This window comes from Neophocaena asiaeorientalis, unplaced genomic scaffold (genome assembly GCF_003031525.2).
Source record: "Neophocaena asiaeorientalis asiaeorientalis breed wild unplaced genomic scaffold, Neophocaena_asiaeorientalis_V1.1 scaffold114, whole genome shotgun sequence".
NCBI classification, from domain to species: Eukaryota; Metazoa; Chordata; class Mammalia; order Artiodactyla; family Phocoenidae; genus Neophocaena; species Neophocaena asiaeorientalis.
The window spans coordinates 4,975,265-5,081,409 of record NW_020173116.1 but is presented as its reverse complement, the minus strand read 5'-3'; the positions used below and the strand labels follow the sequence as shown (position 1 = coordinate 5,081,409).

General features: G+C 44.8%; 3 protein-coding genes and 1 pseudogene across 3 annotated transcripts; 2 read left to right on the top strand and 2 right to left on the bottom strand.

Annotated features, from left to right (window-relative positions):
- The first annotated feature begins 28,044 nt into the window (after positions 1 to 28,044).
- Positions 28,045 to 40,689, top strand: NT5DC4 (5'-nucleotidase domain containing 4). Its single transcript, XM_024743956.1, is given in 21 exon segments — positions 28,045 to 28,071; positions 28,711 to 28,798; positions 28,880 to 28,999; positions 29,081 to 29,177; positions 29,366 to 29,457; positions 29,568 to 29,625; positions 29,964 to 29,998; positions 30,001 to 30,044; positions 30,167 to 30,235; positions 30,485 to 30,613; positions 30,865 to 30,941; positions 31,689 to 31,779; positions 32,025 to 32,091; positions 32,214 to 32,384; positions 33,039 to 33,090; positions 33,472 to 33,532; positions 35,680 to 35,757; positions 37,251 to 37,347; positions 37,780 to 37,845; positions 39,128 to 39,707; positions 40,250 to 40,689. Coding segments are annotated over 18 exon segments (1,446 nt in total). The 3' UTR covers positions 37,341 to 37,347; positions 37,780 to 37,845; positions 39,128 to 39,707; positions 40,250 to 40,689.
- Positions 40,690 to 40,699: 10 nt separating this feature from the next.
- Positions 40,700 to 72,396, bottom strand: CKAP2L (cytoskeleton associated protein 2L). Its single transcript, XM_024744051.1, has 9 exons — positions 72,350 to 72,396; positions 70,393 to 70,459; positions 68,864 to 68,915; positions 61,052 to 62,298; positions 57,014 to 57,221; positions 51,808 to 51,963; positions 46,200 to 46,263; positions 44,380 to 44,569; positions 40,700 to 42,956 (listed from the first exon to the last, which is right to left on the bottom strand). The coding sequence occupies exons 1-9, from the start codon at positions 72,378 to 72,380 to the stop codon at positions 42,731 to 42,733; spliced, it is 2,241 nt and encodes a 746-aa protein (XP_024599819.1). The 5' UTR covers positions 72,381 to 72,396; the 3' UTR covers positions 40,700 to 42,730.
- Positions 72,397 to 78,329: 5,933 nt separating this feature from the next.
- On the bottom strand, positions 78,330 to 89,957 carry IL1A (interleukin 1 alpha). Its single transcript, XM_024743938.1, has 7 exons — positions 89,901 to 89,957; positions 89,406 to 89,460; positions 88,009 to 88,057; positions 86,455 to 86,677; positions 83,929 to 84,102; positions 81,739 to 81,860; positions 78,330 to 79,380 (listed from the first exon to the last, which is right to left on the bottom strand). Exons 2-7 carry the CDS (start codon positions 89,450 to 89,452, stop codon positions 79,198 to 79,200), a joined length of 798 nt encoding a protein of 265 aa, XP_024599706.1. The 5' UTR covers positions 89,453 to 89,460; positions 89,901 to 89,957; the 3' UTR covers positions 78,330 to 79,197.
- A 4,949-nt stretch (positions 89,958 to 94,906) lies between these two features.
- Positions 94,907 to 95,697, top strand: LOC112399042 (HD domain-containing protein 2 pseudogene; annotated as a pseudogene).
- The last annotated feature ends 10,448 nt before the right edge of the window (positions 95,698 to 106,145 follow it).

Below are 106,145 nucleotides of genomic sequence, written 5' to 3'. Positions count from 1 at the left end.
TAATTTTATTTATTTATTTATTTATGACTGCATTGGGTCTTTGTTGCTGCGTGTGGGCTTTCTCTAGTTGCGGCGAGCGGGGGCTACTCTTCGTTGCGGTGTGCGGGCCTCTCACTGAGCTGGCTTCTCTTGTTGCGGAGCACAGGCTCTAGGCTCATGGGCTTCAGTAGTTGTGGTGCACGGGCTCTAGAACGCAGGCTCGGTAGTTGTGGCACACGGGTTTAGTTGCTCCGTGGCATGTGGGGTCTTCCCGGACCAGGGCTCGAACCCGTGTCCCCAGCATTGGCAGGTGGATTCTTAACCACTGAGCCACCAGGGAAGCCCCCAGTGTGGTGTTTTGATATAAGTATACCTTGTGTAATGATTACTACAATCAAGCTAATTAACATATCCAACACCTTTAAGAGTTACCATTTTGTGTTTGTGTGTGGCGGGGGTGGGGGGGCGTGGTGGTGGTGAGGGAAGAACACTTAAGATCTACTCTCGGGAATTCCCTGGTGGTCCAATGGTTAGGACGCTGTGCTTTCGCTGCCAAGGGCCAGGGGTACAACCCCTGGTTGGGGAACTAAGATCCCTCAAGCTGTGCAGTGCAGCCAATTAAAAAAAAGTCTATTCTCTTAACAAATTTCAAGTATACGATCTATTATTAACTTATAGTTACAATGCTGTATATTAGCTCTCTACAACTTACTCATCTTATAACTGAAAGTCTGTACCTTATGACCAACATCTTCCCATTTCCTTCAACCCCCAGTCCCTGGAAAACACAATTTCTTTATTTTATTTTATTTATTTATTTTTGACTGCGTTGGGTCTTCGTGGCGGTGTGTGGGCTTCTCATTTTGGTGGCTTCTCTTGTTGCAGAGCACGGGCTCTAGGTGTGTGGGCCCCAGTAGTTGCAGCACATGGGCTCAGTAGTTGTGGCTCGCAGGCTCTAGAGCACAGGTTCAGTAGTTGTGGCGCACGGGCTTAGTTGCTCCCCTGCATTGGCAGGAGGATTCTTAACCTCTGCACCACCAGGGAAGTCCCAGGAAACACCATTTCTTAAGTTTCTGTTTCTCTAAGTTCAACTTTTTTAGATTCTACATATAACTGATATCATGCAATATTTGTCTTTCTGTGTCTGGTTTATTTCACCTTGCATAATATCCTCCCAGTTCATCCATGTGATTGCAAATGACAGGACTTTCCTCTTTTTTTTAAAAATTTTTATTGGAGTATACTTGATTTACAATGTTGTGTTAGTTTCAGGTGTACACAAAATTAATCAGTTATACACATACATATATCCACTCTTTTTTAGATTTCCTTCCCATTTAGGTCACCACACAGCATGGAGTAGAGTTCCCTGTGCTATACAGTACGTTCTTATCAGTTATCTTTTTTCTTTTTTTTGTGGGGGGGTATGCGGGCCTCTCACTGCTGTGGCCTCTCCCATCGCGGAGCACAGGCTCCAGACGCGCAGGCTCAGCGGCCATGGCTCACGGGCCCAGCCGCTCGGCGGCATGTGGGATCTTCCCGGACCGGGGCGCGAACCCGTGTCCCCTGCATTAGCAGGCAGACTCTCAACCACTGCACCACCATGGAAGCCCTCAGTTATTTTATATATAGTAGTGTGTATATGTCAATCCCAATCTCCCAATTTATCCCTCCCCAACCCCCCTCCCTGCTTTCCCCCTCGGTAACCATAAGTTTGTTTTCTATATCTGTGACTCTATTTCTGTGTTGTAAATAAGTTCATTTTTACCATTTTTTTTAGATTCCACATATAAGCAATATCATATGGTATTTGTTTTTCTTTGCCTGACTTACTTCACTCAGTATGACAAGGATTTCCTCTTTTTTAAGGCTGAAAAACATTCCATCATATATATATATTTCCCTATTTTATTAGCATTGATAAAATATATCACAATTTCTTTATCTATTCATCCATCAACAGACCCTTTGGTTGTTTCCATATCTTGGCTATTGTGAATAATATTGCAATGAACACCGGAGTGCAGGTATTGCTTTAAGATCCTGATTTCAGGGACTTCCCTGGTGGTGCAGTGATTAAGAATCCACCAGCCAATGCAGGGGACACGGGTTCGATCCCTGGTCCGGGAAGATCCCACATGCCACGGAGCAACTAAGCCTGTGTGCCACAACTACTGAACCTGTGCTCTAGAGCCTGCAAGCCACAACTACTGAGCCCATGTGCTGCAACTACTGAGGCCCACACGCCTAGAGCCTGGGCTCTGCAACGAGAGAAGCCACTGCCATGAGAAGCCCATGCACCGCAATGAGGAGTAGCCCCGCTCGCCGCAACTAGAGAAAGCCTGTGTGCAGCAACGAAGACCCAACGCAGCCAAAAAATCAAAACAAAACAAAAAAAGATTCTGATTTCATTTCCTCTGGATATATACTAAGAAGTGAGATTACTGGATTATATGGTAGTTCTATTTTTAAGTTTTTGAGGAACTTCCATACTGTTTTCCAGAGTGGCTTTACCAATTTACATTCCCACCAACAGTGTAGAAATGTTCTCTTTTCTTCAAAACCTCATCAGCACTTGTTATCGCTTGTCTTTTTGATAATAGCCATTCTAACAGATATGAGACGATATCTCACTGTGGTTTTGATTTGCACTTCCCTGATGATTAGGGATATTGAGCATCTTTTCATATACATGTTGCCCGTTTGTATATCTTCTTTAGAGAAACATCTATTCAGTTCCTTTGCCCGTTTTTAAATCGGACTATTATTGTTTGCAATTGAGTTGTATAATTTCCTTATACATTTTGGATATTAACCCCTAATCTGATATGTGTTTTGCAAAGATTTTCTCCCATTCTAGGAGCTGACTTTTTATTTTGTTAATTTTTTCCTTGCTGTGCAGAAGCTTTTTGTCTGATATAATATCTCTTGTTTATTTTTGCTTTTATTGCCTGTGCTTTTGATGTCATCAAAAAAGTCATTGCCAAGACCATTGTCAGGGAGCTCATTCCATATATTTTCTTCTAGAATGCTCATGGTAGCATTGTTATAATTGGGAAAAACTGGAGAAAACCTCAATGCCCAATAATCAGGAATCGGTTAAACATTCATTCAATGGAATGTCATGACATCATTAATGGTAATGTAATAATAATTTGTAATAATAATTTTCACTTGGAAAAATGTTTACTATTTATTCAGAGGGAAAAAAATACAAACTGTTGTAGTAGTATCACATTTTTGTAAAAGACAAAGTACATATATGTTCACACGAGTAGAAAAAACACTATATTTTAAAAAGATGCTAAACAGTTGATGGGATTATCTCTGGTTGGTGGGGCAGGGGGTGGGTGGGAACTGGGTGATGGGATTTTTTTCTGTGTATTTTCAAAAAATTCTAAAAGAATCTGCTTTGTGGTAAGAAAAGAATGTTATTTCAAAACCTCCAAGCAAAGTGGTTGTAGAACACTAACCAGGGACGGCGTAAGTGCTCTTCCAAGTGTCTACAAACTTGGCCTCTGGTCTCTGGGCAGCCCCTTCCCTTCCTCCTCTGTGGCCTCTGTCTTCTCACCTCCTAAATGTGGGTTGGAAGAGCTTAGACTCTCAGATGCCTATAGTTTGCAGCTGCTGCTGTCTGCTGACAAGCCCTGTGAGGATCTGTGCCAAAACATTCCCTCATTCTTCTTATCCATTAATAGCATGTGGGACTCACAAGTTTCTGACAGATAATTTACTTACAAAAGACTTACATGTGTGTCTCAGCCCTCACTGGGCCTTTGCTCCAAGGTAAACACAAGGTAAGGCGGGGTCAGGGTCCATTTTAGAGCCCAGCAAGCTGAAGTCCAGGGAGAAGGACATCACGTGGGTTTGGTGTTTTCCTGTCCAGGGCCATTTGAACTGGACTCTGTTAACCCCAGGGCTTTTGTATGTACAGGGAACCCAGAGCTAATTAATTAACTAATTAATAAATTATTTTTTCAATGAAGTTAACATTTTTTTTTAATTGAACCAAAATTGATTTACAATGTGTTAATTTCTGCTGTACAGCAAAGTGATTCAGTTATACATACATTCCTTTTCCATTATGGTTTATCACAGGATATTGAAATATAATTCCCTGTGCTCTACAGTAGGACCTTGTTGTGTATCCATTCTATATATACTAGTTTGCATCTGTTAACCCCAAACTCCCACTCAATCCCTCCCCCACCTCTTCTCACCCTTGGCAACCACAATTCTGTTCCCAGAGCTCCTTTATTATTAGGTTGCTGAGGAACACCAGGCAGAGACTGACAGGGAGAAAGAATCTATGTGTGACACAAATGAAAGCCGTTTTATTAACGTAAAAGCTAATTTTAAAAAGATATTTGAATGTGGCTTCTGGGACGGAAAAGTCCCCAAACTCCTGGGGAAAAGATTATCTTCCTGGTTGATCATCAGCGGATATCTAATAGTTTGCTCCAAGTCTCAATTTCTTTATCTACATTGGGTGGGGTGGGGAGGTTTGGATTCCCTGAACTTTTCAGTTGAAAAATTCCAAGATTTTTATGTTTGATGGGGATTTTTCAAACCCACATTCTGCGAGGTGCAGGGAGAAGAGGGCAACATAGGAAAGAGAGTTGTAACGACTCTGTCCATCCAGATAACTGTCTACGTGTCTTCTTGGTTTTCTCAACTAGCACTGTCCGATAGAAGCATAACGCGAGCCTGTATGTAATTGCAATTTTTCTAGTAGCCACATTTTGAAAAGTAAGAAGAAGCAGGTGAAATTCATTTTAATATTAGATTTAACCCAATATATCGAAAATATTGTGTAATGACTATAAAAATTATTGAGAGATTTTATATTTATTTTTTGGTACTAAGTCTTTGCTATCTGGTGTGTATTTTACACTTAGAGCACATCTCCATTCGGACTAGCCCCACTTCAAGTTCTCAATAGCCATATGTGGCTAGTGGCTACCATAGTGGACAGTGCAGCTTTGAGCCATACCAGGTAGGTAGGGTTGATTTCTCCCCTTATACAGATGGGAAAAGAGAGGCTTAGAGGGTCTACAGTGCACCTGGCAGAGCAGAGACAGGGCCCCAAGCCTTCCCTCTCCCCCTCAGCCGATCCCCCCATTACACCCCACCCTTCTCCACAGCCCGAGGTACAGTCTGGCCTCCTTGGACCTCAAAGGCAAGTGGGGAGACAGACCCAATTCAGTTCTAGTGCAGTGACACACCAGAGAGTGCAATGAGGTTCAGAGGAGGCGGGGAGCTGTGAGACCTGGAGGAGGAGACAGCTTAGGTTATCTCTCAGCAGCAGGACGGCCTGGGCTGTGGCTCCTGGCAGGGTAGGTGTCCCTCATAAGCTGCCCAGACAACAGATTCCTGCAGACCATCTCGAGGACCCATGGGCCAGTCTTCCATGACCTGTGGTTTCATCTGTGCACCGTATTTCGGTGAGGCTTGGCCCTTCCAGAGAGGCTTAACATGCCCAGGAGCAAGAGGAGACGCCATCCAGGGGCTTCCCTGGTGGCGCAGTGGTTGAGAATCCGCCTGCCGATGCAGGGGACACGGGTTCGAGCCCTGGTCCGGGAAGATCCCTCATGCCGCGGAGCAACTAAGCCCGTGCGCCACAACTACTGAGCCTGTGCTCTACAGCCCGCAAGCCACAACTACTGAGCCCACTTGCCACAACTACTGAAGCCCATGTGCCTAGAGCCCGTGCTCTGCAACAAGAGAAGCCACCGTAATGAGAAGCCGTGCTGCAAGGAAGAGTAGCCCCTGCTCGCCGCAACTAGAGAAAGCCCACGCACAGCAACGAAGACCCAATGCAGCCATAAATAAATTAATTAATTAAAAAAAAAAAAAAAAGAAGAGACTTCATCCATAAAAACAGCAATGGTAATATGAATACTAATAGTGATAGCGGTGTGCGTCCACCCAGGGTAAAGTGGTTCTGTCCCTGGTAGTGCAGTATTTGCCCAGCATCCCTGGGAGGCAGGTTGGATACACATGGTTCCCCGTCCTGGACGCCTTCCCCAACGGTTCCCAGGCCCAGTGCTGACCTTCGGGGGACCACCCCCATGCCAGGGTCCTGCTGTCCTTCTGGGGTCTCAGGCTGTCTTTCCCTGAGTAGCCAACCACGAGACTACTTCATGTCATCCATGAATTTAGGTGATTTTTCTACTGAAGACTTAATTATAATAAAAGCAACTACCCATCAAACACAAACTCCTGGCTTTACAGACAAAAATGTAAAGGGACAGAGTAGGGCGTGGGTTACACAGGAAGGGACTGTCCAGCAGAGCCCAGGAGGGATCACGTCTCAGCCTGGCCCTGCTACTCATCATATGGCCCTTCAAAGGTGTCCCAAGGACATTGCAGAGATCCAAATATGCTTTAGGTGATTTTAATAACGTAGTTCTACCTGACCACGTCAAACAGTGTTTGTCAATGAATTAAATCTTCAAAGGGCTTTTCTGAATTGATATGAAATTTTACAGTGTGAACTTGAGCTGGAATAATAATGCATTTCCTGTCTTTAAAACTGCTGTGAAGATCAAGTGTAACAGGGACTTCCCTGGCAGTCCAGTGGTTAAGACTCTGCGCTTCCAACACAGGGGGCACGGGTTCCATCCCTGGTTGGAGATCCTGCATGCTGTGCTCTGAGGGCAAAAAAAAAAAAAAAAAAAAAAAAAAAAAAAGACCAAGTATAATAATTTAAACCAAAGCACTCTGTAAGCCAGGCAGCTACAAATACATGTAGCGTGTTTTTGTGATGAATTATCACTATTAATTTTCTTTTAACCTAACTGCAGCTGATATTAATCTTTGGAGCCTCTGAGAATCTTCTCATCAAAAAGTGCTTTCAGCCTTAAATTCCCTGGATAAATATATGAATTGGTCCTCAGCCCAGAGCCCACCTTCTCATTATTTTTTTCACCAATTTCTTTTTGCTTTATTTTTACTGAAACAATTTTTTCCAGTTGTATTGAGGTATTATTGATATATAACGTTGTATTAAAAGTATATAACATAATGATTTGATACATATATGTATTGAGAAATGACCACAGCAGTAAGTTTAGTTAGCATTCATTATCATAGTTACATTTCTTTCCACTTGTGATGAGAACGTTTTTACTTCCAGTTTTATTGAGATATAATTGACATACAGCACTGTACAAGTTTAAGGTGTACAGCATCATGATTTGACTTACATACATCATGGAATGATGGTCACAGTAAGTTTAGTGAACATGCCACATCTCATATAGATACAAAATGAAAGAGATAGAAAAAAATTTTCTCTCTTAACACCTTTCCTATATAAAATCAGCAGTGTTAGTTCTATTTATCCTGTGGTATATTACATCCCTAGTACTTATTTATCTTGGAAGTTTGTACCTTTTGAATACCTTCATCCCCTCCCCCTCCCAACCCCAACCTCTGATAACAAATCTGATCTCTTTTTCTGTGAGTTTGTTTGTTTGTTTTTGAAGTATAATTCACCTATAACACTATGTTAGTTCCTGTTACACAACATAGTGATTTGATTTTTCTATACATATCAGAATGATCACCAGGATAATTCTAGTCATGTCACCATACAAAGCTATTACACAGCTATTTACTGTACATAGCGATCTATATGTATATGTGTGATTATTTTAAGTTGCTGATCACTTAAGTTCAAATGCATTTTAACAGCCCTGTATTTTTACTCCTATCCACTACACTTACTGTTTTTGACATCATAATTGATACCTTTTCGTTTTGTGTATCCCTTAACCACTAATTGTGGATATAGATGATTTTACTACTTTTGTCTTTTAACTTTCCTACTAGCTTTATACATGGCTGATTACTACCTTTACTGTATATTTGCCTTTACCAATGAAATTTTTCCTTTTGTAATCTTCATGTTTCCAGTTGTGGTCTTTTCTTTTTAGCATAGAGAAGTCCCTTTAACATTTCTTATAAAGCTGGTTCGGTGGTGCTGAACTCTTTTAGCTTTTGCTTGTCTGTAAAACTTTTGGTCTCTCCATCAAATCTGACTGAGAGCCTTGCTTGGTAGAGTATTCCTGATTGTAGGTTTTCCCCTTTCATCACATTAAATATATCATGCCACTCCCTTCCGGCCTGCAGGGTTTCTGCTCAAAAGTCAGCTGACAGTCTTATGGGAGTTCCCTTATATGTAACTAGATGCTTTTCCCTTGCTGCTTTTAATATTTTCTCTCTAGCTTTAATTTTTGTCATTTTAATTACAGTGTGTCTTGGCATGTTCCTCTTTGGGTTCATCCTGTATGGGACTCTCTGAGCTTCCTGGACTTGGGTGACTGTTTTCTTTCCCAGGTTAGGGAAGTTTTCAGTTATTATGTCTTCGAATATGTTCTCAGCCCCTTTGTCTCTCTCTTCTCCTTCTGGGACCCCTATAATGTGAATATTAGCACTTTTGATGTTGTCCCACAAGTCTCCTAAATTGTCCTCAGTTCTTTTCATTCTTTTTTCTTTTTTCCTGTTCAGTGTCAGGGATTTTCACTACTTTGCTTTCCAGTTCCTTGATCTGTTCCTCTGTATCATTTAAGCTGTTGTTGATTCCTTCTAGAGAATTTTTCATTTCAGTTATCGTATTCTTCATCTCTGTTTGGTTCTTCTTTGTATTTTCCAACTCTGTTACAAACTCCTAACTTCTCATTGGTCATCAAATCTTTTGTGTTCTTTGAACATCTTTATGATCATTACTGTGAACCTTCTATAGGGTAGATTGTCAACCTCCACTTCACTTAGTTCTTCTTCTGGGGTTTAGCCTATTCCCTTGTTTGGACGATATTCCTCTGTTGCCTTACTTTGCCTAATTTGCTGTTTTTATTTGTATGTATCTGGTAGGTTGGTTACATTTCCTGATCTCGGAGAAGTGGCCTTTTGTATGAGACATCCTATGTGTCCCAGCAGCGCACTCCCCTCTGGTCACCAGAGGTATGTGTTCTAGGGATGCCCCCTATTTGGGCTGTGTTGGTCCTTCTGTTGTGGCAGGCTGACTATGTGGGGGGGGGGTCTGGTAGGTGTGGCAGGACCCCAGTCTCTGCCTTGTGCAGAGGCTGCCTGCCACTGGTTGGTGGGACCTAGTCATGAGACTGCTGGCTGCAGGGACCTGGGAGCGGGGACTGGGGCTAGTGCTGGGCCACTCACGGGCAGAGCTGTGCTCTGGAGTGGGTGGCTGTGGTGCTGGCGGTCCCAGATCTCGTGTTGACCTGCTGGTGGGACGTGAAGCGACTGCGGCCGTCATGGTCATTACCTTCTTGAGTCTGCTTTTCCCGTGATGTTGCTCATCTATTTTCCCATAGGGATAAATCCATTTTTTTTTTTTTTTTTTTTTTTCTTTTTTTTCGGTACGCGGGCCTCTCACTGTTGTGGCCTCTCCCATTGCAGAGCACAGGCTCTGGACGTGCAGGCTCAGCGGCCATGGCTCGTGGGCCCAGCCGCTCCGTGGCATGTAGGATCTTCCCGGACCGGGGCACGAACCCGTGTCCCCTGCATTGGCAGGCGGACTCTCAACCACTGCGCCACCAGGGAAGCCCAATGCCAATTCTTGAAAATAAAATGGAGGCTGCAGCCAACTCACACACATGGTGCTTTCCTGATGAAGATGTCCCGAGCTTGGGGTTGGCCAAAGGCAGTTGGTCCCGCTCAGAGCGATGATCCAGGGAATGTCTCACCCTCCTTTCCTGCAGGGGTGGCAGGGAGAGGGGAGTTATTCCAGCTGCTCACCTTTGCCTGGGATCCCTTGGTGCCTGGGCCAAGGATGGGGAGGGATGGCTAGAGGCCTGGTGGCTCTTCTCTGACTCTTGAAAACTTGGCCTCCATCTAGTCATGGCCTGCAACAGCGGGCTCACACTCTTCGATCACTCATTCATAAACAGCATCAAGCACACACACCAGAGTAAGTGTAACCCAGCATATCAGGTTCTCACTCAAAACCCCCTCCTCTATTTTTAAAAAATCAACTTTATCGAACCCTAACCCAATCTCTAGCCCTAACTTTGCATACAATAAAATGCACCCGTTTTAAGTAGACAGTAGGATGAGTTTTGACAAATGTATACCCCTACTCCTGTTTTCTGTCACTGTAGTTTTGCCTTTTTTAGAATTTCAGATAAATTTCACCAAGCAGTGTGTATTCTTTTGTGCCTGACTTTTGCACTAAAATAATGTCTGTGAGATTCTTGTACATTGCTGTGGGTATCAGTAGTATTTTCATTTTTGTTGTTGAGAAATATTTCATTGTGTGGGTATACCACAATTTTTATTCTCCCTCTTATTTTTGACTGTGACAGATGGTCTATTCAGTGCCCCCTCCTAATGGGGGTGAACCTCTGGGCCACTTCTACATATATACTGGATTTTTTTAAAGTGTATTTTTTTTTAAAAATTATTTATTTATTTATTTAGGCTGTGCCGGGTCTTAGTTGTGGCATGCGGGATCTTTAGTTTCGGTGTGTGGACTCTTAGTTGCAGCATGCATGCGGGATCTAGTTCCCTGACCAGGGATAGAACCTGGGCCCCCTGCACTGGGAGTATGGAGTCTTACCCACTGGACCACTAGGGAAGTCCCTATACTGGATTTTTATCTCCTACTCCTTTCTGCTAATCTGAGCCCTTTCTTCCCATCCCTGTCCCCTCCTTTGCCTTAGGTCTGCTGCAGAGCGGAGCAACTATTCTGATGCTTAAGATTGTGTAAAAAATAACCATTTCTTGCACAAGTAATATAAAGTAACATCAAGAGATGCCAAATTAAAAAACTAAAAAAAAATGTGTGCAGTTTTGACAGCCCTCCAGATAAGATTCTCAACGACTTTAGCAGACTACCAAGCCCTCACCACCTGTTTCTTTAAAAGGCTATGATTCTTGCCAGAATGCATATATTACTTGAGCATCTCTCTTATGTAGACACACTGATAATATCTGTAGATATATCACATTTCTTTCTTAAGTAATTACTTTAAACGTTAAAAACATTTAAAAATAATACATGAATATGGTTAAAAAAAGATTCAAACAGTACAGAAGAATGTAAAAGGAGAAGAAAAAGTCTTCCTCCCCACATCATTTTCATTTCTCAGGGCAGCCACCGGGAACAGGTTGGGGAGAATCTCTGCTAACATTTACAATGTCCAATACACATGCTGTATGTCATCCAAACAAAACCAGGCCTCCATGTTCTTGCCATAGCACAGTGATACGTACACAAGAAACACAAACCTGGTTTCACTTTTGAAAACAGTCTAGGTCTTTGCTAGGTCTTTACTGAAGCTCTCTTGAGAGCACTATGGAGAGAGGTTCACAGCACACACACATGTGCCTCAGTCAGGATTCTTTTCATTTCATTTATTTTTTGTTCTAGTTCTGTAAAAAATGCCATTGGTAATTTGATAGGAATTGCATTGAATCTGTAGATTGCTTTGGGTAGTATAGTCGTTTTCACAATATCGATTCTTCCAATCCAAGAACATGGTATATCTTTCTCCACAGCAGTGAATCCCACCATTCTGTCTTCTAGGTCACTTATCCGTTCTTCTGCCTCAGTTATTCTGTTATTGATTCCTTCTAGTGTAGTTTTCATTTCAGTTATTGTGTTGTTCATCTCTGTTTGTTTGTTCTTTAATTCTTCTAGATCTTTGTTAAACATTTCTTGCATCATCTCGATCTTTGCCTCCATTCTTTTTCCGAAGTCCTGGATCATCTTCACTCTCATTATTCTGAATTCTTTTTCTGGAAGGTTTCCTATCTCCACTTCATTTAGTTGTTTTTCTGGGGTTTTATGTTGTTTCTTCATCTGGTACATAGCCCTCTGCCTTTTCATCTTGTCTATCTTTCTGTGAATGTGGTTTTTGTTCCACCTCAGTCAGGATTCTTGATTGGAAGCAACAGAAATCATTGTTTTCGGGTTTCCCTGTTGGCACAGTGGTTAAGAATCCATCCTACCAATGGAGGGGACACAGGTTCAAGCCCTGGTCCAGGAAGATCCCACATGCCACGGAGCAACTAAGCCCATGAGCCACAACTACTGAGCCTGCACATCACAACTACCGAAGCCCATGCGCCTAGAGCCCAAGCTCTGCAACAAGAGAAGCCACCACAATGAGAAGCCTGTGCACCGCAATGAAAAGTAGGCCCCACTGGCCGCAACTAGAGAAAGCCCACGTACAGCAACGAAGACCCAACGCAGCCAAGAAAAAAAAAAGGAAATCACTGTTTTCTATTAGACAGTATTGGGTGCTCATGTAATCTCTGGATATCTCATAGCTGGGAGGCTCTGCAGATGAGACCAACCCCTAAATCATGTCCCAGAGTTGGTCTGATTAAAGTACAATGACCACCGACAACGGTGCTGGTGACTACAGCTGACAACACCACCAATGCCCACTCTGGACCCTGGTTGTAACTGCCACCCTGGAGAGTGAATGTCCTGCCACCACGGCTGCTTTATGTTCCTAATTTCTGATTCAAACACTGGGTGAGTCTGTCTGATTGGTGGAGCCATGCATGGGTCCACACCTTACCTGCAAGGTGAATTGGGAAAGTGAGCTTCTGGCATCTTCTGCTTCCATTGTGAAGGGGATTCTGTGCCTTCTATTTTTAAAATATTTATTTATTTGGTTGTGCCATGCATCTTGTAGGATCTTAGTTCCCCGACCAGGGATTGAACTTGTATCTTTGGCAGTGGGAGCACGGAGTCCTAACCACTGGACTGCCAGGGGTTTTCTGGGATTCTGCCTTCTAAAGAGGAGGTTTTCTTATCATAGACAGAAGTTCAGATGCTGAATGGCCCAAAGAAATGGAAATTGCCTTCTATAGTACCACCCTGCAAAACTCCTTAAAAATGAGGTACAGCATTATTGCAGGTAATCCAGACTGTCTCCTTGACTCTCCATCTCGCTCATCCCTCTTTTACTGCTTTGCGGGGCTCCCTTCTTCCTTAGGGAGTGCCGGGGAAACTCCAAATGCTTATACTTTTATAATTTTGTTCCTGCTACACACACATATGAGAGGAACAAAAGTTGTGTGCATTTTTTTACAGAAAGTGGTGTCATACTCTGTACATCTGGCACCTTGCTTCTGAGAGCACAGCTTGAGATCATTCCGTTTCAATACAAATAGAGAACTGCTTGTTGCTTTGTGGTGGCGGAATAGTGAATGAACCATGATTAATTGTATACGTTGCCTCCTGATGGGCATTAAGTTGTCAGTCTTTCGGAATTCAAACAATGCTGTGTCCTTGTGCTTGTATATTACTTCCCTGTGTAAGTAGGGACATTGCTTAGTCCAGCTGGGGAAGAATTTTAGCCCTTCACACCCCCGGGGTGTGAAGTTATGGTGGGCTGGGTGGGCCTCCCAGGGGCTGCTTCCAGTGAGGGCTCCATATGCCTTGTGGGTGGATGTAGAAACCTGAGTGAGGCTTGGCAAGAAATCTAGTGAGAAATGTCACAACCCAAACAGTAACTATATGCACAGTGCTTTACATTTCTTCTTCCACTGTGACCAGCTGCCATTACCCAGAGCTAAAAGACTGAGTGAAATGTCTAGAGGAAGTGGTTGGAACTTGTTGGCAATTTGGCAAAATATCATTTGAACATCTGGATAGCCATTGAGCAACTCAAATTCTTAATTTTAGGGACAGATTCAGAGGTTTGTCCTTCCACTATCGGACTGGGATGAAGATTTTTGGTTGCCTGACCTCGTGGCACTCACTCTTTATTTTGGATACAGCAGCCCCATTTCCTTCTGGGGAAATACATGTCCAAGGTCAGGTGCCTCTAGGAAAGCAGTCATCACTAGCCAAGGTGTGAGGCCATATGACTCCATCTGGGCCAACGAGACCGTCTCTCCTGGACTTTGACTCCTGCATGGGGTGACGTGAGAACCAGAGAAACGTGGCTGGTGCTGACCCATGCCAGAGACACCCTGTTCTGGCTCCCTGAGCTGGCCCCTGCGGCTGCCCTTACCCCTGCCTTTCTGACTTTAGTTTCTGCTACTTCATTCTGTGAGCGCTCCTTCTCATCAATGCTTTTATTTTTGCTGAGGTCGCCCTGTTGGCTCTGTTGCTAGGACAGGCAAGTCTGAACTTGACCCCTGGCTTCTACAGGGAGGCAGCAACAGTGACCACAGGCACCCTTCCCCCAACTCCCCACAGTCTGTATCCGCCCAGCTTCTCCCACTTTGGTCCAGCCTGGTTCACACCCCACCTCTGCTGCCTGCCTCTCCCCTCCATCATACCAGCTTCTCCGTCCTCACAGCAGGCCCTGCTTTACCCGTCCCATGCCTCCCTCACTCCTGCACCCAACCTCGGGACTGTGGTCAGGGCCAGCCTTGACCTTTTTCTTGCGACCCCCTGTGCCTGCCTTTGCTCTCCCTCCAGAGCCTCAGTTTCTTGGCCCTCCCCCAGATTAGATGCTGGGACCATCTAACCCCCAGAGATCGGGCTCAGTTTCTCCCCGATGCTATGGCTTTTCCTCTGGGCACCCTGAGGCTACTGTGGTCAGGCTGCTTGGGGAGCAGAGGGCAGATTTGTGGAGAGGGAAGGTGGAGGGAGAGTGAGTCATGGCGAGAGGGGCGGAGCCCCTAAGGAAGAAAATGAGTGTATACACGTTGGTAAGCACCAGGATTCTGTGATTTGAGGGTCCAGAAAGCTCTCCTTACTTAGCACTCTTTTTTTTTAAACATCTTTATTGGAGTATAATTGCTTTACAATGGTGTGTTAGTTTCTGCTGTATAACAAAGTGTAGTTTCTGCTGTATAACAAAGTGAATCAGCTATATGTATACATATATCCCCCTATCTCCTCCCTCTTGCATCTCCCTCCCACCCTCCCTATCGCACCCCTCTAGGCGGTCACAAAGCACCGAGCTGATCTCCCTGACTTAGCACTCTTTTACTAGCCTGGATTAATACAGGATCTTCATGCAAATGAAAATAGTGAAATGGCAAAGCCATTAAACTCCAGACACTGTCATTTTCATTTGTTTATTCATTTGTTTAGCAAAGAGCCAGCGCGAAGAGGAAGAGACACAGGTGTTTTGAAAAACAAAAAGAAAAATCAGAAAATCTGGATTTGAGTCCCAGCTCCCCACTTACTACTGAGGCCCCTTAACAAGGTATTTAAACCTTCTGGGTACCACTCGTCCCTGCCGTACCGGGGCTATGATAATTATGTGTGTTCTTTATCTTACCGGATACTTGGGGAGGAGGTGGAGGGGATCAAGGCACAGGAGCTTTTAGCAGCTTAAAGCCGCACAGCGAGGTTAGTCATCGCTGCTATTTTTCTCCTGGGAAGAGACACAAACTCTCTGTCATCCCCGCAGGAGGGGGTGCGTGTCAGCCCTTACTGCCGGCCCTGGTCCTTGGGCTCGTGGCTGGGGATAGGGGGACAGAAGGGTGGAGGAGGGAGTTTTCTGAGCAGGATTTCCCGACGGGTTGAGGAAGAAGACCTGGGGTGGGTATTCAGACTGGAAGCCTGTGAGGAGACTCGGGGCTCACAGAAACCAGTGCTTTGTGTGGGTCGGAGGCTCTCCAGACTGTCCCTGGTTGTTCTGTTTCCAAGCGTAAGTCCATTCTGAGGCCGAAGGGTTGTGAACGGGCTCTCAGGTCCAAAAGGGGAGCGCCCACAGTGTTGAGATTGGTAGGGCCTGGAAGGGCCTGGAAGGGCCCCCTCTGCTCCGAATTTGGTCTGGACCGCAGAGCAACCCTGCCTGTCCCGAAGCAGAGCGCGGGCGAAGATCTGGGAGGGCTGGCGAGATCCCTGCCTGGAGCAGGAAGGAGTAGGTGGTTTTAATGAGCAGGTGGCCTGAGTGGCTGGAGCATCGTGAGCAAGTGGAGATGATGGGGTGATGAGAGGGGAGATGATGAGAGGGGAGATGATGGGAGGGGAGATGATGGGGTGATGAGAGGGGAGATGATGAGAGGGGAGATGATGGGAGGGGAGATGGGGTGATGAGAGGGGAGATGATGAGAAGGGAGATGGGGTGATGAGAGGGGAGATGAGGTGATGAGAGGGGAGATGGGGTGATGAGAGTGGAGATGATGAGAGGGGAGATGGGGTGATGAGAAGGGAGATGGGGTGATGAGAGGGGAGATGAGGTGGGGTGATGAGAGTGGAGATGATGGGGTGATGAGAGGGGAGATGGGGTGATGAGAAGGGAGATGGGGTGATGAGAGGGGAGATGAGGTGGGGTGATGAGAGTGGAGATGATGGGGTGATGAGAGGGGAGATGGGGTGATGAGAAGGGAGACGGGGTGATGAGAGGGGAGATGGAGTGACGAGAGGGGGCAGGGGCCCGGCTGGAAAGGGATGAAGCCGGCTACGGAGGTGAGGCTCTAACAAGTTCTTCACTGGGCTTTGACAGCCTCTGCGGCTCCATCTGCAAAATGGGTCGAGGCAGGTGAAGGGAGCAATGGCTGTGCGGGGTGACTTGGAAGTGAAGCCGGGAGGAAAGGCGGGAGAGGCAGCCCCTCATCCGCAGCCCATCCCCGAAGGGCCCAGCCTCCAAACCCCAGCTGGGTCTCCAGGGAAATGAGGCAGCGAACCCTGCGCAGGCGCTCTGGGTTTTCCTTCCTCTGCATCTGTCATCGTTGATGAAATGGAGAGTAAAGACCCAGCAAACTCGCAAAGCATCTCCTGAAGTTCAGCCTGGCGGTGAAGTAGGGGGTAGGTAAGTAGGTAAAATGCGGTAGCCTCAGAAGAGAGCTGCTTACCCTCATATGACCCAAAAGAGCCAAAAAGATGCCCCACTTAATAAGAAATCCGGCCTCTGGCTTGGGAAATCCACTCAGCTCTTGGTGCCCCAAGCGGAGTCCCTTTTTGAACCTATCGGACCCCAGGCCGCTCAGGCAGATCCCAGCGGGGCCCCGGCAGCCGGCTGGGTTTTGTGCGCCCTGAGTTTCCAAATCAGAGAGTGTCCTGGGTTCTGGAGCACCCGCCGGGCCCCCGTGAGACCCGGATGCTCAGGATCGCTGGGCGTGTTGGCTCCGGGGTTGGGGAGGTCGCCGTCCCGACGTGCCCATGCTTTGCAGGTTTACTGCGGCTTTCTTTGCTTCTGCCTCCACTGACTGCAGTTTTTTTTAACAAATGGTTAATGCGTTATAAAAAAACGTTGATTCCTGATCTCCAGGAATGGGTAATCTAACAATATTTTTCGTGAGAGGAAAAAAATTAGAGACTTTCTTATTGAAGTAAAACAGTGGGCTTCTAAAAATTCAATACATTTTTAGTTATAAAAGTAATATGCAATGTGAAGAAGTTGGAATCCTTGTGTGTTGCTGGTGGGAATGTATCAATAAAATGGTGTAGCCACTTTGGGACTCAGTATGGAGGTTTCTCAAAAATTAAACATAGAATTACCAGACGATCCAGCAATTTCGCTTCTAGGTAGATAGCCAAGAGATTTGAAAGCAGGGACTCAAATAGACGGGTATATACCCATGTTCATAGCAGTATCATTCATAATAGCCAAAAGGTGGGAACATCCAATTATCCATCCACAGATGAATCGATAAATAAAATGTGGCATATCCCTGTAATGGAATACTATTCATTCATAAAAAGGGGTGAAATTCTAGAATCTAAAAAATAAAAATGAATTAATATAACAAAACAGAAACCGATACACAGATATAGAGAACAAACTAGCGGATACCAGTGGGTAGAAGGCTGGAGTAGGGGCAAAATAAGGGTAGGGAATTAAGAGGTACAAGCTATTATGTATAACATAAATAAGGTACAAGGTAGTAAGGTATAGCACAAGGAATATAGCCAATGTTTTATAATAACTTTAAATGGAGTATAATCTATAAAAATATTGACTCACTATACTGTACACCTGAAACTAATATAATATTATAGATCTACTATACCTTAGTAAAAAAAGTGTTATAACAATGTCCTCAGGCATACTCATATGAATAAAGTTTTACAGTATAAAAAAAAGGGATAGGGAATTCCCTGGCGGTCCAGTGGTTAGGGTCTTCGCACTTCCACTGCAGGGGGCACGGGTTTGATCCCTGGTCCGGGAAACAAGATCCTGCATTCCACAGAGCGTGGCCAAAAAAAAAGAGGTAAAATTCTGACACGCTACAACATGGATGAACCTTGAAAAAATTTTGAATGAAACAAGCCAGACACAAAAGGACAAGTATTGTATGCTTCCGTTTTCATGTGGTACCTAGAATAGGCACATTTATAAAGACAGAAAATTGAATAGTGGTTACCAGGGTCTGGGGGACAGAGGAGTTATTGTTACAGAATTTCATTTTGGGAAGATGAAACGTTCTGGAGATGGATGGTCATGATAATTGCACAGCACTGTGAATGTACTTTATGCCATTGAACTGTACACTTAAAAATGGTTAAAGTGGAAATTTTATATTATGTATATTTTACCATAATGCAAACAAAGTAATACACGCACATGGTAAACATAATCTGTTCAAAAGACTAATTTTTGAACAGTGAGACTAATTCTTGGTCTCACTCCTCTGAGTGACCCATTATTGGCAGATGTCAGTGGATCCTTCCAGACAATTTTTATAGACATGCTTGTCCTTAATCATATTTTATCTTTACGCAATAGGATTATGGTGTTTACTATGCTGCAACTTGTTTTTTCACTTGCTAATATCGCAGCCGTCTTTTTGTTTTGGTATAGACACACCTACCTCATTCTGTAGAGGGTTGCATTTTAGGGCACCTCATAATTTAACCAGTTTTCTATTGGTGAATATTTTTTTTTGCTCTATGAACTATGCTGCATTAAAAATCTTTATATGCCACATTATCTTTTACATAGCCGTGGGGAGATATCTGTTGCGTAAATTCCCAGAAAAGGGAATTCTGGGTCAAAGGGCATGTGTGTTAAAAGTGTTTATAGATATTGCAAAATTGCCCTGCAAAAAGGGTGCACCAATTACATTCCTATCCGTAGACTCATTGGTTCTCCATTTGCCCTTCCTCATTTCCTTCCCTTCCCTTTCTCCCTCTCCGCCCCACTTCCTTCCACTTAACAAACAGACAAGCAAACACTTTACTTTTTCCATAGTAACATGACAGGAATGAAAATAAAACGTATATTACAGTTTCTCATAGTTTGTTGGTCCATCTGGTTCTCTGGCATCCAACTATTGACTATATTCATCCTTTTGCTTTAATTCACATCATGTTATTACTCTAGGAATAAGTTATCTTGAAATGTTTGGGTCTTATGTATGCTTTTTGTCTTGTCAACATAAAGTTAAAAATATGTCTTTCATTCTAAAGAATGACTGCTGGGTTCAGGGTATGATTTTGTTTTTTGGTTATAATTACACTTTCTTTATATGAAAATTGCCCTGTAGTTTTTAATTTAATTTTATGGCTCACGATCCAAAAATATGAGCTGGTGTCCTGTGAAAAGTCTGTCTCTTTTCCTTATTCTCCATCTCTGGTTCCTACCGCCTTCCCTGGCCTCTGAAACCTTGTTTTTAGTTTCTTATATATTCTTCCAGTGTTTCTTTATGAAAATACAAGCAAACAAATATGGATTCTTTTCCCTCTCTTTTTACACGAATGTGTGTATTATTTGTTCTGCAACCTTTTTCCCTTCCTAGTTATTGGCATACATTGGAGATCTTTCCTTATTAGTAGATGGAGAGCTTCCTCATTCTTTTTCATGGTTGTATATATATATATATGAATGATATTCCATTGTGGAGGGACCTTATTTACGTAACCAGCCCTCTGTTGATGAGTATATCCTATTTATTTTTACTATTATAAACAGTGTTGCAGTGTGGTCCATGTTCTTGTCCACGTGGTCATTTTGGATGTGTACAAGTCATTCTGAAGTGTCGTGAGGAACTGATGGGTCAAAGGATTTCTCTTAATTTTGTAGATGCTGCCAAATTGCCTTCCTGAAGGGGCTGTACCAATCTGCACTATCACGAAGAATGTGTGAAAGTTCCTCTTTCTCCACAGCCTCACTGCATGTATTATCTTGTTGGAGTTTTGCCAATCTGATACGTGAAAATTGGTATCTGTCACAGGCCCAGCCGCTCCGCGGCATGTGGGATCTTCCTGGACCGGGGCGCAAACCCATGTACCCTGCATCAGCAGGTGGACTCTCAACCACTGCGCCACCAGGGAAGCCCTCATTGTAGTTTTGATTTCCACTTTTGTTCTAATTCTGTGAAGAATGCCACTGGTAGTTTGATAGGGATTGCACTGAATCTGTAGATTGCTTTGGGTAGCATAGTCATTTTCACAATATTGATTTTTCCAATCCAAGAACATGGTATAGGTATATTTCTCCATCTGTTTGTGTCATCTTTGATTTCTTTCATCAGTGTTTTTTATTTAAATTTATTTTTATTTAATTTATTTTATTTTTGGCTATGTTGGGTCTTGGTTGCTGCATGTGGGCTTTCTCTAGTTGTGGTGAGTGACGGCTACTCTTTGTTGCAGTGCGAGGGCTTCTCCCTGCGGTGGCTTCTCTTGCTGCGGAGCACGGGCTCTAGGCGCGCAGGCTTCAGTAGTTGTGGCTTGTGGGCTCTAGAGCTCAGGCTCAGTAGTTGTGGTGCATGGGCTTAGTTGCTCTGTGGCATGTGGGATCTTCCCGGACCAGGGCTCGAACCCGTGTGCTCTGCATTGGCAGGCGGATTCTTAACCACTGTGCCACCAGAGAAGCCCTAGGAGGCTTCTCTGAAGATTTGGAGCAGACATGGGGATGTAAGGAGGATGGAGCCGGGGTCTGGGCAGCCAGTGGTACAGCAGGCAGCCCTGTCTTTAGAGTGTCCTATCTCGGGGGCACCACTAGCTTCCTTTGCACACGTTACTGCTTTCCTTTTGTCTTCTTTTCTCCCCATCTCTCCACCTTCCTCACGGGGGCAAGACTCCTGACTCATGCAAGAGAATTATCTCTGTCCTTCGGTCTCACCTTACTCTGAGGGGCTTACCTGCCAGCCATAACAGAGCATGGCCTGCACAACCATATAGGGGTGTGGTGTCTGCTGCTATTTGCTCTTCCTGGGTTTTCCAGTGCTTTCTGGAAACTCTGCTTTCTAAGGCATGAGGCATGGGAATCAGGGCATGTCCCAGTGTGACAGCAATGAAGGAAGAACAGACAGAGAGACTGTGTAACATGAGTAAGAGCAGATTGCAAAAGGACAATTAAAAAAATTTTTAGTTAAAAAAATTTGGAGGCGGGGAAGCAATATAAACACAAGGAAAAGAATTCAAACTGTAAAAACGTGTACGGTGAAAAACCTCCCCTCTCTGCCCTCAGTCCTTTAGTTCACTTTCCTGAAATAACCACTGTTACCAGCTTCTTATTGATTTTTGGCATATATATTGTTTTATGCATATATAAGCATAAGTTATATGTATTATGTGTAAGTATTCTCCCCCTTTTAACAAGAAATAGTAGCCTGTTATACATAAGGCTTTTCTTTTAACTTTTGAAAATATAACAGTATATCTTTACTATTTTAAATGGAGCTACTTATAAATATATGTACATAAATACACACACACAAACACATATATATCAATATTTTCTTGTATTTGCACAAAAGGCAAACCTAGGTGACCTCCTTCATCTGTCAGCGGGGAAGCCTTCTGGGGCGCGGGAGTTTCCATTATGAAAGGGATTCTTGTTGCCAAACATTCCTGATGTCACGTTCAGTCCCAGGATGTGATAACAAACACTGAGATCTGTTTCTGAGGGCTCAGAGCTGTGGTCGGTGGTATTCTTGTTCCCAGTTATTTTCTGTCCACTCCGTAGAGGGTCCTGCACAGCCGGGTGTGACCAGTGGTGCCTCCCCGTGGGAGGAATGTACTTCTTCCCCTCACTGGCACTGGACTGGCCACATCACCTCCCTGGGCCAACGGAAGTGAGTGGGAGTGATGCCTGCCATGTCGACATCAAAGCCTTAAAAGCCAGGGTGGGCTTCTGCTCTGTCTCTTTGTCCTTGGCCATGAGAATGAAGACAGGGCTTGTTCCTTCAGCCTGGGTCCCAGAACAAGAAGGCATTTGGAGTAAAGCCACAGCTGATCCACATCTTATGAGTAATGTGGGTGAGAGAGAAAGCTTCCTCGTTGAAGGGTTGTTTGTTACAGCAGCCTCGCCTGGTGAAAGCTGACTCAGACCAGGGCTGTGCTTTGTTACAAAGTCCAGGTGGCTCTGAGGAACTGGTATCTGCTAAGACTGCCTCTGGGTTGGATCTGGATCTACCAACAGTAGGTAAAGGAGTTCTGGTTGCTATTACAGGAATTAAGATATGCCATGGGCACTATGATATCTCATACTTTGCTCATAGCAGTGCCAATCACTTCCAATGTTCAGAAAGCCGTTTGGTCATGTATAATAAGAGCCCTAAATAATTTTTACTTCTGGAAATCTAGCCCAGGAAAAAAAGTCAGAGCTATACAGGGAGGTCCATTGTAAAGTTATTTAAAAAATTGGAAACAATGTAAACGCCCCATCACTATGGGAGAGTGTATACGTTATCCTGTATGATGGACACTGTGCAGTCATTAAAAATCAAGTAGCTGAATATTTAATGAGGTGGAGGAGATGTTTGTGTTTTAATACTGAGTGAAAGAAACAGGATACAGAACTATATCCTTATGACAACCTTAACAAATTTGGGATCACACTGCTTATAATTTTGTATCTTTTTTCACTTACGTTATGTGAATAAACATTTCCCCGAAGGCCAAACATGTAAATATGTACAAAAAAAAGACCATGAGGAAATAAGCAAAAACAGTGGTTATCTCTGGGTAGCATTTTCTTGTCTGGACTTTCTGTATTTTCCAAACGTGCTATGATGAATATGTGCTACTTTAATAATCAGAAGTAAGTAACTGCTGTTTAAAAATAATTATTCCGGTTACTTCTAGAGCTGTGCCTTTGCGCTGTGGCTGCCCAGGGGCCTTAATTGGGGCTCCTTGTCTAAGAATAAGCCTGTGTGTTTAATTAGGTCACTCTCCTGCCGACCTAGAATCTTTGCACAGGGCTTAGCTTGTGCTGCCCCGAACCCCTGGGACGTACCCTGTCTGAGCTGGGAGCCTCACAGGCAGGCGCCAGACTGCTGCCTGCCTTTAGCTCAGTCTGAATTTGAGAAATGTATGAACTGTCACCCTGATGCCTCTCTCCCTTAAAAATTAATTGAGACCTAGCAGTTTTATTGAAGAGAAAACGAAGACTCGTGAAGTAAGCATTCTACCCATTTTGGGTTGGTTGTAATCTTGGTGAGGGCAGCTGCGGTGCCTGGCAGCCATCATTCACTGTCCCCTGTGGCCCTCCAGGTCTGTCCCGTGTCACATACATGGAGGCCCTGGAGAGGCTGGTGAGCGGATGGGGGATATCTCATGTGTGAGAGCCAGAAGTCTCCTAGGGAAGAGCTCAATCCAAAGGAAAAGGAGACCAGGATGACCCTAACCAGGGCCTCAAGTGTCAGTGGGCCAGCCAGGGCCACTCCATTCCTGTGGTGTCACTAAGCCTTTTTCCAGGTTTGGCCCTTGTAAGTGTGTGTGGTGTGGGGGCAGGTGGGTGTCCACAGAGTTGCCCAGCAGATGCTACAGTGGATTTGGGGACCAGGCCTGGGGACAGACAGGGAAAGGGCAGCTGGGACCGGCAGCCTCATTGGAGTAGGGCCTGCTAATAAACTAGCACAGCACCATCCACTTTCCAAAATAGTTTTTCTTAACTGTTTCACAATCATTCACAACTGAATGACTTTCCTGTCCATGGGGCACGGGTTCCCTCCCCTCCCAGACTCCATCAACCTCCCTGGGATCTGCTTCTACCCTGCACCACAGGGCCTCGTCCTCTCCCAGACTGCTCCCCATCTGAAATCTTCAAATCCATCACCCTTAATTTTTTTCCTTGAGGTCTAATGTACATATAATAAAGTACATGAGTTTTTAAAAAAATATTTATTTATTTTTTTTTTGCGGTACGCAGGCCTCTCACTGCCATGGCCTCTCCCGTTGCAGAGCACAGGCTCTGGACGCGCAGGCTCAGCGGCCATGGCTCACGGGCCCAGCCGCTCCGCGGCACGTGGGATCCTCCCGGACCGGGACACGAACCCGTGTCTCCTGCATCGGCAGGCGGACTCTCAACCACTGCGCCACCAGGGAAGCCCTGACCTGGTTTATTTCCTAGTACGTCCCCCACCTCCTCTTCGCCAGCATCACTCCCGTGGAGGGCGGGTTCAGGCGCTTAAGCATCTCTTGCCCCATCACTGCACCAGGTGCCGGACTGGCCTCTGCTGCCCGGCCGAGCCCTCTCACGTGTCCTCCTCCACCCTGAGCCACGGAGATCCACCCCTGGGCACACGGGACCGGGTCACTCTTCTCTTACATTCCTTCACTCTCATCACCTCCAGGAGAAAGTCCCCGCCTGTCAGTGTGGCCTGGAAGGCCGGCCACAGTGCACCCCAGCTGACACCCCAACTCCCCACCGCAACCAAGCATGTCTGTGACTCCCACAGGCTCGCCAGGCTGCCGCTCAGCACCGTCGGGGACAGCCCTTGCACGGCTGATTCCTCCTCCAGGAAGCCTTCCCTGGCCTCCCCGGGTTCTAAGGGCACAGCTTTCTCATTTCACTGTTTCCCACTAATGCATGTTGTCTGTCTCCTTTCTTGGACTGTCAGCTACTTAAGGGCAGGTAACACTTCCTCATAGTTTTAAACCCAGCTTCTAGCATAAGCTTGGCATGAAGCGCATACCTAAGGAATGCGTGGTGTCTGACTAGATCGATTTATGACTCCCGCGCAGCTTCCCTTTGCCCCGGGACCCTCTGCTGTGGCCTGTGCTCATCCTGCCCAGCCCCCTCCGGGTTCTCCAGGTCGCAGCAAGGGCAGGTATGGGTCTCTGTCGGGGGCCGGGGGAGGGACCTGTCCCTGGCAGTGGCTCTTAGGGCCTCATGGGGGCCTTGGGACTCCTTATTTAAAAAAGATATTTTTTAAATTTGGAAATAATTCCAAGTTTATGAAAAGTTGTAAACATAAGACATAGTTCAAAGGACATCTTTATACCTTTTGCCAAGATTTACCGATTGTTAACATTTTACTCCATTTGCTTTAACATTTGTCTCCCCAAGCATGTACACACACACACACACACACACACACACACACACACACGCACACACACGGATGTCTGTATATGCATAATTTTTTCCCTGAACCATTTGAAGGTAAGTTACCCTTTTACCCTAAATACTTCAGTATTTTCCAAGAATAGAGATTTTTCTTACGGTATCAACTTCACAGATTGACACTGAGCTAGTAATTTTAGCAGCTGTTGATTGTCTAGTCTTATTTGTTGACCTAATGAGGTCCTTGAGTTAAATCCTCTTCCCTGATTCAATATCTGAGAGCAGATACCGCATTCAGTTGTCATGTCTCTTTAGCCTCCTCCATTAATCTGGAACATTCCCTTGGCCTTTCTTTGTCTTTCATGCTGTTGAAAAGTCCAGGGGTTTTGTGAGGGCTCCTGGGCAGAGGCGGTTTCACCCAGGGGTTGACAGCACAGATGTTGGCGCCTGGGCTCTGGGCTCAAGTCCGCTCTGCCATCTTGCTTTGTAATGGTGGGCGAGATGCTTAGGACTTTGGTGCCTCAGTTTTGCCATCTGTAAATTCAGAGTAATGGAAGGCCTACCCCGTAGGGTTGTTAACGAGGTCTGGCACACAGTCAAAGCAATGCAAGGATTCACTTGTTGTTACTGTAACAAATCTCCTCTTCTGGAAGGGGCTCTGAAGTGTACCAAGTCCCACAAGGGTGCCAGTGGCACAGGGGACAGGCCAAGAGGGCCCTGTGACAGCCTGTGGTCCTCCCCAGCTGGACCTGCGGTCAGCTAAGGGGCACTGGGGTCTGGACAGGTGGCCACATCCTGGAATGGCACTACAGACTGGCCAGCTGAAGATCCATTGGGGATGTGGCCACCTTAGCACACAGCAGTGTGGGGATGTGCTGGTTCCCCAGCTGTGCCAGTGCAAGTCACATGAGGCCCCACCAAGAAGTGATGGGCAACTACCAGCTCCCAGCATGGCTGAGTATAAACCCCACGCTGTTCAGTCAAGCCCAGGAGAGGGCTGGGAGTGTACCTGGAGAGGTGGCCTGAGAAACCACTGATGTGATGGAGTGTATGTGAATGTCACTGGGTGACTTGCTTGTCCTCAGGTGGAAGGGAATCTTGGGATAGACCCCCAAGTTCAGCTACGGGAAAAGCAGGATACATTTTTGCATGCTCACTATGTTAACACCCAGTGGGAGGGCTGAGGAAATTTCTGGTGACTTCCCATAACCGGGTATTCCTCTTTCTGTTTCTGACCCAGAGAGGAACTATGCACTTTTAAAAAGGTCTCCCTGAGATGAGCAGAGAGCACAGAATGGGTGAAAGGGACTTGGGAAATCCTACTGATTTCTGAAGCTTGATTCTCCTCTGATTCCCTTAATAAAGGCTACCATATATAGTCCATAGGTCTGTCCATCCAACTGTCCTTCCATCCATCCATCCATCCATCTATCCACGAATCCATCCATCCATCCACCGATCCATCCATCCAACTATCCATCCAATGAGGTAATGTACCTCCTGTAGCCTCCATACTCTTGCCTCACCATCCTAACAGTTGCTTATCTGGAATTACCAAGGAAGGAACTATTTCACTGAAATACATTTTTCTCCCCCAGATAATTTTTATCCCTTCAAAAGTGCGTCTTACAAAAGGGCAGCTGCAAAATACAGAGACCTCTGCAACAATTACTTGTTTTTGCTTAACGTGAAAGAATGAGTGGTATCCAAGGAATCAAAGCAGTAGATGGACAGATCAAGGGCATCTCCAAGTTATTTTCAGGAAATAGAGCAGCAAAACGCAAAGCTATAATTTCCTATCAAGGAATTCTTCTAACAATTTAACTTTAGCTTATCTCGTGGCTTACCACCCCTCCGTCCCCTTTTAGTGGAAAAGCATGACTGACTATTGCAAACCAATTACTCCACTACAGGAAACACCTTAGAACATAGTTTTGAATCACATCTGTCTAGCTGCAAAGCTCAGGGATGGAATGAGGCAAATACCTACAAAAACAAACACAAAAACCCGACAACAAAAACCCCTCAAATGAGGACAAAGTTTTGTCAAAAAGTGCCTGGACTGGAAAGTCTAGGAGATCATAAAACATTAAATACAACTGGAACTGAGACCCAGTTTGTGTTAATACATGAGATAACCAGATAGTTTGAACTTCTATGACTAGGCCCATTTGTCTATTTATATAGACAGAGCTAGCCCTGCTCTATTAACAGCTACCAATGTACTGCTGTGTCCTTTAAGATCTATTTTGAGTGGACTTATGTTTTTTTTTCTTTCTTAAGTATTTATTTATTTATTTGGCCGTGCCGGTCTTAGTTGCGGCACGCAGGATCCTCGTTGCCGCGTGTGGGATCTTCAACTGCGGCATGCAGGATCTTTAGATGCAGCATGTGGGATCTAGTTCCCTGACCAGGGATCGAACCCAGGCCCTCCGCATTGGAAGCGCGGAGTGCTAGCCACTGGACCACGAGGGAAGTCCCGACACTCTTATTTTTATTTTTTTTGTTTTTTTATGGTGGTACACAGGCCTCTCACTGTTGTGGCCTCTCCCGTTGCGGCGCACAGGCTCCGGACACACAGGCTCAGCGGCCATGGCTCACGGGCCCAGCCGCTCCGCGGCATGTGGGATCTTCCCGGACCGGGGCACGATCCCGTGTCCCCTGCATCGGCAGGCGGACTCTCAACCACTGCGCCACCAGGGAAGCCCCGACGCTCTTATTTTTAAAGCACACAAGTCTTCTGCCTTTGTAAATGCCAGGTTTGCTTCACTCTGGGTTCTCTGCTACATTCTAGGTGGTTGAGGTCTTTGCGTGCACAAGCCCTAGAAGTGGAGGTGGCATAATATAGATGAATTCTTCTTCCTTGATCATTACTACTTTCTCTCTTAGAGAAGAGAGGGGATGCCAGAGACTGTCCTGGCTTTCTTCTCCCTCAAAGGAGGAGATGGGGGCCCAGGTTGGCACCAGCGGGGTCAGTGGTGTCTGAAGTGTTTGAGGGAGACGGGAGCTGCTGGGCCTCACTGCTAGCGGGCAGGTAGCTGGGGAGGGGGCCACTGTCTCCTCACTCCTGGCAGTGATGGCCTGTGTGGACGGAGGAGAGCCTGGGGGGCCCAGAGGGGAGACACAGGCCCTGGGGTAGGATTGGCACCAGCGGTGAGATGGGCATTTGGGATGGAGGTTGGGGGGATCTTACAAACACCCCATTTCCTGACATATCCCACACAACACAGCAGCCCATACACAGGGATGGTGACACTCAGAACACAGACAAGCCCCTGCACTCACAAGGGGACATCTTTCTGTAGGTGGGCAGTGACCCGTCAGAGGGAAACCTGACAGTGTACACTTGGCAGGGAGGGAGGTGCTCTCCCCCCACGCACGCCGACGTGGGGACATGTGCTGCCCACCTGTGACAAACGCATCCTCTCTGAACTTGGACACAGTGACCCCGCTCAGGAAAGAGACAACGGTGCATCCTCGCTCACGGGGATGCCCCCGGCACACTCCCACGTGGAGACGGAGCCCTGCACACGCTTGCACACGCGCTCACATGCATGTGCCCAGACACACGCGAGGCCCTGGGTCTTGGAGTCTGGGGGGCTGATCTCAGTGTCCTTCCCCTTCCAGGATTTTTGTCAACCGCAACCTGGAGCTAGGGAAGATTTGTGGCCTTGGCTTCGACATGGACCGCACTCTGGCTGGGAGGGGGAGGGGAGTGAGGGGAATTTGGGGCTGGGAGCAGGGGGCAGGCACCAACTGGCCTGGGTCTGCTTGGCCCACAGCCTACAAGTCTCCGGCCTATGAGACGCTGGCCTTCGAGTTGCTGTTGGAGCGCCTGGTGTGCGTCGGGTACCCACACGAGATCCTGCACTGCACCTACGACCCTGCCTTCCCCACCAGGTGCGGGAGCCCGCGGGGCGGGAGGCTGGGCCCACTCACTGGCCCTGGTGCCTCATCCACAACCTCTGTGCCCTCTCCCGGGGGGCTGGTGTTTGACGCACCCTGTGGAAACCTGCTGAAGGTGGACGCCCGCGGGAATGGGCTGCTGGGCACCCACGGCTTCTCCTTCCTCCCGGAGTAAGGAACGGGGTGGGGGGCGAGGATGCTGGAGGAAAGACAGTGGTGGGGGGGGGGGTGACTCAGGCACACCGCAGGGGCTCGGCAATGCCAGCTGGATAAGGAGGGAGAGAAGGATGGGTAGAGGTGGGAAAGAGTGGGAGGCACTGGGGAGGGGCATCGCGGCACCCAGCCCACCCCTTCCCTAGGGCCGAGATCTGGAGTTTCTACCCCAGTAAGTTCATTCAGAGGGATGGGCTGCAGCGGTCCCACACCCTCATAACGCTCTTCAACCTGCCTGGTGAGGGCTGATGGGGGTGGGGGCAGGTGATCCTTTGGTCCTGGCTCTGGCCTGGTGGGCTGCTGCCTGGATCCTCGGGCCAGCGACCGACCAGCCTCCCTCTGCCCTAGAAGCCTGTCTCTACGTCTGCCTGGTGGGCTTCTTCTCTGGCTGCTCCCGCTACATCCAGTGAGCTCCGTACCCCTCCCCGCTGCAGCCCTGAGTGACCAGCAGGACACTGAGCGGCTTAGGGGCTAAGCCCGGAAATGGGGGCCCCGCCAGAGGGCAGAGGCTCCTCCTGAGGTGTTTGAGGGGCTCCAGGAGCTCAGCGGGATGTAGGGGCCCCCAACCTTGTAACTGATGCCCCCACGGGGTCACCCTCAGTGTAGGGTGACACCCGTGCCAGGAGGTTTGGGACATGAGCCCAGTGTCGGGCCCACTGTGGATGGAGGGGTCCCCCTGGTAGGGCTCCAGGGTTGGTGGTCACATCAGGGCCCCTTATCAGCCTCGCTCTTGGCCTGACCCAGCTGTGACACCGGTTATCAGCATGGAAACCTCTTCATGTCTTCCAGGATGTGACGGATGCCATGGATAACATCCACCATTCGGTGAGTGGCCCAGGCCCCCAGACCCCATAAGGTTTCACTCTTCTTCCCGTGGAGGCTGGTGGTCTGTGCTCCCTCATCTTGGATGCAGGCATGTGTAGGCACGCATGCACACACATTCACAGCTCTGCTCCCTCCCGCGGGGCTGTCTCAAGGAGAGGACCGCAGACTTGGAGAAATACGTGGAGAAGGATGCGAGTGGCTATAGACCAGGGTCATGACCAAGCCTGTCCCTTTGTCCCCTTCCTCCCCAGGGCACTGGGGCTGCTCCCCCTTCCCTGGCCTCCCCTCGAGATCTGGACAGAGCTGTGCACCCTGACCTTGCGCCCCGCCCTCCTGCCTGGCCTGGGGCCCCCTGCCTATGGGGCTGAGACCTGGGAAGGGGCTCCTGGGGCAGCTTGGGGAGACCCCAGCCCTGGAGGCTGCTCTTCTCTCTGACCCAGGTGGGAATCCCCATCCTGCGGGGCAAGAGGAAGGAGGTAGGGAAGGTGTTCCTGGCTACCCGCAGCTACAACGACACCGACGTGCGTGTGCCTGTGATGGGGGAGGCCTTCAGCCTCCGGGCCAGAGAAGTGCTTCCTTCTTGGCCCTGGGGAAACTGAGGCACTGCAGGGAACAGCAGCCAAGACCCTGCTCCGCCCACTGCCTGGTTGGCATCTTGGGTTCCATTTCTTGGCCTTTTTAGATCTCGGTGGAAGAAGCAATTTTCCCACCATCTCGCTCCTGTGGTCCCCGGTGTGGCCTGTGGGGTGAGGGCAATGGCAGGTAGTGGCCCCTGGCCCATCTCAGCTGGGTGCCCTGACCCCTGCCCTGTCCCCACCAGGCCATCCGGAGCTACCTGTTTGGCGCTGGTGAGGTGAGGGCCACGCGCCTGGCTGGGGGAGGCTGCGTCAAGGGCAGGCAGGGCCGGGCTGGGCCACCTTGCTGGGTCCCTTCCCATGGCCAGCCTGCAGCTGGACGAAGAAGCAAGTGTGTGGGGGGGTCATTTCACATGGGTGGGCCTGTTGGAACTTCCCTGGTGGGTGGGAGACCAGTGACCTCAGCCAGTCCACAGGAGGAGCCTGGAGGGGTGCGGAAGGCCACTCACGGCCTTGGAGAAGGCAGTGAAGAGGCCATCAGGTATTTGGGGAGGGGCTGGATGGGGCGGAAGTGGGTGGGGAAGGGGGTGAGAAGAGGCTGTAGCAGGCCTGGGGGAGGGGGGGTGACACACCCCACGGGGACCTGGCAGGCAAGCCGGTGAGCGGGTCTGCAGTTTGGGGACTGTGCTCTTGTCCCGTGCCCCTGCGTCTCTGACTCTGTGCTGTGAGGGGCTCTGGAGGCTGACGCGGTGCACGCGACATCCAGCGCTGGCCTCCGCTGCTATAGCTTGTGAGCCTCCCATGCCAGGATGGCTGCGTGGCCAGACTGCCGGGGTCCTGCCCCCAGGACGTCTCAGTCCTGCTGAGGGCCAGGGCCAGGGCACGTGGGCGGGCATGAGATGCGAGGGCTGGCGAGCTTTTACCGGTCCAGAGCGTGGCGGAGCCCGGGCGGGCATTCGGCCGGGTATGGCGGGGCAGGGGCAGGCGGGGACCTGGCTGAGGACCTGTGAGCCGCGGCGGGTCAGATTCCCAGGCTGAGCGCTTGTCTGCACCTGCCCACCCCCTGCAGGCTCTGGAGGTCCTACTTCGACCTGATCGTGGTGGACACGCAGAAGCCCTGCGTCTTTGCAGAGGGAACGGTGCTGAGACAGCTCAGGATGGTAATGCAGGGGCCGAGGCCCGTCCACCATGACCCGTGGCCCGCGCTGGGGGAGGGAACCCACCTCTCAGGCTTGACCTGCCCTTGGTAGCTGCTGCTCTGCTGTCTGTCTGTCCCCGGAAGCAAGGAAGCAGGGGACCCCTTCAGGGCCCTCTGCCGCCTCCTTCTTCCCACACCCCACCGTTACCCCTGCCAATCCCAGCCCCCTGCCCACTCTGGCCAGGGCACCCCTTCTGCCCCCTCTAGGACATGGATAAGCTCCGCGTGGGCACCAGCACGGGGCCCCATCAGCGCTGTGCCGTCTACTCTGGAGGTACCGGCTCCCCGCCCCGTCCCTCCACAGGCGCCACCTCTCAGCTAGGAGCCCATGTCCCCAGGCTGCCCACCAGGACAGGAAGGGCTGTTGAGTGGGCCTGTCCTCCCATGGTTGGGCAGGGTCGTCAGACGCAGTGTGCAAGCTGCTCGGGGTGCGGGGGAAGGACATCCTGTACGTCAGGGACCACATCTTTGGGGACATCCTCAAGTCCAAGGAGCGGCAGGGCTGGCGGACTTGCCTGGTGGTTCCTGAGCTGTCCCGGGAGCTGGACATCTGGGCCTGAGAGCAGGGTGAGACGTGGGGGGCCAGCAGGGGGCACCATGGTCACATCTTCCCCTCTCTCTTGCGGGGGGCGGGGGGGGAGTTGGTAGTGACCGTGATAATACCGTCCTCTCTGTGGTTTGTGAGAGCAGAACTATTTTATACACGAGGAAACAGAGACCCAGAGAGGTTAAGCGGCTTGCCCAAAGTCACACAGCCAGAAGGGCTAAAGTTGAGACTCAAATCCTGTCTCCTGATTCCAGAGTCCTGTGGTGTTTCTGTAGTCCGAGGTTTCCTTCCTCACTGAACCCACCCTCCTTACCCACCCTGAGGAATCTTAGTGAGTGGAAGGTCCACTCTCCCAGCCGGGAATGACTTGTATCCTCGGGGTCAGAAGTTGCTATGAACCCAAACAATCCAGGCTTGTCCTAAGGGCTGGGTTTGAATCATTGCCTTGTGACCTTGGGCGGGTCACCTGACTCTGTGTCAGCTTCCTCAACCATCCCTGCTCTGCCTTGGGCAGAGTCTCCCTCAATGTAAGGAAAGGGTGAAGGATGTTATACACACAGTAGGGGGAGCCTAGACCCCAGTGGCCTTTCCACCCTCACCTCAACTAGCTGAGCTAGGCCTGGGACAAAGGTGGGCAGGGTTGTCAAGCCCCCTGTTCCTTGTCCACTTTTCAGAGCGAATGGAGGAGCTGAAGAGGCTGGACATGCAACTGGCGGACCTGTACCAGTGAGAGCCCTGACCTGTGACCCCTGCCCGGGGAGGGGAGCAGGCTGGAGGGTAATGGTCCATGTCCAGGCCTGGCAGCGGGGTCCTCACCAGAGTGGTCGGGAAATCATGATCTGTTTCAGGGTGGGCTTCCCTAGTAAACTGGACTTTGGGACCCCTCTGACCCCCTTGGGACACTCACACTATGACCTCTAGGCCCTTCTTGCTGACCCACCAGCCTGGACTGAGGACGCTTACCATCTCACTCACGGGCACACACCCAGCCCAGTACCCCGCACTGGGCGCCCATAGGGTGTCCCCAACTCAATCTGGGGAGGTTGTGCCCGGAGCCTGGGGGGCCGGTTCCTCTCTTCCTGGGTCACGTGGCCATTTTTGCACCAGGCACATGGATGGCAGCAGTTCCGGGCTGCCACTCATCAGCTCCACCAAGAGGGAGATTCGGGTAAGAGCGGGGTGCCGAGGGAGGACGGGATGGGCCCAGCGGGGCTGAAGGTAGGGCGTGTGCCGCCGGGCTGCCTGACTGGATTCGCTCCGTCCCAGATCCCAGAGCCCAATTACGACTCCCCCAGTCGTCTGGAGCGCCACCTGGCCTTGTCAGCCAGCGCCCCCTGCTGGCCATATTACGAATTACAGCAGTATGCTCTTAAAAGGGCCTGCAGGGTGATGGGTGGGGCTTAGCCAGTTCCTCAATCTCCACCGTTAACCTTGAGAAGTGCCGGCCTCCTGGGTTGGGTCCTCATGTGACCGACTACCCGGCTAGCGTCTGGGGTCAGCCAGACAAGTGGCCTGAGAAGACGGGATCTAGGGCCGGTGGAAAGGACATGTTCCCTTGTGGTATTACTTGACCAGTCACCAAAGCTGGGAGAGTCCCACAGGCCACATCAAGGGGAGTCAGGCCACTTGGCCTTCCCAGGCCCAGCTGGGACCAATAGTGAAGGATCTTTGCTGAGCCTCTTGTAGGGTATTTGATTCTCCCACAGCCCCGCGAGGTGGGCTGGGCAGGGATCATCACCCTTATTTTACTCACGGGGAATCTGAGGCACATGTGCTGCTCAGTCACTCTGGGAGCAACATCTGGACCAGTTTTCTAGACTCTAAAAGAAGGGCCTGTGATCAGGGGGGCCTGTTGGGGGGGGCCGGAGTGGGGATTGGGCGTGTGGGCCTCCTGCAAAGCCCTCTGAGGAGGCATCAGAAGGTAAGTGATGCTGAGAATTTAGTGCAGGGTGGTCACTCTCCAGGGCCAGGCAGGAAACTAACTGTGAAGCGGGAAGTGGGGTCCGTTGGCATCCCTGACCCTCCATCCCAGAAGGATCCACTGGTCCCCAGCCCTGCCAAGAGCTTTTGAGGTCACCAGACCCACGCTCCCTCCTCTAGGCACAAGCGGGTCAAACCCTTGCAGATAACTGTCCACACGGTTAAAAAAAAAAAAAAAAGCTCTAGAGGGGTTGTGGTTGTATAGATACGATGCCTCTGCTGGGAAGTTTTCCTCCTGCCCTCCTGCTTTAAACTGGGACCACATTATCTCCCTAGTACATATGATACTGGTTTGAAGGAGGAAGGCTATGGTCTCCCTACCCTCAGTACACAGTGATCGCAGAGGAACTGGACCAAACAGCAGTCCATACAGTAAACACTCCAGCTGGTTTTCCTCTGGAAGCCCTGGAGATGCTTCTGGGGCAAAAGCAGGGAAGTAGAGGCGGCGAAGACACTACGGAGTTCATGGGGGCCGTGGGACTGACCAGTGCAGAGCTCCCCGGAGGACACCCATCCCTCTCCCAGCAGGCGGTCATTATTTCCGTCGTAGATGGTGTGCCATCTGCACTCAAGGATCTGGACTTGAAACTAGTTCTCTGGGGCTCCCTGAGCCCTGCATTTCTTGTCACTCTCAGCTCCCTTCCTGATATTTGAGAGGAGGAAAAACTGTTTTGTTTCTGGGCTGGGTGTTTGTTTTTTAAAATCGATCCTGCTGAATGCTTAACCCAGCAAAGTAGGTTTTCTTCTCATTTTACCACTGGTGAATTTTAAGTGCAGAGAACCTAAGTAACTTGTTGTCACACTGGTAGACAGACTGCAGAGTCAGCATTTGAACCCAGGGCTGCTGAACTCAGGGGACATGCTCTGCCTCCTGCATCACACTGCCATATGCTGGGGGAACTGAGCTCTCACCATGCAGCTTCATCCCCTCTCTGGGCTTTTAGATGAGCAGGGCTGGAGATTTCCTGTTGCCAAAGCTGGGGGTCTGAGGCATAGTTATAGTGCTGTTCGACATTGTTGCTAAAGTAGAGACCAGACAGGTGAAGAAAAAGCATCCGGGGCACCCAGGTGAAACAGTTAAAGAAACCTGACCTTTACCCCGCAGTGCTGCCTGGGATTTTTGAGGAAGTGAAGTCCGTCTGCCAGAACCTTCCTTCTCCAGCTGACCCTCCTGGGCTCCCTTTTCTGTGGCATCACTGGGCAGGAAGCTGGCAGCTGGGGGCAGAGGATGGAGCTGGCGGGGGTGGGGGGCGGTGTCTATGCATAACTGGGGACTCCAGGAAGGCCTCACCACTGACGGAGCTTCTCCACCTCCTGCTGCATTGGTCCCTACAGATGCCCCATGAGTCAGCCGCAGAGCCAGAATGGGCCAGTCTGGGTCCTGCCGCCCACCTCCTCTCCTGCAGCCAGAGGGTGAGTTGCTGGGAAGTGGGAGGAGCCACCTGGCTGGCCCAGGAGCTCAGTGACTTAGGGGCTACTCCGGGGCTAGAGCAGGGGTCCCAATGGAGCAGTATCAACCCGAGCAGGCATTTGGTAGATTTGCAGGAGCTCTTTTGCCTTCCAAGTGCAATCATTCCTGAGTATTTACATAGAAATACATATTATATTATACATTGCTTTTCATTTCTCCTATGTTATAGTTATGGTATTATATTGATTTTTAAGATTATAGAGACAATCATCATATTATCTATGAATTTCAATTCAGGATAGAAGAAATGAAAATATTTGTTTTACGTATTTTTTTAATTGAAGTATAGTTGATTTACAATGTTGTGTTAGAAAATATTTGGATTTAAAATGTGGCATTGGGGCTTCCCTGGTGGCGCAGTGGTTCAGAGTCCGCCTGCAGATGCAGGGGACACAGGTTCGTGCCCCGGTCCGGGAAGATCCCACATGCCGCGGAGCGGCTGGGCCCGTGAGCCATGGCCGCTGAGCCTGCGCGTCTGGAGCCTGTGCTCCGCAACGGGAGGGGCCACAACAGTGAGAGGCCCACGTACCGGGGAAAAAAAAAGAGGCATTTGGTCCGAGGGGGCCCAGAGCCACTGGCTGTCAGCCCAAACTCACAGGTTCTGCTCGGCGGGGTCAGCTGACTGTACTGGGGCCCTGCACCTCCCCACACCAGTTCTGGCTCATTTCTCTGACAGATCCATCTCTGCCCTGGGAGAGGTTGCAGAACACAGGCTCTCCCTGGCCAGGCTTCCTCTCCAGGCAGCTTTTATGGACACAATGTGTAGGGGCTTCTGCTTTGACCCCTCTGTTCCTTTGTGCTGCCTGGCTGCCCTTTGAGTGCAGACTCCAGTTTTCCTGAGGGGCAGGCTCAGCTCCTAGCCTGGTTCTGCAGCCCCAAGCCCTGCAGGAGGGTTCCTGTTTCTACCCTGGCGTTCCTGGGCCTTGATTTTCAAAATGCCTGTCTCATCGGTTCCCTTTAGATTGGTGGCTTCGGGCTCAGTGTGCATTCTTCCCACCGTTTTTTTTACCAAGCACCTCCAGCATGCCCGACAAGGTAGAAACGGAATTGTAAGCCACTTTACTCCTGCCCAGGAGAAGCTCAAAATTCAAGCACATCAATACTTTAATCAGTGCTTTGCAACTATTTTTCCCTCCTAGCCCACCAGAGGGCTGTGGACCCACTCCCATCTGTCACTGCGCGTTCTCTGGGGATGTGTTGGTTTCTCTACCCCTTCATCTCCACCCCAGCCCAGATTAGGGCATTTTGACACATTTTCTACCCCTGGTTGAGAGTCACTGTGTGAACCTGGGAAGGTTCCATAACCAGCTTTCTTTGTTTCTTAGAAGGCTGAGGGCAAAGAGAGAGGCAAGGACCAGGAGGGCTGCACGGAGGCAGACTGAATCCAGGACACAGGCCGGCATCACGGTCGTCTTCCACTTGAAATCTTTTTCAGATAACGGGAAAAATATGGAAGAGAGAAAAAGCAACCATATTGAAGTCTCCTAAATGTAACAGATTTGGAGCCCAAGAGCACTTCTTTTAGGTAGGAGGTAGGTGTCTTGCTCTCATCCTGGAAGGCAACCCTCCCTGGCCTCTGGGCCATTTGTGTGTAACAAGTGAAATTATTTTGCCCAGTTCCCCTGAGTGTATCATTTCACATCCAATTTTATTTCTATCCATTTCTTTTTAAAAATAGTATTTCCGGGACTTCCCTGGCAGTCCAGTGGTTAAGACTCCGTACTTCCAATGCAGGGGGTGTGGGTTTGATCCCTGGTCGGGGAGCTATGATCCCACATGCCTTGCGGCCAAAAAACCAAAACATAAAATAATAGCAATAGTGTAACAAATTCAATAAAGACTTAAAAAAAAATGGTCCACATCAAAAAATAAATAAAAATAATATTTCTGTGCACTTTTGATTCCGTTACTAGTAACAATAATACCTAATCGGCTATAGATGACCTCATTAATGTTCTTTCCAGGTCACTATGAAAGACAGCGAGATGCCCAGACATCTTTGAACTTGATGTATACATGCATTAAAAACTGTAAGTCCTACTCATGATTTAAAAACTTGATTCTTTATTTTAGTCGGAGCTCCTCCGTGGTGTTAAGCCCTGGCCTTTCTTGTTCTGTCATTAATTTGAGTTCACTTTTCATGTTAGTGTATCGTCTGGCATTAATATTGGAGGCTTAGAAGGAATATATTTACATGTTTGAAATGACAAAACAAACTCTTGAAGAAATTGGTCTGTGGCACAGTTCACTAGTTTTATTTTCTGTGGATAAACAAGGGAAACATTTGGAATACCTGAGGATAAATAAGGGACAACAGGCTGCGTGCTCAGAGAGTTCTCAGTCATTTTTTAAAATCTGTTTATTTCAGAAGCTTCCAGGCCTTTCATTCTTCTTCCTGGGTTGGCTTTTGGGCCTCAGAGTCCTGCAGGGGTAGGCTCTCCAGGCAAGAACCGGGTATCCCTGGCCTTTTGTCTTTAAACACTAGATTTTTATTCAAGGGGTAGACGATAGTATTTTACCGGGAAAACTGCTCAGACCCTAGGGTCCATGCTTTTCTGGAAAGGTGCTGAAATACAGTAGTATTACAAAAAGTATTTTGTAATGCTACAAAACTGAACCCTTAGAATTCCCTCCAAGGGTGGAGAGAATGCAGAAGGGCCTGGGGGTAATCGCCTGGCAGCAGACCCCTAAGGGGTGTGAGGAAGAGAGTGAGAGGGGAAGGGGGGAAGGGACAGGGAGGGGAGAGAGACTTGCAAAAGGAAGAGGTGGCCAAAGGGCCCTTGCCGTGTTTCGCCTTCTGCCTGAAGCACCCCCATCTCTGCCCCCCCCCACATCTCGGGGGACCTCCCCACCTCCCTGACTGGATCAGTTCCTTCTCTTAGCCCATCCCCCAGGGACCCCTTCTCTTGATTTTTTGGAAGCCGAGGATCATCACACTTTGACACTTGTGATTCTTTAACATGTGTCCCCACTGGACTTGAGGCTCCTTAGTGACAGGTTGTTTGGGTCATCATTATATCTCTGGCTTCCAGTGTCCTGTATGTTTTATTGAGTGAACCATGTAACCTGATTTATTACTACTCTGGGTCAGCTTGTAGAACTGCAGGGGAAAGGGTGGGGCTAAAGACCTATCATGAGACGAGAGGAAGTGGGGAAGGGCTATACACCTTTGGATTAGAACCCGCCTCAACTCTTGGGAACTCATCTGAGGCAGGGTAGGGTGGGAGATATTTCTAACTGGGGACTGTTCATTTGATGCAGTATATATTTTTAATCCTGTGTCACCTCTGTCCTCATTTATCTGTGCCTTAGAGACGTACTCCATTACTCCTAAGACTGTGGTAGACACCGGTAGTCATATCCCGTTTCTGGAAGAAGTTTTAGTTGGGCATGCGGCCACCCAGAAGACATTCCCAGCCTTCTTTGAAGATGAGTGGGGACACGTGAGCAAGCTGTGGTCCCTCTCACCCTAAGCAGAAATAATGCATCCAGCTTCCAGGTCGTGACCTTAAAAGGAGAGGGTGTGCCTTCCGCTCCCTCTCTTGCCCGTTCCCACTGGCTGCCATGTGAAACTGCTCGGGAGCCACGCTTGTCCACACGGATGAGGCTGCACCGTGGGGATGGCAGAGCCCTGAGACAGATATGCTGTGGGCCTGGCACAGCTGAGCATTGGCTGTTGCACCAGGGTTGCTGATGCGAGAGAGATGCATTTCTGGTTGTGACGAGTCACACCGGCTGAATCGGTGTCTGAATTCCTGCACCGAGTCCCGAGCAGGCAGAAATGACGAGAAGCACCATCCCTGGGGCGGTGCTCTTGTGGTAAACATGTGATCGATCACCTCATCTGGAGGATAAATGACAGCACTTTGGCTATCACAGTGATTCTTATTTGGTAAGTTGGGAACCGTTCAAGAATGTCTTTCTCAGATTTGCTCTTTCCTTGTCACCGTCCTAGTTCTCATTTCCATACTTTAGAGACAGGAGTTTAAAAAAGCTCTGCACTTGGAGCCAGGCAGCTCTGAGTTTGAAACTTCAGTCCTGCCTATCATTTACTGTCTCACTTTGTTTCCATACCTATGCCATAGGGCTACTGTGAGAATGTAGTGAGACAATATGCCTGGAAGGCGGCCAGAGCAAACATGAAATAGGAGTTTCCTCTACCACTGTATATATGTGTACTAGTCAGGATTTTCCCCTAGCACCTGACAGAAACCTAAATGAAACTGGCTTAAGAATAAGGGAATCAATTGTCTCACATCACTGAAAAGTACAGGGCTTGGCCAGCTCCAGGCTTTAGCCAGGGATCAAATGATGTCACTGGATGTAAGCTTACTCTCTCCAGCTCTCAGGCTTATTCTGTGTTGGTGCCATTCTCTAGGAGGTTTTTTTCTCCATGGTTATAAGAAGGTTTACAGATTTCCATCCTCTTTGCAGCAACTCTACCAGGAAAAGAGTCTCTCCAACAGAAGTCTGGGAAACGAGTTTCACTGGTTTTGAGTGAGGAATAACCCCATCGTCCAATCAATGCCGCTGGCCAGGATTCTGGGCTCTGGTTGGCCTAGCCTGGGTCACATGCTCATGTGGGTGGAGTCCGTTCCTGTTAAGTGACAGATTGTGAGCGGCAAAGAGGTGGTCCTAAGGAAATTAGGGCACTCTTATTAGAAGGACTACATGCCAAGCAGGCACAACAGATGTCTTTTATAGCATGAGTACCTAGTAAACAGTAATAACTGTGAGCTGTCATGCCTCCTCCTCTCCTCGTCTTCTGGTTCATGGTCATTCTGCATCAGGATGCCAGTATATAACCATCCTTATTTATCTTCCTTTAACACTCCCTTTACACTCCCCCCTTCTAAGAAGTGGAACGTTAGACTTAATTTCTGCCGAGGCCCATATCTCCCCTGCAATTCCCTATGAATCTTCCTCCCAAGTGATTAAGGGCCTGCTTCTTACCTTCCCTCTCTCCCTCCCTCCTGCTCCAGGTATCTAGGAACAGCTATTTACTAAACAAGAGGGTTACTAAGAATCTACAAAGAGCTCCAGAATCACGGTGCTGTTTTCTGTAGTTGCTATACCATCCCCATCACTTCCACATCCTTTTATATCCTGAAGATGCTACTTAGTCCAATCAGGCTGTTTAAAACCTCCAATTTGTCAGTTTGAAATCTACGCGTTATTCAGTGCCAGTGGTTCAGCCGACATTGTTAGTACCCAGGGTGGTACTGTGGGAAGTCCTGCTGGGAACTGGCAATAGCGAAGGTGTTCTTTTGAGAACTGAGCTGTGATACTGAGACGATGTTCTGAGGAGAGAGAGACGTAAAATCACCATAGACAGCTGATTCCCAGTCTGGGTGGAGGGATGGGCATTAGGTGGCAGGGATGAACCGTCTGAAGCCAAAGAACAGGTAATGCACAAAGGACAGCAGCGCAGGCCCAATCAGAGGACTGGTCCGTGGACATGAGATGAGTGCCTGAGGTCTGAGGCAAGGGCGTTCCTAACCAGGAGGTACGTGCTTCAGGCTCTTTCTGTCTCGTGATTTTGAATATTTGATTTCCCCAAGTCCCATTTTCAGCTTCCAGGACTTCTAAGCAACCCCCTCGGGCATTATTTGGCTTTAGAGGTAAAGTGAGTCTGTCTAAAGGGAAGGGAACGCCTAGCTGTGTGGATTCCTGCATTGTGGTTGTGGTGACAATCTATTTCTCATCAAAAGTTAGTCTATCAGCATTATGGTTTTATACCTCAGCTTTATGAACCTCGATTTTATAAATCAGACTTAGAGAGATGGATCTGCTTCCCTCACAATGGAAAAATCCACATGAAGGTGAGTTCTCCAGGGTAGTGGGTGTTCCCTGTGAGGTCTCTTGGGATAGCCTATTGGCGTTCCCCAGACAAACCCCTAATTCTCTAGGCCAAGCCACCACCACTGTTTTCTGTAATAAATATGATAAATGAATAAAATTGCTTTTTAGATGATACATAAATATTAAGAAAACTAAAATCTAAAATACATTGACTAGGTTTTCCTATACATTATATTTACACGATTCTGATTTTACCTTTCCACAAGCAGTTGCCCAGGAGGAAGGAAAGGCGACCTATGATAGTCTCTGGGGCTCAGATGTCTTCTCAGGCCAGGTGTCCCCTAGCAGAGCAAAGAATTGAAGAGGCAAGGGTCCTTTCCCCACCCCTGTCTGCTGCTCCCTTTTGTTTTTATTTGAAGCATTTCTCAATGACAAATGCAAAATTAGGTTTGAATATAAAAAGCTAGATGACCACCCCAGTGCAGGATTGTGTATCATTAAGGAGGCCAGGCCCAGAAAGGATGTGAATTACCTCTCATCTCCAGGGATCTGTGACAGAAGTCAAAGATCACACATAAAAGTCATCTGTGATCTCTGAGCGAAAGGCACAGCCAGCATAAACTCAGCTGCAGAATGAGAGGATCTGACCAGATGGTCTGTCACGTCCCACCTAGCGGGGAAGGCTAGTTTCTACACTCAGATCTTCCATGCTGGAAGGACTTGCCCTCTCTGCTAAGGTGGATGCAGGAAGGAAAGTCTATCATATTGTGGAATTGATCTCCTGATATAAAAAATAACTATGTTGGGATTAAGGTAGGTCAATAAAATTCAAATTGTTACCATACCTGTGGGGTAAGTTAATTTTCAAAGTTTGAAACTTATGTGTGCTGTAAAGCTGTGGCAAACTACAGTCTTAAATAACCAGACTTTCCCATGGGGGTGTAAAATCTGAGAGTAAGCCCAGGGAATTACTTTCCAGGCCCTGGGGCCCACAGTCTGCATCCACGATGCCCCTCTATTACACAGTTTCCCCCAGGCCACCTAGGTAAGTGCATTTCTTGTCTTGTGGAGGCTCTGAAATGTCTCTCTGTTTTAAAAAAAAAAATCAAGAAATTACGACTCAAGGACTTGAAACCCTAATGTTACCGGCAAAGCCTCATTTTTGCGGAATATAAAACACTCTGTCTCTTCCACTTCTAACAGTTCGTTGAGAGAAGCCACCACTAGGTCATGTTCCTGCAGCATTTCCGGGTAGCGGGACACTGCTCGCTCGATCCTGGCTGAACGCCGTACAGGAGTGATAAGCTTCATGTCTTGCACTTCCGGCATTCCGTTTATTCTGAGAGACAGCAAGAGATGCATTCAAAACCTTCTAACTTCTTTCAAAATTCTACTTGTTAGCCTTTATTTTTTTCTTATTCCCTAATAAAACACAAGAGAAATGTCTATAGTAGCTCTCGTCCTAAGGTGGACTTGCCCTCATTGTCAGAATGAACTGGGTGGTGTCCATCTGCTCTCAGATGGTGTCAGCACAGGGATTTAATTGAATGAATTGTTAAGTGTGCTTTTATTTGAAGTCAGCTACTTGGCAGTTGGTGTTTGTTTATTCCATAAACTTTCAAAGAGCTGACACGTTTTGATGAAATTGGGCCTAACACCAAATGAGGCTGGACTAATGAATTCTAAGATTCTTTCTAGCTTTGACAGTAAATTATTCAAAAAACATCTTTTAAGATGGTGGACCAAACCACAAATTGAAACTGGAACAAGTCAGGCATCTTCCTGGTAAACCTGAATGCATTCCAGTCACAGGCAGCCTGGAGGGTACGTTGCAGAGACCTTTCCAGGCAGTGAATCCTGGTCACACATCACAAAACCACGGATTACATTAGCCTCACAAAACTCGTGGCCAGTCTGCTGAAAACGCTCATCATCAATTCCAGAGACAGTAAGAGGTGGTCTTCACGTCAGCTGCCTGCTTTCATCCACCCACGAGCTGACTACAGTGGGGAAATGACAGGTCTGAGACAGGAGTTTAGACTGGAAGAGGCCCAGCTGTGCTTTCCAGAGAACGAAGATACAGAACTGTGGTCTTAGTGCTTTTGTTTGGAATTTTCCTTTCAAGAGCACGAACAGAGACTGATGTTACACTAATGTTTTAGAAAATGACATCGATACGGACACAGTTCCTTAAATTACTATGGATTCTTAAACTTACACTTGTCTCAAAACCAAACACTTCTGATACTGTGCGTAGTCTCTAACTAGCACGTGCCTGGCCGCCTCCCTGTTCTTACAGGGCTATTCACAGCTCCCTCCTTCCCACAGCTCCAGAGGTTGCCTGCTTGGCAGTTTGCTCCTGCCCCCCAGGACTGGCTGGAAAGGTGGGTGGGATCTGCAAGTGCAGCACAAATGAGGGTGAAGAGGGAGGACCAATGCCAGGAGGGAGGGGTGACTCCACTCCAGCAGCCCTCCTGACTCTGGCAGCTCCTTCCTCATTGCAGGTCACGTCTCCTTGGGGGTGGTGCGAGGGGGGATGGCGTGTGTACTGAGAAAGGACACAGGTCTTCCTGGCACTGGTTCCAACCCTCCCCTCACCCTCAGCTCCTTCCCTTAACACCAAAGATGGATTAGACCACCTGGTCCTCATATGAGGCAGAAGGTATCACTAATCTGATGGTATCCTGGATCTGTGGAGGAGAAATTGAGAACTGGACTTGAATTAGACCTGTGAACACAAGCCTGCTTTAGAGTTTGCTTACCTAGGGATCGGGGCGATCTGTAATTTGATACCAGGATGATTATCCTGTCCTGACTTGGTTATTTGGGGTGTTGCTGAAACCTGTTCCCTCTCTTTTGGAGAAAGACAAGACGTCCCAGACTCCATCTTCTTGGCCAGCATTTCTATTGATGTTATATTAGTTTCAGCAGCTAAAGAGTCAGAGGTAATTCCTGTGTATACAAAGAATAGAAAAGAAAAGATTTAGCAATTTAATACTGAAGCTAAAAAGTCAATAAAATGAAATAGCAGTTATCTACAATGATTTCTCAGTGATCCTTATGGATTCCGTATACTCAATAAAGAGTAACTGATTTGGAGTGGGACTTATGACTAGTTTTTCCTGCTACATCAGGCCATCCTCCTAACCAGCCCTCCAGGCAGCCTTGGGGCCTGTGAGAATGGACCCCTGCTACCCTTTCAACATTGTGAACACATCCCCAATCTCTCATTCACTCTTGAGGGAGCTCCCTTAGTGACTAATCACTGGCCTCTTCTTGCCCTTACATCACACCTTGGATCAATTTTTCTGACTAATTAGAGTTAATTCACTTGACCTTCTGATCCCTCCCTACCCAGGTGAGACCATATGGCTATCACCTTGGACTGTAGGTGAAAAAATGTCTTGTGTTGACACAATTTGCATGATAGCCCAACCATAACAACCAAAATTAAGGGAAGGAAATCAGGCTGAGACAGACAGATACTGTGGCTGGAGGCTGAGACCCCAAGAGAGGCCAACAGGGGCCAAGAGGTGGGAAAGGCATGGATTCCTGTCTCCTCTTTTTATCCCTTTGAAGAACACTGCCACACATTATAAACAAACACCTGAATCGTAGCACCATTCTCAGCAAGAGGACCACTGAGTACAGGTACTCTACAACCTTATTCCCAAAAGTAATGGGCTAGTTGGCTGTAATTCCTCATGACGTGATTGTTCCCCAAAGGTCAATCTACCCCTTTGTTTTTATTTGGCTGCGTGGCACGCATGGGATCTTAGTTCTCCGACCAGGGATTGAACCCAGGCCCTTGGCAGTGAGAGCGCGGAGTCTTACCCACTGGACCGCCAGGCAATTCCCTAAACCTACACTTAAAGGAAAAAGATTTGTCACCTTCTAAGATTATAAAAATAATCCATTTTATTTTCTCAAGGTAGCTTTTTTTTCCCCATTCATATAACAAATATTATAATTAACGTGTCACTCACTGTATTTGGCACATTTTTCATAGAAGAGTTCTCTAAAGGTTCTGGCCAATGACAGTAATGGCGAATTAAGTGAAATGATTCCTGAGATGGGTATGATTTAAAGGTATAACATGAATTTGGGTGTATACGTGTTGGTGGGCTTGTTATGATGAAACATGTAACTTAAACCAAAGCACCTCTCCCATTTGCCTCAGTCTCTTCTGGTAAAGAGTCACTTGCTGGGCTTCCCTGGTGGCACAGTGGTTGAGAGTCCGCCTGTCGATGTGGGGGACGTGGGTTTCCCAAAAAAAAAAAAAAAAAAAAAAAAGTCACTTGCCTTCTCCTCTCACCTTCTCTCCAGGGAAGCAAGACACCCTAGTCTAGGCTGCTCTGGTGGAAACCTTTGTTTGGTGTTGGGCAGTATATTTACTTGTAATAATAGAATAGAAATGAATCAGCTGATGATGAAGGCCAAAAGGGCAGGCCATGGAAACCAAGAAGCAAGAGGCATTTCAGGGGACTTACAATTACAATTCTTTTTTTACCCGCTATGTGTTCCTCAATGACTTCTACTTGAGTGGCTGGAGGGAATGAATTTAAATACAAAACAGTAGTACCTTCTGTGGTTCTGTCTGGGTCTTGCAAAATATTAAGGACAACTTTCCGCACCTCTTGTATTGGCTGGAAGGAAGAAAATACATGAACAGTAGTAAAAACATTCATGGAAAAAAGTGATCTAAGGAACTTACGAGGTTGTTCAACATCAAATAGACTTTTTATAACAAAAACATTTCCCTTTTTATCTCTTGTCTAACTATAAATAACATTTAAAAGGTTTCAGTTCTAGCTTTATGGGAAAAATAAAGGAACAAAGAAAATGTTGGTTAAATGCTGGCATGCTTGACTTTTTTTTTTTTACACAAAATTGCAGATTTTATATGAAATCACACCAAGAGATACACATTAAACTCAATAAAGTTAACTGTGGGAGGAAGAGAATGATAGTTGGCTACAGGAATAAAAGAATAGATAAAATGAGAGGCTTTGCATAGAACAACCATGACGATGTGTCATGAACGTGAAATATGATCAGACCTCCGACACTTTGAGAGGTAAATAGGTACCTCTTATTTTTGCATGGGGGCTCACATTCTCAGAGGGCTAAGACTAGTACGTATGTGGACAATGTGAAATCTCTTCACGTCCATCCTGGGCATAGAAGTCTGGATATGGCAAAAGCCAGACAAGTCCATTTTGTGGATGCATACCATACTGTAGTCCAAAAGTTAAATCTAGTCTGTGTTTGGGGTGCTGACCCTTAGCAGGCTGGACAAGTCCATTCTATGGATGACATATTTAGAGTCTCGGAGGGCAAACTAACCCATTCCTTTTTTTTTTTTTTTGCGGTACGCGGGCCTCTCACTGCTGTGGCCCCTCCCGTTGCGGAGCACATGGTCCGGACATGCAGGCTCCGCGGCCACGGCTCACGGGCCCAGCCGCTCCGCGGCATGCGGGATCCTCCCGGACCGGGGCACGAACCCGTCCCCCGCATCGGCAGGCGGACTCTCAACCACTGCACCACCACGGAAGCCCCCATTCTTTCTTGCTGGCGAGTTCAGAAACGAAAAGTCTGTCAAATCCATTCATTGGAAAGGTAGCTCACACACTCAGAAGGCTGAACAAGAACAAACCGTGGGGAGTGGGCTCAGACACTCTTTGCTTTGGATAAGTGTATTGATGTATTGTGGAAGTCCTTTCTGGGGATCAAGGGTTCAGCAACTCTGAGCGACAGCAAATAATCGTTCTGTTGGATTGGGATTTACTCCCTCTGTGGACTGAAGCATCCTCTTCCGCGGAAGGCACCTCCGACGGTCTGCTGGTGGGGATTTGAGAAACTGGCTTCAGGAGGGCTTTAGCAGGAGTCTTCCCGCGCGGTGCCCTTCCCAGTCTCTCGGCTTCTTGGCGGTAGCTGCCTCTTTGGCCTTTTTACTTAATTGCCAGGTAAGCAGCGTGCATCTTGCGGAGCGACCACTCCTCGCCCCACTGACGTGTGCCACGCAGGGCGAGAGCGAGGTGTGCGAGTGGGGGGAGTGCCGGCTTCTGACACGTAGGCTTGGGCTTCTCTGGGGCGGTGGGTCCCGTGCTCCAAGGTGACACTTTTTGGTTGGTGCGAGGCTGGCGCGCTATATGCGAGTGCGAGGAATGCCGGAAGGGGCTGGCGGCGTGGGTGGTGGCAGTGACCGTGACACAGGAGACCTGGGTGGGGTGGGGTGTTTGCTCATGTGGCCACCGCCATCTTGTTTTTGGCATGCTTGACTTTAATGAAGAGATGTATTTATGGAAAGTTGTCTATAATAAAATTTCTCTAAATCAATTTTCTTATTGACTTATATAATCCCACTGAAGATGTGTTCCCACATAAAGATTCTGATCCAAAGATGTAAAGCGAGCCATACTGAAAATTTGGCATATGTTTTTAGTGTTGTCTTAACTGAATTTTTGTTTTTATTATAAAAGTCATGTATCTTTTTTATTTATTTATTTTTGGCTGCATTGGGTCTTTGTTGCTGTGCACGGGCTTTCTCTACTTGTGGCAAGCAGGGGCTACTCTTCATGGTGGTGTGTGGGCTTCTCATTGCGGTGGCTTCTCTTGTTGCGGAGCACGGGCTCTAGGTGCATGGGCTTCAGTAGTTGTGGCGCACAGGCTCTAGAGCGCAGGCTCAGCAATTGTGGCGCACGGGCTTCGTTGCTCCACAGCATGTGGGATCTTCCCGGACCACGGCTCGAACCGTGTCCCCTGCATTGGCAGGCGGATTCTTAACCACTGCGCCACCAGGGAAGCCCAAAAGTCATATATCTTATTACAGAAAACTGAACAATAGGTCAAATTTGAAAAGGAAAACCACCCATAATCCCATCATCTAAATATAACCTTTAGTTGGCATTCTGGGCAATTTCCCCCCAACCTTCCCTTTCTTCTTTTATTTGGTAAAATAACATAAAAAACAATAAAAAAACCTATTATAGAATAGTAGTTTTCTGATAAAATTATCTGAGATAGCCATCCTTTTTAAAGCATGTTAACCAGGCTATGAAGCAGAACATCATAAATGAATTGTACGTTCTCATAGGAACATAATATTTGGAGCCTGGTCTTCCTGACCTGGAACTCTGTATCAAGTAAATAACAGATACAAACTGACAACAGAGCATAAAAGCAAAGCTATCTATACATTTTTACAAAATCTAAAAGGCTGTAAACTTAAGAAATGGGAATAAATGTACAGAATATACTGCAAAAGGTCTTAATTATATAAAACAGTCATCAAGTGTATTTTATATTTTCACAGGCTTCTAGCTAAAGATGATGCATTGAGTACACATTTCTTTTTTTTTTTTACACATTTATTTCTAATCACTCTTGAAACTCTACTGAAATTATACTTAAGGGATTAAAAAGGAGGCAGTAACCACAGGGAATAGAAGAAACAGCAACAAGACTTTGGAAGCTCAAATGTGGAAGGAACAGGTAAGCAGTTTGACCAACTTGAAAGAGCCAAATTCTAAGCTGGCAGTGTGGCTAAGAAAGAACCTGATTCAACCCCAGAGCCCCTGAAAGGCTGAGGAATGGATGGAGGGGTCAAAATCAGGAGGGCTCTTGAGCATCTGTCGAAAAGCAGTCAGACCTGGGAATTCCCTGGCGGTCCAGTGGTTAGGACTCGGCGCTTTCAGGGCCACAGCCCTGGTTCAATCCCTGGCTGGGGAACGAAGATCCCGCAAGCTGCGTGGCTTGGGAAGTAAGCAAGTAAATAAATAAATACGGTCAGACCTCCAAATCCACCCTGCATCCCTAAACTCCATGCAGCCCGGTGACTGTGCCCCTCCCACCTTCATCCAAACAGGACACTGGGCATGTATCCTCCAAGTCTCTGGGGGATATCATGCAAGATTGAGGGTGGGAGTGCCTACTGAAAAAAGGGATAAATGAAAGTTTCCACGCTGAAGGTTGAGACACCCAGCTCTCTCCTCCCCCATAACACCTGGTAGCCTGGCTTCTAGTTCCTGGGAAGAAGACTGGATGAGGCTTCTTCAGAGAATATGACCAGTCTTAGAAGGAAGACCTGAAGACACTGATATTGAGGGTTCTTCAGTCAACTGACTCAGCCAAATCACCCTATGGTAAAGCCTCATCTGTGTCCAGAGTTTTTAACAAGCTTTTTAAAATCCACCTCTTATATTGAAACAGCCCAGTTTCACTGGCATCTGAGTAAAGCATTTAATGAACAATAGAGAACAACCCCCTACCCACCAAAAAAAAAAAAAATGGTGAGAGAAGAAAAGTATTGGAGAAGAATCAGGCAATGCAGGAAGAAACGGGAATCTGAGGGTTTTGGTGAAAGGAGATCCCAGAATGACAGGCAATAAAGACAGGGGTAAAGAACAACCTGTTGAGCCTGGAACAGATTAAGAAGGGTCTGGGAGAAAAGTCTCTGAGAAAAAGAAATCAACAGAATATCGAATGTTTTGAAAGTATGGAGAAATTTAGATAATTATAGAAGAGTATGGGAATTAATTATATAATAAATACTCAGAAAACTAAGCAAAGGGAAAACAAGAAAATAATTTCAGGAAAATTATGAAACCATACTTGAAAGGCAAAGTAATCACAGTGTATACCACATGGCTCAATGCATATTTCTCACATAGTCAATAACAATGTGAACACTGAATAGTGACCAGAGTTTCCATATGACTCTAATGGAAATATGGAGGACAGTAAAAGTCTGCAGGGGTGATAGGGGTGTCTATGTGTGTGTGTTGGGGATCTGTGTGGGTGTGTGTGAGAAAGAAGGTTAGATCCTCATCCTGTATAGCTGGACGTCTACAAATCATGTCTATAGAGAGAAAAATCAAGAAATAGTAATATAAGCATGTTATCTGAAACTATCAAGGTAACAAAATACTCAGTTTGCTCTGGGAAGTGGGAAGTAGGAAATGGGAAGGGAGGGAATCAGGCCTTATGGAACAGACCGTATCAAATTATTTATTTATTTATTTATTTATTTATTTTTTTGCGGTACGTGGGCCTCTCACTGTTGTGGCCTCTCCCGTTGCAGAGCACAGGCTCTGGACGCGCAGGCTCAGCGGCCATGGCTCACGGGCCCAGCCGCTCCGCGGCATGTGGGATCCTCCCAGACCGGGGCACGAACCCGTGTCCCCTGCATCGGCAGGCGGACTCGCAACCACTGCGCCACCAGGGAAGCCCTCAAATTATTTATTTAAACTATGTCCATGGACAAGTCTGATTCTGAACAATCATGGAAAAGGTATGGTAGAATATATGATGACATGGAAAGTGATATTATAGGGAAAAGAGTTATGAAACTATTTAATGCAGTCTGTGTTAAAAAAATTATATATAGGGCTTCCCTGGTGGTGTAGTGGTTAAGAATCCGCCTGCCAATGCAGGGGACACGGGTTCTATCCCTGGCCCGGGAAGATCCCACATGCCACGGAGCAACTAAGCCCGTGCACCACAACTGCTGAGCCCGTGCTCTAGAGCCTGTGCTCTAGAGTCTGCGAGCCACAACTACTGAAGCCCGTGCGCCTAGAGCCCGTGCACCGCAACAAGAGAAACCACTGCAATGAGAAGCCCATGCACCGCAACGAAGAGTAGCCCCTGCTCGCCGCAACTAGGGAAAAGCCCACGTGCAGCAACGAAGAGCCAACACAGCCAAAAATAAAAAAAAATTTATTAAAATAAATTATATATAGACAGTGGTTTTACTAGGTTTTAGGATTAAAAGTTATTTCATAAAATAGCCCTGAATTATTGATCTATGGACATTGATGTGTTGGGTTTAATATATTTTTAGGTTCTTTAGGTGAGGTATGACTTTTGTAGTATTGGCTATTGATGTTACATTATAATTTTCTATGCTATTACTTTTCACAAGTGCTTATTTCTACAATGAGTGTAAAGTGAGACATTCGCTTGCCAAGAAAGTGATTCTATTGGTTTACATGTAACACTATATTCTACAAAATAAATATTTTAATTAAAATGTTCATAAAGGACATATTGTACTTCATATTTTGCATATAATTTTATGAAGTGAATTAGAAGCTTCAACGTTACATTACATAGCCGCCATTTTGCAAACAACAGAGAAGTCATATTAAAGAGAAGTTTTAAGAAGTCACCCACTCAAGGTAGATACTTACTCTGGCCCCGTTTCTAATGGCCTCTTCATATAGCCCAATAACATCAAAGGTGCCTTTACTTGCCAACAGCTTGGCTTTGCAGATCCAGAATTGAGCAAATTTTTCAGCCTCAGGAATACTGGACAAAATGGCACCTATTTCATTAGAATGTACACCCTGGAAAAGAGAAAAATACCCGGAGGTGATTATTACTGTCTTGCTGTTATTCTCTCCTAATATTTATCATAGAAGGTATGCAGAAATCAGTCTGATCAATATTTTTTTGAATTAAAAAAATTGAATTTTATTGAAGTAGTTTATATAAAATGCACCCATTTAAATAGCATGTTTTGATGAATTTTGACACTGATCATTAAATTTCAAATTAAGAGACCAAATAGAAAAATATTGATCATAGTTGAAAGTAAGAAATATGTTCTCCATTTTTATGCAAAACCAAAACCAAACCAAACCAAACCCTGGAGTAATCAGCCATTCATGTATTTCTTACACATTCATAATAATGTGAACACTGAATGGTGACCAGAATTTCCGCTTGACCCTAACAGAAGAATGAAGGATGGCAAAGGTATGCAAGGGTCATGGGTGTATATGTGTGAGTGCTGGGGATCCACACAGGTGTATATAGAGATAAAGAGGGTTAAATCCCACAAGAAGGAACTTTAAAATGGCTTCCCTGGTTTGGTTCCCTTCTGCCTTGTACCAAGAGCAGCGCGGTGGCCTGGACCAGGAGGAATATGAAGAGCCACATGGCCAGAAACCCAGGCACCGGCACACTCAGCCAAGCAGCACCTCCTGCTTCTCCTGAGACGGGAAAGACACAAGGGTAAGCTCACAGTCAAGAATCACGAATGTTTGAGGAAACCAACACTACGTGAAAGAGGCATAAAACTCAAGGACCAGAAGAATGAACACTGGAGCAAACAGCTGAGGGAGCAAAGAGAAATACATTTTAAGAGTACTGTAGTCAGGACAGGAATAAAGACGCAGAAGTAGAGAATGGACTTGGGGACACGGGGAGGGGGAGGGTAAGCTGGGACAAAGTGAGAGAGTGGCATGGACTTATATATACTACCAAGGGTAAAATAGATAGCTAGTGGGAAGCAGCTGCACAGCACAGGGAGATCAGCTCAGTGCTTTGTGACCACCTAAGGGTGAGGGTGGGATAGGGAGGGTGGGAGGGAGACGCAAGAGCGAGGAGATACGGGGATATACGTATATGTATAGCTGATTCACTTTGCTATAAAGCAGAAACAAACACACCACTGTAAAGCAATTATACTCCAATAAAGATGTTAAAAAAACAAACAAACCTGTAGTCAGTATCTTCAGAGTGATAAGAGAATACTGCCATCATAAAACTAGAACGAATGCTATGAAAAAGAATCAACAGAAAGGCAGAACAGTGGCATGGACCCTGCTGAAGAATAAATCAGTGCGCTGAAAATTTGGCTGTGGAATTCTCCCAGAACCCAGTGCGACAGAACAAAGAAATGAAGAGTGTAAAAGAAAAGTTAAGAGTTCTGGAGGATACATACATCTATTACTCAAGAATTCCAATATCCATGTAATAGAATTTCTAGAAGAAAAAGTAGAGAAAGAACAAAGCAGAACATACACTCAAAGCAGTTGTAGAAGAAAATTCCCAAGGGCTGAACAAAGAAACAAGTGTTCAGACTGCAAGGTCCTCAGAGAGCTAAGCAAGATGGATGAAAAAAGACCCATACTTAGAAAACCAAGGAGGGAATTCCCTGGTGGTCCAGTGGTTAGGACTCCATGCTTCCACTGCAGGGGGCGTGGGTTTGATCCCTGGTCGGGGAACTAAGGGCCTGCAAGCTGCATGGTAGGGCCAGTTACAAAAAAAAAAAAAAAAAAAAAAAGGGATAAAAGGAAAATCTTAAATCCTTCCAGAAGGGAAAAAAAGGATTACCTATACAGGAATGAGAATTAGATTGACATGAGACTTTAATAAATCAACAATTCCAGGTGTAAGAAAGAAAATGAAAGAGTAACTTCAAATTTTCCAGGGAAGATCATGTGAATTTAGAAATTTCCCCCAGCCAAACTATGAATCCAGCAGGAGGGTGAAATAATGACATTTTTACAAGCATAACAACTCAGAAAGTTTACCATTCAAAAACACAGAGTTACTAGTGAACAAACTTTAGAATTCAAGTGGAAGACTTGAAACAAAAGTAACCACGAGAAGAATATATAACTTGCATACTATGTTTGAACTCACACTTACCACTTTCTTTTGTGATTTCAATTTATATGCTTTCGTTATGAAATAAAGAAAACTGGATAAAGAGATGAGGGAAAATAAACCAAAAATATTCACGTAAATTGAATTACAAAATAGAACGGCAGAGATAAAGTTAAACATATGCGTAATTATTACAACAGATGTATATGGGCTAAATGCACTTTTTTAAAAGCAGGGAGTTCCAGATTTGGTTAGAGAAATTAAATTGTATGTATCCGTGAGACATACCTTTAAAAATAAAGGAATAGAAAAAAATTTACTAGACAAATTGTAAGAACAACAAAGCAGGTGTGGCAAGATTAATATCAGACAAAAGAAAAATCAAAGCAAGTCATGAATCTTTAGTCCCTAACAACGTAACTTTGAAAAGTAGAAAGTAAATGTTGACAGAAATACAAAATGAAATTATCAATCACAAATCACAGTGCCAGTGACAGGCTCTGGCATCTTTCTTTCAGAGAGCAATGGATACCCATGTAGAATTTTCTGTTCAACAGAGAATACGTATCCTTTTCAAACACTTGTGGAACATTCACCAAGACTGATCAGACGTTAAGACCAGAAAGAAAATTTCAACATTCACCAACCACAATGCAGTATAATTAAAAATTGACACCCAGAAAAAACAAAAACAGAACCCCCCAAAACCCAACACCAACAAAACCAACTACATATCTGGGAGTTAAAAGATACTCTTCTAAGATAACTTTTGGATTAAAGAACTCAAAATGGAAATCTCAAACTAGAAACGAAAATGAGAACATGTCAGTTATTAAGCTATGATCTCTTAGCTCTAAACCCACCTTTTATCCTCTGCTTTGTTGTGCAGAATTCTGTGAATGTGCTGGAATTCTGTAAATCACTTTCTGCTTTGACAGCAGTTCTCTGATGGGCTCGGCCAGTATGGGGCACTAGAGGGAGGTTGCAGGGCTGGAGAAGAGAGGGGACTGCCTCTTTCCCATTTGCTTTCATCACCCCAGCAATGGTCCTTCACTGTGGCAGCAGCAGGTGTTTCCAGCCTCTACCTTTTTACCCTGGCATTCACAGACTCTGCCTCACTGTGCTCCTTCAGAGGCAAAAGCACCAACCGGCTAGCTAGCATCGTTTTCTCAAGGTCTGAATGCCAGCCCTGCAGGGCCCCTCCTCCAGCTCCGGTGGCACCAGCATTGTTAACAGTGTGCCCTCCTTAGAGTTGGAGTCCCACTTCCACCAGGGTTTGTCTCTCCTAGCTGCTAGGTTCTGATATCCCCAACCTCTCTTTGTTCCCCTTTCTTCCTTGAAGGGTCTGCTTCAAGGAAACTCACCTAAGACACTGTGAAACCAACCTTCATATTCCATTCTTTCTATTGAGATACCTTGTGTTTCTGTTTTTCTGACTTGACTCTGATACAAAACATTACCTAGTCAAACATGAAGGATGTGACCAAAGCTAAATTCAGAGGCAAATTGACAGCACTAAAAAATATTTTTAATAAAATAAGAAAGACTGACATAAATGCTCTAAGCTTTCAACTAAAAAAGCTAGAAAAGAAAAATAAACATAAAAATAGATGCAGACACTGATGCAAGAGAAAAAAATAAAACCCAAAAGATGGCCGTTTAAAAAGATGAATAGAGAAATCTTTAGCAAGTCTGATTTAAATAAAAGGCACAGAATTACTAAAATTGGTTCAAGAAATACAAAACCTAAATAGACCAATGACCATGGAAAAAATTGAAAAAACAGAAAATTATCCCCCAAAGTCCAGATGATTTTAGAGGTAAGTTCTTACCAAACCTTCAAAGAACAAAATAATTCTAATGAATCTCAATTGCAAATAAAGTATTTTCAGGGTACAGGAAAAAAGGAAAATACCCAACTCATTTGACAAAGCCAGCATAATACCGATACTAGGAAAACACAAGAAAAGACAACCAAAGAACACACATAAAAATCTGAAATAACTGCAACTCACAAAGCCATATACTTCATTTCTCTACATACCTATACTGTTAAGCAAATGCATAGAAACTGTCTGGCAGGATAATGGGCAGTAGCGGTCACCTCCAGGGAGAAGCCTGGGGTGCGTACCTTGTGTGTGTGCGTGCGCCTGCACGAGTGCTGGGAGTAATTTACTTGTATTATCTGAAATGCTTTTAATAATAAAAATGTATTCAGGTATTTTTTTAATGCAATGAAAACAAGAGAAAGAACAAACAAAGAACTGAAGTTTAATTCCACAAAAGAGAAGTAGTTAATGTTTAACTGAATCTAATGAAAAAACTGCCCAGAGTAGACCTAATTTGAAGGTTTCCTTTTTTTTGCTGATATACAATACTACCAGTCAAAGGACAGAACTGAGTTTGCTTCAGGCAAGGACCTCAGTATAGAAGTCTATCCAGTTATTTTTTAATATATTTTTCCTTCAAGGAATATCCTAAGGATCATACCCTTTGCTTACCATTTACTTTATCCTTATCTGCAAAATCCAAGATACAATTTAGATGCCATTCATAGCTACCTAGAGATGTTAGGATAATCTAATTCTACATGAGGCCTTGCCTTTTGACTTTAGCTTCATATCTAAATGTCAAATGTTTACTCTTTGGACCTCAGTACATGAAGAAGGCAGAGTTCCTTTTGAATCCCTCTGGAGCCAGACTACTCGGGTTAATTTCCCAACTTCTCTGTGCCTCAGCTTCATTTGTAAAGTGAATATCGTAATAGTCATTATGTGACTGTATGAAATAATATAAGTAAAGTGCTTAGAACAGTACCTGGCATACAAGAGTCATTATTTAAGTACATGTTTTTTATTATTACTATCCTTCCTCTCTATTAAAAGGAGGAGCTAAATTTCTGCTTAGACAGAGGTTATCTCCCCTACACTATATTTAACAAAAATGTTTAAAAAACTCTATAAGGTTCAGCAAAGCTGGGAGCTCACTGTTCTCACTCACCCCTTCAATGAGCTGCAGGCATTCTGTCAGAGTGTTGTTAATTTTACTGGAGAGTTCAAGTTGTGCCTTCTTTTCTTCCTCTTCCCTTTCCATACTCTTCCAGAATGAAATATTCATTTCCTCTATTATTTTTCTTTTTGTTTTAAGTTCCATAGGAGGCCGTTTATAGATCCTCCCCTTAGATTTCTGCCATTCTTCCAACTGTTTCCTGTTATACAATTAAAGAGGGGGATGGTTTTAGCGGTCTTTTTTGGTACATGGTTAAGCTTCTAAAGTATGACATGCATAGATTATCACTGAACACCTTCAACTAGAAAGTCAGGAGAATGTTTTAAAAATAATTTACCAATTGGTATTGGAAGCACTGGTTGCCCCCACCCTTCAGAAGGCAGATGCCAGACGGATTAGTTGGATTACAACAGGTGGTTAGCATCTCAATCTTCAAACTCCTTAATTTCCTGTTTATTTTTCAATATTTTTCTCTGAAAATTTTTACCTGAATGCTACTCCTGGCGATTGCTGTCCTAAGACATCCCTCCATCTCTGAGATCATGAACTCAGCACTCCATTTCTCTTATCATGAGCTTCGTATCTGCCACTCAACCAGACTCACCAAACCTGTATTCTGCCCTCAGTAGGGTCGTGGCCACTCAAAGTGACCCACTTTGCCCAGTTCCTTAGCCCTCTCTTACCACACATGACCCCCTCTTCCCCTAACGAGATCAATAATTTCAGGGCTCTCTTCTTAAGCAGCTAGTCTCTGACGGTGCCACGTCCTAATCCTCGCTCTCCCCACACTGTTCACTCTCCGCTCCTGCTCCTAGGCAGTCCATAGGCTACTGCTGAAGGAGGCACCAAGACATGTAGGCCCAAGCATCTGAATGTAGGCTCTTCAGTTTCTTTAAATTACAGCTACATATTAATGACTCACAAACGTACATTTCAGCCCAGATCACTCTCTAGGGTCCCAAACTTTGTAAACTCCAGTGCCTAACTGATAACTTTTATTTGATGTCTGGCAGGCATTTAAAATTTAATTTTGTTCAAAACAAAGCTCTCGAGTTTCACCTCCAAATCTTTTCCCAAACAGCCTTCCCTACATTGGTAAACAGTGCCCCAATCTACCCAGTTGCTAGGGCCTAAAACGAGGAGTTGTCTTGAGTAGTCCTTTCTTTTCCCCACGTCCAACACATCATCATATAATCAGTATTGATTCTATCTCCACTACCACCATTCTTGTCCAGATCACTGTCACCTTCTGCCTGAAATGCTGCAGCAGCCTCCTAAGTCATCTCCTTCCTTCCACTCTAATCCTTCTCAAATCCATCCTGTGCACAGCAGCTAGTGATCTTTATAACGTAAACCAGTCACGGCCAGGTACTTTCCATGGCTCTTGGGATAAAATTCAAAATGTTCTCTGTGGCCGGAGGTGCAGTGCAGGTTGGTTCCATGTTACACCACTCTCCCCCTCACTCACTGCCTTCCAGGAGCTCTGGCATTTTTTCCGTTACTTAACCCAAGCTCATTCCTCCCTCAGGGTCTTGTATTGTCTCTCTTCAGTCCTCTGCTCAAATGATAACTCCTTGAAGAGGTAATTTTCTGTAATTATTCTGTCTTAATCAACATGTTGATTTTCTATCTTTTCCACTAGAATCCAAGGTCTATGAAGACAGAAACCTTGGATGTCCCAGCGCCTAGCATAGTGTTTAGAACACGTGCTTAATTACAGTAAAATTCACCTTTTTTGGTACAGTTCTGTGAGTTTTGACAAATGCATGAAATCATGTGACTGTGACTACAATCAAGGTATAACACCCTCAAAAATGCCCCTGTGTTCCTCGGTGGTCAACCTTGCCACCCATGCCAGCTCCCAGCAGTCACTGATCGCTTTGCTGTCCTTATAGCTTTGCTTTTTCCAGAAAACCAGTAACTATCAAAAAAAAATTTTATTTATTTATTTATTTTGGCTGCACTGGGTCTTCGCTGCTGCGCGCGGGCTCTCCCTAGTTGCATCGAGCGGGGGCCACTCTTCGTTGTGGTGCACGTGCTTCTCACTGCAGGGGCGTCTCTTGTTGCAGAGCAGGGGCTCTAGGCGTGCGGGCTTCAGTAGTCATGGCATGTGGGCTCAGTAGTTGTGGCTCGTGGGCTCTAGAGTGCAGGCTCAGTAGTTGTGGCGCACGGGCTTAGCGGCTCCGCGGCATGTGGGATCTTCCCGGACCAGGACTTGAACCCGTGTCCCCTGCACTGGCAGGCGGATTCTTAACCATTGCGCCACCAGGGAAGCCCCCGAGAAAATCAGTAACTATTAACTCTCTTGTTTCTCCCTTGATTTCTCAGCACAGTCCACACAGTGCTCCTATTAGCCCTAACTGCTTCCCCTTTACCTTCACCAGCTTCGTGATAGAAGCTGAGTCATCGGGCATGTGTTTCCCCTATGTTCACGGCATTCTTCTTATCTCCTTAGCCTTGCTTCTAATCATAAATGAAGAGGGAACTTGCTTTTTCTAAAGCTAACATATTCCTAGGACCTGGCTTTATTATTCTAGTACTTTCCATATATACACCAGAAAAAATGTTCCATAATAGTAGACTATGACTGTGTGCTGATCACTGTATCTCCCAGTGTAGGTGCTAAAGGAACACTCGAGGAATGAGAGTGGTCTATCCTTCTCCACAGACTCCTCCTATTTTTTGTCATCAAACTTGGCCCAGCTGTAATCTGTCTTAGGATCCATTGTCTGTTATCTGGTCTACACTGCAAAGCTCCAGGGTAGGGACCCTGACCTCCTCATTCACCAGCTCAAGGCCTTTGCATTCAGTTTTCTTTTTGCTCAGAAGACTCATCCTTCTTCCTGTCACTGTCCTTTTTTTTTTTTTTGTGGTACGCGGGCCTCTCACTGTTGTGGCCTCTCCCGCTGCGGAGCACAAGCTCCGGATGTGCCGGCTCAGCGGCCATGGCTCATGGGCCCAGCCGCTCCGTGGCATGTGGGATCTTCCCAGACCGGGGCACGAACCCGTGTCCCCTGCATCGGCAGGCGGACTCTCAACCACTGCGCCACCAGGGAAGCCCTCTGTCACTGTCCTTTTCCCAGTCCAGATGTCACTGTTCAAAGTACCTCCCCTGACCTTTCTATCTAAAGTCATCCCAGCCTCCCTCTCTCAATCGCATCACCCTGAATTAAGTTATTTTCTGTCTCTTCAGGAGGGCAGAGAGCTTGTCAGTGGTGTTCAGGGCTGTATTCAGAGAATAAATCCTGCCCTCACTTCACTCTGCTATACCTTTTAGCTACCATCTAATTTTACATGTTCCTTTTGCCCTTGCCAGGAATCTCCTTATTTTCTACTCCAATCAAGTGTACAGAGGTGCTTCTCCTGGGAGGTTCACCACATCATCAGAATATGTCTGGTCCTGTTCAGAAAGTGTATGAAATCCTTTGGCTCAGTTTCAAGCATCACACGTGTTAATGTTAACTCCCAGTAGCCTGAGATCCTGACTTCTAACATCTGAACTCTGTATGTGAACTGATTACTTCTCTCTGCCTTAGCGTACTTTCCAAAACTTGGCCTGCTCAGACTCATAGAAGTTTCCTGCTCCTTCTTCTCTGATAACTTTTCGGATTTCACATTAGTTGGCTTGACAAGGGACTACCATTTCCGCACTTCCTAGCGGTGTAAGTTCACTACTCTGGCTCCTCCTACCCTGCCTCTTCTGTTGCTGTTCAGTCCCTGCAGGGCACTTCTTGCATGACTGGTCTACCTCTGCAACCTCTACTTCTTATTCAACTATTCTGTTTCAATTTCTTTTTTAAAAAATAAATTATTTCAAGCATACAGAAAATTACACAGAACAATTTGAACACATGTATGTACCACCCAGCTCTATCAAGTCTTCATATTTGCTTTGTCTTTTTTTCAGAGTTACAGCTAAAAATTACTCAGGAGCCATTATTTATGACCCATCTCCTGACTTTAGCACTCCTGATGGTCAATTTGCCTAGTCATCTTACTTTGCAAAATTTTGGAATTAAAATAAAGTACCTTCGATCCTCTGCTGTGGTCTTCTTATTTGGATTAGTTTGGGTCCCATTTGGGAGTCCTCTTCCATTTACTGTTGTGCCACCAGCTTGAGTTCTGGGAGCTGTCTTGTTTAGAAAACAGTTCTGGGGAAGAGCCCTTTTCAACTTGGAGTCCAGAGTCTGTGCTTTTTGTTGACAGCTGTTGTTGCATTTATTCCCTTTGGCTCCATTTGCTCTTATGCTAGGGGTGCTTGGAATGACTGAGTTAAAGCTGCCAACTGTCAAATTAGGCCTTTGGCTTATGGCTTTTGATTTTTGCAGTACATATGATGTCCGATGTCTACAACAAGCTTGCGTGGGTTTATGATCTTGCTTTGTGTTTGGATGTCTGTTGTTACATCCTCTTTGAAGCACTTTGGGGTATGTGCTGGGTTTGCTATGTTTTACTTTCTGTTCAGTAACAGTGCATGACTGTAACTTAGTTTCATTTGGTCTTTCATACTTACCCCTATTAACCTTTATATTCTTTATGTCCTTAACCACTGTTTTCTTTGATGCTTGAGTCCTGTTAAGTGTCTGGACAAAGTGAGAGGAAACTGTTTTTGGGGGTTTTCCCCCTGGTCTTGCAAGATCTGTTCCTCTAGAGAGTTGCTGAGACTTCTCTGGTGGAATCCTGATTTGTGTTTCTTCAAGAAATTGTTTATTAACTCTGTCTTTCAGAACAGCACTGTTCACTGACCTTTTGCCCAAGACTTCTTTAGTAGGAGCCACACTGCTCTTGGTTTGATTAGTTTTTGGCTTACTTACGGTGTCTAATTCAGGATTTGGCTTCCTCTCAGAGTCTGGTAAGATTTGGGGCAAGTTCTCTTTATTCATCTCTTTTAGACAGCTACCCAAGGATTCATTTTCAACATGGGTATTGTCCACAGAGTCTGTACATTTAGCAGTTCCTTGTTGTGTTACCTGCTGCTTTTTAGTTTTCAATTCCTGTATATTAAGTGACCCCATGGTTTTTCTTGACAGTTCTCCAGTAGCGGATGATCCAAATTCATGGTGTTGTTGACTACTTCCGGAAGGCTTACGGTTTGGGTTAGAAGAAACACATTCTGAAGTGAGCCTTTTTTTGCCCAGAAGTTTTGGTGGCTCCAACTTTGGCCTCTGGGACCCTGTGATACTGGCAGGTCTGGACTGATGTTTAATGCTGATGGGTCTTGTACCTTTGACAGGCAAAGCAACGTGGTTGGTAACATCCTTTTTAGGTCTAATAGTCTAAAAAGACAGAGAAAGATATAAAAAAAGTAAACTCATAACAACAGTCCACTGTTTTTAAAATAAAAAAACTAGTTATTTTGTTTATAATTTCATTTAAGAGAATTGAATCCTGAGAAAATAAAAGACTCACTAATAGATGATTTTTATAACTGGAGTTCCTATTAGAAATACATTTGAATCTTTTAGCTTGGTAGAATTCAGCAGAGATGCAGTGAACACATAAAAATTGCTGTTTAAAAAAATAAGTTTGGCTCCATCAAACAAGTACTTGCTGAATGCCCATTATATCCAAGTGAAGTGTCATTCTAGGGACTCTGGAAAGATACATACATAATAGACTTATGTTAGGGTACCTCCCAAGTTCCTCCTAGTACTTTGTATTGCTACACTAATTTTCTTAAAACAACACTGCCTTTGTAAAGGTCAGAGTGTCACTCAAGAAACTTTGTCTCATCCTGGAGATCAGTGGTATGGATATGCTGGGGGTCCTGAGATACTCTGGAACAGTTCTGAATAAGTACCTAACATCTCAGCAGAAAGTCAGTCATAGTTGTGAAGTCAGGAAAGGGTTTTAAGGTTAGATTGTACATTATTAACAAGTAAATATTTCAGTCATGTGATTTAATTTTGGATAAGAAAGGTAGGACTAGGTTGCAGAGAACTTTTAAAACTAGGGAGGGGTGTTTAGAATTAATATGGTAAATAACAGGGACAGGCCACTGTGGATTCTGGAGCGTCTGCATTGAACGCAGTTACTCAGAAAGGAGAATTTGGCAGAGATTTGTAGACTATCCAGGGAGATATGGCAGTGCTAGAGTTACTGTTCTCTATTTTTGGTTTGATAATATGATGAATAATTACTATGTAAGCTTTGTGAACGTGTAAAGGACATCTGTAACTAGAACCACTTGTCCTTAAGGGCGAAGAGATGGCCACCCTAGGATGGCCTGGGCATGTGCACTGTTGCTCATGGGTACTCTAGGGGAGCGCTGGGGGCGGGAGGCAGAGAGACAGACGGTATGCTCACGTGGCCACAGCTGGGTTACTCCTTGAGCCCCAACATTTACATCAACCTCGGCTCTCCCCATTATTGCTCATTACTGCTTACTGAAGAGGCAGGGATGTTGGTATAAACTTTCCAATTATGTGCTATTCCTCACTCGTTCTTTTTTGTATATTAAAAAAAAAATCAACATATAATTTGTACCCCATTCACCATTTTAAAGCGTACGATTCAGTGGGTTTTAGTATATTCACAAGACTGTACAACCATCGCCACTAATTCCAGAACATTTTCATCACTGCAGAAAGAAATCCCACATTTGTTAGAAGTCACTCCCCATTTCCTCCTCCCCACGGATCTGGGCAACCAGTAATCTATTTTCTGTCTCTGTAAACTTGCCTATTCTGGACATTTCATATAAATGGAATCATATAATATGTGGCCTTTCGAATCTGGCCTCTTCCACTTAGCATAATGTTTTTGAGATTCACCTGTGTTGTGGCATGTATCAGCACTTCATTACTCTATTTTTTAAATAATAAACTTTAGGGCTTCCCTGGTGGCACAGTGGTTGAGAGTCTGCCTGCCGATGCAGGGGACACGGGTTCATGCCCCGGTCTGGGAAGATCCCACATGCTGTGGAGCGGCTGGGCCCGTGAGCCATGGCCGCTGAGCCTGCGCGTCCGGAGCCTGTGTTCCGCAACGGGAGAGGCCACAACAGTGAGAGGCCTGCGTACCGCAAAAAAACCCAAAAAAACAAAAAAACAAAAAAACCAAAAAACCCTAAACAAACCCACTTCATTTTCAGAGCAGTTTTAGTTCAAAGCAAAATTGAGTGGAAGTACAGAGACTTCCCATATATTCCTTGTCCCCACACAGGCACGTCACTACTTTTTATGGCTGAATAAATATTCCATTTTATGGCTATATCACATTTTGGTTATCTATTCAATTGATGGACATCTGGGTCATTTCCACCTTCTGGCTATTATGAATAATGTTGCTATGAATATATTTGCTATAAGTTTTGTGTGTTTGTGTGTGTGTATATCTGTTTTCAACTCTCTTGGGTATATATCTAGGAGTGGAATGGCTGGGTCATATGGTAGCTCTATGATTAACTTCTGAGGAACTGTCAAACTATTTTCCAAAGGTACTGCACCATTTTACATTCCCACCAGTAATGCATAAGGCTTCTAATTTCTCCATATCCTCCCCAACACATATTATCTGTCTTTTTGATTATAACCATCCTAGTGGGTGTGAAGTGGTATCTCACTGTGATTTTTATTTGCATTTCCCTAATGTTGAGCATCTTTTCACGTCCTTATTTCCCATTTGTATACTTTCTTTGGAGAAATTTCTATTCAGATCCTTTGTCCATTTAGAAATTGGGCTGTCTTTTTATTGTTGAGTTGTAAGAGTGCTTTATTTATCCTGGGTACTAGATCTTTATCACATATAAGATTTGCAAATATTTTCTCTCTTGTACAGTTTTTGTATCTTTATTTTAGATCAGCCTGGCCTTGCTAACTTACTGTAAGTGGTAGAACTGGTCATGCAGTTAGTTTCAAGTACTTCATTAAGAGAAAAACTAGGCTTAGAAGAGTCATTAAGCTAGCAGAATAGCCTGCAATCAATAGGCAAATACACACCATTCGAGCTGGAAGGGATTTTGGAGATCATTAAATTGAGCCCCTTCATCTGAGAGGGAACGTGAGCTGCCCAAGGTCAGGCAGGGTGTTAAGAGGCAGGGTTGGGGATAGAACTTCAGTCTCTGACTCCTGGCCTCAGACAACTCACGTCAGATAGATCTGATTAAAAAAAACAACAACAAAAAAAAACAAAGACAGAATGTACAAGAAGGAACAAGTGACACAAACTGAATTTGGTCACTTCATTCTGTACATATGAAGCCAGAGAAGGGAGAAAATTCACAGAGGATATGACTAGGGTTTAAATCAGGAGAGATTTACTGCATCTGTACTAGGCACTGTGCTAGACTGCAAGGGGATACAAAGATGACAGAAGATGACACATGCCCCTGAGGAGTGCTAACAGAAAATTATGATACGAAGACATGAGGGCTGTAATAGGGCTGGGAGGGATTGTAGAGCTCATCCGATTGGTGGTTTTCAAGCATTTTTGTTCATATACTCCCAAAATAATTTTCACAAACTCTGTGCCTTCCTATACTTTTAAAAGTTAATAGCTAACATTTTTCATCGTTAGTTTAAATAGCTGCAAATATGTAATTTCAGGCACACTGTCAATATTGACATTTCAAGATGAAATGAAATTTGGTACGCACTATAATCCATTTAAAAACTATAGAAACATACTCTTCTTTAACAACTGAAAATATAATACCTTTCTTTTTTCTCCTGGTCTGTTCTCATTTCAGTTCACCACAAAATTTTTATACTAGATATTTGTGCTTGGAAGTTTATAATCCATTACCCTATCATACTTCTCAACAAATATATGTCTATAAATTTACCTTAATCTGTATTTACCATAACTATAAATAATTCAGCAAAAGAAGATAAATGTTACCAATTTTGATCAATAATTATTAAACATAAAGAGTAAAATACTTTTTCATAAAGAAATGGAAATATCTCTTAGTGAGATGGCTGGAGCTTCCCCCCACAATTAGTTCATGTATTCACTGGAAGACATTATATTATTTATTGCTAGAATGAGACTGAGGTCTTCAGTTTTATTCCTTTGGCTTTTTAAATAAAAACACCGAAAATTTGTTCACATTATCAAGTAGATGGGAATAGAAGATGTTTTGTTACAGCAATTACAGTCAATTCTTTGAACTCATCCAGAGGCATATGCTAAAAGTCATGCAGTGATCTCTCAGCAAAAAATTATTTTTAATGTTCTTCCACATGACAATGTTGAATGCAAAGAACTGGAAGCTGCTTGAACTGCAAAAGGCTTTCTGAACATCACCACCATTATTTCAAATTGTCCCTTGATTTTGTACTTTGGAGGTACATATTTCATCCCTGGGCAAAACAAGCAGAGAAAGAACTGAAAAGTGGAAGAAGGATGACAAGGGAGTGTCAAGGGAGGTGGGAAAGGAGAAACTGAAGCACATTCGACGACAATCAATTTTGGGCAAAAGCACATACGGAAGCTGAAGATGTGGAAATTGGTTCTGTTAAAATGTGTACCTGCTGGAGATGCTTTATGCACCTCCAGAGGAACATATATCCCAATATGCAGACACTTCTAAATGTACTTCAATCTGCATTAACTCAATCCTTTCAAACAACTCTATGAGAAACCTCCTATTATTCCCATCTCACAGATGAAGTTAAATAACTTGCCCAAGGTCCCTGAGCTAGAAAACAAAGGAGTCCAGATTTGGACCAGGGCAGTTTCTTAACTATTATACATTACTGTTTCTCAATAAATCCAAGAGGATGGCTCCAAGGAATCTTTTCAGATATGTTAAAACTCCTGATAGGAACAGAAAATGAAAAACTTCTTTTGTGTGTTCCTTTGTGTGCCAGAATGAAACCTGAAACAGTTATGGTGAGGCTGTTAATTTCAGAAAGTGAGGCATGGTAACTACACTAAGAGTATGCCAGAAAAGCTTTGTTCAGGTCCTTACTGGCTGTATAAATGTGGCCAATCTCCTTGAGCCTCAGTCCTCTCATTTGTAAAATGGGAAGAATAATAATAATATCTATAATCTAGGGAAGGTGCTATAAAGTCCTGGCTTTTGCAAGATAGTTTTGATTTATGCCTGTTGGCCCAACATGTTAATAGCACTTCCTTTTACTCTCAAAGGTCTCTGGACATTAAATCATATGACCACCCTGCTTATAGCGTTGTTTTGAATATTAACTGAGATATTGTATGTAAGGTGTCTCATCCAGTATCTGGATAATAATAAGTACTCAAATGTTAACTCTTATGGTTATATATAAAAAATGTTTTATAAATTGTGAAGCCTTATACAATTGTAATGATGAGTTATTTGCCTAGTACGTTGAGTTTCTCCCAAGTTCCATAATTGCCTTCCCCACTTCATTTTTATCTTCACTACTGTGATATCTACCGTAAATGGTAGGTATCACCTCATTTAAGAGATGATTTACTGAAATCAGTATTGTCAGCTTCGAGCGAACCTTCTGGGAGCTCTTAATGAGGGCCCCTTCCAACAGAGTTTTTAAGCCTTGCATGCTATACCAGTTCAATCTTCCTAAAGCAGAAGTCTAACCCAGGGGCTTCCCTGGTGGTGCAGTGGTGAAGAATTCACCTGCCAATGCAGGGGACACGGCTTCATTCCCTGGTCCGGGAAGATCCCACATGCCGCAGAGCAACTAAGTCTGTGCGCCACAACTACTGAGCCTGTGCTCTAGAGCCCATGAGCTACAACTACTGAGCCCACATGACACAACTACTGAAGCCTGCGCGCCTAGAGCCCGTGCTCTGCAACAAGAGAAGCCACCACAATGAGAAGTCCACGCACTACAACGAAGAGTAACCCCCGTTCTCCGCAACTAGAGAAAGCCTGCGCAGCAATGAAGGCCCAACACAGCCAAAAATAAATAAATAAAAAATAAATATAAAAAAAAAAGTCTAGCCCAGTAATTCTCAGCTGTTCACATCATCATGCACCACGTTTGCTTTCTCTGCATTTTCTATCCTCCACAGTGTCTAATGATGTCACGTGTACACATAACATATATAATCTATATATGATATATACATGCCTATGCATATAGGTATATATGTATATGTGTGTGTGTCTGTGTACATTTAATGAACACATCATTAAAACTTATGAAAACTGGCACCAGTGTCACACTTTGGGCAACATTATTTCAATTACACTTGAACTTAGATAAAACTATGGTTTTAAAAATTAAAGTTGGGATTTTTATTGATTATTTTATTGTAGATGAACAATTTGTGCCATTTTCAGGAGGATAATTTCTCCCATTTTAAAACCTTAAGTATGTTAGGATCTTCTTATCATTCCATCCACAGTCTAGCTGAACCGAACTGACTGGGAAGCACAGGTTCGTTAAGTACCGTGGAAGATCCAACACAGATGTTTTCTTTTAATGACTACTGAGCTATTTAACTTCATGGCAGCATACCAAAGTAGTTAAGACCATGGGCTCTCAGCCTATCAACCTATTAAGAAATGAATACCTACGTGACCTTGGGAACTTAACCCTTCTGTGACTCAGTTCCCTCATCTGTAAAATGGGCTACTAATAGTCCTGCCTCATAAGGTTGTAAGGACTCAAGGAGTTAATGCAAGTCAGAAAAGTTCCAGACACATAGTGAGTATTCAATAAACGTTAAGAGGACAAAAGTGCACTTAAAGATTTTTTTTGGTTAATAAACTGAACTATAGTATGTTGTACTTTTCAAAAAATGATACTATTGCTTACTAGACCAAACTGTTCTTATATTTATGTAAATACCTTTGAAAAGCATGTTCTTTAGGTTGTTAACATGTTTGTTATTTTTATTGCTAATCATCCAAAACGAATATTTTTTAAAAGACTAATTTCTACTTACAGATTTAGAAGGTGGTGGATTCGGGCAATTATTCTTGGCTTTTAGATAAGGCCTATAAAAGATGAAATAAGATTAATTCTTGGTACAGAAGAATCAGCAAGGCTTGGGAAGTACAGCGATTAACAGTACAGTGATTAAAAATTTTTACGGTTAGAATTTTAAAGCATTAGAATTTCCATATATGGTAAAAAAAAATTCAAAAATTATGATTGATAGAAAGTCTCCTTATCATCCCTTCCTCAGTCCTATTATTCTACTCCTCAGCGACCACAAGCACTGTTGCGCGTTTTTTTCTGTGATCCTTTCATAGATGTCCTATGCATAAACATAACATTCTAACAGTATTAATGAAATATGTGTTTTCTTCATATCTGCATAGTCTTACCCATTGGAACGTCATTCCGGGAACACTGCAATGTGCCAGGCACTAGAGATTCAATGCCAAATAAGATAATTAAATGCTTCTTTAAAAAGCTTGCTTGTTTTCTATGACTGTGAATCTGTTTCTGTTTTGTAAATAAATTCATTTATATTAAATCAACTATCAGTAAGAAAAAAACTTGCTTGTTTTTTAAGTATCTTCACACAGTGAATTTTCAGGTGGGGAAAGTGATATAAATAAAAAATACTGAGGCACATATGAAATCTAGCTAGCGAGAGATAAAATGCAACAAAAAGAGAAAAACAGAGAACGTAGACTCAGTCTTCACAGATCATAAACTGACACAGATCATAAATCATAACAGGGACTTTGATCGTGACTTGATGCTTGTTTCTCCCATCTTGGATGTATGTAAGTCCTGGGAAGGCAGGGAGCGCATACCTTCAGAAGCAAGAGTGACTGATACATTATAGGTATTAAATAAATATATGTTGACTACATGAATTAGAGTCGAGCAAAAACCCAAAGTAAAAAGAAACTAAAACAAGGGGTGAAAGCTAACTTTGTAAAAATTGGTTTTCAAATAAAAATTTAGCAACATGTTGGGTAGGAAAACATATCAATGCTAAGGCAAGTGAGATAACACCATTTAGATGACAAGATGTTGACAAAAGATCGAAGTGAAGCAGTCATATTCTGTTTACCTCAAGAGTAAGTGCTAAGAGGAAGACCAAAGAGCACTGTCAGGCTGGAGGATGTGGGTGTGCAGCTTATGGAGGATGGATTGAACCGGCTCTCCTGCTTTAGAGAGAAGCACCAGAACCAGGGTCACTCAACTCCTCGGCCAAACATTGCCTTCACCAGAATCACTCTCGCAGGAAACGCAGTAGGGACAGGAAAAGCTTGCAGCATTGCAGGTGATATTGTAGACCCTCCTCTCCCGCCTTTGGAGACTGTCACAGTAGTAATGCTTACATCTTTGCCAACATTTTTGTCGTGGCTTGCCTGGAAATGCCCTTTTTGAATAATCATAGGATCCCAAGGCAAGTCTGAGTAGACTGCAAACAAAAGGGCTATGTTTTGAAAAGGCTTTAAGTTGCTATTAGCAACCAGGGCAAACTTGCATAACCGTGGGAGACAAACTCACTTGGTGTTTTGGCACTTCAGTTTTCCCTTCGCTGCTAGGTACTCCTGGAGCTTTCTCTGCCGCTCTTCTGCAAAACAGGCGAGCAAACAAACGTGTGAGATTCTAACCAGTCCATTTCTATTCTAAAAGATGACACCTTTCTGTAATGATTCTGGCTTTGGACAATAAAGCTATAAAGTCCCTAGCCCGACAAATGTGCCTCCAGGTTAACGCGAACATCAACAATATCATTTATATGCCACGTACAAAGCTCGTCACACACACTTCCTTTCATCTCCACTGCAGTCCTATGAAGTATTTTACAGTCCGAAATTTAAAGAGGATAAACGATACGCCCAGATAACATGTGGCTAAACCAGGATTTGAAACCAGGTTTATCCAAACCCAAAGCCCTTGCTCACAGCCACTGTTCTCAGCTCCAACACATCAAACTTTGCTTGAAGAGATTCTGTTACTGGTCCACCTAAGCTGGCAAGCCCGGGCCTTGTTTTATTAATCCCTTCTAACAGGAATGATGACTTTTGACCCCAAACCTTTACACGGTTTCCTTTGGTACTAAGGACAAAATAGGCCAGGTTAGGGGGTTCATGGCAAGCATCTATCCATATGGTGACTTTCTAAGCAAGGCATCTGTGAGGGAATGAAAAGTCAGTATTTCCATCTTCAAGAAGTTTCAATCTAGTAGTGGAGATAAAATAAACACAATAATAATTACAATATAAGGCAAAATCTAAGTGCCATAAAATAGGGTCAAAGAAAGAACTATGGGAGTCCAGAGGCAGAGACTGAGTGAGGGGACTGGGTGGTTGGAAAAGGCTAAAATTCAGTAATGGTTTAAAAAAAAAAAAAAAAAGCTATAGGGGTGCAAAACAACTCAACCTCATTTAAACTGAGTTGCCCTGTGTTTTTTGGGGTTTTTTTGTTTTTCGTTTTTGGAGTATAATTGCCTTACAATGTTGTGTTAACTTCTGAATCAGTCATTCACATACACACATCCCCTCCCTCTTGGGCTACACATCCCCTCCCTCTTGGACCTCCCTCCCCCCCCAATCCCACCCAACTAGGCCATCACAGAGCAGGAGCTATCTATTTTCCACGTGGTAGTGTATTTATGCCGTGTATTTTGATATCTGGCTCTGATGCATCCCTAGGAGACAGCTGTGTCAAGAGGACTGTTGGAGACTGAGAGACGGGGCTGGAATCCCAGCTCTGTGACTTCTAGCAAGTTACCAAACCTTGCTGCTGCTGAGCCTTTAAAATGGGGCAGACATGCCCATCTTGAAAGGCTGTTGTGTAAAGTGCCTAGAACAGTCAACATGCATTATTACCGGAACCAACAAAACACTATACGCATTTTGGAGCAGGTGGCAGGCACCTGATTAGTAGGAGTAGGCTGAAAGTCAGCAAAGGGCTCCAGGCACATCTAAGAGGTCGCGGAGCCCTTCAGCCTCCGCGCACTTTTAACCCATCAGCTTGCACCAGGGCGCGCGGGCTTGCGAGGAGATGAGCTCCGCGTCGGGGTGAGACCCTCCTTGACAGCTGTCACAACTCGGGCGGCCAGCGCTGCCCCGAGGGCCACACCCGGGCTCCGCCTGGAGCCAAATATGGGCCGCAGGAGCGCCTAGCTTCCTACTGACTGTGCCACCCCGGGCAAGGGGCCTCAGGTTCTTTACCCAAACGAGGTGACAATGACAGCTTTCTGCAGAGCGGCTGCGGGAGTCACTGGGAAGATGCCTGAGAGGCACATGGCCCCGCGCACACCCTCCCCGACCCCCGGCCCCGACTTCTCACCGGGGCCTAGGGCCTGGGCTCGGGTCAGCGCCCCCTGGACCGGAAACGCCGACGGGGAGGCAGAGGCAGGCAGGCGAGCGGACCGGCCACTTCCGCCTAAAGGACTCACTCGGGGGCCTCCCTTCGTCCCCGCCCGTAAGACACAGCGGCTGGAAGTCATACTCACCCGCGGCGGCGGAGGGCCCCGGCAGCACCATGACTCCCCAGCTACAGTTCTTCTTCAAAAGGCCGCGCCTGCAGTCAAAGTAGGCGCGTCGGGCGTGCGCCCACTCTCATTGGCTCCCGTTGGTTTGAAACCCACCAGTCGGAAGCAGGGGAGGGCGGGACAAAAGGAAATAGACGCGTTGTGGTTGGCTCTGCCAGTCAAATCACCCAGGGGGCCCTTTGATTGGAAGAACGTACAGTTGAACGGGCAGTAGGCACTGAGGGCGGCTGGTTGGGTGGGAGAAGCCCCCCTTTTAAGGATGCGGTTTCTGCGCCGTTGTGCTGTCACTTAACGCTGAAGGCGGCGGGGATGGGCGATGGAGGAGCCCCCGGGCCCCATAGACAACGCCTCCCCAGCCCCCTTAGATGCTAAGGTTCACATAAAAATAAGATAAAACCAAAATGATGAATTTGGCGACTCCACATGAGTGTACATCTCCACTTGTTATGGGTCTCTGAAGCTAAAGGATCTTAGTTTTTAGTACTGCAGCGTGTCTCCTTTTATGTTTTTCAGTGTGCTTAAGATACACAAAACAAAGTTTACCATTTAAGCCGTTTTTAAGTGTACAGTTCAGTGTCATTATGTACATTTACAATGCTGTACAATCATCACCATTGTAAAATATCAAACAGGTACCTCAGATAGAGTAGGGAGATCAGAAGGCGGAGTGCTCATATTCTGCGACCACAGGGAGCCCAGTCATAAGAAGAAAGACTCCTGCTTCCTGGCAAGGACTCGCCAATGAAAAGCCAGGGACTCTTTGTTTATTACAGCTCTCCCAACTTCCGTTTCCCCCCCTTTAAAAGCATTTTCCTTCCCTCGACTTCAGTGTGGCTCGTCATGGTTGCAGATCCCAAATTGCAATTCTCTGCTGACCCTGAATAAACCCATCTCTGCTGGGAAACGATCTGGCAGTCTATTTCAGGTCAACACCATCATCTGTCTCCCGAGCTTTCGCATCCTCCTAAACAGAAACTCTATACCCATTAAACACTAACTCCCTGTTGCCTTCTCCCCCCAGGCCCTGGCAACCACCGTTCTGCTTTCTGTCTATGATTTTGACTACTCTGGGAACCTCATTTAAGAGGAATCACACAGTATTTGCCTTTTTGTGACTGACTTACTTCACTTAGCATTAAGTCCTCAAGGTTCATCCATGTTGTAGCGTATGACAGAATTTCCTTCCTTTCTAAGGCTGAATAATATTCCATTGTATGTATATACTACATTTTGTTCATGCATTCATCTGTCACGGACATTTGGGTTACTTCTACCTTTTGGCTATGGTGAATAATGTACAATTATCTGTTTGAGCCTCTGCTTTCAATTCTTTGGGTATATAACTTGGAATGGTATTACTGGATTATACAGTAACTCTATTTTTAATTTTTTGAGGAACCGCCATACTGTTTTCGGGATGGCTCCTTTTTGATGTATATTTTTGATTAGACCTTATCAGCTGGGTGTATACCTAACCAAGGAAGGGACAATGGGGGCAGGTCCAGACCCCCTGAGTCCCTAGACACACCTCATTCCTTTTATTTCTGTCCTAAAACTTTTCTTTCAAAAATTTCCCCAGTTTGTCTAGTCCACAGTTTCATTTCCCAAAAGCATTTGGGAAATGCTTTTGGCACTCTATGTGTTAGGGTTCCACTTCCCTAGGTGCCAGAGAGGTGGTGGATAGAGAGGTGGAGCTGTGTGTGGGCCCATTTTTGCCAGGTTTGCTTCACCATTTGGGTGCTCAGCTGGGCATGAAGCCATTGGGGCAGCTCTCCTCTTTGTTTCCAAACAGGGTGTTGAGGAGGGAGCCATGCTGGGGTTTCTGGATTTATATATTTTGACACACTAGTAGTATACAAATATGTTTAAAATAGGACAACTGATCATTATTTAAGTGAAAAACTTGGACTCTTTGTCTAGTGCCATGAATCCTTGCCTAATGGTTAAATCTAGCAGCTGGGCAGAACATTTTTGGTTAATGAGTAAGAAAGCGGCTCATGTACAGTTTCAGAAAAGTGAAAGGAGTTCTCTTGGTCTTTATAGAATCTTAGTGATCGAATGGGTTGCAGAATGAGAAGTCATCTTGTCCACCACCCAGTGCTAGAGTATTCTACAGATCCCATGTGTGCATTGCATCTTTGCAGGAATACTGCTTGGGTCAGGGAGCTGCTTCACCTGTCCTGTTTTTAGACAACTGCTGATTATTATGAAAATTAAAGAAAAAAAAAGAGCTCAAATAAGCCTCTTGCCCATTGGTCCTTGTTCTCTGGAGCAACGTGGGCTGACTCTGCACCCTTTTCTAAATTCTTTGGATATTTGAAGAACTATTTTGTAGGACACAAAATATGGAAAAAAAGCTAAATAGGTTTAACAATTCTCAACTCATCTAGCAAAGTATCCATCTTGTGGCTTGAATGGCTTCCCATTGCTCTGAGGCTAAAGTCCTACAACTCCTGCAGGGCCTAGCCTTTGCCTACTTTTACAGCTTCAGCTCGTACCACTGTCCCCTTGGTCACTGTAGTTCAGGCACTCTTGCAAAAATGTTTGTAACCTATTTTTTATACTTTATGATATACTATGTACAAAATGAAAACATGCTCACCAAATTACAGATGTCACAAAACTAAGAGGAAGAGTCAGTGTATAAAAAAAAAATCAGAATCTGGAACAATCTAGAAAGATCTGGGGCCAAATAAAGATTAAAACTGAACAGGGATATATTTAAAGTTTTGAATTTAGGATGAGAACCTATAGGTCTTTGTTGCCTACAAACCCTATATGAATCAACAATGTCACTTGCTTTCAAAAAGCTAATGTCACTTTCTAAAAACAGCATGGTGTCTAAAATTGAAAGGACAAGGTCCCACTCTAAGCTGTGCTGGGCTGGCCATATCCTGAATAGTATACCAATTTCTGGGTAACAAGTTTTATGAGAGATATTGACCAGCCAACATTGGCCAAGACTCAAGAGGACAATTTTGAGAAATGTATATGGTCATGAAACCACCACACAATCAAGGAATAGGTATAGATACACAAGCATATTTTACATCCAACACGGTACTTACTGTTATCCCAACTATTTCCATCATCCCCCAAAAGTTCAAGTGTAGGTATATGTAAGCATCAGAGGGATGATTTAATTGGGGGGAGGGTTAGGGAAATATCCTTTTCCTTTTCCTTCCATACCTTGGACCTACAGGTGATGTGGCTCTACACCCATCAATTTGGAGACTGATGTATAAGACCATATTAAAGAAATAGACTCCAACAAGTTCAGTGCTAGGATTGTTGAAGCTCATCATGGTGACCCTCTCACTGTTTATGCAGCTGGGGAGTAGGGAGTAGGGGATATGCATAGCTGACCCTGTTAGAATAATACTTGAGGCCATTTCTTTTTTTTTTTTTTTAACATCTTTATTGGGGTATAATTGCTTTACAATGGTGTGTTAGTTTCTGCTTTATAACAAAGTGAATCAGCTATACATATACATATGCTCCCATGTGTCTTCCCTCTTGCGTCTCCCTCCCTCCCACTCTCCCCATCCCACCCCTCCAGGCTGTCCCAAAGCCCCAAGCTAATATCCCTGTGCCTTGCGGCTGCTTCCCCCTAGCTATCTACCTTACTACGTTTGTTAGTGTGTATATGTCCATGACTCTCTCTCGCCCTGTCAAAACTCACCCTTCCCCCTCCCCATATCCTCAAGTCCATTCTCCAGTAGGTCTGCGCCTCTATTCCTGTCTTATCCCTAGGTTCTTCATGACATTTTTTCCCCTTAAATTCCATATATATGTGTTAGCATATGGTATTTGTCTTTTTCTTTCTGACTTACTTCACTCTGTATGACAGACTCTAGGTCTATCCATCTCATTACAAATAATTGAGGCCATTTCTAGAATGATTCAGTATTTCACTGTTAAAGACTGAGCAGCTATTATGCTTTTTAAGATTTCTTGAATTAGTATTGCTTGCTCAGTGTTTTGTATTTCTCTATTTCTTAAAATATTGATACCTAGTATTACCCTAGCCAGACTTGGGGTACAGAAAACCTAGGAAAGTAATGGCAACTAGAAAGAACAGTGTGAAACAAACAAGAGAACAGGTTTTTTCCTTTTCTCTCTGTTTTTCTGCAGTCCTCTGTATCTGTGTCTGTATCCTGTGGTGCTCAATTAGGCTGAGTTTGGCGGTAAGTAATAGCAAACCAAATGTAAATGATTTAAAATCACAATAATGGGACTTCCCTGGTGGTGCAGTGGTCAAGAATCTGCCTGCCAGTGCAGGGGACATGGGTTCGAGCCCTGGTCTGGGAAGATCCCGCACGCCCTGGAACAACTAAGCCTGTGCGCCACAACTACTGATGCCCGCATGCCTAGAGCCTGTGCTCTGCAACAAGAGAAGCCACTGCAATGAGAAACCCGCGCACCATAACGAAGAGTAGCCCCTACTCGCCACAACTAGAGAAAGCCTGCGCACAGCAACGAAGACCCGACGCGGCCAAAAATAAAAAGAATAAAATTGCAATAATGTTTCTTGTGGTCTTAAAGTCTGGCAGTAAGTAGATTCTTAGTGCAACAATGTCATCAGAGATGCTGACTCTATTTCTCCTTCCATTCTGCCATCCTCAGCGTGTGGCTGTGTCTTCCCAAGTGCAAGTTGGTTAGCACAGTTCCAAGCTCTACATCCTCATAGAACATGTCTCATGCAGGAAGGAAGGAAGAAAAAAAAGACTTCCTTCTACATGGCTCTTTTATCAGAGTAGAAAATCTTTCCCAGAAATTGCCCCCAGCAGACATCTCATTAGGCAGGACTAACTCAACGTGACTTAGTCATGGGAGGACAGAATGACCATGATTGGCTCAGACCAATTGGACTCATTCTTTGAGTCCAGTTGGTCTAAGCCAATTCAAGACATATTTCCTTCTGAATGAAGTCAGGGTTCTGTCAGTAAGGAAGATGGGGAGATGGTGATTGGGTGGACAACCGACAGTGTTCATCATATTCTTCTCTTCTCTCTCTGATGTCATTTTTAGGATTTTACCTACTAAAAACCTGCTGATGTCTTCCAAGTCTGTATCTAGTTCTAACTTTTCTTGAGTTCCAGACACTTCATGATCTGCCCATTGTACATCTGCATCTGGGTGTCCTGCCAGTAGCTCAAGTTACGTGTCTAAAATGGTACTCATTGTATTTCATCCTAGAACTCCATATTTTCACCAAAAATACTGATTAAGACACCACTACTCACCCTCTCTCCAGTAGCAGGAAACTGAGAGTCATCTTGGACTACTCCTTCTCCACTACTTCCCACATCTAATTCCAAGTTCTCTTGATTTCAACTTTTTCCAACTCAACGTACTTTGTATCTACGCTTTCCAAAAGGAGCCATTAGTCCTTAATGTGGCTCTGGATGTGTGAGTTTGTATGGACATATGAGCACATGTGTTGTGTGTAATATGAGCTTTAAATGAACCTGGGAATATTATCATTCTTACGCCTTTTATGCATACTGGCAAGCTAACAAAGGGGAGAGAAAAACCATAAAATCTTGGTATGGTTTTGTAACACTACTTATAGTTATTTACTTTTATTATCTGTTCCTAATTACCATGCTGTAAAATAATGATTAAGACAACATGTAATTATGGGCCAGATTTACTTTTTTCTAAATTATATTCAATTATGATTGATGATAATGTATCAGTTCACACTGTTGATGGTAACGCAACACTACGATTGGATCACAACTTCTAGAACCTAGAAGAAACGTTGCTCATGTTCCAGAAAAGAAAGTTGAGATAACAGTTGTCCTGTGGTTGCCAAAGTTAGGTTCATCCCGTTTTAGCTAGTAGGACTTGAGAGCAGGTGAAATTGAATGACACAAGAATGACAAAGGCAGAGGAGTGAAAGAGTTGGGGCAGTTATCAGTTCAAACGAACAAGGTAACGAATACAAATTTATTATCGTAATTACAGAACTCCCAGGTACTAGAATACAGAGCTTCACTGCAATGGAAAAAGCACAACTTGGATCAAAGTGCCTTAGTGCCTGAAACTCATTCAGCCTGGAAAACACTGTCTACTATTGTTGAAGATACATGGGCGTACTCAGAGATTGCAAAGAATTGCCATAAATATAATAATGTTACAATTATCTTAGAAATAATATTTATAAATATATAAGTGTAATAAATAATAATTTTAAATAATATTGCGTCCTTTGCCTTCTTCTTGAGGCTCAGCTTCAAGAAGTATTTTACTAAAACGAGCTCACGGATTGGCATAAAATACTGTTGAGGCAGGAAGGATATAGCCATCATTCCCTCCATTTTGAAGATGATCAAACTGAGGTCCCAGAAACGTACAGTGTTTGATAAAGGGTCCATCAGCCACTTAAAAGCAGAAGCTAAGCAGTTGGAATGAAATCCTGGGTCCATGGCTTCTCATTCCAAATACTATGGTGGGTATTTCTTAGTATTCTTATGCCTTAGTTAACCCATCTGTAATATGGGTAGAGCCTTTTTGGTAGCCACGGTCAGTAGCCCTGGCCCTCCCAAGATTGTATGCGTAATAATAGTTAAAATGATTGGTAGTTTGCAAAGCATAGGGTGTTCTTTAAATAACAAGCAACATTATATGTTAGTGTTGGTTCTACTAGACTTTGTGCCCTCTCTTAGAAAGAGAGTAAATATTCATTTAGAGTTACAAAGGCTCAGCACATGCTCAGAGTGACTAAGAGTGCAGGATTTGACGCCTTCATGTACATGGTACATACAGATTGTCAACACTTCACAAGTAAGTAGACTCCACAGTCAAAGCTGAAAGTCAATGATAGAGGGCAGGCCCCTTGCCAGGTGCACCAGTTTTTCTTGCTTTGTGGCAAAATACAACTTGGGATGGGCAACTGATTTGAAGTGTTGCATACTGCCATGGTTGCTCCAGAGGAAGAGGAGATTGGTCTCATCTTTGATGGTTTGGGGTGTCTCAGGCATCTCCTAGGATAAGGAAAACAAAGATCTATTAAAAGAGAACAGGAAGATGCTAAAAAAAGAACTGATGCTCAATCCCTTGGCGTTTGGTCTTCATGAGATACACAGCACTTTAGGACTATGACTAGGTAACATGATGATATAGGTTCTTCATTCATTTGTTCATTCAGAAAGCATTATTACATGCCTGTTAGATGTACGGCCCCATCTATTCATAATAATTGATTTCCTCAGTTAACTGGAGAGAAATCCAATGTCATCATGAAGACCGCCAAAGACACTAGTGTCTCACTGTATCCTGACAGGTAGGGTGAAACATTCTTCTTGTCCTGCCTGAACATGGGAATAGAACATTTTGCATCAGATATGAGCACTAAGGATGCTAAGACCTGGAAACCTTTTGACCTCTAAATGTACAAAACATACTTTGGGAAAATAACTTAGAATTTAGACATGTTTATCTCTGTATTTAAGTCAACAACTGAAGACTAAAGAAACCCAAATCTCACACACACACATACACAAAACTTTCCAGGCATATTAGAAGCTGAATCCTTTCAATACAATGTTTTGAAAATTGTGATCCCTTTAGACGGCACTCCTCTTGTTCCTCTTGCGAGTATGAAAAAAATTTAACAGTACTTTCATGGAAAAACAAAATTCAAGCTCTAACTTAAGATGCTTCTTCTCTATTCTTTTAATAGAAAAGAACTAAATACCCTTTTGAGGTTTCCTTGGGTTTTTCAATGTCAACAAGGATTTTATTTCTCAAACCTATTTCTCTCCCAGTTTCCCCCTCTTCCTCTTGTTGGTTCTATCTCCAAAATATAACCAGATTCTGTCTCCTTCTTTCCACCTGTCTCACAACTCCCGCCCCCGCCCACCCCGACTGTTACTACCACATCTTAATCAGTTTTTCCCTATTGCCTCCTTTCTGATCTATTCTCTGAGTTAGAAAATACAAGTAAAGTCAGGATACTTCCCTGTTTGAAGTCCTTTCCTCTATTTATCTTTCCTTTTTTTCAGGGTGTCCCAGCTCCTTGGGTGTCCCTTCTGATCTTTGAAGCTGGCCTTGTAAAGCTCTAGGGCTGGGTGCACTCAGATCCCTCTGTTTGGAATGCCACCTCCACCCCCGATGGCATGCTCCCTCCTAGCAGCAGCTCTCATCTCTAGGGAGCTCTGTGTAAAAGCATGCTCTCATTTTCTCTATCTCAGCGCCCTGTTCATTGGCTTTACAGCATCTTGCACCTTTTGCTGGTTGTTTGGCTCGTCTATTGTCTGTGCCCTTCAGAAGAGTGAGTTCTATAAGGCTTTGGCTCACCACTGTCTACTGAGCTGTTGACACTGCTTGAAAAATAGAAGCCTCTCAATAAACAACGTTTGTTGAATGAATTCACGAATGAAGCTACTGCCCTACTCTATAGACATTCACTTTCATCTGACTTGATCCAGGAAGAGAGACACATGCATCCACGTAAATCCTAGTTAGGGTGGGAGCGGGGGTTGGATTTTACACATTTACTGAATAAGGGTCACCCACTAATCAGTGGAGAAAACATTTGGCTCTAGTGGGCATGTGTGTGTGTCTGTATGTTTGGAGGGGAATGTGGTAGTAGAGATGAGGCTGGGCTGAGAGAGAAAACTGGCACCAAGGAAGAGAGAGAGCCACTGCAGTCAGAAGGCCAGGGTTTGAGCCTTGGCTCCCAGCTTTTGCTTTGTACCCACTGGCAGGTGATTAATTCTCTGTGATCTCAGTGGCTTATTTGACGCTCTTGGAGGCAGGCCCCCTGGTACTAAAGCCTACTGTCATGTAGGTCAGATAGTAGATGTCAGTAAAGCTCAAAGAGGGATGCAATAAACAGATGCCCAGGGATGGGAAGTGAATAGGACCAGGCAGGGAAAAGAGAAAGAAGAAGAAGGCAGTTTGCCTTTTATGTAATTTTGCCACCTCCACCTCCACAGATCCTGCCTAGAACTGCCTCTGAATATAGTGGGTAAGAAGTAGGATGGGGGCTTCCCTGGTGGCGCAGTGGTTGAGAGTCCGCCTGCCGATGCAGGGGACACGGGTTCGTGCCCCGGTCCGGGAAGATCCCACATGCCGCGGAGCGGCTGGGCCCGTGAGCCATGGCCGCTGAGCCTGCGCGTCCGGAGCCTGTGCTCCGCAACGGGAGGGGCCACAGCAGTGAGAGGCCCGTGTACCACACACAAAAAAAAGAAGTAGGATGGGAAGGCAGGTGGGCAGGTAGGACTGTGGTAGGAAGAAAAGAGGACTGTGCCATCCTGCTAGGGGTGTCTGCCTCTTGGGATCATCTACAAATGCATGGGTTGTAAATGAAGGTAAATTGGAGACTGAGAACAACTGACCTTTAGCAATACGGGTTCGTCTTCGTTTTGAGCACAAACAAACAGTTGAGTTTTTGAGATTCTTAGAGTCACAGGAAGTTGAGTATCGTCTCCTGATGTATAAGCAGCTATGTCAAATTCCACTGGCAAAGAGAAAAGCCAAAAAAAAAAAAAAGTAAATCCATTGTATTTGTGTAAAATCAAGTGTTTATGAAGATGCTGTGTGTGGGCTTCCCTGGTGGCACAGCGGTTGGGAATCCACCTACCAATGCAGGGGACACGGGTTCGAGCCCTGGTCCAGGAGGATCCCACATGCCACAGAGCAATTCAGTCTGTGCACCACAACTACTGAGCCTGCGCTCTAGAGCCCATGAGCCACAACTGCTGAGCTCACGTGCTGCAACTACTGAAGCCCACATGCCTAGAGCCTGTGCTCTGCAACAAGAGAAGCCACCGCAATGAGAAGCCCATGCACTGCAACGAAGAGTAGCCCCCGTTCACCGCAAATAGAGAAAGCCCGCACATAGCAACGAAGACCCAATGCAGCCCAAAATAAATAAATAAGAAATAAATTTATATATATATATAAAAAAGATGCTCTGTGTGTGTGTGCAGTTATGTCCCCAACTATGGTGTAAGTACCCAAAGGTCAGGAACGGAATTTATACATCTTTGTATCCTTCACAATGTCTGCCTTATTCACTAGGCAGGTAAGTACTTGGTTAATGGCTTTGGAATTTTCTATGTTGAATGAATGCTTGGGGGCTGCATATTTATTGAATCTCTTGTAATTATATTAGTGGGATAAGACCCTGGAATTTGTGAAGTCATGAGTAAAATGGAGGGGTTTAGAAGCTGATACACTCACATGTTGCTAAGGATAGTAAAAAGTAGTTCAGTTTTCCTTCGAGAACAGTGCTTAATAAGAGCTGTAAAATTATTTATGCCTAGAAATCCAGCATCTGGGATACGTTCCAAGAAATAAGCTCATAGAGAAAGAAATAATTTAAACAAAGACATTTGCAACTGAATTATTTAGAGCAAACCCAAGGCACCAGCATGGCAACATGATTGAATATTCTAGTGCCCTTAAAAATGGCAAATACATATACTCTGTCAATATGTGGGAAAATTGTGTGAAATAATATTACGTAGGAAAGTAGAACACAAAATAATTTGTAAATGTCTTAGAGTGGAAAGCATGTTAGCCGAAATATATCCAATCAGAAAGAGCCCTGCTTGTTTATCACAGAGTAGCCTCTTTGGACCTCTGAAGATAATTTTGTTTACTGATGACATGTCCTTAAGCTAAAATACGTACACCATGGAAATTGGATCGTTGTGACAAAATTTCTTGCATCCTAAATTTCATTCTTCAGAACATATTTGCAGCTTATTGGCTACTTTGCCTCACAATTATGTTATCAGAGATAATGATTCTTGGGCTTCCCTGGTAGCGCAGTGGTTAAGAATCCGCCTGCCAGTGCAGGGGACACGGGTTCGAGCCCTGGTCCAGGAAGATCCCACATGCCGCGAAACAACTAAGCCTGTGCACCACAACTACTGAGTTCACGTGCTGCAACTACTGAAGCCCTCACGCCTAGAGCCCGTGCTCCACAACAAGAGAAGCTGCAACAATGAGAAGCCCGAGCACCACAAGGAAAAGAAGCCCCCTGCTCGTCGCAGCTACAGAAAGCCCGTGTGCAGCAACGAAGTCCCAACACAGCAAAAAAATAAACAAACAAACAAACAAATAAATAAATAAATATATATATATATATATATATATATATATATAAAGATAATGATTCTTCCTAGTTTGGTGTTATTTGGAAGTTTGATCAGCAGGGTCCTCATTGGCTTCTGAGTAAATTTGCATAAGTCACTGAATATTTCTGAGGCTCCGTTTACTTACCTTTAAAATCAAGGATAAGACTATCTCAGAGAACCAAAGGAGACAGTATCTCAGAAAGCTTTAAACTGCACTTAGAGCTTTCATAGCTAAGACACTTCTCTCTTGTTAAAGCTTCCAGATTTGGCTGAAGCTCCTGTCCTTGCCCAGAACTTTTACAAGGGGTGATGTGCTTCATCCTATTCTAGATAAATCGTGCAAAGCCAGGAATCTAGAGAGGTTTATTCTTTAAAAGCAGAAAGCTTAAAAGAATACAGAAATAAAAAGGGTGGGGGAAGATGACAGAATTGTCCATTTACCTGCCTCATCCAGATTATTTAATGCAGCAGCCATGAGGTGTTGACCTGACGGATGTAGAACTATACTTTGATGGAGGGCGTCATTCAGGATGTATTGCTGTTGGATGAGCTTGATAAAGTTGTATTTCATGTTGCTCTGGAAGCTGTAATGTGCTGATCTGGGCTTGATGATTTCTAAAACCGTTATCACGAGCTCAGATTAATGTCCAAGTACAAACATAGATGATATACATGCTCTAATACAAGCTATTGAAGGGACATGAAGAATATCCCAGTCTAGGTTAGGAAACTGAGAGAGAAGTGAAATCACCCTGTCAGCAGAATTGGTTCTAGGATTATCCCTGTGGTTACTTATTTGTTTCTTTTTAAACTTAGATTCTTCAGGCAATAGTTTTTTTTTTTAAAAAGATTACCTGTACAACTTTTTTGGTTGTTTGGAGGTTTGTAAGTAACCAGGAAGACTCCTTGTATATTCTCCACCTATATTTTCAAATGAATGCACTCTGAGAAAATAATGAATCCACTAGGAATTTTATATGTCACTGAGGTGCAGGTCTAAATGTCTGCCACCTTTTATTTTTTTTTAATCTTTATTGGAATATAATTGCTGTACAATGGTGTGTCAGTTTCTGCTTTATAACAAAGTGAATCAGCTATACATATACATATATCCCCGTATCTCCTCCCTCTTGCATCTCCCTCCCACCCTCCCTATCCCACCCCTCTAGGTGGTCACAAAGCACCGAGCTGATCTCCCTGTGCTATGCGGCTGCTTCCCACTAGCTATCGATTTCACATTTGGTAGTGTATATATGTCCATGCCTCTCTCTCACTTCGTCCCATCTTACCTTTCCCCCTCCCTGTGTCCTCAAGTCCATTCTTTACGTCTGCGTCTTTATTCCTCTCTTGCCCCATGTTCTTCAGAACCTTTTTTTTTTTTTCAGATTCCATATATATGTATTAGCATACAGTATTTGTTTTTCTCTTTCTGACTTCACTCTGTATGACAGACTCTAGGTCCATCCACCTCATTACAAATAACTCAATTTCGTTTCTTTTTATGGCTGAGTAATATTCCATTGTATATATGTGCCACATCTTCTTTATCCATTCATCTGTCGATGGACACTTAGGTTGCTTCCGTGTCCTGGTTATGGTAAATAGTGCTGCGATGAACACTGTGGTACATGACTCTTTTTGAATTATGGTTTTCTCAGGGTATATGCCCAGTAGTGGGATTGCTGGGTCATATGGTAGTTCTATTTTTAGTTTTTTAAGGCACCTCCATACTGTTCTCCATAGTCTGCCACCTTTCTTTTTATTTTTTGAAAAAAAATTTTTTTATTTTGTTTTTTCTATCTACCACCTTTCTGAACAGGGGTATATGTCAATAGCTTCACAAATCCTCATGGCTCTGAATAATTCGACTTCCAGGAATATTTTATTCTAAGGAAATAAATGATAGAAATGAAGATTTATTGATATGGCTCTTCATTGTCACACTACTTCTAATGGTAAAAAACTGGAGCTCTAAAATGTCTTTTATTTATTGACAAATGAAAAAAGTTGGATATTAAATTGTATGTAATTGACCTAATAATGTTTAACATGTATATTCCTGTGTGTGCATGCACATAGAGAAGACTTTAAGGAAGGTAACACAGCGCTGGCAGTGGTAAACTCTGAGGGTTGGTATGAGTATGCGTGGTTTTAATTTTCATTCTTGTTTTTCCGATTTTCTAGGTGAACATGTGTTAATATTTAGCTGTTACTTTAAAAATGTTAGGTTTATATCTCATGTGGAGGCTAGTCTAGTGAAGGCATGGGAGAAAAATCATGACTTCTATAGTCAGATAGAACAGATATGGTTTGACACTTTACTACTTACACACTGTGAGATTTTGGGCAGGTCGCTATCTCGCTGCGCTTACTTTCCTCATATACAAAACAAGAACGTAGGATTGTTGTGAAGGTGAGAGATAATGCAGCCATTAGTAAGTTAGTAGTGTCGGTAGTATTAACAAAATAGTAGTAGTAATAATAGCTAACATTTTTTAGGTGGTTTCTATGTGCCAGGCATTATTTTAGTCCAGAAGCTTGCAAGTATCGACTCATTTAATCTTCACAACAGTTAGGGGATTACCCCCGTTTACAGTAGAGGAAACTGAAGTACAGAAAGGTTAAGTAACTTGCCCAAGGAGACATAATTAGTATGTGGAGGAGCATGACTTCCACAGTGGAAGTCATCCACTAGCAGTATATAACTGCTTCCTGTCGAAAGGCGCAAAGTCACATGACCTTAAGAATATGGCCACGAAGTGAGCCTGTGAGCAGGTATGCTAAACTCAAGCCACTGCTGGCCTCTTCCCACTGGAGAAGGCTAAAAATTAATTTTCCTTTCTTATAGTTACCAGACGAATGGTTGGCTGCCCTCTTGTTACTCAAGGTTTTATTTTTCCCTGTACTCTGCTGTCCCCATTTGCTTAAAAATAGAAAACAAAGATATTATTGCACTTGACCCCTTACCTTCTTCCGTATCATCGGCAATGTCTTCCAGGTCATCGTCGGTGAGGAACCGATTTAAACTCAACCATCTGTTCTTCAGAATCTTCCCGTTGGCTGCCACCATCATCACGTTTTCCTTGAAGGTAAGCTTGGATGTCTTAGAGGTTTCAGGGGTATTCAGAGACATATATTTATCTATGCAGTCCTGATGAAGTGGTTCATAGCTTGCATCGTAGAAGGACTTCTGTGAGGAAGGAAAATGAAAACTGAGAGGCTGCCCATGGCCAGAGAATGAGACTCCTTTATAATAGGAGTTTTATTCAACAGACTTAGAGAGAAGGATGTCCATTTTGGTCTCGGGTAACCCATGTTTCATCAGTCTTTCCCTCCTTCCTCCTTTCCTCCTTTCCTTTCTCCTTCCTCCTTTCCTTTTCCTCTGCCTCCTTCCTCTTTACCCACTTCCTCCCATCCCTCCTTTGAGGATTTCCCTGAAAAGATGTGATCTCTGGGAAGGTCTTTGTCATCCAACCACAGACTCAAAAATGAGATCTTGTTATACTTAGTGAAGTAAGTCAGAGAAAGACAAATACTATATGATATCACTTACATGTGGAATCTAAAAAATAATACAAATGAACCTATATACAAAATAGAAATAGACTCACAGACATAGAAAACAAACTTATGGTTACCAAAGGGGAGACGTAAGGGGGGAGGGGCAAATTAGGGATTTGGGATTAAGAGATACACACTACTATACATAAAATAGATAAGCAACAAGGATTTACTGTATAGCACAGGAAATTATATTCAATATCTTGTAATAGCCTATATCAGAAAAAAACTATCGCTATGCTCTCCTCCTGAAACTAACACAATGCTGTAAATCAACTATATTTCAGTAAAAAAAAATGACATGTTGTAATGAAACAGGTCTACAAGTGATCTTAGTGAGTGGTAGCCTTCTAGTCAGTTCCCCCTCAGGAGGTCAAACACCTACTTGACAATGCTTAAATATTTTAGAAATACTCCTCTAGGTATAGCTTTTAGAACTAGTACCAAAGACACACAAAGCAGTACCTATTTGTGGTCTCCTAACCAAATAACACAGCACGTGAATGGCTGCAGATTTTTTACTTTCAACTGGTCTGCTTCTTCCACTTCAGCTTCATGGGCTATTACACTTAGAGGGCTATCTCTAATCTCTGGAGCTGGTGTTAGAGAAGGTGTCAACAACACGTCACTTAAGGAGACAGACCCCTGGTGAAGTGGCCCAAAGGGGCTGTCCCAGGATGGCAAAACCAACATTCTGATTGAAGGCTGACGCAGGAGACTCCATTCTTGGAGTTTCAGGTGAGTTCTGCTCTGTTCTGGGAAAATCTGGTGAGCATGAATGATGCCATCAACTGTTAGTGCAAAGAGGCAGTTGGTCTCACTTATAATGAAAAAATGCATGTCTCTGGACTTCTAGTGAAGGTAAAACAGAAGCATCTAAGATTCAAGCCATTGTTGTACTAGTGGAGAAAATACTGCGTAAACACAGCAATCTCATAAGAATTACGGTCATATGCTTACCTGATTCAGAGACAGATGGTCAATTTCGGAAGTGTATTCTTCATTTTCACTGTTAAACAAGAGGATGAGAATTTAATTCTGTTTGTTATATCACTACAGTCACTGGGCAACATATTTTAATAACTATATTAGCTTTGGGTAACACACACACACACACACGGCCATTACTGTCATCTTTGAAAATTAAGGGCCTCTGTGCATACACACCCATACAGTAATTTGTACTTGATAATTTGGAATTAGTAATCATCGGGCCAGGCCTTGAACTCTACCTGTGCTCTATCTATAAAAACGAGGCTTGGCTAACCAATTGAAGAGTTGTAATTGAATTTCGGGGAAAAATTTTAAGCTCCTCACGAGAGAAGAAACACTTTTGAAGCACCTCATTTACATTTGAACCAAATGGGTTATACGTTACACTTTGCTTTCATGTATCTACTAAAACAGATTTAATAATTTATACTTTGCCAAATATCCAGGCAACATTTCCATAGTCTAGTTTGTGGTTAGTGTATCTTAATAGGTAATGGGAATACCATGTTGGCTTAAACTGTTATACAATTTTAACTTTTTATTCATCATCTTTCTCCTATGTCTGAATGAGATTGACCGTGTGTGTTTCACATGCTCAAATTGCTGTGAAGCCATTTCCTCTTCCAGATTGAGATCAAGAAGTTTTCCTGAGAAAGGTTTCTCTTTCTGACAATCCATTAAAACTCCTTACTGTATCAGGGCATGTGAACCAGACTGAAGCTGTGTCTAAGCAGATGTTGAAAACCACTAGGACTCAGCAGCCCTTAAAAGTGATCTTTCGGGCTTCCCTGGTGGCGCAGTGGTTGAGAATCTGCCTGCTAATGCAGGGCACACGGGTTCGAGCCCTGGTCTGGGAAGATCCCACATGCCGCGGAGCAACTGGGCCCGTGGGCCACAACTACTGAGCCTGCGTGTCTGGAGCCCGTGCTCCGCAACAAGAGAGGCCGCGATAGTGAGAGGCCCGCGCACGGCGATGAAGAGTGGCCCCCCGCTTGCCACAACTAGAGAAAGCCCTCGCACAGAAACGAAGACCCAACACACCAAAACTAAATAAAGAAATGAATAAACTCCTACCCCCAACATCTAAAAAAACAAAAACAAAAAACCAACCTGATTAAAAAATGGGCAAAAGACCTGAATAGACATTTAAAAAAAAAAAAAAAGTGATCTTTCTAGAATGGCTGCCTCCCTGTCAATTTCACCTCAGTTTAAATTCTGGGTGCTGTTTCCCTGGGTCTTCACTGAACCTGCCCTGACTTCAGAGGTAGGACACATCTTTACAGCCTCTGCGGGTCTGGCCCAGCTGGATTCTAATGTACCTTGATCCCCTCATTAAATCACAAGAGACAGAAGCTCTTTCCTACCTGTAACAGTTCTTCAGGTCTTCAAAGAGGTCAGGGACTTTGGCCATCTTCACTTCTGCAACAAAGAACACCAGTAGCCGTCAGCCCTGCCAGCCTCTGAACCAGATGCCAGCAACGAGAACCACCTCCCCTTTGTGTTTCTTGAGACATTTAATGAATGACTTAGCTCACACTCAGCATTCTTCTTTTCACTCCCTTGAATTATTTGCATATGTATTTACCTCCTCTGCTACACAGTAAACTTCAAGGAAAGCCTTGGCTGCACCCTCCAATGCCCTCATATGTAACCAGTTCCTCTGTCCCTCAATTTCCCACCAGTAGAGAGAATCATTTTCTGAAATCTGACTGTGATTCTAACTCACACACCAAACCAGAGAGGGATGGGAAAGGAAGGAAGAGGCTTTAGCTTCAGAGGAGGCAGTTTGAGAGATCACAGCCAAGGGGAAAAACAAAAAAAAAATGTTTTAAGATCCAAAGATGTGATAAGGACTTTACCTTTGCTGACTCCAGCAAGCAACAGTGAAATGACTTGTTCTCTTTCCGTGTGGAGACTGTAGCCCCAGTCAGCTTTCTTCGCCTTTTGTCTGCTCTGGAGTGGGCGTGGCCATGATTGCACCACTGGAAATTCACAGGGAAAAATTCTGCTTTGTATTTTTTTAAGTTCATTCAACCTTATACTGGCCAAAATAATGACAAACAATATACCTGATCACAGTGTTTGCAGAGATTCCAGGAGTTTCTGACTTGGTTCATTTATTTATTGCTTTGCTCTAAACAGTTATAAACATGTAGTCTTAGAAAAAGGGAAGAAGAACAGGAAACTTAAGTTTCTAAAAATATTTGGTGGGGGATGGAGGGAGAACTACTAAAAGCAGAATTGTAGATGGTTAGAGTTGGAGGGGCGCTTAGGAGTCCTAGTTCGTGTTTTGGCTTAATTTGTTTATTGCGCCCCAGGGCTGAGTATGAATTGATGGAATACTTGGAAGCCCCCCGGCAGCTAAGGGGTGGCTCTTGAGAGAAGACGATCCGTCTTTTCTGAAGAGGGAGGTCTGCTTGAGTAGGCATACATCACTCTGAGTATGGGGTGACAACCTCTCCGTTAGGGCAGGGTAGAGGAGAGAAAAATGATAGTCAACCACAGAAGTCAATCCTTTTACTCCTCTGAATACTGTCAATCCATTTCAGACAGAAGTGACAGAGCTTTAGGAGAAAACTCTTTACCTGGCCATGTTTGGCTTCTACCAGAGCCCAGAGAGAAGAATGGTCTTCTCTAGGATAAACCCAAGGTGTGTGAGGATAGCTGCAGACTCAGGGAGGTATGGACAAGGCTGGAAGCCAGTGGCTGGATTCAAGAATGGAGACTGGGGGACTTCCCTGGTGGTCTATTGGTTAAGACTCCACGCTTCCACTGCAGGGGCCTGGATTCCATCCCTGGTCGGGGAGCTAAGATCATGCATGCTGCGTGGCACGGTCAAAAATAAAAGAAGAATGGAGATTGAGAAAGGAAGGGACTCAGGGACTCTTATACACGACCCTGATTCAGTGTTACCTGGCTGTTATCATCAGAGACTTTTTCAGTATACTGAGGCTGGCCCAGTTCAGGTGACAGAACACCAGACTCTTAGCAGATAAATGTTTCAGGTTTCCTGGTTGGAGTTTAAGCCACATAATTTAAAATAAAGGAAATGGATGGGAAAAGAGGGTAGAGGAGGAATATAAAAAGTAAAGAGAGGCAGGCAAGACACCACAATGCAACTTGATATTAAAAAGCAAAAAAGCTCAGAAGGGCTAGGAGTAAAGTGGTTTGGTGTGAGTTGAGTAAAGTATGCTGTGTGGGCCTTGTTTAACGTAAATCATGAGATTGGTTAGGTGATCATTAAGGTCTGTCCCGGGTGCAAAATCTCTGGTACTGATTCTATTGTCCAGTTCAGTTCCTCCTGTTCACAGACCTGGTGTTATAATAGTTATAAATAAGAGCCACAGGAATAATTGGCATCCTGGGTGCAGGCAATGTAGATGTAGGACCAGACTGGGACGAGCTTGGGTGTCTCAGGATGGATCCTTTTGTGAAGGGTGTTGGCAGTCTGTGCTTCTCTTTCAGGCGACACAGAAATATTAACACTCGTTACCCCCTCAGCCTCCTACGGATCTTGTGAGGACTATCACTAAGAAACAGTTGCAAAGCACGTAGTGAACGTGGGCTGCTATGGAGATGCAATTAAACAAAAATAATAACAGCGCTAACGATGGCTTCTGTCACTTGGGACCCTGTGGAGTCATCGTTGTAAGGTTCACTGAAGATAATGTGGTCCTTATGAAAATAATGACTTGGAACTTCAACAGGGAGGACATTTCCAGGTGAAGGCCTCCACTGAAACCGAGGGTGGGTTCAGTTTCTGGGAGGAATACATACCACCTCTTTGGTAATCCAGGAAAAATACCCTTGGTTCCACCATCAGTGGCAACACCCATCCTGGCCGATGTCACATCTCTGTCATAGAAAATTACTCAAATGTGGTTGCTGAATTTCTCAAGGAGGGTCTGAACTGATTTTCTAGCCAATCAACTCAGGTTGTGTCTCACTGAACTTTTTCCTGGACATGACCTTTTTGGAAACTGGTTTTTAAAGGAAGAACAAAAATGTGGGTGAGGTTTAGAGAGTGAGAAGTCCTTGCTTTGTTTTGGGGAACGTGCTTTTCTGTGAGTGTGAACAAAGCTTGACTTGCAAGTAATTCTCAGCACCACACCACCTCTTTCTAGGAAACAGAGAGAGGAACATACTGGAGCCCCAAGTGTGTTTGTGGGTTGTTCTGCGACTGGGAATTTGGATGGTTTCCTGTATCCACTTCTTGACTCCGGGGAGGCCTCAAAAATCCCTCTTTAGTCATTTTAATCTAAATCATTCAGAAAAGAGTTATTGTGCCCTTATTCTGTGCCAGGGGTTTTGCTGGGCATCAGTATTTTTCTTTCATGATTCACAAAATTAGACAGGTATTGGGGCTTCCCTGGTGGCTCAGTGGTTAAGAATCCACCTGCCAATGCAGGGGACACAGGTTCGAGCCCTGGTCCGGGAAGATCCCACAGGCTGCTGGGCGACTAAGCCCGTGCGCCACAACTACTGAGCCTGCGCTCTAGGACCCCGTGAGCCACAACTACTGAGGCCGCGTGCCTAGAGTCCGTGCTCTGCTACAAGAGAAGCCACCACAAATGAGAAGCCCACGCACTGCAACGAAGAGTAGCCCCTGCTCGCCACAACTAGAGAAAGCCTGCACGCAGCAACAAAGGCCCAATGCAGCCAAAAATAAATAAAATTAAACCTTAAAAAAAAAATTATAAGGCTTCCCTGGTGGCCCAGTGGTTGAGAGTCTGCCTGCCGATGCAGGGGACAAGGGTTTGTGCTCCGGTCCGGGAAGATCCCACATGCCGTGGAGCGGCTGGGCCCGTGAGCCATGGCCACTGAGCCTGCGCCTCCGGAGCCTGTGCTCCGCAACGGGAGAGGCCACAACAGTGAGAGGCCCGCGTACCGCAAAAAAAAAGAAAAAATAAGAAAATAAAAAATTATATAGGTATGCAGGATGAGAGGATGTAGTATTTTGGTAGGTGATTGGATACGCTTTATGAGCTTGGAGGCTGTGGGTCTAACAGTCACGGTGGTGCTTTTCACTTGAAAACTGCTTTACATAGTTCACAAAGAACTCTCACCCACACTGTCTCCTCACTTTACCTACGAGAGACAGTGATTACCATGCCCTTTCACAGCTGAGGACCCTTGAAGAGGTTAAGTGACCAACCTATGGTCACCAAACTGGCAGAGCCAGCACTTGAACTCAGGTTTCTGATTCCAAGTCCAAGCTTCTCTTCCCACTGCATATAGATGCGCCAGTCTCTTACCACCACCAACGCCAAATGACAGGGCTGAAACTGATTGTCCTTAAAGGTCTTTCCTGCCTCAAACAGCCTATCATTCAGTGATTCTAAGGTTCTTTGTAAAAAAATAAAATAAAATAAAAAAAAGAAATGGTTTGAAATAGCTTTCCTCTCTTCTTCTATGAAATCTCACTTTTTTCTTTGGAAATACAGGAAAGGGGTGAAGGCGATCAGCATCATCGAGTACATGATCGTGGTGGAGTCTGAATGGGGACTTTGGTGATGCTCTTGCCATTGTACCACGAAGACAGGAATCATCTGTAAACGTCTTGGGAACCAACTTTAAAATCATTGCATGTAGTTGGATGTGACAGGGTGACAGAGTGCTTGATTGAAGGGAGATAATCAAATCTGTGAGGTCGGTATTCTTATCACATTTATAGAAGAGGAAACCTAGGTCCAGGGAGATGGAGCAATCTGTCTAAGATCGCAAGGTTACCAAGTTGCCAAAATGGAATTCAGATTCCAGCGTCGAGGCTCAATCAACCACGAGGGATTCTCTTTTTCTTAGTGGGTGACCTCTTTCTTTCTTGTTAATCTCTAATTTTTTCTGCTTTGTCTTGTTAGTCTTTCGAAGGACCTAGAATGATATGTTGGAGAAGGATGCACCTCAGACACTATCTAGATTAAACACTTCCTAAAAGAGGAAGTAGGCTCAGAGAGGGGGAGCGTCAGTGTCCCGAGGCCACGTGGAGAGTTCATGATGAGAGTGGGAACGAAAAATGAAAACTCGCTGTTTCTTGATTTCTAGTTCAAAATATCCCACTACCTAGTGACACTGGCTCTGTAGTAAAGAAAGGGAAGGTGAAGATATAATCTCTCTATGGCTCCTCATTAGTAAGCAAAAAAGGAGTTAAAAAAATGAAACCCCATTCAGTGAGCGAAACCAGCTATGGTTTCTGCTCTCCTGGAAGCTGACAGCAAAAGTGTTCATCAATAATCCCCTATATGAGTAGATATGTACACACTGAGATAAAAGTGTTGTGAGGGCATTGAACAGAGGAGCTAGTCTGAGATCGGGAGTGGGTAGTTCAATGGGAAGGGAAGAGGGAATGTTCCAGGCAGAGAAAAAGTCGTGGGGGTCAAATGATGACATGAAAGCAGGGCATTGAGGCTGGAGCCCAGAGTTGAGGGGAGTTAAGAAGGTGGTGAGATGAGGGTGGGAAGGGAGGCAAGAGCCAGCTGGGCAGCGCCTTGTGTCGACCCCACTAGGGTCTTTACCCATTTAATTTTGGGTAAACTTTGGGCAAGTGCTCTGGGAACTCGGAGAGCATAGGAATGGCTGTGGCTTGGAGCAGATGGAGAAATTCAAGTTGACAGGGTGAGGAAGGGACAGTTTCCTGGTCAGCCAGCAAATCCACATTTAGCTGTGATCCCCTTTCTTCCCCTAAGCTTGTTTGTTCCCTGATGCATGTGCTTTTATTGTTTCTAAATTCTCTTTCTTTCTTCTCTTGAGATGGTGGTAAATAGAGCTGTGCCCCTTCTTTGCCTTCTCCATTGGCTCTGTGTCCTTTTTTCTCTCTTTCACAGACACACTTTAAAAATCATAGTTCACTGTTGGGTTGGGTAGCCGCATGGCTGCGCCCATCTCGGGCCACGGGGCCCAGAACCTGCTGCAGTTCCTGCGGCTGGTGGGGCAGCTCAAGAGAGTCCCATGTACTGGCTGGGCATACAGAAATGTCCAGAAGCCAGAGAGCGTATCAGGTCACATGTATAGGATGGCATTTATGGCCCTGGTGACCAAAGATGAACATCTTAACAAAGACCGATGTGTACGCCTAGCCCTGGTTCATGATTTGGCAGAATGCATCGTTGGGGACATAGCACCAGCAGATAACATCCCCAAAGAAGAAAAACATAGGTGAGAAGAGGAAGCTATGAAGCAGCTAACCCAGCTACTCCCAGAGGATCTCAGAAAAGAGCTCTATGAACTTTGGAAAGAATATGAGACCCAATCGAGTGCAGAAGCTAAATCTGTAAGCAGCTGGACCAATGTGAAATGATTCTTCAGGCATCTGAATATGAAGACCTTGAGAACAAACCTGGGAGACTGCAGGACTTCTACAATTCCACGGCAGGAAACTTCAGTCACCCTGAGATAGCCCAGCTTGTTTCTGAACTCGAGGCAGAAAGAAACGCTCACATAGCTGCCGCCGCCAGTGAGCCACACTCGTGAGGTACACTCCTCTAACAAACATTTTATTTTTCTGTTTCATGGTATTGTGTTTTGCCGCTGTTGGTCTGTTGATTCCCCGGATGTGAGTCTGTTCATTTTCAATTGCCTGGACTCCAGCAAGAAACGTGATACAATTTGGACAGTAAAAGAAGCTACAGAACAGGGTGTGGTCCTGAAAATGCCATGGATGAAGACTTGGAGGGCGGGGAGCTTTTTATGAATTGAATAAATAAATTTTTAAAACCTTAAAAAAAAATCATAGTTCATCAGAAAGCTTCTTGTGTGGCACAGTCATGTCTATGCTTCTCTCTCGTCTTCTTCTTGCTGGCTAATTGTGACTGTCTAATTAGAAGTGCATTCTTAAAAGATTTTCTTTTCTTTTCCTTATGGGAATCATAGTTATCTCTGGCCTGAACTTGTTTCTCAATTAAAAAAAAAAACTTGTATTACTTTTTTGGATTCTAAAACATGTTGATTAAATATTGCTAGGGAAATACAAAAAATACAAAAAAAAAAAAAGAGAGAGAAGAAGAAAATAAAATCCCCAAACAATTGAATAATTATTCAAAAAAAGTATTCATTATTATTATTTTGGTGTATTTCCTTTCAGTTTTTCTTTTTCTCAAGGCATGTATACATTTGTTTTGATACAGATGAGATGCTCCAAGCATTTCAATATTTGCTTTCCTGAAATCTAAGGAACATATATTTGGTAGACCATGCTAATCGGATATCCATCTACTCATTTGTGGGATTACTTGGTAAATGTCTATCTTCATGCCCTGATCTCCCTGGCAGTTAGATTAGGGACACGTGGCTTGTCTGGCCAATGCACTGTGAGCAGGAAGTCAGACGTGACATGTTACACCTCTAGGCTGATGCAATCGAGGGTCAGTATGTGCCTCTGTCATTGCCAACTTCCCCTGATGCAGCAACTTCTGAGGTGGTGTGTTCCTGAGGGTGTGATTACAAATGCGTGAGGTGTGGCTGTAAATGTATGAGACTAGAACAACCTGCATTAGCCTTTAAGTTACTGAGATTTCAGGGTTTATTTGTTACTCTGGTACAGCCTAACCTATTCTGACTACTCCTAGGGATGACTGTCCTTCCTTTATCACAAACTCCAAAGTGACATGCATTTTTTTTCCTCAAAATTCCTCTTTCACATAAACGATTTCTTCTTGGACAGAAGTGTGTCTAGATTAGCATTCTTCTTGTCACATTCTTTACTCTCTGGGAGATGAATTTTCCACTAAGATGAATTTTCCTGGCTGCTGGAGAGGATGGGCCCCTGATTAGAGCAATTGTGGCCCAGGCAGAGGTGTGGAGTGGCAGGTGTGGCCGACAGTGTGGTGGGAGAGGCAATAGAGTTGGATCTGACTCTGACCCTGACCCTAACCAGTTGTGTGACCTTTGGCAATTCCCACACATTCTCTGGACCTTCCTTATCTATAAAGGGAGGAAGTTGTACTGAATGACTGCTAGGCTTCTAGCCCTGGCTGTCCATTCCATATTTCACGACTACCCTGAACATGACCGTGTTCTGCCTCGTGGCAGCTCTGTGCTCTTGAAATGGTATGTTTGCTTACATAGAGCCCACACTGAACTCATTCCTCACTATCTTTTTTAAACTTTTTTTAAAAAATACATTTATTTATTTATGGCTGCATTGGGTGTTTATTGCTGCGTGCGGGTTTTCTCTAGTTGCAGCGAGTAGGGGCTACTCTTCATTGTGGTGTGCGGGCTTCTCATTGCAGTGGCTTCTCTTGTTGCGGAGCACAGGCTCTAGGTGCGTGGGCTTCAGTAGTGGCAGCGCTCAGGCTCTGTAGTTGCGGCACACAGGCCCTAGAGCATGTGGGTAGTTGTGGCTCACGGGCTCTAGAGCTCAGGCTCAGTAGTTGTGGCACACAGGCTTAGTTGCTCTGAGTCAGGTGGGATCTTCCCGGACCAGGGATTGAACCCGTATCCTCTGCATTGGTAGGCAGATTCTTTTTTATTTTTTTTGATATTGGGGGTAGGAGTTTATTAACTAATTTATTTATTTTTGCTGTGCTGCGTCTTCGTTTCTGTGCTTTCTCTAGTTGGGGCAAGCGGGGGCCACTCTTCATCGAGGTGCGTGGGCCTCTCACCGTCGCGGCCTCTCTTGTTGCGGAGCACAGGCTCCAGACGCGCAGGCTCAGCAGTTGTGGCTCACGGGCCTAGTTGCTCCGCGACATGGGGGATCCTCCCAGACCAGGGCTTGAACCCGTGTCCCCTGCATTAGCAGGCAGATTCTCAACCACTGCGCCACCAGGGAAGCCCTCTCACTATCCTTTGTAGAATGTTTCTCAGTCACACGTACAGTTGAGTCACAAAGACATACCTGCTTTTTCATTACTTCAATGGCAAATTCGATTTGTCTCTCTGAGTGCATATAGAAAAAAGTTCCTTTTCTAGTACAGAAATATATAACAGTTGCTGATAAATTAGAAGGAAACGACAATTTTAGTCCATCTGTTAAGTGATGATGACTCAGGCTTGTTTTCTAGAAAGCTTGATATACATGGAGGACCATCTGAGTCCTCGATTACCCTCAAGAAAAGGAAGTTTAGGTTTCTGAGCCTGAAAGGCTGGACAAGTGTTAGAGTATTTTGGTAAAAAAAAGGAATATCCAAGGAAAAAATATGATCTTAATTTCCCCTTTTCTGGACTCTTCCATCCAGGAGGTCTTCCATCCAGTGCTGTCCCCAAGTAGGCCATTATATTCCCTGCAGGGTTGCTCAAAGCACTGTGGCTCCCCTGGAGGAGAAGCCTAAGAGAGCCTGGACTCAGGAGCAGGGCTTGGAGGCAGAGGGGAAAAGGTGATCCTACTTCCGTGAAGCCTTCCTGGAGCCCTCTTGACAACCTTCTTCATGGTTCCATCATGTGTAAGGCATTGTACTCGAAGCCATGGGAAAGAGGTGGCAAAGAAAGCCACTGACCCTTAACAGGCTTGGAACTTGTGGGCAAGACCTGTGTAGAAGACGATAGCACAAGCAGAATAAAAGAAGTGCTGTAGTAGAGACAGAAACAGACGGAAGGGAAGGGAGTGACTGAAGCTAACACCAAGAATTAAGGAAGCATCCCGAAGGCTGCATTTTAGCTGTGTCTTGAAGAATTAGATTTAGATAGTGGAGAATGGATAGTCCAGGCTGAGGAAATGGGCTGAGTAAAAGCATAAGGAGTAACATTTCATGTCTGTCTCTCCTACCGTGTGGCCCTGGGCAATTTCCTTAACTTTTAGAACTTTGGTTGCCTCATTTGTAAAACTGGGCTAGTAATTCTTCCTTCACAGGATTTTAGAAAGATTAAATGAGGTTGTGTTTGTAAGAGTGTTCAGCTTAGTGTTCGTTTCCTTTCCCTTCTTTCCAAATGTCCAATGCTCTCCCATCTCTCCACATTTGCTCAGGCTGCCCCTTCTTTTGGATCTATCCGCCTTCCTCCATCCATGGAATTTTAGACTTTTTCTTACTAGCCCCGGTCTCTCCGTGATGCAGAATGGAAAGCATAGATTTGCTGCAGGGAATGTCAAATATGGCTAGCCAAAAATCAGGTTACAGTCAAAGGAATTTAAAGTGGAATGCAAGCTTGTCTATAGTGAGTATAGTAGACTGGAATACTTATTGAAGTTATCAGTTCTTTCATTCATTCACAGAAGATGGAGATCTTTGGTCCAGGAACGTGTTTGGAGCTGAGGAATGAGGTATGATGAAAAGAAACACTGTTCTGAATCTCATGGAGCATCTCTGCTAGCGGGGAAGCCATATCTTGCACAGATGATCACAGTTGGGGGTGGTTATTAAGAAAAGGGTCGTATGGAGATATCAATATATGCAGTGGGAGGGGAGAACCTAATCTATTCTGAAAAGTCACGGAAAGTCTCTCTGAGAAAGCAACCTAATGGATAGGGAGGGGAGGGTTTAGCCAGATGAAGGTGCAGGTAGATGTATTGAAAGAGATTCATGTCTTGGGCAATGAGAACAGCATGCGTGGAAGCCCCGAATCTAGAAGGACTGTTGTGTTTTAGAGAAACTGGAAAAAAGCCAGTCTGGCAGAAGCCAAAGGAGTGAGAGGCAAAGTGGCATGAGTTGAGGGTGAAGGGGTAGACAGGGCCAGGTTACTGACAAGCTTGTAAACATACTAAGGACATTGGATTTATTCTGAAGGCATTTTGAGATATTTTAAGCAGGTAAAGTCAGGTTTGTGTTTTTAAAGGGGAGAAAGCAAATGAGGGGAGAAGCCTATTGAATCCTCCCAGTGAGAGATGAGGATGGCTCAGACTTGGGTGGTGGCAGTGGAGGTGGAGAGAAAATGATGTACTGGAGTTATTAGAAGGCAGCATCTACATGACTCGATTATTGGTTAGACGTGGGGTGTGAAGAAGATAGACGGTCCTAAGAAAACTACCCACTTGGATGGCTGATGTATTTGAGTTATCCATATTCTGGAAGGAGCAGCGAGGAATACCAAGGCACCACATTCTGAGAGAAATGGTGGCAGGCTTGGAGAAGAGGCTGTGGGGTGGGAGGAGCTTATGAGGCGGGAGTTGCAGGCATGCGTTTAGAGCTCAGAAGAGACAGTGGGCTGGAGCTGGTGTTGTGGAATCCTTTGCAGTGGAAGACTTGAGAGCGGGTGAGAGGGCCCGGTAGGCAAACCGACTGGTCAGAGGGCAGGTGCCCAGGAAGGGGCAGGTAAAGGCAACTGGGAAGCCAGGGAAGTAGGGGAAGCATGGAGAATGTGCGGTCCTGGGAGGCAAGGGAGCTGCCGGCTCTGGTCCATCCACGTGAGGATACAGGTCCCAGTGCAGCCAAAACCATTGCCGGCTCACCTTTAGTGTTACTGCTCCTTCCAGCTTGTTCTGACCTCTTTCAGCCCTTTCACTGCAGTCACCCAGTGCCCTATTCTGACCCCAGCTCTTTCTTGGCTTAGTGGAAAGTGGTCTGATAAAATCGTCGATGCAAAATTTCCGGGACCGAATGTGGTGCAACTCGCAGACATTTATGTCTCTTAAAAGAAGGGCTTGGAAAAGGCAAGGCCTTACGTTGGGACTGAGAACTGTGCTTTTGTGAGGGCTACTGACCCACTGAGAAAAGTAAATACATGGGCATTAAGGTGCGGTGTAATTTAAAATTTTAGAAATTAACAGTGGGCGCCATCATACTTTATTCAATACTTGAATAAAGATCCCCAAATCCAGTTGAGACTGGAGGTAAAAGAGGAGAGAAATAACGAAATATTTAAGAGATAGACAGAGAGCTCGTGTCAGAGGAAGGAGAAAAGATTGAGGAGGTGGGTGGGATTCCCAAATTGCAGCGGGCATCGCTGAGTATCGATATTGTGGCCAAACCTGGCTCCCTGTGCACTGATGCCAAATAAAAACACCGAGACAGAGAATTGGAAGATAAGAAAGAGAGACGCTTTTTATTTTCTTTGCCAGGCAAAGGGAAGACACAGTATGCTAACGCCTCAAGAACTGTGCCCCCCTCCTTTGGGAATCGGAGAAGATTTTATAGGTGGGGCTTGTAGTCCTGGGTATATGATAAGGATCAATTTGGTGAAGGTCTTGCATTCCTTTTCTTCTGCAAATTTATGGCCAAAGCTGGCATCCTTGAAGTTATCTGGTCTGGTGTTATGGGCCCATGACCTTCTTTCTGAAATGAAGAATGCTACAAGGGAATGTATGGGGAGACGAAATGCCAGGTGCAAAGGGTAATTTGTATGGAGTCAGAGGGTAATCAGCTTTGTGAAGGATAAGTCTAGCTACAAGTGTTTTTTAGTAGTAACAGCTAAAGAATAACCAAGATTGCTTAACTCTTTCAGGCCTGTTTATGTTGTTTCCCCAGCCTGTTCATTTTCTCCTTGTTTATCAGAAAAGTCTCATTTCTGGTTTTGCTGCAACAATATGATATCTGGACTGTCGTTTATGAGCAAGGAGGAAGCCCTGGAGCGTTTGGAGCAGAGCGATGCTGTGATGGAGGACATTTTGACAGTGATTAGAACAGGAAATGAGTGAGGCAGGGACGTGAAAGGTAAAAGGTGTGCAAGGCATGGGCTGAGAGAGGCCGTGATGGGACCAGAGGAAGGGGCGGATCTGAGAGGCCCGAGTGGGGAAGGAGGAACTGACGTGCTGGGTCCTGGGTGTGTGAGAGAGAAGAAAGAGGACTCTAGGGTGACATCAAGATCTTGAGTCTGGACAATAGAAATGGAGAAGTCTGGAGGAGGAAATGGTTTGGGGAGGAAGATGATGATTTAGGCTTTAGACAGTTTGAGTAACAGCTTAGGGTAGGTTGAACCAATAGCGTTTCCCAGATTTCCCCATTTTAGTTAGTTCTGCTTTGTCTGCAGCCCCGGGAACCAGTGGCCTTTCCTTGCAGAATTTGCAAAGAAGGAATTCATAGAACCAAAGTAAAAAGAGAGGAAGTGACATATTATTTGTCTCATAGGTTTGAGGGAGGAGACAGGATGTTCTGACTTTCAGTCTAACATTTCCTGAAGTGTAGCCCGAACGGCAGTGGATTACATGTCAAAGCCAAACTTCCGGTATTTACAAGCAGAGGGGGAAAGCATGGATTAATTAATAAATGGGAACTGATAATCATTGGAAAATAAAAAATGAAAAGGTTGCATTTTTTTCCTCGTGCCAAATTCAATTCCAAATAAATGAAAGGCTTAAACATTAAAAAAAAAGAAATCATAAAATTATGAGAAGAAAATAAAGGTAAATACTTATATAATCTTGGGAATACATTTCCGTAGGATAAATTTTCCTCTGGCTAAATTTCTGAAAGTAGAATTCAGCGTCCAGAAGTTTATGGACTCTATCGCCAGATTGCCCTCCAGAAAGGTTGTGTCCATATACACTGCCACTAGCATTGTATGAAAGTGCCCATTTTCCCACACTTTCACCAATGCTATTTTCACTTTAAAAGTTTCATTAATTTTCTGTTAATGATTTTTACCCTTTTCGATTTTTTACTGTTAGCTTTTAAAACCTCTTCATAAAATAGTAAACTCATTGACACGGATGAAGCAAATATGTTTTTTTCCTTTTGGCCTGTATTTCAGTTACTGAGCAGTATTTATGATTCTTCTTTATAAAAACAAGAAGACTGGCTGGATATATATCAGTATGTCAATAACAGGAATATTTTGCATTTTGAATCACAGATGTTTTAAATTTTTTTCTTTGTGCTTTTATTTATTTGAAAAAATTCTGCAACAAACCTATATTACTTTTGTTATAATAAGAAAAACATTAAAAAAATGTTTAAAAGATTTAAAATATTAAAAAGAAGTCTTCCCAGCTAGCTTATGAACATTTTACAAAGAGATCTTCCTCTGGCCTTCAGTTCTTGGGACTTTTCTGGGCTCTTTGAAGAGGGTAGGTACGCCTCTTTTTGTTGGACACCTTGGTGGATTTTGGGGTAGTAGACCCCTGTATAAAAGTCCTTCCAGTTTGTTGCTCTCCAGCTGAGCTGGCCCCATGCTCAGCATTACTTAATATTCTGGGAAGTCTTCCTTCTCAGCCTTTACCACTGTAATTGAGCCAGACCCTAGAACTCATTACTTCATTGCCATCTACTTGTGTTGTCTTTTTTTTTTTTAATATATAAATTTATTTATTTATTTATGGCTGCATTGGGTCTTCGTTGCTGCGTGTGGTCTTTCTCTAGTTGCAGAGAGCGGGGGCTACTCTTCGTTGCGGTGGGCGGGCTTCTTATTGCAGCGGCTTCTCTTGTGGTGGAGCACAGGCTCTAGGCGCGCGGGCTTCAGTAGTTGTGGCACGTGAGCTCGGTAGTTGTGGCTCGCGGGCTTTAGAGTGCAGGCTCAGTAGTTGTGGCACACGGGCTTAGTTGCTCCGTGGCATGTGGGATCTTCCCGGACTAGGCATCGAACCTGTGTCCCCTGCATTTGCAGGCAGATTCTTAACCACTGAGCCACCAGGGAAGTCCCTACTTGTGTTGTCTTAATGCAATCTCTATTAATGTCTAATTTGGCATGTCCTGTCTCAACTCTTCAGTTTCATTAAACAAAGACCTTAGAAAACTCCAAGTATGTGGAGTTTTCTCTTCTACTTCTTAGAATTTTGGGACTGTTTTCCTAGTCCGACTCTTCCTCAGGGAGGCAGTTATTACCTTCAGCTGCATTTCCTGCAGAGATGAGAGTGATTCAAGAAATGGGGTACCTGTAGCTTTGTGAAGAAGCCCACGCTGCAGCTGGACAGCTCTGCTATTAGAACGCTCTCCCTTTTGGTGAACCAAAGACTGTAAGCCCCTCTGTGAGTCCCTTCTTTTGATACAACGTATATCGACAAAGATGCACGGAAGTTATGACACCACAGCAGAGATCTTGAGGAAGGCGATGACATCGATCGTGTGCCCCCTGAATCTTCCCTAACTGCTTTGCACAGAGCTTGTCTCTCAGACCCCTCATTGAGCTGGTTGTTCTCCTCAGTGAAGACTCAGCTTGTCCATGGCCCTCCTGAAATATGGTTGACCCCTGAATCCTCGAGGTGTGAAGGACAGTGTGGGCTGGCCTTTCTGCTTCTCATGCTCTGCTCTCTCCAGTAGAGAAGAGGTGAAGCACATTCTTCTTCTTTTCTTTTTTAATTAAAATTTTTTATTTTTATTGAAGTATAATTGATTTACAATGTTGTGTTAGTTTCAGGTGTACAGCAAAGTGGTTCAGTTATATATATATATTCTTTTTCAGTCTTTTCCCTTATAGGTTATTATAAAATATTGAGTATAATTCCCTCTGCTGTACAGTAGGTCCTTGTTGTTTACTTATTTTATATATAGTAGTGATTAGGAACAGTTTAACCCGTGGGACTACCAGTTTGTGACTGGTTCCATTTACTGAAAAAAACTGGTCAATCAAGCAACAAGTATTTCCTCTAGGCCTGGCATTGTTCTTGGTGCCAAAGAAGATACCAGTGTAACTCCAGACTCGTTAGGTCTCATTGCACACCTACAAGAATGTCTGAAATGAAAAAGACCGACCATATCAAGTGTTGATGAGGATGTCGAAGAATAGAACCTTCATACTCTGCTGGTGAGAATGAAAAATGGTACAACCACTTTGGGAAACAAGTTGACAGTTTCTTAAAACTTTACACATATATCTACCATATGACTCAGACCTTTCACTCTTCGGTTTTTATTTACCCAAGGGAAATGAAAACATATGTTTATACAAATACACATACAGGAATATTTATAGCAGCTTTATTTGTCATTACTAAAAATGGAAACAACTCAACATCATGAGCAAGTGATTGGATAAACAAACTATGGTACGTCCACACAGTGGAAAACCGCTCAGCCACAAAAAGGAATGAACTAATGATACACACATCAATGTGGCGGAATCTCAGAATAATTATTCGGAAAGAAGCCAAACATGAAAGAGAACATATCATATGATTTCATTTATAGAAAATTCTAGAAAATGCAAACTGACTAATGGGACAGCAAGCATCGGTAGTTGTCTGGTGTTGGGGGGGGGGGGCTGGTCGGGGGAGAGAGGGGGACACAGGGGCATGAGGAAACTTTTGGGGGTAATGGAAATGTTCATTATCTTGATTGTGGGGCAAGTTTCACCGATGTAGGCCTTTTTCAGAACTATCAAACTGTATGCTTTCCGTGCGTGCATTTTTTTAACTGTAAGTTGCATCTCAATAAGTCTGTTAAAAGACTAGACGTAGAAAAACAAAACAAAGACGCTTTGGGCCTCACAATTGTGCGGGCGTAAAGAAACTGCAAAAACAAATAAGGACCTATGGTATAGCACAGGGAACTCTACTCAATACTCTGTGATGGCCTATATGGGAAAAGAATCTAAAAAAGGAAGTGGACATATGTATAACTGATTCACTTTGCTAGACACCTGAAGCTAACACAACATGTAAATCAACTACACTCCAATAAAAATTAAAAAAAAGAAACTGCAAAAACATAATTGCAGTTTCCCTGGCTCCTGTTTTCTTCTGGCCGAGAACTCAGAGTCTCGCCCAGCTTACCTTAGATTCAGAGATAGCTTTGTCGCTATCTCACATGTAAATCAGCCTGGCAGCTACAGTCTCCACGTGGCACTGCCCCTGCTGCTGTTGGGAGCGGCTTGCGATGCTTCCTGAGGGCATTGCACCGGCCCTGCTGCCAGGGACCAGCAGAGACGTGATGTCTACGCCAGAGGCCCGTCTCTCCAGGAGAGGCTGTCCTCTGAGGACCCGTGTGTGTACAGGCACCAAGGCTTTTCTGCATCAGTGCAGAAGAGGGAAGATCACGTCCCTACCCACTGCCTCTGTGTCCTGGGTACTTTTATAGCCACGTCTCACGGAGTGTCTGATGAAATACTGCCTCCAAGCCCCTTCCCCGTGATTTCTTGTGCCTGAGCCGAGGCATCTACTAAAGAAGGATGCCACAGTTTCCTCACGGGCAGATCCCTCTGATTAGATTGCCCCCTCATTCAAATCAGCTCATGCCAATGAGTGACTTCCTGCTGCTTGCCAAACCCGCTCATCTGACCTGCCTGCACCAGTTGTATCCAACTACTGGCTTGACCTAGGCCTCCGCCGAGCACACCCACCACTCAGGGCAGACTCCATTTGGCTGGCAGAC

Excerpts from the sequence above, each read along its gene's own strand:
- CKAP2L (XM_024744051.1), bottom strand. The coding sequence starts at position 72,380 with ATGGTGCTGCCGGGGCCCTCCGCCGCCGCGG. Across the intron at positions 44,570-46,199 it reads CCCAGACAGAACCACAGAAG|GAATTACCTCTGACTCTTTA; the intron begins GTACTACTGTTT and ends TTGTATACACAG. Across the intron at positions 42,957-44,379 it reads CAGATCGCCCCGATCCCTAG|AATAAACGGAATGCCGGAAG; the intron begins GTAAGCAAACTC and ends GCTGTCTCTCAG.
- IL1A (XM_024743938.1), bottom strand. The coding sequence starts at position 89,452 with ATGGCCAAAGTCCCTGACCTCTTTGAAGACCTGAAGAACTGTTACAG. Across the intron at positions 86,678-88,008 it reads ACCATCTGTCTCTGAATCAG|AAGTCCTTCTACGATGCAAG; the intron begins GTAAGCATATGA and ends CCTTCCTCACAG. Across the intron at positions 84,103-86,454 it reads TGCCGATGATACGGAAGAAG|AAATCATCAAGCCCAGATCA; the intron begins GTAAGGGGTCAA and ends TAACGGTTTTAG.